This window comes from Aethalodelphis obliquidens, unplaced genomic scaffold, assembly GCF_003676395.1.
Source record: "Aethalodelphis obliquidens isolate GAN/ISIS:26980383/991018 unplaced genomic scaffold, ASM367639v1 scaffold16, whole genome shotgun sequence".
NCBI lineage: Eukaryota > Metazoa > Chordata > Mammalia > Artiodactyla > Delphinidae > Aethalodelphis > Aethalodelphis obliquidens.
The window spans coordinates 11,811,681-11,955,859 of NW_020837960.1; the positions used below are offsets into that span (position 1 = coordinate 11,811,681).

The 144,179-nt window shown below is 38.5% G+C and overlaps 2 protein-coding genes across 25 annotated transcripts; one reads left to right on the forward strand and one right to left on the reverse strand.

Annotated features, from left to right (window-relative positions):
- Nucleotides 1-19,756: 19,756 nt before the first annotated feature.
- CCDC122 (coiled-coil domain containing 122) lies at nt 19,757-53,721 on the reverse strand. Of its 15 annotated transcripts, none has more exons than XR_003434734.1 (7): nt 53,611-53,709; nt 49,801-49,894; nt 45,368-45,455; nt 35,821-36,219; nt 34,947-35,063; nt 21,587-21,730; nt 20,594-20,698 (listed from the first exon to the last, which is right to left on the reverse strand). XR_003434734.1 is itself a non-coding variant. In XM_027116203.1 (6 exons), exons 2-6 carry the CDS (start codon nt 45,411-45,413, stop codon nt 20,549-20,551), a joined length of 828 nt encoding a protein of 275 aa, XP_026972004.1. In that variant the 5' UTR covers nt 45,414-45,455; nt 53,615-53,721; the 3' UTR covers nt 19,757-20,548. The 15 variants fall into 15 exon arrangements, 13 of the variants coding, with proteins under 13 accessions (XP_026972004.1, XP_026972006.1, XP_026972003.1 ...); XR_003434733.1 differs by having other exon boundaries at nt 21,587-21,769; XM_027116203.1 differs by lacking the exons at nt 21,587-21,730; nt 49,801-49,894 and adding an exon at nt 44,737-44,852 and having other exon boundaries at nt 19,757-20,698; nt 53,615-53,721.
- A 233-nt stretch (nt 53,722-53,954) lies between these two features.
- On the forward strand, nt 53,955-117,623 carry LACC1 (laccase domain multifunctional purine nucleosidase 1). 10 transcript variants are annotated; one of them, XR_003434726.1, is made up of 13 exons: nt 53,955-54,065; nt 55,241-55,845; nt 56,449-56,627; nt 57,790-57,955; nt 60,954-61,179; nt 62,333-62,493; nt 70,284-70,420; nt 72,186-72,239; nt 73,208-73,318; nt 76,222-76,336; nt 96,669-96,774; nt 98,075-98,471; nt 115,396-117,623. XR_003434726.1 is itself a non-coding variant. In XM_027116195.1 (7 exons), exons 2-6 carry the CDS (start codon nt 55,296-55,298, stop codon nt 62,490-62,492), a joined length of 1,281 nt encoding a protein of 426 aa, XP_026971996.1. In that variant the 5' UTR covers nt 53,955-54,065; nt 55,241-55,295; the 3' UTR covers nt 62,493; nt 63,521-64,959. The 10 variants fall into 10 exon arrangements, 3 of the variants coding, with proteins under 3 accessions (XP_026971996.1, XP_026971998.1, XP_026971999.1); XR_003434725.1 differs by lacking the exon at nt 76,222-76,336; XR_003434728.1 differs by lacking the exons at nt 76,222-76,336; nt 98,075-98,471.
- Nucleotides 117,624-144,179: the final 26,556 nt, after the last annotated feature.

Here is a 144,179-nt window from a genome sequence, read left to right on the forward strand (position 1 = left end):
AACAAACTTATGGTTACCAAAGTGGGAAGCTGGGAGAGAGAAATTGGGAATTTGGGATTAACAGATACTACTATATATAAAATAGATAAACAGAAAAGACCTACTGTATAGCACAGGGAACTATATTCAATATCTTGTAACAACTTATAATGGAAAAGAATCTGAAAAAGTATATATATATATGTACAAGTGAATCACTTTGCTGTACACCTGATATATTGTAAATCAACTATATTTCAATTTAAAAAATTGCTGATGGCATACCTAAAAAAAAAAGTAAGAAAGAATAAAGCTTTCCACAACATTGATTTACTTAAAATAAAAATAAAAAATAAAAACTGTCCATTCCTGGGTCCCATCTCAGTGATTCTGATTCACTGGGTAGGTCCCCAGGCCACACCAATGTACAGCCAGTCTTGGGAAGCTGCAGCTCTGGGGAAACTCCAGGACTACCCCGACAAAGACTGTCTTCAGGAAAACTATGGAGCGGACAGCGTTTGTTGGCTGTCTCCCACTGCCTTTTGAGTGTCGCCTCCTTCCTATTGGCACCCTGCCTCTCCCTGTGGGCTGTTCCTCTCTGTCTACTCCCCATACTCGGATACCTTTCATTTATCCCATTCTTGATCAGTCTTGTTAATGGCAACTAACCTCTCCCAGAACTTTAGCTTTTAATGAACTTAAGTGACCACCAGGTGGCCTATAAAGTCTAGAAACATAAAATATGATTTTGTCATGTATTGTAATATAATATCAATAAATCATTTATTTATTCTTTTTCCAACTATGTTCTCAGATTTGGTGCTCCTTCTTTAGATAAAATGCCAATTGCTTTGGCCTGGTAAAGGCTCCCGGGTGTGATGGTGATGCGTGTGTGTGGTTCACAGAGTGTGTGCATGGTGTGGCAGTGTGGACAGAGGTTCAGTTACACAGCCTTTTGTGGAAGCTGGCTCGTGTGTGGTGTCACCTCTTCTGGAGATGCTGGTGCAGTGAGGCCGCCTGACTGTCAGCAAACCAAACCTTTCTCTGACTCCCCCAAAGGACAACAGTGACAGCAGGGAAACGCGTCCCCAAGACCAACAACACCCTCCTGTCACTTAACTACAGCCAGTTCAGCCTCAAACCCAGCTCGGGTATAAGCCCCCTGTGAAGCCTTCTCCTAGGTCAGCCCTGTCCATAGTGATCTCTTCTTGTTTAAAACCATAGCACGTACAATCTGACCCACTCCATGACAACTAGTCACTGACTGTTTTTAAATAGTTCTTAAGTCGTGTTGAAGAAGTAGGGCGTGAAGAAAGATGATTTGAAAGTGAACATTTGCTATAATATGGAACATGAGATCAGTGCTACAATTCTTTCCAACTCGTTGGAAATAGGCTCATAAGAGGCAGAGACCATGTATTTATTTATATCTTCCATAGTGTCTCATGCAGAGCTAATGCCCAATAAATAGTGGCTCATTTAATGCAAATTTTTCTTTCCTAACTGTCTTCAGGGCTAAGACGTGAATAGCAATCTTTGGATTGCTCAAAAGTTCCTTTAATGCAGGATTTGTTGACTATTCTGCAGATTGGTGATTACAGTCAACAGAATAGGATTATATCTGAGATTGAGACCCTCTGAACATCACTGTCGTGAAATTTTGATTCAGCCTCTTCCCAGACCAAGTCCTTCTTCACATGGTGATCTTAAAAGCCTACCTGCTTTATTCCATCAAGCCCTAATTGGCTCTCCAGCTTCTTTCTTCATGCAGATACTGCTCCCAGGGCAATTCCATTATGCTCTAAGCAGTTTTTGCCCTACTTCCCAGACTCCACCACAGCTAGAAGACACCTCCTCTTCTTACTGGTTGTCAGCTGACCTTTTCCAGTGGGTCTCAACTTCAGCTACATATCAGAAACACGTGAATAACTTTGTAAGATCCTGATGCCCAGGTCTCTTAAGCAAGTCTGATTTAATTGCTTTGGAGTGGATCCAAGGATTCAGTATTTTTAAAAATCTCTCAGGTGATTTTAATATGAGAATTGAGAACACTTTGCTTTTCTTGTGCTCAAGCTAAGAAGTTCCTATTTTGCCTTTCTCCTCAAATTTAAGTCAAAATTCCTGACTTAAGATGTAACTATTAAAAATTAATATATGCAAATATTGACATTTACAAAAAGTAGGCAGATAGTGATATAGACTTATGAATCCAATTATAATTATATAAATACAATGTATTTGTATTTGGAGTGTTATACTCTACCTTACTTCCATCACCTTATGGAGGTAACGAAAATCCTCAGATATTTTAAAGGTTTTAAGGCTAGGGATTCCCCGAATGTGTTTAAGAACCACCTAATTAATATATGAATTATAATTTGGTGTGAAATGGAAAGCTCTCATAAAACAAGACCTTGGGAATCTTCACCAATGTTCTCTCTTCCCAAGCATTTCTCCCAACCTTTAATGCTGGAGAAATTAAGGAGTTGAGAGATGTAATTTGCTTTCAGGAGAGGAGGGCCTTGAATGGAATTTAGAAGCAATGTGCTGCCCAGTAGTTGATGTTGCCAGCTGTCATATCTAAACCAGTTTACTGCCCACTCAGTGCACCGTTTCCAGGATTTAGATGTTAATTACCTTTGAATACAATAGCATGGGATACTTCTCAGCCCATCACTATGTTTTGCATGGCTCATCAGTGCCTTGGAGATGTGTGAATGGCTAATAAATATACGCGTGTAATAGGTTTCACTAAAATAAAATGATTCACATTAGGACAAAATGCCCTCCTCCATCCATTTGAAATTGTTTCATTTAATTGTATTCCACACTATTGGATCCCTACTAATTCTGTCAGTAATCAATGGAGATGATGATGGGATAAAATCTGCACGTCTAACATGTATTTTATCAGCAAAAATTAGCTGGTCTGAAATACATAATTAGTTTATAAAATGTGTTTTTGAACACATCTAAAGAATGAGAGTTTTTAATCTGCCAATTTTGCTGAATAGGCATTTATGGGTATATAGGGAACTCTGAGGACAATTATAAAAGAACTCATAATCAATTAAAGGATGAGCCTTAGAAGAGTAATATGAACTATTGACCTGAAATTGTTATGAAACCACGTCATCCTTCCAAAAACATATTCTGTGTTGTGAGCTGAAAACAGCCATTTCTGTTTCTGTTCCATCTTCCTTGCTTTTTGTTTCTTTTTAAAGAATTTTAACAGATTTTCTAAGCTTAGGTATTGTTACCTTTCTAAGGATTCAGAGATGTGTAATGATTTGACAAGTCAGAAAGCCAGAGTGAGAAGCAGCATACATAGGTGGGATTCTTGAGAGGCACCCCCAACCATGCTGCCTCCTTTTTTTAACTGCAGACCCATTATGTACGTTTATTTTCTTTGTTCTCTTTTTCGCATTAACTAAGCATGTCAGAGTTGACCCAGCAGCATCTGGGTCTTCAGAGATAAAGTGGAATCCAGTGACACAGTAACATCACATATTTTTAAGTATGGAATTTTGTCCTTTTAGAATGGTTATTAATATTGGATAAATGCCCAGGTAATGGATATTTTTGCTAACTATTTTGTAAAGTAACAGAGAAGATCAATAGAATAGCAAATTATCAAAACATGATGGTCCCCTGCTGCCACAACAAGGACAAGCTACAATCTAGAAAGTAGATGGTGAACAGGAGCCAACTTCGTGACAATTAGCAATTAGCAGTGACTTGTGCAAGTTGAGCTACTATTGATCAACTGACAAAAGAAGAAAGAGGGAGGGTGAAGGGGAAGAGACGAGGGGAAGGAAGCTCTTTCTTCACATTGTTCTATTAAAGAAGACTGTTGTTAAATCTTGAATGAGAAACCAAAAGGCACTCCTCATTGGATACCATGATTTACATGGTTACAAACTGATTAGAGAGTAACTCATTCCTCCGCCTCCTATAAGATAACGGCAATTGACAACTCCTTCTCTTCAACCATTCCTAGAAAGTCCAAGAAAATTTATTGCAATGCGCAAAAACTTGGCCTACGTTAATAGATAATTAGGGCCATGTGTTACACAATTCCAGGGACAACATTCTAGAGGAGACTTACTGTTTCAGCAGGTATGACTCTCAAACCACAAACATAACTGTGCAAAAAAAAATATCCATTTACTTTCTAAAACTCACCTTAATTTCTGACTCCGGACTTCCCATTACGCCTGCTTGGAGGAAATTTTAACTTCTGCTTCTTTTGGAAACTTCCTCCATGCTCAAAATGTGCCATTTTCCCAGGATTTTGCACATCACAACCAGTGGACACCAAGAGGAGCCAGGTTTGAGCCAGCTCAGGAGGCTGCCGGTTGAAGTGAAAGGACCCCAACAGAAGGAGACTGTGGGTGCACCCTAGAGGGCAGGCACTGCAGGGGACAGTAAGAGGTCATTTGGAAGGTATCCTACTAGAGAACAGTGCAGACTAGAGTGCCCTGACTAGGAGATATTTAAATCATCTGCACATACAACTTGGGAGAGAAAGAGAGTCTACATTTGACAGACTAGGAACAGCAAAGCTAAGTAAATAGGCCTTTGCTCTTTGCTCTCAGCCCTCCTCCTTCGCCTTGGGGGTGGGGAGAGGAGGTCATGGTATTGGGAGTTGGAGTTTAGAAGAAGACAGCAGTAGAAGCTGCCTGCACTTCCTAATCCTGGTACCCAAACAAAGGCAGGAGTCAGACTTCAGCTGAGAGAAGAGAAGTCTTATTGTAAGCAGGACATTAGAGTTACACTTATGCTTACCTAAAGATGAGACTGTAGACATGGTTTGAAAATGACCAGAAATGCTATGGGATTTCTTGGAGAGGTTGCCAAGTTGTAGAAAGGATACACCGACCAGGATATGGATGAAGACAGTGGTTTCCCGATGGTGTCCCACTGAATTCACACTCATTGTCTCTTTCCACGTCCTTTGTCCCTCCAGGCTGGCGGCACTCTGATACTTCCACGTTGTCCTTCCTCCACAGTCACAGCCAGTGTTGGAAGCCGTTCTGCACTGGGTTCTTTTGCCTCCCCAGATATTTCCTGAAAGCTGCATCTGACTCCTGCCCCAGGACTTCCCTCCCTGCCGAAAGCCTTTTTCTTCCTCTACTTTTTTCAAACTTGGTTTGCTCCTGCAAACATGTTCTCCTTTATGCATCCTCCATAAGGAGTGTAAGTTCTTCTATGGGCTTAGTTTTAGTTTTAGAAAGAAAAGCCAGAAAGGATAGGGGCTATTTTTACTTTCTACACCTGAAGTAGTAGAGCACAGAGAGCTATTGGCTTGAATATGGAAAAGAATAAGAGGAAAAATTAGGTGAGAGAAAATACAAATTATATGTCAAAATATTACTCAGCTCCGCTTTGATTTCTGGTGGAATTTAGTAATCCTTGATCTGACTGAATTTTCTACTGGATGCAGAAGACATATGTACTTAAGCTACTCTCAGTATATGTTATTTTATACCTTGGTGCACTTGCTTCTTCCCCTCTGCTATATGTGAGCTGAGAAGCAGCACAGTGTGGTGATTGAGATCACCAGGGTTCAAATCCCAGCTAAGCCATGATGTCACTATGGGACCAGGTACAACTTACTTCACCACTCTGTGTCTCAATTTCTCCATATGCAAAATGGGAATGATGGTCATAGCATCTACCTCATGGGGAAATTATGAGGATAGAATTAATGTTTATAAAGTGCTTATGAGAAAATAAGAGACATAGAAATGCAAAAGAGGTGCTTGCTGATGATAATTTGCTTGTTCTCTTACATTCTAGAATCTCCATGGGGTGATAAATTTGCTACATGCATAGCATTCCTTAGCCAGATAGTCTTTCCTGAGACCACCCCCAGACGGAGTCATTCTCTCAAGAGTTCCCTGTATTACATCTTCAGAGCACTTACTATCTCTACAATTCAATAAATAACCTCATAATAATTTCACATCTGTCTTCCCTGCTCAGTTATTAGCTCTATAACTAAGTTGACTCCTGAGATCCCTTATAATTCATGCAACTGTCTGGGGCTTTCTGATTCAGAGTCAGCCTGGTATTATATCAGATCTGCTGTAAGTTTGGGGGTTATAGGATATATTCTAGCAGGTTTTGTTCAAGCATTTTTTAAAAAAATTTTTTACTTTCATTTTTTTAATCAAAGTATAGTTGATTTACAATATCGTGTTAGTTTCAAGTGTTAGATTCAGTTATACATAAATATGTATTTTTTCTGATTCTTTTCCATTATAGGTTATTATAAGATATTGAATATAGCTCCCTGTGCTATACAGTAAATCCTTGCTGTTTATCTATTTTATATATAGTGGTGTGTAACTGTTAATCTCATACTCCTAATGTATCCCTCCCCTGCCTCTTTCCCCTTTGGTAACCATAAGTTTGTTTTCTATGTCTGTGAGTCTTTTCCTGTTTTGTAAACATGTTCATTTGTATTATTTTTTAGATTCCACATATAAGTGATATACAAAAATTTTACTTTGCAGGGGAAGGATAAAATGGCATCAACCCATTAGCTGCTTTTAGAGCTATAACCAATAAAAACATCTGGACTTAGTTTTTGGCTTTAAGAGAGAAATTTAAAAATTTAAATTGCTACCTCTTCATATTTATTCCACATATTTTAAGACTTTAAAAAGAAAAAAGTATAGGTTCCTTAAAAGCCTTGTGGCATGCTCCAAAATTGTTAGTTTCCATTTTAACTTAGACTAATGGGTTGGTTGGCCGAGGACTGCTTGCGGGAGAGGGACTTAATGATTACAGAGAACACTGATATGTGTAGACTTCATGTTTTGAAAATCACTATGAAGGAATTATTATAAATAATAATATTCATAGAACACCATGTGGAAAAGCACACCATAGTTATGACTTCATAGCCAAAGCAACCTAGAAGAGTTAGATCCAGCAGATAAACCAATAATGTAGACACTCAGAGATGGGGTTCCCTTCTCTCCCTCCATGAAGCAGCCCTCCCAACCCCACCCGGCCTCAGTCTCAGTACATCTGATTCAAACATTCTCCTTTACTCTCTCCCAAGAGTAATTAGACCTGCGTGCTGTGGGCATTCCAGCACATGATGGCTGTAGTTTGAAATATCCAATTTTTTCCTTTCCTTTTCATCCAAATCCTGTCCATCATCCCCAAAATAGCTCATATTGTTCATTCCTCTGAAAATCTGTAAAATATGTTGGTACTTCATTATAATTGCTCTTTCAGTGTCGCTGAACTGATTCATCTGTTTCACGTCTTAACTGGAGGAACAACTGGGTATAAGATAAAGGAGAAAAAAGACTATATATTGCACTTTATATTATGTTGCCGAGAGATGCAGTTAGTAGATGTACAACTAATAAACGATCCAGAACCCTGGAATACTTAATTAAATCAAGTTACATATTTGTGTGGTGCCCTAGCAAATGTCTAGCGTGGGCATTTAGGCTTCCATAAATATTAGCACTTCACTTGTAATCTGAGATGTTGAATTTAGTTTTAAAATAGACCAACAAGCCACACAAACTACTTCCCAGGTATGTTTTGAGTTCAACATTCTTTTTTACAACTTCTATATTTACCACTATACCACGGAATAGAGAGGACACTTAAAATGATGACCCTACGGTAAAATTCCATAATTTTTTTTAAGAAAGAAAAGGTAAAAAGTCTTTGACCTACTGAGTTTATTTAATCCAATTTCCATCCCACCTTTTGCTGTGTCTCCCGATCCTGGAAACAGAACACTGCTGAATAAACACTGCAAAGCTGAACTTAGTAGGTTCACCATGGATTTACACTAACCGTGGATTTACTCTAATTGGTGTCATTTAGATCATTAAAGCTAATCCCTTTTTTTATGGCTTTATGGCAGTTCACACCATTTTTATTTTCCTCAAATGACTAACTCTACACTACTAACGCTACACTATCACCTTCAGCTGTTTTTCTTACACTCTATCTAATCAAGAACTCCTTTGATTTCCCTTTTCTTTAAATTGTCCTTTTCCTTTATTCAGTCTCTAATTTTTTCATCCTGACTCAGGAGTGCTCTTTCTTCTGAAGGTTACTCCCTTCCTCTCTGCCCTGAAGCCTGTCTCCTCCTGGGCTTCCAGGATGCACTCCACGAATAGCTCCCACTTTCTTGTATCTTCAATGCTGCCTTTTTCATAAGCCCTGCAAGCATGGTCAGATTTCCCAGGCCCTAGGAAATCCTTCTCTTAACCCTTCTAGCTACCCTACAAGTTATCTTGCATTTCTAGCCTTTCATTTACTATCTCATTTCTCAAAAGTGCAGTCAATATATGTTATCTCAATTTATCCACTTTTTTGTTTGGATGTACTGCATCCCACCAGTCCTCATACTGAAGGCCACAAATTCCAGGCCTAAGGGGTAAGCTTGTGCTTAGATTCTAGGACAAAACTGCTCACAAGGAAGCAACTATCACCCCTTAGATTCAGTTTTGAATCTCTGTAGCAAGTGCTCCCACCTGGAACTAGATTCTGCCTATGTCACTGCTACTAGAACTTACTGAAGCTAACCACCTACCAGCTACATTTTCTGCCTACCGCTAACCCCCATCGCACTCCTTTTTTCTCCCTTCACATTTGGACAGATAGATGTTGGAACATTAACTTTACTGTTGATGAAGCTGATTGGTAAATGTTTCTTTACATGTTTGGCTGAATAGTTTTATTAAATTGAACTTTCTCCTATAACAGCAGCCCAGAATGTGCCCTCTCTGCACTTGATTTGCAGTCTGGCTTACAAGAAGAAGAGTCGGGGGCTAAGCCTTCTTCCAAATCAACAAAAGGTTAAGTCACTCATCTATTGGGACAAGTGGAAGTTCGGAGATTAGCTGAAAACATTCCTACCATAATTTTCCATTCCTGGAGAGTAGATTGGACATTCTCTTCCCTTTATGGAAATATGAGCCATGGGGAATAAATGTTCTACACTATCCATCCTCTGCCTCCTGGCTAGGGCTTCTCCTAACTCCTGCACCAGAAAGCCTATCTAGTCTTAGCCACCGTGCCAACCCTGCTGCTGCCGGAATACACTCACTCCTTAACCTTACACACTGGTTTCTGGCTCAAAAATCAACCATAAGATCTTAACTACTCAATCCAGTGACACCTTCCCGGTCTTAATCTTCTCTCACTTCTCAGCTCTAAAATTCCGATCACTTCCCATTTGACTGTGGAAAAAGAGGCAAAGATCATGGGGTCATACACTACAGTTTTGTACATTGTTTCTTATACGATTACCATTGTTTCCAATCAGAAGAGAGTTCTCTTAACAACCAGGTCCCTCTACTCTAGGCTTTTGTAAAATCAACATTCATGTTAAAATGACTTCCTACTGATGTACTAGAGGAATAGGAAATCAGAGGTTAGGTTTGAGTCCAAATTCTGACACATACTAGTTATATGACTTTAAGTTTCAACTGCTTCAGTAATTTCAATGATAAATTGAGAATTCTGTGAACTAATTAATACTAATTGTATTAATAGTAGTTAATATGTATGGAATATTTAATTCTAATCACTAAGGACTTTATCTGCATTATCTTATTTAATCTACAACTCCATGAAGTAAATCATATGATTATTCCCATTCTACAGATTTTAAAATGGAGACTTAATGAATGTAAGAAACTTGCCCCAAATCACACCACCAATGAGTGATAGTTTGGAATGAATCTAGTGAAACAGGTATTAGAACTCAAGTTTATATAACTCTAAAGTTAAAGCTCTTAACTGTGTTTTTCTTCTTTCCCTACACTTACTGTATGCAAAGACCTCCTATGGTGTATTGTACAGAAAATGAAGTCATTAGATAGTCAGCATTGTCATCATCATCATCATGATTGTCATCATTACTATTACACAAAGGATTACATTCTAACTTGGCTAGTGGTCTTTGTGTAGTCGTTTCTCAATTTAGTTTATTATCATGTATTTGCTAAAAAGGGGTCTACTCTCTCTTTTTCTCTGAAAACCTTATAGTGTTATTCATGTACTAGAAGAAAACGTGGGCATGTTCCTTTACGAGTTAGGTACAGGGAAAACTTTCCTGTGACACAAAATACAGACGCAATAAAGAAAAACATTGATAAATTTAACTACATAAAAATAAAACAACTTTGCATGGCAAAAGAAGTACTATAAACAAAGTAAAAAGACAAATGACAAACTAGAATAAATATATGCTACTTGTATCACAAACAAAAGATTATTCTGGCATCAAGATAGGTGTATTGACCAATGAAATAGAATACAGAGCCCCAAAATAAACCACCCCATATATGGTCAAATGATTTTTGACACGGGTGCCAAGACCATCCAATGGGGAGAGGACAGTCTTTTCAACAAATAGTGCTAGAAAACTGGATGTCCACATGGAAAGGAATGAAGTTGGACTCTTACCTTTTGTCATACACAAAATTAACACAAAATGGATTAAAGACCTAAATGTAAGAACCCAAACAATAAAACTCTTAGAAAAAAACATAGAGGAAAATTTTCATGACATTGGACTTGGCAGGAATTTTTTGGATATGATACCAAAAGCCCAGTCAAAAAGAAAAAATAAATAAACTGGATTTCATCAAAATTAAAATTTTCTGCACATCAAAGGACGCAATCAACAGAGTGAAGAGGAAATCCATGGAGTGGGGAAAATATTTGTAAATAAAATATTTGATAAAGGATTAATAACTATATCAAGAACTTCTACAGCTCAACAACAACAAAAATAAAAACAACCGAATTTAAAAATGGACAAAGGACTTGAGTAGACATTTCTCCAAAGAAGATATACAAATGGCCAATAAGCACATGAAATGATTCTCTACATCACTAAGGAAACATGGGCTCAAAATCAAAGTGAGGTATCACTTTATATCCATAAGGATGGTTATTATAAAAATAAAATAAGTGTTGGGGAAGATGTTGAGAAATTGGAATGCTTGTACATTGCTAGTATGCTAACATAATCTCTCAGGTTTGGGGAGTGAGTTCAACATGAGTGATCAACATGATATGGCTACCATAAAAGCCTTTGTAAACTTAGGTTGCATTAACAGAAAACTGAGTCCCAAGTATGGAATGAAATAAGACTCTTCTACAGGTGGTTGATCAGACTAATACCTTAAGTGTTGTTTTCTGTTCTGCATCTTTCATAGGACAATACCAAGGCAGAACACATCCAGAGGGATGTGACTAGGATGGTGGAGGGATACGAACTAAAGTCACGTGAGTTGTTATAAACTGGGAATATTTAGCTCAGAGAAAACAGTTCTTGGGCTGGACATGGGCTATGTATTTCCGGCGCTTTGAAACAGAGTTCATAGTCACTTTAAAAATATATATAATTAAAATGTTTCACAATCTACTTTTCCTCTTAATTCATTCAACAAATTTATACTCTCAGTAATATGCATATTAATAAACTCTTTTTTCTAATTATTTTTAATAAGGTATATTTGGCTTTTTTTTTTTAACATCTTTATCGGAGTATAATTGCTTTACAATGGTGTGTTAGTTTCTGCTTTATAACAAAGTGAATCAGTTATACATATATGTATGTTCCCATATCTCTTCCCTCTTGCGTCTCCCTCCCTCCCACCCTCCCTATCCCACCCCTCTAGGTGGTCACACAGCACAGAGCTGATCTCCCTGTGCTATGCGGCTGCTTCCCACTAGACCTACCAGAGAATGGACTTGAGGATATGGGGAGGGGGAAGGGTAAGCTGTGACAAAGTGAGAGAGTGGCATGGACATATATACACTACCAAACGTAAAATAGATGGCTTTTCATTTTTTTATTCACTCCACTCCAGGGCCCACCATATTAAATAGTGCTGCAATTTTTATTCAGATTCAAAGAATGCTTACAATTTCAAGAACTTGGTATTCTTTGAACTTATTTGCCTAAATTTTGATGCATTAGCAATTACAATAGTTAATATCACAGAATACACGTTTTCCCTTTGGTATATGGGATGGTAAACTATGTTACAATGGTCATTTATTTATCAGCTACTCAGTGCTTTTTCTCAAATGGCCCTGGTTAAAGCAGCCATAATTATACTAAACTATATCTGAAATTAAAGCATTTGGGAAACATCCTAACGAAAGCTCAAAACTCCCTTTCTACCTGAAAATTAACACTCTCCAAGGCCTAATAAACACGGTTAAGGATACTTCTGATGCCAAAACTCTGAAAAGCACTTAAAATCCCTGTGCCATCAGCTAATGGAATATTGCCCCTCTAGGGGAATAAAGTAAAGAATATTTGAAAATGATTAAAAGGCAGGCATTTTTAGTGGTGTAAAGAATAATATAATAATAGACATAGGAAGTTGGTTTCCTGAAAATGATTTTGCTACAGATGTAATAAGGAAAGATATAAAGTGTGTCTTTGGGAAAAATTATATTAGAATTATAGTTAAACTCCACAATTATGCAAAAGCCACATAGAAACAATAAAAACAAAGTGAAATTGCCCCAAATTATCCTGAATAGGCATTACATTTATGAATATACAATATTCAATAGACTATTACAATATTCTATTCAGAGAAATGTTATAGTTTCCATTTTTAATAAAGATTTTCTTTCTATTTCCATACAGTCCTCCCTGTTTAGTTGTATTTTCATGAAGCTTTCACAGCTTTCTTCTTTAAAAGATGGAACATTTTACATAATTTTTCAATATATAAAACTCTTTTAAAAGCATGGTTCAAACTGTTTATAATTGAAGAACACAAGAGCATATTGCTTGTGGCTTGTTAAACATGTTTACTTTCATTAGAGTTACATAAAAGTTTCATTTCATTTTCTAAAAAAACATTTAAAGAAAAGTTTTGGTCTTTATAAATATTCACATATTTTGGTTTAAAATCATAAAGGTAAATTTTGGAAGTAATTTTCATGTTCTTTTTTAAATAATAAATGAATTGTCTGTTATTTGGTATCATCCTATGTCAATCAAATGATCCCATGCCAGACTATCCATAATTAAGCCCAATATATAAAAGCTTAAAGTTATTTTAACCTATTTTAAACAAGGAACTCTACATAAGTTCTCTAAATTGTAAGCCAATATTTATTTTGATTCAGAAATCATGGTATATATTTCTTAGTACTTCTAAGCTACAGCATTGCAGAGAAACTGAGCCTTTTTTTTTTTTTTTTTTGAAACTGAGGCATTTTAAATGTAGTTCAGCTTTATAGTAGCTGTAACTGTTGAACTTGGTTCTGAGGCTGTGTTATTGTTGATTCCTGAATGTAGGAGAGAGAACTTGAAGCAAATTTGTGAAAATACATGCCTACAGAAGACCTAGAATTTTGTTTTGGCTGGTGGAAAGGGTTTATTGTTAAATCAAACAGAAAAAAAAAATGGAAAAAAAGGCAGTGTTTACTGTTTAGTCCTGAAATGGATTTTGTGTCTTTGGAAAGTTTTTCTTTTTTCTTTTTTTCCCAGAAGAGGCATTTCATGCTCAGTTTTTACTCAAAGAAGATAACTCAAGAAATAGTATTAATAATAAGATTAGAGGTAGGAGAGACTGACGACAGGGATGTTGGGAAATATTGACAAGAAGAGCAATGGTTATCTTATTCACTAATTCATTCAACATACACCAGAGCACCTATTATGTATGCCAGGTATCTGCTTGCTGATGGCAATGCAAAAGGGAATAAAATAGAAGCTTTCAGAGTCTGATGAGTGAAAACAATCACGAGAAAATAATTGCTTTGCAGCCCACCTCAAATGTCACCTCTTCTTTTAAACTCTTCCACCCTCGTCTGGAATTAACTGCACCTTATTTTGTGTTTCCACAGGGTTTGGTTTATGCTTCTATTACAGGATGTTTTATGTTGTATTTGAACCTATTATATACATGTCTCTCTTGCCAACTAAATTAATCTCCTGAATGGAAAGAACCATGACATATTTATTTTTGCAATTACCTAACAAAGAAGGTAGAGCGTGAAATTTATTTCTTTGCCATCATCAGCTCACTGTGTTGGGCTTTAATGCATACCAGTCAGCTTCTTTTTTAGACTGTTACAAAATGAAAGTGGATATTCAAATTTTGTTCCTATTGCTGGGCCCTACTTCCATAAGTGTAGGACATTTTGCAGAATTTTAACTTATTTATATATCAGTTTGAAGTTTTGAGGACTAGCAACACTAATGTTTACAAGTGTTTGGAGGCCAAGAGCAAGAAGTCTTAATAACTTTAGCCTAGGTTAAAACCATTTTCACAACACTAATAATTTTTTTATAACTGTTACCAATTATATATTTTTGATGCTGTTAATGTAAAACATCACAAAGATATTATGAAATACCCTTAGCAATACTTTTAAAGTGACTGTAAATTTTCTGAAACCATGATGACAGATGCTATGATTTTGATTTTTTACAATGTTCTGTCTTCTAGATCCACATTTCTTTGTAATATTCTGAGTTAATTACTCTTGATCTGCAACAGACTGTTATTCTAGGGTTTTGAGTTGTAGGTGGAATAGTGAATGATTAAAAGGGAGAATTGCTAATTTAAAAAAATGGAAAAGATGGGAAAGGATGGTTTGAAAGAACCAGGATGGTTATACGAGGCCATAGGATCTGGGGATGTGCACACATGATTTTTTCCTGTCCCTGTCTTTGTCATTTAGTTGGAATGAGAGCAACCAAAATGTTTTCCTTAAATATCACCCTTTTTGTCTGGTTGCGTGAGTCTTTTAATAAGCCTGTCTAAAAATCACAGGACCTCAGCACAGTTGAAAAAATTTTAAATTAAAAAATTGTTAAATTCAAAATCAAGATTTATTTAATAAATTTATAGTATGTAGCAACATGGTAGTTCCTAAGAATAGTAATATGAAAAAAGTTTAATACAAAATAGTGACTGATTTATTATACTTGAAGGCTCATAGTGTACTTGTACTGCTGTACTAAATAAATGGAATTAAGTTTGTGTCTTTTGGCTTGCGTTTTTAACTTAAAGCAAATAAAAATATAATTACACTAAATGGGATAGTAATTAGATTTCAAAGGTGCTAAGTTTCTTGCTTTTTTTTTTTTTTTTTTTCCTGTTGCTGCTGCTGCTGGAAGCAGAATTGATCTGGAATGAGGAACCGGAGTAGAGTAAGTCATATCTTGAAAATAGAGATTTCAATGTGTAATTATTTTTGCAAGGTGAGTTGGTTTGGGATTCCCAGAAGCAGACTCCGAGCAAGTGATTTATTAGTGAAGTCCTCCCAGGAGAAATTGGTGAGGGAAGCAAGACTGGAAAGAAAAAAAAAGCCAAGCAAGGCTGTAATAGCAGGTACAGTCCTTCTGAGGGTAGCAGGATTCCCACAGACAGTGTTGGTGAGAGCTAGTGGAGGTAAAAGCATAGCTCAGCTGGGAGAGGGGTCCTCAAAAAGGATAAAAAAGAGATCTGAGAGGGTCTGGGCAGAGCACTGACTGTGTCAGTGTTTCTGAGAAAGTTTATCTCTGGGATGCAGTTCAAAATAAAGATGGAGTCTCTTACATAAGGCAGTTATAAATGAAGAGATTGTTTTCAATGTTCGAGATCTAAATTTAGGCAAGTGAATTAAACTTTGGAGTTACACCAAAAATGCGAATTGGAGTCTGAAGATGATACAACTGGGGCTCTGCAGAGACTGAGAAAAGGAAAGCTCTGAAGAGGAAGTGGTATTTTTTGCTGGAAAGAAATGGAAGAAAAATGAGAGAATTAGACTAATTATTAGGAAACTGTGCCTGAGTAAATTACATTGACAGATTAATTGAGATTGAAAGGCTTAGAAGATGAATAATCTAAATTAGTGAAAGATTAGAAAAAGAATGGACTCTTCTGAGAATTGAGTGCTTTATACAAATTTGTATGAACCACAAATTAAAATAATATCAACATTATCTAACTTCCCAGCCAAGTCAATATTACATCCGAGGGACGGAGGTGTCCTCAAAACGGTCTCCCTCTAAGGAATGACAGACACTTGACAATGGCTGTACACAGTCTCTGTGGGAAAGGTGGATGAGGAGAAAACTGTGTAATATTTTCAGCCAAGTATATGTGCTGACATCTGGCTGGCTAACTGGGCATGAATTAGTTAACACTAGTCATTGAAGACAAAACAACTCATTTTTGCATGATTGTTATATTTTTCCCATATCACATACATAAAGAAGCACTGTGGAATCAAGGAGAAATAGTCTTGAAAGCACCTTGAGGAAGCTTCTCCAATACAAGCACGGGGATAACAAATTTCTATTCTATGTAAAATAATGTCATGGGGAGTAATAAGTAATACATAATAGATAAGGTGGACGATATGTCTTGACTTAAACGTTTTGGACAAAAAAGAAATTTGAAGGTCTATCCTAGACTGGCAGTGTGTTATCATTGCCTCTAAATTACCTTGTGCTATGTGGCTGAGCAACACTGGCAAATATCTGTAATTTAAGGGTTTTATTCTAATTCTGACATGATTGTTACGCCAGAGAGCTTTTTGAGTAAGAAGCCTTTTAAAACTATTTATCATGTGAACTCTGGTTTTGCTTTTGGAATACATCATCTCATTAATTAAAAGATTGAAGTTTCATTATTTCATGTCTGTCTTCACTGGGTTACGTAAACAGCAACTCTGTCATTACTAAATCATATGCTATTTTAATTTTTCTAAAAATGTAGACCTCATAGCCATAATTGAGATAGAACATTACAGAAGAGAAAAAGCAATTTGGACCATCCCATTCTTAGATATGTATTGAATAAATCTATTCTGTTATTGGTATCTGTTTCAATTTATTTTTCCTGGTTTTGCTCATAGTTCAGTAACATTCAGGAGAAAGTGCTATATGGTAGCTAATGTGATATAGAAGACCCATTACTTATACTGCCAAATTTATCAGGAAAGTAAAAGAACAAAAACCAAACCCTTCCCTTAGAAATACATTATAAATTCAAGTAAACAAATATAGCATAGGTTATTTATGACAGGCACACAACTTTTAGCTACTGATCATTAGCTTTACTAATCATTAGCTTAGCTAATGAAAAATAAAATATTGAAAATATGAGCAACTAGTAAATCAAATAGTTTTTAGTTGAAAAACCGTAAGTTCTTTAGTCTACTGACTCTCCCCACCAAAAAATAGTCCTAAATTTCCACAGTGTTGATATAGGCCTTAATGATTTGTATGGATGAACAAGGGATTCCATGTTCAATGCAAGATGATACAGGAACTTCGAGTATTAATTGTAATCACCTATGTGAACTTTACAAGGTTCCAAAGCAATTTTTATAAGCAGAATTTCACTTTCCTTAGCCCAAATGTTTTACTAATACTGACTTTCATGTACTGATGTCATAAAGAGTGAAGTAAGTCAAAGAGAAAAACAAATACCATATGCTAACACATATATACGGAGTCTAAAAAAAAAAAAAAAAAAGGTTCTGATGAACCTAGGGGCAGGACAGGAATAAAGACACAGTTGTGGAGAATGGACTTGAGGACATGGGGAGGGGGAAGGGTAAGCTGGGACGAAGTGAGAGAGTAGCATTGACATATATACACTACCAAATGTAAAATAGATAGCCGGAGGGAAGCAGCCACATAGCACAGGGAGATCAGGTGCTTTGTGACCACGTAGAGGGGTGGGATAGGGAGGGTGGGAGGGAGACGCAAGAGGGAGGGGATATGGGGATATATGTATACGTATAGCTGGTTCATTTTGTTATACAGCAGAAACTAATACGACGTTGTAAAGCAATTATACTCCAATAAAGATGTTTAAAAAATAACAAATTTTTAAAGCAGTTGTAGGTTTATAACAAAATTGAGAGAAAGTCACAGAGGTTTCCCATATACTCCCTGGTCCCACACATGCACAGCCTTCCCATTCATTAACGTTACTCACCATAATGGTACATCTTTTTAAACCAAGGATGAACCTACACTGACACATCATAATCACCCAAAGTCCACAGTTTACCTTAGGATTCACCCTTGGTACTGTACATTCTATGCATTTGGACAAATGTATAATGACACATATCCATCATTACAGCATCATACAAAATATTTTCACTGCCCTAAAAAAATCCCCTGTGCTCCACCTATTCATCTCTCCTCCAACCCCCCACCCTCAGCAGCCCTGGCAACCACTGATATTTTTACTGCTTCCATAGTTTTTCTTTTTCCAGAATGTCATATAGTTAGACTTATGTAACTTTTTCAGATTGGCTCCTCTCACTTAGTAATATACATTGAAGTTTCCTCGTATCTTTTCATAGCTTAAAAACATTTCTTTTTTAAGCACTAAATAATATTCCATTGTCTGGATATACCACAGTTTATTTATCCATTCACCTACCAAAGGTCATCTTGGTTGCTTCCAAGTTTTGACAATTATGAAAAAAGCTGCTATAATCATCTGTGTTTTTGTGTGGACATCAGTTTTCTACTCCTTTGGATAAATACCAAGGAGTGTGACTGCAGGACCATATGTTAAGGGTATGTTTAGTTTTGTAAGAAACTACCAAACTATCTTCTAAAATGGTTGTACCATTTTGCATTTCTGTTTTCTTGGATAAATTATGAAATTTATTTATATTTCACCTTTTAAAAGCCAGAACATAACAAATGTCACTTTCTGGAAAGTCTTCTTATTAGAAATACATGAAGTGCACTTAATACAAGGAACTCAGGTTCTTGGTATCACCAGTGAGACCACCATCATCAGGTCCCACAAATGAAGGTTTTGTCAAATTTCCCTCTAAACTTAGACTGAGACGAACTTCTTCCACATGGTTGTACCATTTTGCATTTCTGTTTGGGGTTTCTGTTGCTCCACATTCTCATCAGCATTTGGTGTTGTCAGTGTTACAGATTTTGGCCATTCTAACAGGTGTGTAGTGGTATCTCATTGTTTTAATTCTCATTTCCTTGATGACATATCATGTGGAGCATATTTTCATATGCTTATTTGCCATCTGTGTATCTTCTTTGGTGAGGTGTCTATTAGGCCTTTGGCCCATTTTTTAATATGGTTATTTGTTTTCTTATTGTTGAGTTTTAAGAGTTTATTTTATATTTTGAATAACAGTTCTTTATCAGGTTTGCCTTTTGCAAATATTTTCTTTCAGTCTATAGCTTGTCTTATCATTCTCTTCACACTGTCTATTACAGAGCAGGCATTTTTAATTTTAATGAAGTCTAGCTTATCAATTATTTCTTTCATGGGTTGTGCCTTCAGTGTTGTATCTAAAAAAGACATCACCATACTGATGGTTAGCTAGGCTTTCTCCTATGTTATCTTCTAGCAGTTTTATAATTTTGCATTTTGCATTTATGTCTGTGATCTACTAACTCTAACCCTAATCCTAATCCTAAAAAATAGAAGAAAGGAAGAAAATAACCTAGTTCTGAGTCATGGGCCAACGCTGATTGTGTTACAGCATAAGTCACTTGAAGTGTTAGCCATAATAAGCCATGCAAATTCCTAATAGGACTACTAATATTAAGCAAACAAGATTATCAGGTTTTATGTCAGCTATACTCTTACTGAATCTTATGCACATAGAAAGGTGAGGAGAAAATGGACCTAAGATACCTTTTTGATGTTATTGCTTTGAACTCATTAAATCCTAAAAGTGAATATTTAAAAACCATATCTTCAATAATTAATGTTTTGTTTCTGCTTCTAAAAATTTAACGCAATGGAGCCACAAGAAGGAGCGCTTTTATTCTAAAAGGCACAAGTTTGTTGCTGTGGACATAGTATATGACTTTCAATGAGAAAAAAAATGTTAGTCTACATTGGTTAACATTAAGAGCTGGTATGTTTGCCTTACATGATGTTATAAACTCAATTTAGCTATAGAATAGTAAGAAAGAACATACAGACAGAAAAGTGAACAAAAAATTGTATACATTGTAACACTCTAAAAATATGTTATCCAACAGCAAAGAAAAATGATTGTTACCTTCTGGATAAAAGAGAAAATCTAAGTAAATATCTGAAGCCTTGAACACATAACAACCTTATTATAAATGTCAACATTTATGGACTGCTTTGAAGCCAGGGGTAAAAAGCAGGTAGTTTGAAACAGACAACCATTTAAAATATCTTAAAAATTTAAACCACTGTAAATTCAAATGCTTCTTTTCTTCTAAATTTTTGCTTCATGTGCTAGTGAAGGCAACATGTTTATAAACAGGCATTCATGAGTACAATATATCTTATACACTCAAAATATTCATACAGAGTCTTTCACTATTCTTCTGTGAGTCTTCCTATTGTCTCTCTATTGTTATCAATTATCGGGTTGGAAGGCATTTCAGCAAACAGATGACTGATTCAAAGAAAAGAAAACATATCTGTCATTAAGAGAGCCCTCTGATAGTGGATGTCATTTGTTAAGACCCAAAGGATATTCTCACCTTTCTATCCCATAATTTTTGTGGCATAGTCTGTGCTCAGCATTACCCTATACTACATTACCCTTGGCCATGTTAATCTTCCGTTCCAATGCATTTTCTCAGTTCAGCTGCAGTTTTTTGCAGCTGTTGAATGTTCCATTGCCATTGTCTTCTATCTGACTGAAGCTTGTTCACCTGACAGTGCAAACGCTTAAGAATTGCACCATATCTCTTATGTTGTACCTATTAAAAGAAGAGCACATGTCAATGGGCCTTGAGAAGGAAAAATAGTAAACAGCCATAAAGGATATTTTGACTACTCTAAAGAGGAAAGCACTTGATTAAAAATTACTCACTGTAAATAATAATGATAATAAAAATAAACAGTAATTATAAGTATTCAACACATTACATGCTAGATACTGTGATGAGAGCTTTTTACATGTAATTAAATTCTCATAACACCTTATGATGTAAATATTATTATCCCCACTTTTGTATAAACTGAAGATCAAAGAGTTTAAGTAATGCACTCAAGGTTTCACAGCTAGCAAGTGATGGTGTTTGGGATTTGAACACAAGGGAAGCATCTGTGATGGAGGGCCTTCTACTCATCAAAGCAGGTTCTGGTTAAGAGTAATGGTTTCATTTCCTGTATCTAGTGGTTCACTGAAACATAGACCCATTGATCTAAAAGATCCAGGAGATCATGTAGGCCATTTCCCTGCCATTAAGTAGATCAGTATTTATGCTGAGACAGACAAGGCTACAGCGGAGGGCAGTGAGGCCCAGTGGAAAGTGCATGGGTTAAGGCTGAGTAATATTTCATTGTGTGTATACACCACAGTTTGTTTATCCATTCATCCATTGATGGACACTTGGGTTGTTCCTAGTTTTGGCTATTGTGACCAACACTGCTATGAATATGGATATAAATATATCTTTGAGACTCTGCTTTCAATTCTTTTAGGTATATACCCAGAAGTAGAATTGCTGGATCATATAGTAATTCTATTTTTAATTTTTTGCTGAACTGCCATGCCGTTTTCTACTCTGGCTGCACGAGTTTACATTCTCACCAGCATGTGGGAGGGTTCCAATTCTTCACACACTGAAAGTATTTGATATTACCTGTCTTTTTGATCATAATCATAGCCATCTTAGTGGGTGTGAAGTGGTACTTCCAGTGAGTGTGACAGTGGTATTGTAGTAAAACACCCACTTTAAAATGAACTGATTAGTGGGGCTGGGAAAGTTACTTCTTCATTCTCATGTCTATTGAAGAGAGAGCTCTAGTCAGTCAGGAAGGTGATTCTAGGTCAATACAAAGAAGAATCAATTTGTCAAAACACCAATTCACCAAATTTGTCAAAATAACCAATTTGCCAAAATAAGTTTATAGCTTAAGATGGCTGTAGGGAGACAAGACTCTGGGTTTCTGGGGCCTTAAGACTCTGTCCCCGACCTGTCTCCCCTTCTCTCTGTAACTCAGCTTTCCTTTTTACTGGGACCCTTTTTACTGGGACCCTCAGTACAGCTTCCCCTCTCTCTTTCCCAGCTTCTCCCTTAACTTGGAGCTTCTTCACCTTTATTATGCCATGGCTCATTTTGATAGTATGTGAGGACTATGGACTTCTTCTTAGAATGTTTTTTAAATGCATAAAATAAAACATACAGGAATACAAAAGAAACCAATTATATGGAAACACAGTTCTGCAGAGCATCAGGGGAACTAGGACAGAAACACTGTAAGCATTCCAAAATACTGGTATAAAAACAAGTGAAAACTTGTCAAGTAACACTTCACATAAATTGCTATAAACTTTAAACATCCTTTTAAGTTTTCAGTTTTGTTAATTCTTCAAAGTCAGATAGTTCATTCAAATTGGTGAACTAGGCCTCCTGATATATTGGCAAAACAGAAAATGACTTTAAAAGAATTATAAATTAAATTGGTAAACAGAAACATCATATTAGATAATGAAACTATATTCAAAATAAGATTTTTAATATATCAAGTATATCCAAAGGGATATATATCAACTTATACGTATATATGTAATACATATCACTGCATATATTAATATGTAATAAATACATCCATTGATATATCCAATAGCATACATTCATAAGGAGAATATAGTCACTGAATATGCTTATATACATGTTCATAGAATATACTAATAGAAATCAAAAAACTAGAACAAAATTTTGGTTATTCCATAAATCATATTAGCCTGCATCTAAAATTATTCTTCAGCAGTGAAGCTGTGAAACTAATACACCATGGATCAGAGTAGAGACATGCAAAGTCCCCTTAGTGGGACTCTAGATCACCAGCCTCAGCTAGATATCACAGGAGGTATTAATATAAACTAAAGAAAGAATATATCATCAGAAGGGTTTATGTGAAGAACGTAGCACAAAAATAGGCAAGTGAAGGAGGCATGTGTTGGTAGTTCCCATCCAGTGACTGTCTGATAAGAATAACACTGTTACGGAGATTGGCTCCTTGAGTGTCCAGAGCCAGAGGTTAAGAACACTCCAACTCAAATGACTGACTTGATTTCCATGCTCAGTAACCAGCTTTATGATAATTTGGCTTCCAGTGTAGTTTCCTTACAGGGAGAAGAAGCACTGATGACTGATAGGTTTTCTGATTTCCTTGAGAGTTTTGTTTATTATTGTAAACTAATAAACTGGCATTTGAGTTTTACACATCAGGTTCTTGTGAACTCTACTAGCACTTCTCCATGTCTACGCAACCCTGGGATATTTAAAAGGTTAATTTTCTAAGCCCACAAGGCTAAAAGGAGGTTTTGGCCAAGAAGTGACTTCGTAAAGATGAAGGTCACATTGTGAGCCTTCTTGAAGGCCAGCCAATTGTTCAGCCTCTATTGGTATAATTCTGCCTTTGGTATGTGTCAATATTCAAACTTGAATACCATTACACAGCTAAGGATGTAGTGGTTCTGGAGAGAATACAGCTTTTTTTGCCTCTAAGAAATGGAGGGGTTACTATTCTTATTTAGTTATTGTTACACTCAAGGCAGAAATAAGAATAATAATGAAGCAGGGGTGGTGCTCAGAAAACACAGTGGCAAAAAGAGTGGCCTCTTCATTCCCTTCACTCTAGGCATACTTCACTTCTAGAATCTGAGTCCAAGTACGTTCTCATCTTAAGACTTTTGCACTTATTTTTTCCTTTGCCTGGAAAGCTATTCCTCAGATCTACATGACTGGCTCCTTCACTTCTTTACATTGTTTGTGTTTTGAAAGTTAAACCAACTCTGCATTCCTGAGATAAACTTTGCCTGGTCATGAGTTACTAACCTTTTTATACATACCAGCGGATGTCAATTTGAAAATATTTTGCATCTACGTTCATGAGGAACATTGGTCTGTAATTACTTTTCTGGTAATGTTCCTGTTCATTCTTTGTGTCAGGGTTATGCTGGCCTCCTAAAATAAGCTGGGAAGAGTTCCACCCTCCATTTTCTGAAAAAATTTGTATAGGCTGGGTATTATTTCTTCCTTAAATGTGTGATAGAATTTACCAGTGAAGCCATGTCAGTCTGAAGCTTTCCTTGTGGGGAGGGTTTTAATTATGAGTTCAATTTCATTGATTCCTACTTTACACCATTTATATAGCCTAATTTTAAATGGATCATAGGTCTAAACATAAAAGTAATTTCTTCCTGTGTTACTGATGGTATGTACGCTTTTCAAGGAATTTGTCCATTTCATCTAAGTTGTTAAATTTATTGTTCTTTATAATAGGCCTTTATCATCCTTTTAAGTCTATAGGACCTAAAGTAGTGTCCCCACGATCCTCATTTTTTGATCAGTATTGTTATGGTTTATCAATTTTATTAGTCTTTTCAACTTTTGGCTTTGCTGATTTTCTCTGATTTTCCATTTTCTATTTCACTGATTTCTATTTATTATGTCATTTCTTCCTATTTGCTATGGGCTGAATTTATTCTTATTTTCTAGTCTCTTAAGATGGAAGCTTAGATAATTGCTTTTAAACCTTTTTTCTCTTCTAATATGCACACTTAAAGCTGTAAATTTTCCTCTAAATACTGCCCTAGCTATACCCTATGGTTTTTTATGTGCTGTGTTTTCATTATCATTCAATTTCAAATATTTTGTAATAATTCTCATGATTTCTTCTTTTTTTGTGATTTCTTCTTTGACTCATGGATTATTTATAATTGTGATACTCAATTTCAAAATGTTTATGTATTTTCTAGCTTTCTTATTGTTACTGATTTTTAATTAAATTCTGCTGTTATCAAAGAATATCAAATTCTTTGAAATTTATCATCCAGTGTACTGTCTATCTTGGTGAATGTTCCATGTGCCTTTGAAAATAAAATATAATCAACAGTTATTAGGTGGAGTATTTTATATATGGTAATTAGGTTTAGTTGGTAGATAAGTTGTTCAAATTTTCTATATGCTTGCTTACTGATTTTATGTATTGTTCTATCAACTACTCAAAAAAGTTGTTAAGCTCTCCAATATGATTGTAGATTTGTATCTTTTTCTTTTTAATTTTGTCAGTTTTTGCTTATGTATTTTGAAGCTTTATGATTAGGTAAATACACATTTAGTATTATTATTTGTTTCTGGTGAATTGACTGGCCCTCTTCAACTTTGATGGTAGTCCATATCTTAAAATCTACTTGATATTAATACAGCCATGACCAGCTTTCTTAAGACTGATGTCTTCATAGCTTATCTTTTTCTATCTTTCAACCTGTCTGTGTCTTTATATTCAAAGTGCATCTCTTGTGAAAAAGTTACGTTCGCAAATTGTTTTTTCAATCCAATCTGATAATTTTTACCTTTTAATTGGAATGTTTAGTCCATTTACATTTGATGTAACCACTGATATGTTTGGGTTTAAGTCTACCATTTCAATATTTGTGTTCCATTAGTCTATTTTGCCTTTTTTATTTATTTCTTTTCTGTCTACACTCAGAGTGGATCACAGACCTAAATACAGAATGCAAAACGATAGAACTCCTAGAAGATAACACAGGAGAAAGCCTAGATGACCCTGGGTTTGGTGATGTCTTTTTACATACAACACTGAAGGCACAATCCATGAAAGAAATGATTGATAAGCTGGACCTCATAAAAATTAAACTTTCTGCTCTGTAAAAGACACTGTCAAGAAAATAAGACAAGCCACAGACTGGGAGAAAATATTTGCAAAAGACACATCTGATAAAGAACTGTTATTCAAAATATACAACAAACTCTTAAAATATAACAATAAGAAAATAACCAGATTAAAAAATAGGCCAGAAACCTGAACAGACACACCAGAGAAGATATACAAATGGCAAATAAGCATATGAAAACATGCTCCACATGAAATGTCATCAGGGAAATGAGAATTAAAACAATGAGATACCACTACACACCTATTAGAATGACCAAAATCTGCAACACTGATGACACCAAATGCTGGTGAGGATGTGGAGCAAGAGGAACTCTCCATTCATTGCTGGTGGGAATGCAAAATGGTCCAGCCACTTTGGAAGACAGCTTGGTGGCTTCTTACAAAACTAAACATACTCTACCACATGATCCAGCAATCACACCCTTTGGCATTTACCCAAAGGAGTTGAAAACTGATATCCACACAAAAATACAGATGTTTATAGCAGCTTTATTTGTAATTGCTAAAACTTGGAAGCAATCAAGATGTCCCTCAGTAGGTGAAAGAATAAACTGTTGTATATCCAGACAACAGAATATTATTTAGCACTAAAAAGATAAATAAATAAAACAAAAAATGAGCTATCAAGCCATGAAATGTTACAAGGAACCTTAAATGCATATTACTAAGTGGAAGAAGCCAATCTGAAAAGGCCACAAACTGTATGATTCTAACTATATGATATTCTGGAAAAGGTAAAACCATGGAGACAGTAAAAAGATCTGTGGCTGACAGAGGTTGGGATGAATACATAGAGCACAGAGGATTTTTTGGACAGTGAAACTCTTCTTTTTTTTTAATTAGTTATCTATTTTATACATATTAGTGTATATATGTCAATCCCAATCTCCCAATTCATCCCACCACCACCACTCCCCTGAAACTCCTCTGTATGATATTATAATGGTGGATACATGTCATTATACATCTGTCAAAATTCATAGAAGGTACACCACCAAGAGTAAACCCTAATGTAAACTATGAACTCTGGGTGATAATGATGTGTCAACCTAGGTTTATCAGTTGTAACAAATGTACCACCCTGGTGGGAGCTGTTGATAGCTTGGGAGGCTGCCAGGGGGCAGGGAGTATGAGGGAACACTCTGTACCTTCTGCTCAATTTTGCTGTGAACCTAAAACTGCTCTAAAACAATAAAGTCTATTTAAAAAATCAATAACCATCACTGTTCTTGTATATTTAATGTGTCTTGTTTTCTGGCTGCTTTTAAGATTTTTTTCTTTGTATTTGGTTTTCAGTAGCTTGACTATAATTTCCTTAGATACAGTTTTCTCTGTATTTATCCTGCTTTGGGTTTGGTAAATTTCTTGAATCTATGAGTTATTCTTTTAGTCAAGTTTGGAGAATTGTTGGCCAGTATTTCTTAATATTTCTGTTCCCTTTTCTCTCTCTCTCCTCACCTCCTGAAACTCTAATTACCCATATGTCACATTGCTTAACATGGTCTCACAAGTCACTGAGGCTCTATGCATTTTCTTCAGTTTTTTTTCTTTTTCTCTGTATGCTTGCTTTGATGACTTCTACTGATCTGTCTTCAAGTTTAAGAAAGATCTTGCTCTTGTTGTGTTGTGTCTAACCTGCTATCAATTACATCCAATAATTTTTTTCAACTTTTTCTTCAGTTCTAAGATTTCCATTTGGTTCTTTTATATGATTAATATTCTTTCTCTTTACCCATTACTGTGTATCCATCTTTCATGTAGAACAGGAGTCCCCAACCCCGGGGCCGTGGACCAGTACTGGTCTGCGGCCTGTTAGGAACCAGGCCGCACAGCAGGAGGTGAGCAGTAGGCGAGTGAGCAAAGCTTCATCTGCAGCTCCCCATCTCTCCTCATCACTCGCGTTACCGCCTGAACCATTGCTCTACTCCCCCCATCCCTGTCCGTGGAAAAATTGTCGCCACGAAACTGGTCCCTGGTGCCAAAAAGGTTGGGGACCGCTGCTGTAGAATATTTAACGTATTTAATCATAATTTTCCATCCCTGCCGAACAACTGCTGAGTCAACTGTGACTTGATTAATTATTCAACTGTTTTTCTTGATTATTCTCTTAATTATTGGTAATACTTTTCTATTTGTTTACATGTGTAAGAATGCTTTTAATTAACTGAACAGTGTACATATATTATAAACTCTGGATTATGTTATTTTATTCTGAAAAGTTTTGAATTTTGTTCTAACAGTCAGTTAAGTTACTGGTGGATCATCTTGAACTTGTGAGACTTTATTTTATACTTTTGCTAGAGAGTGTCCATTTCAGTTTTGTTCTTAGATCGAGGCCTTGTCTTTAGTCTAGTTTTATGTTAGTTCTTAGTTCTGAGTATGGTCTTTACTCCTAAAGTGTGGCAGTAGTAGCAGTGGGCAGATGCTAAAATCTCAGGTCAGTTCTTCAGCATTGTAGCTGTTTTTCCCCACCGTGATCCTTGAAATTTTACCCCCACCCCCAATGCAACTGCAGTTCAAGTTAAAGCCAAGGATTTGAAGGGAGATAATACAGAAGTTTGGGGCTCCAAATAAGGCCAAATTTAATATTTACTCAATCAACCTCATGATGAGGGGTAGGAATACCTAAAACAGTATAAAATGATTTCAAATGTAAGTTATTATTATTATTTGTGGTGATAATTATTAAGAGAACATATTAAATATTAGTAAGATCATGGAACTTATCTTACGACTCAGTAATTCTACTTCTTGATACAAAGGGTGTGTGTACTATGTTCACTACAACACTACTTTTAATAGTGAAATGCTGGAAATAACTTAATGTCTATCAGTTGTGGCATGTTTATATAATTTAAGGTATAGTCATACTGTGAGATATTTTGCAGCAGTTCAGAAGAATAATGTAGGCCCACAGGTACTAATATGAAAAAAAACTATGATATAGGTTATTGAGTAAGTAAAGTAGTTGCAAAATTATATGTATGGTACTTTATGTAATCTTCCCCTATGCATAGATGTGTGTTCATGTGTGTGTGTACATGCACATGTGTATATATACATATATACATACATACTCATGCTTACCCAAGTGCACACACCAAACAGCGGTTGCCATTAGGAATAGGTGAGTGTGATAAGAGAGCAATGTAATGGGAGGCAGTGGTCAAAGGAACTTTAGCCTTCCCTCTAAAATTTTAATCTTTTCCAAGGAGAATATATTTCCACAGAAGTGAAAACCATTTTTTAAAAAGACTGGGAGTAGAGTCCAAAAGACATGGACTCATATTCTATTCTGTTCCTTATCACTAGCTATATAACCTTGTACAAGTTATTTAAATTTTCTGAAATTCTGTAAAATATGCTACTGTGAGAATTTAAATGGGATAGCCTACACAAAGTGCTTGAAAAATACCAGGCACTCAATAAACAGCAATAGATTTAATAATACTCAACATTTCTTCTTGTACCTTTTGTAAGACAGAATAATTTGTTACCATGTCATCTAGCTATCTGAATCATTCTTACCCTGCCTTTAGTTTACCTTTTTACCTTTGCTTCTTTGGGTTTTTCATGTAGGACTGGCTTTCTAGTTGTGTAATCATTTCTGTGGCTGACCTCAGTAAATGAATAGATTAGTTAATTGTGTAACCTGCATGTTGCATTGTAACAAGTGAAACGTATTTTGTTCCTGATCCCTAGTAGCTCCAAAAGCACTCTGAATTTTTCCCTGTCCCTTAAATTTGGAGCTCAAATTGAACAAAATGTAGGCAAGGGTAACCGTTAATAAGTCTTAAAATGCTTTACACAATACCTGTTTATCACAAAATGTTACTTGCAGCACTCATCATTTGCTAAAAACTTCTTAACTGCTCTAGTTTCCCTTCCCTGAAAACTCTTGGATTTGGCAAATAACATGTTTTTAAAAATGATTCCTGCTTAATGCTTTGTGTTTGTTTGCTTTGTATTTTGCTTCCCCACTTTTCTTCATCAGTGACTCATAACTTATCTTTATTTTCCTCTCTTTAGTTCCTTTCTTCTAAAATATATATAAGGACAGACAATAGACAGGGAAAAAAGGCATTTTGGGATAATTATTTGGAAATACTTCTTTCATTCAGACATGGCCTAAAATTACCAAAAACATTCATTTGACTAAAAAAAAAACATGTAAAATTCAAAAACCATTTTCAGTTTTTCTTAATCAAAAAATGTAAAAAGCAACATTAATATCAAGATTAAACATGCAAAGCACAAAATATTGAAAGAATTAAACATTAGAACAAAAGAATGCTATAATCCAGGCAAAAGATGACCATGAACTATACCAAGACCATGGCTAAAAACATCCAGAAGGAATAGAAAAAAAAAAAAAGACTCAAAAAAGAAATAAGTAATAAAAATCTTCTGGTACTTAAATTTATACTCTTAAAAAACTAGTTGTTTTGAGAAAGAAGTTACTTGTGTCAATGATAAATTCTCATCAAGCAATAAATGAAGTTGTTGGGAAAAAAATGCAGTGCTCTCAAGACAATGCTGTGGCTGTGGTATTTGTCCTTCAGTGTTATAGTTTATTACAGATAATCTCTAATTTCTTAGATTTTCATTTTTTCAACCATAACGTTGTGATAGAATTGAGGACTACTTTTTAATGCATTAGAGTTAATAAAACTAAAATTAAAAAGCCTAAAAGTATCTTTAGTAACCCTATTATGAAAGCTTAAAAGAGTTTATTAAATTTCACGATAAGAAATATACTGATGAAAACATTAAAAACTGGTCTCAAGCTCAATGACATTCCATCTAAATCTATCATTAGTAGACATTTACATCACCCTTTACCACTAAAAATACCTATGTACACTTCTGCTTCTGTCAAAATAAAGTAGATGCATTTCATACACCTATTCCTCATGCTAAGTACAACTAAAATCCCTGGACACTGTATGTAACATTAGCATAAGAAGCTTCTGAAAGGTGGAGAGAAGGCAGACTGGCTGGAGACCTTAGGATCCTAGGAACGACTTGGTAATGAGTTCCCTGGGTTTTCATTTTGCCTCATATATCCCAGACTAGATATGGGGAAGACAGCAAGCTGGAAATGCCAATAGGTGCAGACAAAAACAAAACAAAACAAAACAAAAAACTCCAAGAAAAGCCTGTTTTCTAGCCAAAGGACCAGGAAAAAGGCAGACTATGCAAGACTGAAAACTTTTAGGTAGTAACTACTCAAGTCAAACACCACAGAAAAAACTATGGCCCCACACCACCCACACTAGCAAAGCCTACACTTTCACCTTTGCTGGGCTATTAAAAGGTGCCCTGGTCCTCCTGCTGGGGTGGTGTCAGAGAAGGCTGACTGGGGAGCCAGGACTTTTCATTCCCTCCGGAAAGTAACAAACCACATCCTCTGGTGTGAGTGGAGCCCATCTGGGAAGGCTGGACTTCTACTCCCATCTAGTGGTAACAAGGCATTCTTCCCCCTCCTCACTGGGAGAATGTCAGAGGAGGCCTAGTGGAGGGTCAGGGCTTTTACCACCGCTCAGTAGTAGCAAGGCCACATCTACACGGGAGCAGTAAAGAGGTGCTCCTGCCCTTTCCCAGCCACGGGCTTATCAACAGAAGCCTAGTGGGCAGCCAGAACTCCCACTTTTGACTAGCAGTAACAAGAAGCCCTTCTTCCCTCCATGAGTGTCCATGGAGACTCTGAACTTCCAGTACTACCTGGAAGCAACAATGACCCAGAGTCTTAAAACATAGTACCCAACATGTCCAGATCTCAATAGAAAATCTCTCCTCAAAGCAAGAACCAGGAAGACCTCAAAGTGAGTAAGAAATAACAATCAACATGTGCCAACACCAAGAAAATGCAGAAGTTAGCATCATCTGACAAGCATTTTAAAGCCGATCATCATAAAAATGCTTCAATGAGTAATTATGAATTGCCTGAAACAAATGAATATTATAAGAAGTCTCAGCAAAAGAACCAAATGGAAAAAACACAGTAACTGAAATAAAAAATTTCATGGGATGGTTCAATAGCAGAATGGAGGGGATAAAGGAAAGAATCAGTGAATGGAAGATAGAACTCTAAGGATTACTCAATCTGAAAAACTGAGAGACAAAAGACTGAAAAAAAGAAATGAAGAGAGCCTCAGGGACCTGTAGGGCTATATCACAAAAAGACCTATGATTTGTGTCATCAGAGTCCTGGAAGGTTAGGAGAAAAGAGGGCAGAACTGCAAAAGTATTCAAATAAATCAGAGCTGAAAGCTTCTCAAATTTGGCAAAAGACATAAGCCTACAGAATCAAGAAGCTGAGAATTTTCCAGATAGTATAAATCCAAAGAAATTAGTTCCAAAACATATAACAGTAAAACTTCTGAAAACTAAAGACAGGAAAGCTTGAAAGCAGCAAGAAACAAATACCTTATCTGTAGAGAGAAAAACAATTCAAATGACAGTGGGTTATCTGTTAGAAATCAGAGAGACGAGAAAGAAGTGGCACAGCATTCTTCAACTGAAAAGAACTGTCAACCCAGAATTCTATATCCACCAAAATATCTTTCAGAGATGAAAGGGAAATGAAGACATTCTCAGATGAAAAAAAAAGAAAAAACCCAGAGACTGCCACCAGCCGACTTCTCCTAAAAGAATGAATTTAGAAATTTTCTAAAGAGAAAGGAAATGATAAAAGAGGAAATCTTAGAACATCAGGAAGGAAGGAAGAATATGGTGGAGTAAAAATATGGGTAAATACAATAGACACATGGAGAGGGCACAGCTAAAGGGTATGGGGTTTCTTTTGAGGTGATGAAAATTTCTAAAATTGACTATGGTAATGGTTACAAATTATCTGTATTCATACTAAAACCCATTGAATTATGCAGTTTAAATGGGTGAATTGTATGGTATGTGAATTATATCTCAATAAAGCTGTTTTCAAAATCAGCATAGTAGTAGCCTGAGGAAAAGGGACAAGAGAACTTTCTGGGCATGACGCAAAAGTTTTATATCTTGATCTAGGTCATGGTAACCCAGGTGTATGTATAAATTGCCAAAATTAATCAAGCTAAACCCTTATAAATAGTGTACCTACTCTTATGACAATTATACCTTAATAAAAATTACTAAGAATCTCAAATTTCTCTCCAAAATGCTTTAACCAATTTATACTCATACCAATAGTATTTTAGAATTCAGGTGGTCCACATCTTACAAATTGTAATATTGATAACTGACAGGCTAAATATGGGGCCTTATTGTGGTTTGAATTATCAACCCCTTATTGTTAGCGAGGTTGTTCATCATTTCCATTGGGTTTTTCTTTTTGATATTCATGTTTTGAAAGGTAAGACTTTTCATACCATTTTACCAATGTTCTATTTGAAACTTGTTTGAAATTTTCTTATCTCTTAGTCACTTATGTATGTTACAAATACCCTCTCTCAAAATGAGTCTTGTCTTCTTTATTGTTATGCTGCATCTCAATAATCTAGAAATTTATGATATAGTCAAAAGTAACATTTAATCATGTAGTTTGCATATATGTCTGTGTGTCTTTTATTTATTTATTATTTTTTTTGTGTGTGTGGTACGCGGGCTTCTCACTGCTGTGGTCTCTCCCGTTGCGGAGCACAGGCTCCGGACGCGCAGGCCCAGCGGCCATGGCTCACGGACGGGCCCAGCCGCTCCGCGGCATGTGGGATCTTCCCGGACCGGGGCACAAACGCACGAACCCACGTCCCCTGCATCGGCAGGCGGACTCCCAACCGCTGCGCCACCAGGGAAGCCCCTGTGTGTCTTTTAAAATAAATACTTCTGTAACACAAATGGTTAAGTTTGTCTCCTATATTGTCTTCAATCCTCGTGGAAGCATGTGCATGTGTGTGTTAAGAGGTAGGAATCTAATTTTATTTCAAAATTGTCTTTATTTTTTCATATGGCTAACTTATTTTTGTTTGTACCATTTATGATGGATTATTTCTGGATTCTTTTTTTCTGTTTCATTAATCATTTTTTCTATTTCTATGCCACTTATATACTGTCTTACTATTATAGTTTTATAATAAATCTTGATATCCAGAAGGGTAAAAAAAATACCGATTTATTTAGATTGCTAGTAAAATATAAGATAAAATCATGGTGTTTCTTGAAGAGAATGTTTTGTAAAGGTGAGGGTTTTTGTCTTCAAATTCCTCAGGTTTTTTTTATTGTGTCCAATTAGACACAAACAAGTTGAAAATATACATCTTTTTATTTTCCAAAGTAATTTTTAAGGGTGAAAATTATTTTTTTGCCCTTAACAACGTACACTTTTCCATTTTTGTTCTGCCCTCATCTAAACAATAATGACTATAGAGGTCTGCCAGTGGCACCTCAAATTTAGTTTCACTTTTAATTTTACATATCAGTTTGTTGTTTTTAATTGGACAGTTGAAAATTACAAATAGGAAGTCAGAGGAGTTTAGAATACCAATACTTCCATTGTCTTTACTTTACTTTGAAGAGTCTTTAATTTCTGTCTAGGAGTGGTCATATTTTTGACTGGATAGCTTCTACTTTCTTTTTTTTTATGTTTATAGCAACTTTATTCATAATGGCCTAAACCTGGAAGCAAGAAAGATGTCCTCTAGCAGGTGAATGGATAAACAGTGGTACATCTAGAGAATGGAATTATCACTCAGCTCACTATCAAGACATGAAAACACATGGAAGGATTTTTTTTTTTTTTTTTTTGTGGTACGCGGGCCTCTCCCTGCTGTGGCCTCTCCCGTTGCGGAGCACGGGCTCTGGACGCGCAGGCTCAGTGGCCATGGCTCACCGGCATGTGGGATCTTCCCGGACCGGGGCACAAACCCATGTCCCCTGCATTGGCAGGCGGACTCTCAACCACTGCGCCACCAGGGAAGACCCCACATGGAAGCATTTTAAATGCATATTGCTAGGTGAAAGAAGCCAATCTGAAAAGGCCACATACAGTATTAGCCTCTGCTTTCTAGCCATTAACTGGGTACAAAATTGGTGGAATACGACCTGGAAGAATTCTAGGCCAGATTTAAATAAGAGTGAGTACTTGCTTTCTTTGAATGTATTTATATATTTGAATATTTTTGAATGAGGGAGTCTCTATACTTACCTATTAATGGTTTAGACTTATCAACTGCTTTTTGTAGTTCTTTTTTGTTCTCTAGCTATTTTGGGAATTGAGAGTAAACTATGGAAATTATGACTATAGTAAAAGTTTAAAAAATGATCCCATAAAACATTGAAATCCAGATAATTAAGACTTACCTCTATTTCTTTTCTTAATTTTTCATGTGTCTTTTTTTCTTCCTCAAGAAAACAAGTTTTTTCAATGATGGATTCTTTTACAGTTATAATTTTATCCTTTAGGTTTATAATGTCTTCCTGTATGTTTATAGAATTTAAAATATACACATCAAACAATGAATGGTCAATATAAATCCAAGATTTTCAGTGTTTCTATAATTTAAGAAAACTAGCCATCACATTTAATTTTGATAAATAGGATTAGAATATTACTTCTATAGGTACGAGGAACAAAGAATGGTTGTTCAAACAAGCAAACCTTAGATTTGAAAATATAGAAGTAAAAACCAAATGAAAATAAGACATAAAGGAAAGTGGTAGTCACAGGGGCAATTGCCCAGCTACAATATAAAGGATATTTTTAAATTCTTTAGCAAGAAATAATAGCTATTTTAAGTTTTTATCTCCCAACATCTTCAAAGACTATTAAGAAAAAGATGCTTAGGGTACAATTATTAATTCATATTGTTTGTATAATAGCATTAAGCACACTAAATTGATTTTAATTGGTCTGTATCCATTAGCCTGGAAGCTAGAGTTTCAACATCTTTGTGAGTCACACCTTCTGTAACAAATGGATTAATTGTTCACTGTGATTTTGTTTGACTATATATTTTTATTAATCCATAAGGGATTTGGGGATGTTTCCTTCATGCATTTGCACATATGGCATAGTTGTTACATAACTCATGCACTTATACAAGTTTTCAACTTTGTGAATCGAGTTAGAGCACCCATGGGTATTTTATTAAGTTAATGATAAGTTTATCACTTAGTAAGTGTACTTGCAATAAAAGGAATAATAGAAAACATTTTAATAAGTGATATTTCAAACCTGTACTTGTTTCATCAGGTTTCCTTCTGGATTTTGGAGATCCTGCATAAGTTCCTCTTTCATTGTCTTTAGTTTTTTAACAAGGTCTCGTTTCTCATTGAGTTCAGTCATGAATGACCATTTGCTCTCTACCTCTCTCAAACTATCTTTATGTGCTTTTATCTTTGCATAGTATTCATTATATCTTATCATTTGTTCCTCAAAATCTTCTTGTGCTGCCTCTATGTCAAATTTAAGCTTCACATTTTCTGTATGTAAGGATTTGATTTGATTTTCCAGGTTTCCACACTGAAGTTTGGTAGTCTGTATGGCAGCATCTTGCTGATAAATTTGCCTTTCCGTTTCTTTAGTTTCTGCAGAGACAGATGCTATTTGTGTTTTAAGCTCATGAAGTTCATTCTGTAAGATATTTCAACAATATTATTATTAGTTCATGATATTCAACATGAAAGAAAAGTCATTGTTTTGATCCATAGTGTGTGTAGAAAAATCACTTAACATAAAAAATATATATTTATCAGATACAGAAAAATTGATGCATAACCGGAGACATGTAATAAAGTAACAAAATTATTTTATAATCAGAGGGAGCCCAGGGTTATATATTTCTTATTTTTTAATGTTCATCTAATTCTAAATATTAAAATTTTATCCTTTGTCTTAACATTTTATATGTAAAAGATACTTTACAATCATTTTACTAATATATTTGTGGGCAATCAGAAGTACAAACTAAAGAAAAACTATATGATAAAAATGATAAAACCCTGAATTGAAAACACAAAAGATCTAGGTTCTAGTGTCCTTACTACTATTTACTAGTTGGGGTGATCATACATAGCAGACTTAATTACCCTATTCAAACCTCACTGTCTTCACTTGTAAGATGAGTTTAAAGGTATATTTAGCTTTGCCTCTCTGAGGCATTTGGCATTTCTAACCAGCACCTCCTTTTTAAAATCTCCCAGCACTCTTCTCTTCTTCACCTCAGATATCTCTGAGCATTGCTTTTCAATCTCGATGGTTCCTTCAAATACAGGTTTTCCTCAGGATGCAGCCATCATAATTTCCTCCTCTCATTCTGTATATACTCCTTGGGTAATCTTATCCATACTTAGATCTTGAGATACATATATGCTAATGATTCACAGAATGTAAGTGGCTGTTAAGTCCTATACCCAGCTGCCACCGGCCATCTCAAATTCATCGTGTCCAAAAATCAGACTAATCCTCCCCTCCCCGATCCCATCCTGCTCTCCCTTGTATCAGTCACTTATTGTCAGAATCACAAAACCTCCGTGACATATAACTAGTGTTTATTGCTCATGTGATAAGAAGCAACTGGGCTTGGCTAGGTGGTTCTGTTGACTTTGGTTGGATTTCCTCAAATGTCTGGAGGTTGGTTGGCTGTAAGATGATTTAGGTTGGCTTCAACTGGGCCAACTGGGGTGTCTTGGCTTTGCTTCACATGTGTCTTATCCTCCAGGGGGCCAGGACAGGCATGTCCCTCTCATGATGATAGCAGATGCAGAAGAATGGAAGCCCAATTATGGAACAACTTTTTCAAACTTCTGTTTGAATAACATCCCAGCTGGTCACATGATCAAATTTCAGTGGAGGGGTAGAAAGTATGTCCACCCATTATGGGAGGGCATTATAATGATAAATGGCAAAGGGTGTATACACGAGGATGAAGATTTGGGACTAAAAATGCAAATTACCACACCCCTATGTTCCCAAACTTAGTTAATGGTATTCCTTTGGGAGCCATATCTAATTCCTCCCTTCTCTCTTTTTTTTTTTTTTTGCGGTACGCGGGCCTCTCACTGTTGTGTTCTCTCCCGTTGCGGAGCACAGGCTCCGGACGCACAGGCTCAGTGGCCATGGCTCACGGGCCCAGCCGCTCCGCAGCATGTGGGATCCTCCCAGACTAGGGCACGAACTCGTGTCCCCTGCATCAGCAGGCGGACTCTCACCACTGTGCCACCAGGGAAGCCCCTCTCTTCTCTTTATATTTAACTATTCATCAAATTCTGTAGATCCTCCCACCAATAAAACTGTAGGCCTTTATCCTTTTTCTTCTATCCAGTATGGTCATCCTCTTTAAATGAATCTATAATTTGGGGAGGGAAGCACTTCACTAGAAAGGCAGACCCAGCCTATCCTTTTCTTGGCAGAGACAAGAGAGGGAAGTACACTGAAAAATACAGCGTGCTGATGAACTTCAACCTTTATCTCCAGCTCTAATATTTAAAATGCCCACTTGACAGTTCTATTTGGATATGTAATAGATGTCTCAACTACACAGGTTCAGGAAAGAACTTTTAATTTGCACACCCAACATGTTCCTCTTCCAGCTTTCCTGATTTCAATAAACTGTACCACTTTCCACCTGGACACTTAAAAACCTAGTAGTCATTCTTGATTCTTCCCTTTACCTTAACCCCCACAACCTATTTACCAACAAATCTTGATGGTTGGGCCTCCAAAATATATAAAATCCCAGCTCACTTCTGACCAGTCTTTGTAGCACAGTCCAGCTTCCAACTGGTCTCCCGTTTCCATGCTTCCTCCTCTCCCCCAACTAGACTCCATTTTTCAGGCAGAAGAATCCTTTAAAAACACAAATCATATCATGCTACTTCTCTGCTCAAGATCCTCCAGTGGTTTTCCATTGCACTAATAATAAAATTCAAATTCTGTAATATGGCTTTTAAGGCCATACATGCTCTAATCCCTATCCACTTTGCCATCCCTCTCGTGTACTACTCTCCCCACTTCCAGCTTCCTTTTGTTTATGAAATACACCTAGTTCCTTCTCTCCTAAGGGCATTTGTAATTAATTGTTCCCTGCACCTTAGAATTCTCTATCCCTAGCTATTACCTGCTGGGGTCTTTGTCTTTCACAATTCAGCTTTATTACTACTCCTCAGAACAGTCTTCCCTGAATCAAAATATAAATTAACTATCCACCTTCCTCCCCCATTATTCTCTACACATCATCCTATTGTATTTCCTTTGTAACACCTCAATCAATGGAATTACTTTATATCTTTATTGCTTGCCTGCCCTAACTAGAAAGTAAACTCCATGGGTGCAGTAAACTTGTCTAACTTCTTTAGCACCATCTTCCCTGTAGTTAAAGTAGTACCTGGCACAAAGTAGGTGCTCTATAAATATTTAATAAATGAGTGAATGAGTGATGTACATGGAATGGTCAGGAAAGGGACACATGACCTGTCAACTAGATCAGGCTGTTGCCCTATTGATCAATATGGGGAGATGGCATTTACACTAATTTGGTCATCGTCTCTTCTCTTTCTTAGACTAACATAACTAATAGACTGTTGACTTTTCTCCCTGGCTTTATTCAATTCCTCCTCTGATCCACTTCTACTCTTTCACTAGAATTTTATGTCTTCTTGTTGTTGCGTCTCCCCCTCCTCCTGCTTCTCTTCCTCTTCCTCCTCCTCCCTCTCCTTCCTTCTTTCCTTCCTCTTTCTCATCTCCCTCCCCCCTTCTCCTTCCCTTCTTTGTTAATAGATTTATTGAAATATAATTGATGTAAATAAACTGCACATATTTAAACTTTACAATTTAATAAGTTTTGACTTAATTTTATGATCATGAGACTGTCACAATTAAGACAGTGAACTTATCCATTACCCACATGTCCAAATATCAGACATGTCCAAAAAAGTTTCCTCCTGATCCCTTGTGATCTATCCTTCCCTCCTCAGCTCTCTGTTTCCAGGCAAACATTCATCTGCTCTGTCACCAGATCATTTGCGTTTGCGTTGCGTTTGCGTTTGCGTTGCGTTTGCGTTCACCAGTTTGCGTTTTCAAGAATTTTATATGAAAAGAATCATACAATATATACAATTTTAGTCTCACTCCTTTCACTCAGCCTAATTAGAGACTCATCCATGTTGTTAGACATATCAGTAGCTCTTTCTTTTTATTGCTGAGCAATATTTCTTGTACGAATATACCACACTTTGTTTACTCATTCATCTGGTAGACATCTGTGTTGTTCCTGGTTTTCCAGTGGGCATACACTTTTATTTCTCTTGGGTAAATGAATAGCTAGAAATTGAATGTATGGGTTATATGGTAGACATATTTTAAACTTTTAACAAACTGTAAACTATTTTCTCAAATGGTACATCACTTACATTCCAAAATAATTGGGTCTGAGAATTCCAGTTCTTTTATATCTGCACCAGCACTTGGTATGGTCAGTCGTTTTAAATTTACCCATTCTAGTGGGTATAGAATGAAATCTCATTATGATTTCAATTTGCATTTCTTTAATAATTGATGATACTGAGTATCTTTTCATGTGCTTGTCTTTTGCAATATCTTTTTGCATGAAATGACCATTGAAATCTTTTGCCCATTTTTAAACTGGGTTGTTTGCCTTCCTGAATTGTAAGAGTTCTTTATATAGTATAAATAAATTCAAGTACATTGTCAGGTATGTTTTCAAGTATTTTCTCCCAGTCTATGACAACCCAAATGCCCATAGGGCCCCAGCAGGTATACCTCACATTCATTTTCATAACAGTGCCTTTTGAACAGAAATAAAAACGTTTTTTAATGAAGTCCAATTTTTAAAATTTTTGTGTACTATTTAAGAAACCTTTGCCAGACCCAGCATCACTAAGTTTTTCTCCTATATTTTTTTCTAGATACTTTGTACTTTCAATTCTTGTACTTAGGCCTATGATCCATTTTTAGTTAATTTTCATATACAGTATGAGGTGGAAATTGAAGTTCACTTTTAGCATGTAGCTGTCCTCCACCACTTGTTGAAAGATTATCATTTCTCTAATGAAGTGCCTTGGCACCCGTCTTAATCAGCTCGGGCTTCTATAAAAAAAAAAAAAAAAACAACGGAAAAACACCATAGACTGGGTGGCATAAACAACCGACTTGATTTCTTACAACTCTGGAGGCTAGAAAGTCCAAGATCGAGGTGCAGCAGATTTGGTTACTGGTGAGAGGCCTATTCCTGGCTTGCAGACAAACACCTTTTTGCTGTGTCCTCATATGGCAGAGAGAGAGGGAGGGAGAGGGAGGGGGGGGGGGAGGGGGAGAGGGAGAAGGAGAAGGAGAGAGAAAAGCTCTGGGATCTCTTTTTCTTCCTATAATCCCATCATAGGGCCCCCACCCTCACAACCTCATCTAAACCTATGTACCTCCTAAAAGCCTCACCTCCAAATACCATCACATTGGAAGGAACACAAACATTCTGTCCATGAGAGCACCTCTGAAATCAATTGTTATGTGTGGGGCTATTTCTGGATACTACTCTGTTCTGTTCCATGGATCTATATGTCTGTCTCTATGCCATGTTACACTGTCCTGATTACTGTACTCTATAATAAATCTCAAAGTCAGGTAATATTATGGGAGTTCCCTGGTGGCCTAGTGGTTAGGATTCTGGGCTCTCACTACCAAGGGCCCGGGTTCAATCCCTCGTTGGGGAACTGAGATCCTGCAAGCTGTGTGGCGCGGCCAAAAAAAAAAAACAAAAACAAAGTAATAGTAGTACTTCCAACATTGTTCTTCACAGTTGTTTTGGCTACTATAGGTTCTTTGCATTTCCATAGGACTTTTAGAATCAGCCTGTCAATTTCTCTAAAAAATGCCTGCTGGGATTTTGATTGGAGCTGCTTTTAAACAATAGATAAAATAGAAAGAACTCACATGTTAACAATACTGAATATTATGATTCATGAAAATGGTGTATCTCTCTATTTTGGTCCTTAATTTCTCTCAGCAGTGTTTCATAGTTTTCAGTATACAGGTCTTACATATTGTCTTAGTTTGCTGGCGCTGCCATAACAAAATACCATAGACTTAGTGGCTAAGACAACAGAAATTTATTTCTCACAGTTCTGTAGGCTGGAAAGGGTGTCAGCATAGTCAGGTTCTGGTGAGAACTCTTCCTGGCTTGTAGAGGGCCACCTTCTCACTGTGTCCTCACATGGCAGAAAGAAAGCTCTCTGGAGTCTCTTTTTATAAGGGCACTAATCCTACCACCAGGACCCCATTCTCATGACCTCATCTAAGCCTAATTACCTCCCAAAGACCTCACCTCCAAATACAATCACATTGGTGATTAAGGCTTCAACATATGAATTTTGGGGAGATACAAACATTCAGTCTATAACACAAAAACTTTCATCAAATTTACCCCTAAGTATTTCATAGTTTTGATGTTACTGTAAATGATAATGCTTTAAAAATTTTAAGTTCTGATAGTTTCTTTCAATATATGTAAATACAACTGATATTTATAATTAATCTTATCTTGCAACCTTTCTAAACTCCCTTATTAGTCCTAATAGCTTTTTAAAATAATAGATTCCTTAGGATTTTCCAGAAATAATCATGCTATCTGTGAATAAAAACAGTTTTACTCCCTCCTTTCCAATCTGGATGCCTTTTATTTCTTTTTCTTGCTAGGAGTGGCTTGAATTATCAGTACCGTAGAATGAATAAAAGTGATGAGAAGACACATGCTTGCCTTATCCCTGATCTTAGGCGGGAAATATTCAGTCTCTCCCTGTTAGGTATGCTGTTGGCTGTAGGATTTATGTAGATGCCCTATTTTAGTTGGCTGGAGCTCTCTTCTATCCCTAATTTGCTGGAAGTTTTTATCTTAAATTGATGTTGGATTATAACAAGTGTCTTTCATGCTTCTAGAATTCTCTTTCTAAAACATAAATTTAATCATTCACTCTTTTGCTTGAAGTCCATCAAAACCCTCCCATCATCTCTAGAATAAAGTTCAAGTTTTTTATCATGCTATACATCTCTTGTTGCTTCTCAAGATACAGTTTATGTTATTCCACTATCAAACTACTTATAGTTCTATGAATGTACCAATTTTATTTCAGGACTCTGTGAATTTTTTCAGGTTCTTTTTGTCTGGAATACCATCCTCCTCACCCCCTAACCCTCAAACCTATCCCAGACACCTAATCATTCAAGTGAACTCCAGATATTTTTTAAAACTCAACCGATCACTCCTCTTTCAGTGTTAAATCTGTGTTTGCGCTTCTACTGTTGACACCACTTCCCTGCATGTAATTATTTGTTTACTTATTTGTCTCCCTCTTTAATAGACGGTGAGTAGTGTAAAAGTGAGGACTATATTTAGCAAAATGCTTAATAGAAATTAGGCCCTCAACATAAGTGAAATAACATCTGTAAAACTCTTTGAAGATTGACAATTTTTATAGAAAATTTCTTTATAGAAATCTAAGACATTATTATCTTTGTATTATATCCTATTGTCAACATGTATTCTTTTCTGAAAGTGACTAATGCAATGCAAATACTTATAAGAAATCTATATTACCAAAAAGGTATAATTATTATCATCATATCTCTGTTGATACACTAATACCTAAAGCCATTATCAAAATCTGGTCCCATACTGCCTACCAGGGTCCCAGCAAGGATATCTTACATAATGTTTACAAGTATTATTTCATTTAATTGTCATGAAAACCTTACAGGCAGGTCTTATTATTATCTCCATTATTATTATCTCCATTATTATCTCCATTTACAAATGAGAAAACAGAAGCATGGAGAGATTAAACCATGGAACCAGAAGTAGCAAATCTCTTCTTTTAAACTAGGCAGTTCAGCTCTAGAGCAGCAGTCCCCAACCTTTTTGGCACCAGGGACAGGTTTCATGGAAGACAGTTTTTCCTCGGCCTAGGGTGGGGGACTGGGGGGGAGATGGTTTCGGGATGATTCAAGCACATCACATTTATTGTGCACTTTATTTCTATTATTATTACATTGTGATATATAATGAAATAATTATACAACTCACCATAATGCAGAATCAGTGGGAGCCCTGAGCTTGTTTTCACTTGTCACTCACTGATAGGGTTTTGATATGAATCTGCAAGCAATTGATTTATTATGGTCTCTGTGCAGTCAAACCTCTCTGCTAATGATAATCTGTATTTACAGATGCTCCCCAGTGCCTCAGCTCCACCTCAGATCATCAGGCATTAGATTCTCATGAGGAGCGCACAACCTAGATCCCTCGCATGTGCAGTTCACAGTAGGGTTCGCGCTCCTATGGGAATCTAATGCCACCACTCATCTGACAGGAGGCAGAGAGGTAATGTGAGCAATGGGGAGCGGCTGTAAATACAGATGAAGCTTTGCTCGTTCGTCTGCTGCTCACCTCCTGCTGTGTGGCCCAGTTCCTAACAGGCCACAGATCGGTACCTGTCCGTGGCCCAGGGGCTGGGGACCCCTGCTCTAGAGCATATTCTTTTCATTTCTATGTTATATTTAATAAAAAAACCTTTAAAAATTAAATATACTGTTTTAATTTTTGCTCCTTTAGCTATATTAACAGAGAACAGTTATGTCTAATTATGCTGAATGCAAAAACAAGTATGGCTTCCAGATGCCTGTGGTGGAATTATGAACATATTTTGAAATTTAAGGAACACAGAAATGTTCCTTACCTACCTGAAATGTTCACTGGCAACTTGTAATTCATGAGCCATAGCTTTAAGAACACAGGCTTAAAAACTTAACCTTCTTTCAATTCAGAATTTTAGGAAAAACTATCAAATAGAGTGAATTTAAAATAATTCTATGTGACATATTTTTTATGCTTATTTATAGTCACAGTGACATTGTTGAATGTTTGCACACTGGATGTGTAAAATGTTCCATGAAACTGGAATACTCATGTAGACTTTACTTAGGGATACCAGAATAATTTAGAAGGTGTAAATATGAAAAACAGACATTTTAAGTTGCCTCCTCAGAGTTATTAAGTTATGCTTAATAACTTTCCTGTTACAAATTTAATATAGCTTTGAAGAACATAAAGACTCATTTAAAAGACTGTGTGAAATAGGTTACCTGCAAATTGAACAGAACTTTTTTGTTTTTTTCTATTTCTGATGCTTGTGATTGTTGTTGCTGTGCAACTTGCTCGACAGCATCAGTTAATGAAGATATGTCTTGTTTAGTCAGAGCTAGACAAAATAAAGTACATAATAAAAATCTAAATGCAAACATTCTAAGAAACATATTTCTTCACTCAAAGTCATGAAAATTGTTATGTTTTCTCAAAAATAAACTAAATTTAGGGTTGGTACTCTTCCTTTTTGACTATAAACAAAACCAAAATCAAAGGCCATAAAAACAGACAATTCAAAGTCACCTACTACAATATTATACCTGTTACTTTATGGAACAGTATAAATATTTTGATTGTCCTAAAAATTTTTATCTAGACCATTTGCACATATACTACAATTATAGTGGTACCATAACCATTTCTCAATTGCAGTTGATGAATTTTCATTATAGGCCTGCATTTTCAGGTTGTTATACTTTTTCTAAACATTCTATAAGTTTCCTCCCGGTAAACTTCAACAGCTTTCCTCTATTCTAATTTGCTATTAATTTTAACACAATTATCCTAGCATACTACTTTTTTGTTACCACTCATCTTTTAGTTATATATTTCTGAAGATAGCTTCATTACCTTCTTCAGGAACTCCTTGACTCTTCCTTTCTTCGTTGCCTGACATTCTTGTGTCTCTTTTCCCCTTTCTAGTTCACCTTCTGTACTCCTACAAAATAATCAGTGTAGATAATCTTTCACTTTTCTTTTTTTTTTCCGTCATGTATGAGTGATCCTGAAAGTAAATTAACTGTCAAATATCTCACAAGGATGACAATGACATTCGTCATCAGCTGCAAGAATTAAAATACAATGACTGAGTGAGAGATTTGGGGAAAAAGTAGAACTGTCCTTCCATCTTGGTTGTCCTGCTTTTCAGCTGTTATGACCCTGGGAAATTTCTTAATTTCTTTGCTCATCAGTGTCCTCATCTGTAAAACCTCATAGGGCTGTTGTAATAATTAATGTATGTAACATGCTTAGCACAGTAAATGACATAGAGTGAGTAACTAATTATTCTGGATTAGTAGCTAGTACCTCTAGAACTATTATGAAATGGATTCTAAAACTATAACCAGAATCTGTGAAAAACAGTGCCAAGCTGAATTAGCAACTTCTGTCATGGGTATAGGATACAGGGAATATGGCACTCCTGTGTAAGGCCAGGGTAAGCCTTACGCAAGTTTAAAATCACCATTCAATCTCTTCTATACGTAGGAGAAATGGATGAGATGAAGGGGTAGATTTTTTTCTCCCCTGAAAGATGGAGAGAAAGAGTTCTTTCCTGTACCAGTGCAACAAATGAATGCTGAGTTGGCAGAGTTAAAGGCACTACTAGTCTTTGGAAAAAGCGTATCTGATTGTGCCCGTCCATTCCTATACAAAAGAAATCATACAATTTTGCATGATTAATAAAAGGAATGTAGTGTTCCTGCTTAACATTTGAACATACGGATTTTTCTTTTTAGATGACATCCTTTTAAAAACATCTTCTCCCTAAAACCACCTAGTTTCTCTGAAGTTCATGCCATCATGAGCTTCAGGTGAGTAAAGTAAGAAAAAGTAAAAAGTAAAGTAAGCTTTACTCTTCCTTATTATCAGTTGACTTATAAATCTCTACCCTTCACTCCTAGATTACAGTATCTGACTTACTGTGTCTCTATTACTACTTTTTAAAATATTTCTTTGGAATTTCAACATCCACACAGGTGGTACTTTTAATCCCCTGACTTCTAAGTTCTTTGATGTTTTTCCTTATCCATCCTCCCCAGCCACCCACAGAGTATCACTACACCTCATCCATAATCTCAGATTCAAACACTTATTTTTCAGCTCATCCCTCCTAGTATTTTGACTGTAAGAGCTGTTCAACCACATTGACTCTTCTACCTTTTCATGGTCCCTTAGCCTTTCATGTACTCACGTCACTTACCCAGTTTAGATTCCTTTGCATTCAACCTCACTTTTTTTGTACCGCTCTCTCCCTGTCCTACTTCCCTGGAAAAATTCCAACTAGTTGCTTTGCTTACATACTAGTAGCTGAATATGCCTCAAGAAAAGCACACACCTGTGCTGTGGTCTCACTTAAAATTCAAGACACTTTATGTCAAGTGGGCCCTTGATGCTAGGCCCCTAGGATTCATCAAGTTTCATGGATGATTATTTCACTCCTTCTTCTCTGTCTTCAAACCTCCCACATCTCTTTCCCCCTCCTCTTTCAGTTGATAACCCTTCTTCTTATTTAACTGAGATAGTAGGAAAATATCAGAGAGGGTGGTAAATCACCCCATCTACCAGTCTTCCTGGACCTATACCTATATACTAGTCTATTCTTTTCTTGCAGTGAATAAAGTGTACTTGCTCTGACCTACGGCCAATCCTCTCCTTCTGTACCCCTTCCTCTCCTACTCAAGGACATTGCTCCTTCAAACGTCCCATCAATAGAATTTCCTCCTTTATTTGGTCAAACATATTATCCTGGACAGCCTATCGTATAATCATCAACAACAATAACCACTTTTGCTTGACACTTTAATCTCTTTCAGCTATTGACCCCTTTCTTTGCTCTCCTTTATAGCCAAGATCCTTGCTGTCTACTTCCTCTCCACCTATTCTTCTTGAACCCCCCAGAATTAATCGTTTACAACTCTAAAGTTCTTATCAAGGTATCTGTGACATCCACATTGCCACTTCAATGGCAAGTTTGGTCCTCATCTTCCTTAATGTATCCATGTCATTGACACATTTGATCATGTCCTCCTCCTTGAAACAACATACTTCTTGGTTTCCTTTGCCGGCTCCTCCTCACCTTTGTCATTTACGTTAGAGCGCCCTAGCACTCAGTCCTCAGGCCTCTTCTTTTCTCTAAACTTACTCTGCAGGTAATGTCATCCAGTTCTATGGCTTTAAACTCCCCTTATAGGCTCACAACTCCCAAATTCATATCCCTAACCTGACATCCCTCTTGAGCTCCAGACTCATACACAATTTCCTACCTGATATTTCCACTTGAATTTTTTATAGGCATTTCAACTTACTATGTTCCAAACCGAACTCTTTATGTCTCTGTCCACTCCATCACTACCCCTAAACCTGCTCCTTCATGGTCTTCTCCATCCCAGTAAATTATAAGTTCATTTTTCTTATTCACACTCAAAACTCTAGAATACTGTCAGGGAGGTATCTAGAAGGATATAGAGCCCAAGGCAATTTAATCAGCCTTGCCCAAGATAATCATAAATGAGAGCTCATTGTTGATGTTCCATAGACCCTTTGAGAAATCATTTTAGATATTCCCCAAGTATGTGGCCCAAGACTGCTGCCCCAATTGTTTTACTCAATAGACAAATCAGAATCTTGACTCTTTTCTTTCTCTTACATGCTGCATGCAATTCTTTTGGCAAAACTCACTGGTTCCACCTTTAAATTATATTGGAATCCAACCACTCCTTACCTCTTCCAAATACTATCTTAGCTAAGAAGGCTTCCCTGATAATCCCTATAAAACATGACCTTCATCCCCCATTTCCTTACCCTGCCTCATTTTTCTTAACAGCATTTATCACTTTTATCATTTTTCCTTTTTATTTCCTTTTACTAATGTAAGCTCCATGAGGGAAGAGACCTAGAACAGTGCCTGGAACATAACAGGTATCTAACTATAGTCTATCTCCACTTCAGTTGACCCTGTTCTACTGATAGAATAATGTTTCTGAAACACTGTTCTGATCACATCAAATAGCAACCAATCTTTCAACTCCACCTTAGATGCATCTTCTTTAAGAAGTTTTTCTTGATCTTTCTGCGTATATATGATCCCTCTCTCTCTCTTTTTAGTACAATTGTTTCTATATCTCTATTATACCAAGATAGATAACAGTCTAGGTCTCAGGGTAAGATAGGGCTAATCTTGAAGCTAGGTTGTGCCACTTACTAGTTTATTAGGTAAATTCTTTCCAGCCTGAGTCTCAGATTCCTTGTCAATAATAGTACTTTCCTCATTAGATTTTTGTGAGGATGAAGTGAAATAATGAATATAAAGCATTTAGCAAATTCCTGCCACTGAACAATTTCTATTCCTACTGTTTACATTACTTTATACTATATTTCCCTATTAGACTATAAGCTCCAGGAAGTCTTACTCATTTTTGTATTCTTTAAAGTATTTGATGAAGAAACCAAAAAAAAAATTAAGAAAATTAGATTTATACAATAAAAAATAAAGTAACTGGTACTTCTTGATATCTATTTCTGAAGCAGCATAAATTGAAGAACTCTTGGGTGATATTTATTTAAACCAGCTATTCATGAAAGGATATCTGGTTTAAAATTGAGGAAATTTTCATTTTTTCTGGATCTCTACTGTAGAATGGACAAAAAATAAAAACAAACTACTGCCATCTACTGATAATTCATTACAATTGCATAAATCAATAAAAACGAGTTTAGAGACTAGACAGTATTAATTATTCTTTCATTCAAACCACGTATGTTGGTACATATTATATACAAAGCATTGTGGGAAATATAATTATGAATTTAGTGACTGATTTAAAAAAAAAACCTTATAATACCTATAGTATTTGAGAGTAAATATCCAAATATTATTTATAAAAAATCATTTAGGGGTTTCCCTGGTGGTGCAGTGGTCGAGAGTCCGCCTGCCGATGCAGGGAACACGGGTTCGTGCCCCAGTCCGGGAAGATCCCACATGCCGCGGAGCGGCTGGGCCCGTGAGCCATGGCCGCTGAGCCTGCGCGTCCGGAGCCTGTGCTCCGCAACGGGAGAGGCCACAACAGTGAGAGGCCCGCGTACTGCAAAAAAAAAAAAATCATTTAGGCAAAACACTCTCAACTAAAAAAGTAGCTTTATAGAAAACAGTGCAATGGAAATACTATAAACCACCATGTTCTATATTAACTATAGCCAACATTTACTAATTACCATAAGTACTTTCACATAGATTATCTGTTTTAGCCTTCAGAGCAATCCTATAAGCTAGACATGATTTTTACCTGTATTTTGTAAATGAGGAGACTAAGACTTCGAGAAATAAGGAAATTCGCCAAAGGTCATACATCCAAGCAGGAAGGATGAAATTTGAAGCAACTAGGATCCAAATTAACATTTATTAGGTATTTAGTATGTACTAAAGCATTGTGATGAGCATGATTTTTGTGCACCATCTCATCTGAATTCGAGGCGAGTGCCTGTAATTGGCCCTTGGGAGGAGATTTTAAAAAGGCCATGGCTTGAGTTTTTGGAAACTCATCGTCTGGTACCTCCCTTCAAGTTAATGAGCAAAATAAAGCAAGGCTGTCAAACTCCCCTCGGGTTTTGAGAGCTTCAGGCTTAAAAGAATCAAGATGAGGCAACTGTCCATGTGCGCCCATGTCACATAAGCACCATTTTTCATCCTGAATGGAAAAAGCTGCTATGTGGACCTGCCAAGCAGTTTAAGTAGTTAAGTTTATAATTACCTCCTACCCCCTTTAGAACATACATTTGATTAGAAAACAAGGAAAGAAAAATTACTTAGTTAATTTTCACATAAGTGTGAAATTGCTTTTGTTTTTGTTTTCCAAGTGGAAGGGGGGAGTTTAATAACTGAAGCTGATGTTTAACTGGGGAAGCTAAAAAAAACTGACCTGGGGAAGAGAGAAAAGTTTTCCTGGAATTGAGAGTTTAAAATTATGTCTATATTTGTCATAAGCATGATGGAATCAGTTCTGGATGGTTCAATTCCAACAATAAATTAAAGAGGAATCATGGGGAAAATGTAACAAACTGCACAAATGAGTAAGAATCAATAGTACATACTTCAGGTAAAAAAGAGGACAAGTCTTTTCAACCACATGTTTTCAAGAGAAGTTACATCATCAGAGTCATCCAAAAAGAATAAATTTTGTAATAAATAAATCCCAACGCAAGGAACACGTGGAGCCAACAGAAGCTGGAAGAGGCAAGGAAAGCTTTGAAGGGAGCACGGTCCTGACACACCTTGATTTAAGACTTCTGCCTCCATAACTATAACACAACACATTTTTGTTGTTTTAAGCCATCCAGTTTGTGGTCATTTGTTATGGAAAACTTAGGAAACTAACATAATCTTTTAACAAGGAAATTTGCATGTTACATGTCCTTTTCTGGAAGGACTCATAAACCCTAGTGTGAATGGTTTAAAGACAAGTGTTCCCAGTTTTATTCTAATTGTTCTCATGATAAGGATTTACATGGTGATTAAGAATGCCTGGGATTTTCCCAAAGGTTCCCCTCAACAGCCAGGCACTCTCTCTGCCCCCAAAATGCTCTAAGTCTCTATGGGGGAAATAGATGCAAAGTCAAATAATGAAAATGTAGAGGAACAGTAGGTGTTCTCTTAGTCTACCTACACTTAACCTCTAACCAATTGACTCATTTTGTTTCCTTTTAAATCATAAGCTGCTAATTCCCACATCACGCTGAATGCGCATGCTGAATGCTAAAGGGTTACAAAGCTAGTCTCCAGTGAGTCTGCCCACTTCTGCTCCTACCAGTGGAACTGTACAGCTGACAATGTCACTTGTGTTTGTTCCTGAACCTGTTTATGCCAGTTGTACTTGTCACTGTGCTTTCATAATTTAATTAAATATTATGTAAACCAATGAAATAGTGTGGAAATAAAGTTTGTTGTTTCTTTAAAAGCTATGTTTAATATTTTGGAAAGACCCAATTAAGGTGAGTTGTTTGAATGTGTGAGATAACTATAAATGATTATAAAGAAGAAATCTGCACTCAGCTTCACAAGTGCCTCTAGGTTATTTTCCTCTTAAAGGAACCGAATCTTGGGAAAGCTTAGCTCAAGGCTGAGAAGTGTAGTTTATGGAAGAGATATGATGCAGAACTCTAATCAGGAGGCCATGTGCAAAGAAAAGGCCTTGGACCTTCTCAACAGATTGGCAAACAAGCATATAGTTGTTTTAGGTTAAAAAATGTTTAAGGTATTATGGTATATTTTCATAACTCTCTGGTTTAACTGACTTTCCTTTGAAACAGTTTTATTTAGATATAATTTATATACTACCATGTTCATCTTTATGAGGTATACAATTTAATGTTTAATTGACTTTTTCAATGTACTGCTTGGTTATGGATACAGATTGCATCTATGAGAGAGCTTCTCCTATACAAACAAAATGCTAAAAGAAGCAGTTAATTCTGCTTAGCAAGGGGATGGGGATTCAAGGTGATGTTTGAGCTTGAAGGGTCTTGAACAAGTAACAGCTAAAAAAAGCATATAAAGAGAAGAGTGTTCTAAGCAGAAGGGATAGCTTATGCAAAGGATGAAATCATATGGTGTTCCAAGGAACAGCCTTTAGTTTGAGTGGCTTGGGAATAGGGAAGTTGTTTTTTCAAATCTAATTATGCATCTGAATCATCTGTAGAGATTAAAACAAAACAAAAGCAAAGCAAAACAGGTCGAGACTTGACTCCCCGAGTTTCTGATTCAAATGTATATCTGGAGGTGGGGGAGGGGGAAGCTCCCTGGATTTATATTTTTTTAAAGTTCTACTTGTAGTTCTGAGGTGTAGCCAGGATTGAGAGCCACTGGAGTGGGGGGAATGGGGATGAGGTAAGAGAGTGCTAGGAGATGAGGCCACAGCCCAGTACCAGATGATGAAAGGAAATGGTATATAAATACAATATAACAGCAAACTTTCTCTTCCCTGACAGCTTCCCTATTCTGAAATATTTCTTTTTTACCTTTTTTACTGTTACCGTTGCATGACAGAAAATGAATTCCCACCATTGTCTATAAAAACAGAGATAAATGTTTTCACCCAGCTTTGTAACTAAAGACCTCTATTTTGCTTACAGTAATATTTAACATAAAGCAAGCTCAGAGCAGAGTGCATCAGGTGCACCACATAGCACTCAGTGCTCTTAATAAATGTCCAGCAAAAATGATGAAAGTACAATTTTTGACAGAAACATCTGCCAGACACTGAACAGTGGGTTCCTATTCTGGGTTGGTGATGCCATAGAATAGCAGCACCTGCCCACTTCAGGTGCTCTTCTAAACTCCCAGATGGCTGAGATTCTTTCTCTCAGGGACAGGTTCTTCAGCACTTATTGTCTGAGCGACTGTCAGAAGGGACCCCCTCCTTCTGTCATAACCAGTTCCACAGGAAGCATCCTTTCTCCTACTCTTTGAAGGTTGGAGATATTTCCCCTTGGCCAGAGTGTCTGCCTTCCATATACATAGGAGCTGTTCAATGTTTTTAAATAAATGAATGTTATGCTCTTTCAGGGCAGAGAAAGGATGCTAATTTACATCTTCATCACAACTCTAAGGGTCAGTACCTTCTAATTTTCTACTCCTGGCGCGTAGTTTTCAAAGGGCACCTAGGACCTCCGTTTATCCACACACGTGCAGGAGCTGTAAAGTTTAGTCAGCAAGTTAGGCAGGATCAGCAAAAAGGCAAAGGAGGGGTTCAGCCAACTCGTTTCTGGAAACAACTAAAGCAAAACCGCTAAAAAAAATTTAAAAAGTCTACCTCAGGAGGCACGTTACTTGAACTTGGATGGGACAGAGTGCCAAGCGCTAACGCGAGGAGGTTCTCAGGCCTGGGCTCTGGGGAGGAAACCGAGTGTCCCGACCGCGCTGCCGGGCCGGCGACTCGTTGTGGCCCGACTGGGAGCGCGGACGCCGGGAAAGGGCTTCATCGCTCCCGGGCAGGGGGAGGAGGTCATCGACCCGAGGCCGCTCGGCCGCGCGCCCAGTCCGGAGGCCCGCCCCGCTCCCTCGCGCCCCGCCCACCCCGCCCAGCCACCGGCCCGCGGACCCGCCTGGCTCCGGTCATTCGGTCGGTCGGCTGCTCCGGTTCCCGTTCCTCTTCCTGGCGCCGGGCGGTTGGTGCGGGCTTGCGCCCTCCTGACCCGGAACTGCTGACGGTTCCCCGCGGTCTGGCGCGTCCGACCCGAGAGTCGCTCCCCGGGTCGCTCCCGCTTCCCCGCACTCAGCCCCCCGGCCCGGCCTCCGGGGCTGCCGGGCGGGGGCTCCGTCAGTCCGCGGTCAGGCGGGTGAGGCGGGACGGGCGCCGCCCGCCCAGCGCCCGGGCACACGCTCGCGGCCTCCTGGTCTCGTTCAGGCGGAGGACTGGGGGCGGCAGACGCCTCAGAGCTCGCCGCCCACCGAGTGTGCAGCGGAAGGCGACGCGCGACGGGCGAGGACGGAGAACGGCCTCGGGTGTGCGTCCGGCCGTCGGAAAATCTCGAAGGGGCGGGAGGAGTCCGGCAGGTGAGGATCGGCGCCCCACAGGGCCGAGCGCGGACCGGGCGGGTGGCAGAGGCGTCGTGGGGCTTTTCACGGTCCAGAGCGAGGGGGTTAGGAGTGGCGGCAGGAGAAAACCATCCGGGGCACAGAGGGTCACCGAAGGGGTCACCAAAGAGAGACCGGCAGCCTGGGGTGGGGGAGGGCAGGGGCTGGGGGGAGAAGATCTGTGCGCGGAGAGTGAAGAGGAGAGCAGGTGGGACGCACACCTGATCCAAATTGCCGTTGCTTATGAGATAATTGCCATACCTGAGTCCTGCGTGAATCCTGGAGTCTGCTTTTATCTCCTTAAAAACGCATTTAAAAAAAATTGAAGTATAGTTGATTTACAATATTAGTTTCAGGTGTACAACATAGTGAGTCAGTATTTTTAAGATTTTATGCCGTTTAAAGTTATTATCAAATATTGGCTATATTCTCTGTGCTGTACAATATATCCTTGTAGCTTATTTATTTTATACATAGTAGTTTGTACCTCTTAATCTCCGACCCCTATCTTGCCCCTCTCTCCTTCCCTCTCCCCGCTGGTAACCACTAGTTTGTCCTCTGTATCTGTGAGTCTGCTTCTGAAAAACAACAATAACAAAATGCAATTTTTCTGAAGGAAAAAAAAAGCAATTAAGAATTTAAAAATTTTTAATTTTTAGGTGCAGCTCCTTTTAACCTATTGAACTCGACACCCAGGTATCTCATATGAAGGGATGTAAATTAGCAAACCAGTGATATCCGGATTAATGATATATCAATAAGTTGACACCCTGTAATTAAAATACAGGACTTTGTCTAAGTCAACAAGTAATTCCCTGCTTAAAATTTGCTACCTGCACCATTGTAAAGCAATTATACTCCAATAAAGATATTTTTAAAAAATTGCTACCTGAAAACAAAACAAAACAAAAACTGTTGTTCTGCTGGAAAGATGTAAAGTACTTTCACAAAATGAAGTAAGAGATGGCTTTGCTTTTCATTGTCCTGGTTCTGACAAATAGTGCACTAGCTTTTCTGGGAGGAGTCTAGATTCACTATTTTGGTTACATTTTTAAGTCAATGCAATTCTTTTTACCCATCCACAAGTTTCTGTTGTAACTATAAGGAGATTGATATAACTTTGTATTCTTACTTAGGCTAATTTTTCTTTACAGGTGATTTTGGGGGGCACAAAAACCTTCTTTGAAGAACTTTGTACAGTGTTGAAGGATGGCAGAAGCAGTGTTGATAGATCTCTTTGGTTTGAAATTAAACTCTCAGAAAAACTGTCATCAGACATTACTAATGACATTGAATGCTGTCCGAAACCACCATGGTGCCAAGGCCAAGTTCCTTTGCATAATGTGTTGCAGTAACATCAGCTGTGACCATGATGATTGTGAATTAGAAACAAGCAATGGATTATCTGCTTTCCTGAGAGAATTTGAGACTGTTAGCAATTCCAGCATGGCTGCCTCATTGTATACCATTAAACAAAAAATTGATGAAAAAAATTTGAGCAGCATTAAGGTAATTGTGCCTGTGCACCGGAAGACATTAATGAAGGCTTTTATTGGTCAACTCTTCACTGATGTTTACAATTTTGAGTTTGAAGATTTACAGATGACTTTGAGAGGAGGTCTTTTGAAACAGCCTACTGAAATAAACATAATCACAGCTCAAGAACTAGAGGCAATCCGGAATGAAATAGAAACATATTTGAGAAGTTTGCCAACACTGAAAGGAGAATTAACCATTATCACATCTCCTTTGATCCCAGGTACGTTAAACACTATCTGTTGATTTTACTGGATGTGAAAAGCCAGTCTTTCTTTACAGGTTGTTTACCTCTTTTTGCTTCTTTCTTTTGTAGACTGTTGTGAATTTATGTGTTCATTAGCATCAGTTACAACATGGGAGTGTCATGCATTGCCTTGTAGTGTCAGGGGTGTCAAGGGATAGCCACCCTAAGTAAATAATTTCTCTTTATGCAAATTCAGCTTTAAGACAAATCCCCCAGCCTTCCTTTTAAATGAGATTTATGACCGTAAGCATTTGCTACTCAGAAATTCTGAAACCTTAACTCATTGGTGCTTTCACAGAAGAATGAAGTTTACTGTGAGCTATATGCTATTGGGATAACAAAGACAAATGGGACAAAAGATACCCTTAGAAGAGCAATAATCCCACAGAAAAGGTAAAACAAACTCAAAGCATTATGTCGTAAGAATAGGTGGAGGTATAAAGAACTGTAGAAATTAGAAGGCAGATAAACTAATGCAGGATGAGGTGATTAGGGAAAGTCTTAATGAGAGACTGGGTTTGTAATGCTTATAGTCTTTTGTATGTCATGTTTTTAATCTTCATTGTTTATCTTCAACAGATATTTTCATACATGGATTTACTACAAGAACAGGTGGGATATCTTACATACCAACTCTTAGCTCATTCAATCTCTTCAGTAGTTCCAAACGGAGAGATCCCAAGGCTGTTGTTCAAGAAAATCTGCGTAGGCTGGGGAATGCAGCAGGATTTAACGTGAAGAAATTTTACCGGATAAAGGTACAATTTTATTTCCTATTTTGGAAGATGTAAAGTATATTCTTATTTATTTATTTATTTATTTATTGCTGTGTTGGGTCTTTGTTGCTGCGTGCGGGCTTTCTCTAGTTGCGATGAGCAAGGGCTACTCTTCCTTGCGGTGTGTGGGCTTCTCATTGTGGTGGCTTCCTTGCGGTGCGTGGGCTTCTCATTGTGGTGGCTTCTCAGGCTGTAGGCGTTCGGGCTTCTATAGTTGTGGTGCGCAGGCTCAGTAGTTGTGGTGCGCAGGCTCAGTAGTTGTGGCTTGCAGGCTCTAGAACACAGGCTCAGTAGTTGTGGCGCATGGGCTTAGTTGCTCCGTGGCGTGTGGGATCTTCCCGGACCAGGGATCGAACCCATGTCTTCTGCATTGGCAGGTGGATTCCTAACCGCGGCACCACCGGGGAAGTCCCTAAAGTATATTCTTGACTCTGCTAATGACTACGTGGACTTTAAATAAGTTATTTAACTTTTGCATCTAGTGTTTTATCTAAGATTTAGGATAGTATTTGTGATTATATTTCTTAGAGCTGTATACCATAACCTAAAGATCAATTCTATGATGATATATATATATTTCCTCTGGTGCTCCTCACATCTAAAAGTACAGTGAATTCTCAGAGTATAGTACCACTGCCCTTTTTGATTTAGAAGGAAGGTTCCTGCTTGGTGGGAGAGAAAAGCCATTATTAATCAACACTAGGAGGAACTCGGGTACAACTGATGAGATAATTGTTTCTTACAGAATTCTAGCGTTACTTGACTCCAGGAAAAGTAAAAAGATCATTGATTTGGAAATTTAATTTCTTTCAGTAAATTAGTACTTTGTGGAAAGTACTGCAATTAGAGATTTACCCATCTCTAGTGGGAGGTATTCATGATGGATGGACTATTTTGAATTTTTTAAAATGTTTGTTAAATGTAAAATCTGCTTTCCTTTGAGGAAAATATGCAGAGATTATCATATCATAAAGTTAAATACGTAAGTTTGTTATTTTATCATATATGGACCTGATATATTTAATGAATGCTTGTAACCTTAAACTGGTTATATAATTTTGTACAAGATGCGTACTTTAAGAAAAGCTTATGGTATGAGAAACTCTATCTTCAAAACATTTTTTTCTCACATCTTTGGTATTAGACTGATCATGCCAATGATGTCTGGATTATGGGAAGGAAGGAGCCTGAATCTTACGATGGAATCACCACAAATCAAAGAGGAGTCACAATAGCGGCTCTTGGTGCTGACTGTATACCGATAGTTTTTGCCGATCCTGTCAGAAAAGCATGTGGGGTTGCTCACTCTGGTAAGTGTACTTAATTAAACATCTAGGATTTTATCAATTTTTTTTGGTACGGGAAAAGTTATAATTTCTTTCTGATGGATATTACAAATGGTTAATTACTACCCATGGTGATAAGTGTAAAGATAGGGAAGAGCTAGCAGACTCTTAGGACAGGAGCAGATAAAAGGAGTCCCTAGGTTAAATTATATGAATCAGAGTATAATTCCCAAAGAAAGCAGTACTTAGGCTGATTCCTGGGGGGATTTATAGGATTTGGCTAGGTGCCAGTGTTTCTCAGCAGGGGTGCTATTAACATTTGGGGCAAGATAGTCTTACACTGACTGCAGACCAAGTTTACTTGGCTTTTTGAAATTCTTCATGCCAGTAGCACTCAGAGTTGTAAGAACCAAAAGAAAAAAAAAGCCTCCATGCTTTTCAAAACACTCCGAGGGAGTTGTACTGCCTCTAGTTAAGAACCCTTGAAGTCCAGGTAATAGGGAATAGGAAGTTGAGACATGTTGGGTCGCAGAAGGTGTTTATGAAAATGCAGCAGCATGTGTAAAGGTGTGGAGGTAAGAAAAAGCAAGATATGTTTGGAAAACTGCATTTAGTTTAATATGCTGTAGTCTAGTGGCTTTAGCTATTCTCTGAAGATAAGAACAAAGAATGTTTAGGTTCTGTGTTGTGTTAATGGAATTTTGTTTTCTGGTGATTTTTTAAAAAAAATACTGTTTAGACTATCCAGTGGTTATGAGTCTATGTAAAATGAAGAGTGATCTTTTAGATTTTCTTCTGCTTGTAAATCAACGATTACTTTGCATTTTAGACTATAGATAAATAAGAAAGTGGTGCATTTTTCTTTTGATCTAGCTAAAGTAATGAATGACTAGAAGTCAGTGACATTGTCAAAAGTTACTTAAAATTTGAGTTTTAGTTCCTGGATATAAAACGGGAATATTATTTGCTACTTCCTGGGTTTTGAAACATTAAATTCAAAAGTATCAAAGATAAAAGAAACAGTCTTGGAAAGGAACAAAGTTAGATGTCTCACACGTCTCGATTTCAAAACTTGTTATAAAGCTACAGTAATCAAAACAGTATGTATGGGTTTCCCTGGTGGCGCAGTGGTTGAGAGTCCGCCTGCTGATACAGGGGACACGGGTTCGTGCCCTGGTCCGGGAGGATCCCACATGCCGCGGAGCGGCTGGGCCCGTGAGCCATGGCTGCTGAGCCTGCACGTCCGGAGCCTGTGCTCCGCAACGGGAGAGGCCGCGGCAGTGAGAGGCCCGTGTACTGCAAAGAAAAAAAAAACTGTATGGTACTGGTATAAAGACAGACGTATAGAGCAATGGAATAGAATAGACATCCCAGAAATAAACCCTTGCATATACGGTCAAATGATTTTTCACAAGGTACCTAGACTATACAATGGGGAAAGGGCAGTTTCTTTAACAAATGGTACTGGGAAAACTGGATAGTCATATGCAAAAAAATAATGTTAGACCCTTATCTTATGTCATATATAAAAATTAACTCAAAATGGATCAAAGATCTAAATGTAAGAGCTAAAACTCTAAAACTCATAGAAGAAAGTGTAATCGTAAATCCTTGTGATCTTGGATTAAGCAATGGTTTCTTAGATATGATGCCAAAAGCACAAGCAACAGAAGTAAAAATAGATAAATTGAATTTTGTCAAAAGTAAAAACTTCTGTGCATCAAAGGACACAGTAAACAAAGTGAAAAGTCAGCCCAACCGATTGAGAGTAAATATTTGCAATTCATATATCTACTAAGGAGTTAATATTCAGAATATATAAAGAACACCTACAGTTCAACAACAACAACAAAAACCAACTTGATTGAAAAATGGGTAAAGGACTTCAATAGAACATTCTCCAAAGATGATACGCAAATGTCCAACAAGCATGTGAAAAGATGCCCAACATCACTAATAATTTGGGAAAAGCAAATCAAAACCACAGGATATCACCTCACACCCATTAGGATGGCTAATATTATAAAAAAAAAAGTGTTGGTGAAGAGAAATGGAAACCATAATGCACTATTGGTGGGAATATAAAATGGTGCAGCTCCTATAGAAAACAGTATGATGGTTCCTCAAAAATTTTTAAATAGAATTATCATATTACCCAGCAATTCCACTTCTGAATATATATCCGAAAGAATTGAAAGCAGGATGTTGGCAGGATATTTGCACACCCATCCTCATAGCAGAATTATTCACAGTAGCTAAGAGGTGAAAGTAACCCAAGTGTCTATCCATGATTGAATGGATAAGCAAAATTCATACAATGGAATATTATCCAGCCTTAAAAAGGAAGGAAATCCTGACCCATGCTACAACATTGAATGAATCTTGAGGATATTATGCTAAGTGAAATAAGCCAGTCACAAAAAGACAAATACTATATGATTCCACTTATAGGAGGTACCTAGCGTAGTCAAATTCATAGCAACAGAAAGAAGACGGGTGGTTGCCCGAGACTGGGGAAGGTGGAAAGGCCAAGTTCTTGTTTAATGGGCATAGAGTTTTAGTTTGCAAAATGAGAAAGTTCTGGAGATTGGTTGCACAACAATGTGAATAGACTTAACGTTACTGAAGAGTACACTTGTAAACAGTTAAAATGGTAAATTTTATGTGTTTTTTCCCACGATTTTCAAAAGTGTGCATAAAAAGTGAAGGAGAGAAGACTAAGAAGATATAATTCCAGTGGAAACTGAAAGTATAGAACATTTTAAAAAGGAAGTGGAAGGGACCTCCCATTAAATGTCTCTTCTGTGTCAGGTGCTTTGTATAATAGACCTCATTTAAAACCCAGTATTTTAATTAATTAGTTGATTATTTGGCTTAATTAATTAATTTTGTGATTCATTTACTATTTCTGGACTTCAAAAATACATAAACTGACTCTGTTCATTTTTAACTTAGATATAAATTATGATGAAATTTTCTTATGTTTTAACTTTGCTTATCTCTTTTTCTTCTTATTTACTAGGTTGGAGAGGTACTTTGTTAGGTGTTGCTATGGCTACAGTGAATGCTATGATAGCAGAATACGGCTGTAGTTTGGAAGACATTATTGTCGTACTGGGGCCTTCAGTAGGACCTTGCTGTTTTACTCTTCCAAGGGAATCAGCAAAGGCATTTCATAATCTTGATCCCGGATGTGTACGGCTCTTTGGCTCACCAAATCCCTATGTTGACATCCGTAAAGCCACGAGGTATGCTTGATTTCAGTCCAGAACTGCAAGTTTGATTATTGCTTATTGCTTCTAAAATGAAGATAATTTTAGAAAACAATTAGTAACTCCAAGAAAAATTCAGGTGGCAGATATTTAAGTAGCTGACATATACACTTACACAAAAACTAATTTTAAATATGAAATCTTTTCTCATTGAAGTTTGAATAACAGCAGTCTTTTGATCTGGTATCTCTTATTGATTTAAAAGTGAAGGAAGAAACAGCTGGCATTTAATTTTAAGAGATCTACTTAAACTTCATATAGAAAAGTTGGCACTTTTTATAGAAAAGAATGGCACGTCACAGACATTCCTCAGCTAAATTCTCCTAAATATAATAAACTATCAGGAAACTGATATTTTAAAATTATTCTTATTCTCTAATTAACTGGAGGAATATGTTTTTCAGCAAAAATACTAGATAATATAAACACATAGATACTTTCAAGTTTTTTATGGTCCCTTGCATTTTTGAATTTATGAAATTTTGCTATTAATAGATAATAAAAATTATTTGTCATTTCTACAAAGGAAAATTGATGTCTGATTTGAATCGCGTTTCTTTTCCAGTCAGCAAAACCTTACCCAGATTCTGCCTCCTTTAGTACATAAGTAGAAAGGATTGAAATTGATTCTTAAATGTGACCTGTGAAATAAGTGTCACTAATTTATAGTCATATTTCATACCATGAAGTGTTTAAGGAGAAGCAAATTTTCTGTGAAAAATCTGGTTAATAGAAGGAAAGGAGGCGGGAGAGCCAGATGACTACAAAGCACGCTCTGTCTGAATCAATTGAATCTTGTCTTCAAGATTCTTCTTAAATTAGTACTTGATTTTGCTTATAAAAGTTTCTTCTTAAATAATTACTTGATTTTGCTTATAGAATCCTATACCCAGATCATGTCTGCAGGACAATATGGAGGTTATACAGTTCACATATGAACTTAGATGATTAATGGTGGTGAAATCTACCATTTCCTGACTTGTCCTTGTTCTGTAACTGAATAACAATTTGCATTGTTCCAAGCAGATCTTTCCCAGAATTCTTTTACACCAATATCCATACTTTTTGCATATTGCTTTGGCTGTTGGTAAAGTAAACTTTCTGTCTTTTGAAAAATCTTTATCCTAAGGATTCTTCTAGAACAGGGAGGAATTCTACCACAGAATATTCAGGACCAGAACCAAGATCTGAAACTCTGTACCTCCTGTCATCCTGACAAGTTTTTCTCCCATGTCCGAGATGGCCTTAACTTTGGTACACAGATTGGCTTCATATCAATTAGAGAATGAGGTATAGTAGCTTCTCTCTCCCTGCTCCCTCTCCCTTCTCGTCCCTCTTTCCACCTTTCCCTCCCCTCATTTTAAAAAATAATTAATTATATTTAACGTTACTTACTTATTCCTGTAGGAAGAATTAATTCTCTACTTTTTAGTGAAGCAATAGTAGTAGAACAGTTAATTTTCTGTGACATACTCTAATATAAAGAGCAGCTACTTCTTTTCCTAGTTAATGAAGAATATATTATAAGTATATATAAAAGTATAAAAATAAATAATTTTTTCATTAAAAAATCATGTTATATATGCCATTTAACTCTATGTACTTGACATCTGTATATTTTCTTTTTTTGACATCTGTATATATTTTTTTGACATCCGTATATTTTCTATCATAACATCTTTATATCTTTCTTTTTTAAATTCTTTTAATTTTTGAGAAGAAATCTTTCCATAAAAATTCGAAATTCTATAATGATAATACATACACAGACCAGCCTGGTTTTACAACCAAATTTCCAGCTGATTATCTATAGTAGGAGTTGGTCAGTTTTCTTTAAAGGGCTAGATAATACATATTTTAGGTTTTGTGCAACATGTAGTCTCTGCTCAGCTATTCAACTCTGCTTTTGTAGAGCAAAAGCAGACAGGAGCAGGAATGAATGAGTATGTCCAGCTTCAGTAAAACTTTATTTACAAAATAAAGATTTGGTCCACAGGGTATAGTTTGCTGACACTTGAGCTACAATCATAGAGCAAGATTTAGCGTAACTTCATTAAATTAGTATTTCTTAGAGATGGACTTTTTTTTTTAGCTATACAAAAAATATTTTGTGACAGTGATTTGGCACTGACCCTTTAGCATATACCTGATTTTCTTTAAGGTTACTTTTAATTGAATTAATATCATTTTTAGGCTTTACAATGTCTTTAACTCTTTAATATACAAAAGGCTTTGATAGATTTAGTGATTCTTACATTGATATTTTAATAGCACTACTAATGGCCTCCTCATATTTGATTTCTATGTATTTTTACAGATACTTGACTGGATTTTTGCATAACTATTTCCTGCTTCCTTCCAAACCAACTGTAAGAGAGAAATTTAGCTGTTTGATATACTTAAAACCAAAAGGATTATAATGAATAATTCATCTTTCAGATATATTTTCATTATTATCCAAAGCCAAATGATTTCATTGATTCTAACAATAACTGACACAAAATTAATATGATGTATTGGGTTGGCCAAAAGGTTTGCTCAGTTAATGAATACGTTGTTCAATAATGTTCTTGGTGAAAATGTGTCTTTTATTTTTACTTAAACCCAAACGAACTTTTTGGCCAACCCAGTAGTTTATATGTTACACAGATAAGGATTATTCTTAAAGTTTGTACTCTGTATTTGTTATGTAAATCAGGAATAGGTCTATTCAGTTTAGTATTTATTGGGTAGCCTCTATTTGTCAAGTGTTGTGTGAATCATAGGTGAAATCAAGATGAGTAATACTTTTTCCCTTTGAGTCTAATGCAGTGGAAGAGATAAACACTTCTAACACTTTAATTTTAATAGCCAAAGAGTACAGGGAAGGGAGGATTAATTCTATGTGAAAGGCAGAATAGAGAAGGTATTACAGGGAACATGACTTACCACATGCGCCCGAAAGATGATGTATAGGCTTTTGACAAATAAAGAACAGCCATAACAGGTAGAGGGAATACCATAAACTAGGGCATGAAGCTGTACGTGTATAACATGTTCTGCAAAGAGAAAAGTGTGGGCAGGAGTTACTGGAAAAACAGGTTAGAAACAGATTAGTTCAGGTCTTGAATGCTGTGTCAGAGAGTTTGGAGTTTATTTTCCAGGCAAAGAGTAGGCATAGAAAGTAGGAGAGTGTTTTTATGTCCTTGGCATTATATTTAACAGGATGGATTTAACTTGTGAGAGACTAAAGCAGAAAGATTAGTTAAGAGGCAGTCACGATACTTTTAAAAAGAAATAATGAAACCTGAATGCAGTGGAAATTAAAGCAGAGGCAAGAGTAGATGAATTAGCGAGACATTTCAGAGATGGAATCTGCAGATCCTGTTCCTAGATCATGGAGGTAAGAGATGAGGAAGAGTGGAGAAGTCCCTGATGCCTCCACAGTCTCTGCTTGGCTGACTACCTAGAGTGGCAGCAAAGATGGGGAGGAGGTTTGGGGCAAGGGGGAGGAATAATGAGATTGACACACAGACTGAAGTACATCCAGATGGAAATTATGTGGTCAACAATTAGAAATAGAGACCAGGAACCTGGGAGGGAGTTGCGAAAAAGACAGCAGTTTGGGAGTTGGCTATGCAGAGGCAATGCCCGAGTCTGCTGGAATAGGCTGGATCATCTCCGTAGAAACATAGAGTGAGAAGAAGGGAGGTCCAAGGATGAAACCTCATGCAACACTTGCATTTGGAGAGCCAGAAGCTGAACCAGTCAAAAAAATTGATCCTAGAAGAAAAAAATGTATAGTCATTTTGGAGAAAGAAGCCAGCATCGATATGAGAGGAAAAGAAATCTTCAGGGAGTTCCCTGGTGGCCTAGTGGTTAGGATTTGGTGCTTTCACTATGGAGGCCCAGATTTGATCCCTGGTCCGCATCCTGCATGCCGTTCAGCATGGCCAAAATACAAAAATAAATAAGTAAGTAAGTTAAAAAAAAAAAAAAATCTTCAGAGAGAAAATGAGAAGAAACCAATGGATTAACCATGTTGAAGCTGTTCTATAGGTCATGGTGGAGGAGTCAGATTTCAGTTCTTTGAGGACGAGGATGCACCAGTGTCAACCCTTCTTTGCTAGTATTTATTGGAGAAAATAAAGCACCGAGGGCTGTATTTTGAAGCGTGTGTGTGTGTGTGTGTGTGGAGGGGGGATGAGTAGTCTTAAGTGTATTTGTAGGCTGAAGAGAGGAGTTAGGCTGTTTTCACTTGGGAAAAATGGTATGTATGGTATATACTTTTAATGTGAATTGTCACATTGTACCTTAAAAAGATTTCTTATTTCATACATATATTTCTTACCTGAATATGCAGAAAATTACATTTGTTTGGTACTTATAAAGGACTTTCAAGTCCATTACCTCATTTTACCTTTACAGGTACCCTGAAGTACATGTCAGGTGCTATTCCTTTTATTCAGATGAGAAAACTGAGCCTCGTTCAGATAGAGGCTAAAATCACATAATTTGTGATAAAGTAAGATTTGAACCCACATCTTGTGACTCCAAATATCATTTCAGATTTTACAGTTAATCAGAGCTATCTAAATTAAATTTTTGCAACTTTTTGTTAATATCACGTATTCATCCACTCAGTCAAAATTTTGTTGAGATGCTAGGGTAGGTTAAAAATTATAGTTATGGCCCTCAAGATATTTAATATCCAGTGAAAGTGACATTCAATAAAGCAACAATTTTAATACTGTGATATGTGTTGTAAGGTTGTTTAATTCTTTTATGTAACTCATAGCTCAGTGTGAAATTTATATATAATACCTCATTTCTTCCAATTTAGGGAAGGCATTAAATACAAATCATGGGACAAACTCATGCAATCAAACTCATGTAAAATACTCTTATTTCATGATAACAATAAGATTAAGAAATAATTCCATTGAGAAAGATGGATAATTTTCCAGTTCTTCACTGTATATTATTTTGTTGAATGCAGGGTATTAGGCAGCCATGTTTTACTTTATGTATCAAAATACTCCAAAACCAAATAAAAATTATGTTTGATTATCTGTGATTTTGCGTTATCTGTGTCAAAGCATAGAATGAAAAGTTGTCTCCTTGCTGTTTCACTGAGTGAAAAGTATTTATTCAGTAACTCAAAAACAGAATGTTGGTTGTTAAATAGTCATATCTTATTGCCTCTACAAGATCTCTCTCATTTTTAAGCATTTGTATATAGGTTTCTGGGACTTTCAGGGTGTAACTACAGTGATGACTTTTAATAAGTTTTGTTCTGTTTTCAATCTAAGCACTACTACTAACTGCACATAGAAAATATAAGTTGTCATTTTAGTAAGACGATAAATTAAGTTTGTAAATCAGGGTTCATGACATGATTGTTTAGAGGTGCTAATTAGCAAACTAAAATTTATCTAATTGTAATTTTAAATTCTGAAGAGTAGCATAGTGATTAAATATGCTATACTCCATTGCTTTATAAAGCAAAGGAAAAAATGGTCTTTCCACTAGGAGGTAGTATTTCTACAAGTAGCTCTGCTCTGTTTCTTGGTATAAAGTTGAACCAATCTTAATCTCTGTATTTATTTGTACAAAACACATATATAGCTCTTACTTTAGATGCAACTTATTATAGTTCAAGTAGGTAAAAACATTTAAGAATCCTCACCTACCTGGGTCTCACTTCTACAGAATCTCCAGTAACTGCTCTTCTGTAAATAGATTGGGGGATGGGAGGGATTCAAAGAAGCTTATTCTGTGTCACATGACAAAAACATACATGATACCCATGGATTCAGAAGCTGGAAATAAGAGGACAGTGACATATGAACTCATTTTATATCTCAAAGTAGGATTTGATATTTGTTTTCACTCAGTTGTCCTAAAGTTGTACTTCCGATGTATCCATCCTTTTATGTGAACTCTTAGTGCCACCAATCTTAGACATGTCTGTGTGTGTGCTAAATGGTAAACAAGAAGTATGTGCCACGTATGGTGCATAGCCTCTTTGCCCCAGCTACTGTAAAGTCACACAAAATACATTGGATGCAGTGGAATCATAGATTTCCCTCTATAAAAATTTTGTAAATCGGGCAGTAAAGAATGGAAGCATGGTCCTTATGCTCACTGTATGTGTTTGTGGGAGCTCTGGTCTGGAGCACGTCCATTTCCATTGTAGGCAGTGTTTTTAAACTTTACTTGTGATTTCAAAGATGAGGCAACTGCTGTAAGTAATGCATTGTTCCGTGTGAGGTCATTGCTTAATGAAGGAAAAAGAAATCTGCCAGTACTGCTTTTTCCGGATTAATGCATTTGGTTTGGACTCACAATGATCACATGTCAGTTGTGTGGAGACAAACTTCTCATACTCTCCGTAGACGCATTTTCTTCGTAGAGAAGGAAATGGTTACATCACGCTCCCTATGTCTGTGCCAATTGCCTGAGGTGAGCTATGTCCTTTCTGTATCTGGAGCAGGCTTTTTCTTTTATGTAGTTCTCAAAAGACTGGGGTGTCCAGTTACTGTATCTTATTAAACAATTAAAATTTCTAGCAGATTCAGTAGCTCAAAATACCACATTCCTTTCTAACAACAACAAAAAGGGTACTCTCATTCCATGAGAAACATCTGTAGAAAATAGACCTGTTCGTGGTGGCAATTGAGTTTTGAATTTTTATTTTCCTTTATTTTCTTCTTATTTATTTTTGCATCATACATTCCTACAGTTTACATCTTACCAGTGCTTCCCTATTATTTCACTTTCCTTAAGTACTTGTTTTAGCCTGAATCTAATCAAGCTCTAGAGCTAATTATCAATGTGTAAGAAATATGGGGGAGGGAGGATTAAGTTAAAGGATACCACAAATTTGGGGTGGTAAAAAAGTGATCCACTTTTTGAAACTGGTCAAGAATTTTAAAAAGGGTGGGAGATACAGCTGAAACCAATATGTCAACTATACTTCAATAAAATTTTTTTTAAATAAAAAAGTGGCTATATCATTTTACCAAAGAAAAGATAGGAGGGGGACTATTCTGGATTAAAATAAATTTATTAGACCTAACAGTCCTATGAAATGAGTGGGCCTAGTTTGGATTCCAATGAGAAGAAATAAACTATAGACCATATTTTTGAGACAATTGGGGAAAATTTGAATATGATCTAGGTATTAAATGATGCCAGGAATTATCATTAGTTTTTCTAGAGGTTAATGATATTGAAGTTCTGTAAAAAATATCTATGTTGATCTGTATTGAACTGTGTAGGAGTAAACTGATGTGTTACATGCCAGTTGCTACCAAATGTTTTAATAATAATGATAGTAATAAGGATATGATGCAAACATGGCAAAATCTTGAATTGTTAAACCCGAGCGATGGTTATCTGGGGGTTCATTGTACTGTTTACTTTCGTGAATGTTTGAAATTTAGCCATAATTTTTAAAAATTTAAACTTCTTGCACTGCTAGTAATATTTAAGGTCACATTTTTGTTTAGAAAAAGTATGTACACATTTCAATTTTCTTTATTAAAGCAGAAGATGAACATTGTCAACTCATTCTTTTATATGCATGGTGTGGGGAGTGGAGAGGAGAAAGCAAACATATCTGACTGTTGGATTCTTGTTTGAATGAAGAATATGAGAATTATATGCCATTTATATTAACACAGGAGGTCTGTAATTCACAAAATAGGAAACAATAAGGAGCCACACTTTTCTGCTAAATAACTGTCCTAAAATAATAAGCTTACTTTTACATTTTCTATTAAGTGGAATCTGGTTGGTATGATGATTCCTTTAATGAAAAACTACATGGAACTTCCATCCTCTGGCATAAGAATAGAATAGAATAAAAGTGTATGGCTTAATAGCAGTTTATAGTAAAAGTTAGTGTTTTTCAATGAGAATTAATGGGACTGCCAAAAAACCTCATGGGATCCCAGGTTGCCATATAGAAATACACTTCTAGAATGAGCAAAGCAATGTTTCTATTCTGTTCTAAATTGATTAGACCATACTTGGGGTATTGTAGTACATTTTGGGAAGTACCCCTTAAACAAGGTCAGAGAAAAGCAATACTAATGGTGAGGGGGCCCAAAGCCAGATTATGGGAGGGATGGGTCAAAGGAACTAGAAAGATTAGCTTGGAGAAAAGAAGTCTCAGTGGAATTTAAACAACACACCATAGATATTTGAAGTACAGAATGCTGACGGAATAGAAAAAAATAGAACAAATTAGTGGAAATTATAGGAAGACTGATTTTGGATTAGTATGAATGTTGAGAAAGGCTATCTGCCATGGGCCTTAAGTACTCCAGCAAGGCCCTGTTTGCTCTTTTTTTTCCAGGACATTTATCAGGGTTGTGTTTGCAGCAAGCAATCTTGAGGGATAGGTTAAGATACCATTTTGGAGAAAAGGCAGACTTGCTTACCACTTATTATAAAAGTGAATTCCCCAAGCTCAGTGTTCTTAACCTAGGACAAAAACCTACTGTGTGCATACAATACACCTGAGCCCCTCCTTGGTGCCCCCATGGGACTTGGAGGGAAGGGAACTAACTTAGATAAGATGTTTATCCTACTTGTTAACTATGAATAATGAAATCTTTTGTCTCTAACTCAGTCATCTCACATCTTCTGCCAATACTGGTGATAGACTAATTTATTAGCCCATAAGTAGGATTAGATTGATAAATCCCAGATCCAACAAAGGAGAAGCACATTAGTTCGTGGGTTCCCTACTGAGAGGTGTTCAAAAGTGAATGGATAAACCTCTATTTAGGATACTGCATAAACATAGCGAAAACCAAAGCCCCAGACTAGTTTTCCTTAGACATTCAATGTCATGCCAATTGCATAAATTTTATTTTTCTTTTTAGGAAAGACAGTATATAAATTTAGACTTGTCTGTAGAATACCAGAAGATTCTTACTGAGTTACTCCAAGAGAATATTGCTATGCCCCTCCAAGTTGAACCACTAGGAAATCCCTATATAAACATGGCCTCAATACGTATTTAAATGACCCAACTTCACCCATTGTCTCTGTGTATCCCTAATCTCATATTTTTTATTTGCCTTCAGATGAAGGGAGACTCAAAATTATTATGCCAAAGATGTAATTCATCTCTGATTTCACGTCAAAGCTTTTAGCACCCTGGGGAGTTAAGACTGGAATCTCGAATCTCTGCCTTGACAGCCCTCTTTCTGCCATATGACGAGTTAAGTATCTCTGACTTGTCCTATTGGAAATTCATGAACATAAGTTTTATTAGCGTTAATGAAACTTTAGTATCTAATGTGGTGTAAGCACACTCAATATTTTTCTTTCATTGCTGAAAGCCTTTCATAATATTTACCAGAATACTTTGGAAAATGTGTATTAAAATCTAGTCTGGCTTTCTGAATGAGTGGTGTGATTCAGGTTTGGATCACATATGATATCACTGAACGTAAAGTTTTAACACTAGCATCATGGTGATAACCTCTCACAGTCTTCCTTTGTCTTTTCCTTTGCATATGATTTGTGCATCATGTACATTCATCCACTGGGTGGCAATGTGTACTCAAGAATGTTTACTGTTTCTAGTTCCCTCAGTCTAACTGAAATTAAGGCATCAAATTTTTATTTGGAAAATTGTCATTGTATCAAATCTTAAGAAACAATATTGCCTGAATTCAAGCTCCTACCTACAGAGATTTTAATAATGTTGATACTTCCTACCATTTACTCTTAACCACATTCTTCTCCCAATATGTTCACAGGCCACACATTTGCAAAATAGATGATCTCTCGTGCTCTTCTCAATCCATGCCATTTTATAATTATTCCTTAAACACACACATGCCCCTTCTATATTCCCCTAAACTATTTTCTGACCCCAACACTCTTAGTTCCCCGCCTCTCATTTCTGTGGCTCTTGCCTGACAGTGAATTTTTCCCCTTTTCCATTTTGTTTCTTAAATACCACATCTCCTTCACAGTGAAATCAAGAGACACATCATTAAGCTCCTATATAACATAGTATACATGCTCTCTGGTTCTGTACTACATCCTAGATAAGGAGAGCAGATTCAGGAGATTCATTTAGTCTTGGGAAGTCCTGTAGTTCCCTTTCACTTGACTTAATTGTCCAAAATGCAGAATAATACTAATTAACTAGCTCTGTGTAAGATTTATCTTCAAGTTAAGAGGGGGAAAAACTTTCAAATTAAATTGTATATTAAGTGTGATTACAACATGAGAAAACCCACAAAACTTTATATATTTTTTAAAAATTGAAAATAAAATAGTAGTAATAGTAGTTGCATTAGATGGTGAGATTATGAAAACTTTTGTTTCCCTTTTCTGCTTTTCTGTATTTTTCTATATTTTCTATTTTTTCTATGTATTTTAATGAACTATACTTTTTTCAAAAGAAAAAATTATATCTAACTGTGCCTAAACCATATTTTATCTTTCTCTTTCCTGGATTGAAAACCTCCTTTTTCTTTCACATATCCTTGGCTGTCTAATTTTCCAAAAGGTACTTAATAATATTTTGATGTTTCCTTGAATCTCCACATGGTGCTGAGTGTGATGGGAGGTTTGGCTCGTGCTTTCTTTTTTTAAAAACAATCTTTATTTTAGCATAGTTTTAGCATTGTAAAATTGTAAAAACCCCACTTTTCCCTATTACTAACATCTTACATTAGTTTGGTACATTTGTTGCAATTAATGAACCAATATTGATACAATATTGTTAACTAAAGTTCATACCTTATTCAGATTTCCTTAGTTTTCGAGTCCTTTGTTCTGTTCCAGGATCCTATCCAGGACACCACATTACATTTAGCCATCATATCTCCTTAAGCTCCTCTTGGGTGTGACAGTTTCTCAAGCTTTCCTTATTTTTTCATGACCTCAGCAGCTTTGAGGAATACTCGTTAGGTATTTTGTAGAATGCCCCTCAACTGGGATTTCTCTGATGTGTTTCTATTGAATAGACTTGAATTATGGATATTGGGGAAGAAGACTGCAGAGGTGAAGTCATGTCAAGGGTAAGTACTAATCAGCATGACTTAGCACCATTGATCACCTTGCTGAGGTAGTGTTTGTCAGGTTTCTCCATGATAAAGTCACTCTTTCATTCCTCCTTTCCATGCTTTATACTCTTTGGTGGTGTGTACACAGCTATACTTAGTAGGGAATTATGTTCCACCTCTGTGAAGGGAGAGTATCTACATAAATAATTGGAAAATTTTCTGCACAGATTTATCTACTCTCCTCCCTTTATTATTTATTCAATAATTTATTTATATCCAAAGGAAACAAAAACACTAATTTGAAAACATACATGCACCCCAGTGTCCATAGCAGCACTATTCACAATAGCCAAGATATGGAAGCAACCCAAATGTCCATCCATGAATGGATAAAGGAGATGTGGTACATATATACAATGGAATACTTTATCCATGAATGGATAAAGGAGATGTGGTGCATATATACGATGGAATACTACTCAGCCATAAAAAGAATGAAATAATGTCATTAGCAGCAATATAGGTGGATTTAGATTATCATACTAAGTGAAGTAAGACAAAGACAAATATCATACGATATCAGTCATATGTGGAATCTAAAAAATAAAGTGAACGAATGAATATAACAAAAGAGACAGACTCACAGATAAAGAGAACAAACTAGTGGTTACTGGTGGGGAGAGGGAAGGGGGGAGGGGCAAGATAGGGGTAGGGGATTAAGAGGTACAAACTACTATGTGTAAAATAAATAAGCTACAGGATATATTGTACAACAGGGAATATAGTCAATATTTTATAATAACTTTAAATGGAGTATCATCTGTAAAAATTTTGAATCACTACGGTGTACCCTTGAAACTAAAATACTGTAAATCAACTAAATATTTCAATTAAAAACAATACAAAACAAAATTCAGTCATCCCCAATGAATCTTTCTGTACTTTTAGTACTGATATGTAGCTTCTCTTCTGGCCCTACTTAGAGATTCTACATACACCAACACTGAGACCCAGAGGTCTGGTGACTTTCTTAGGTCACCCCACAGTTAATAATACGGAACTGGATGCCTACTCACTTGACCTTCGACCTTCAGGTCAGAGCTCTTTTCACCAGAGCTTTGCCTCATTTAATAATTGATTTATACATTTAGCTCATTCATTTGTTCAACAAAAAATGCCTGAGTAACTGCTTCAAACCTGACACTGTGCTAGAATTTGCAGGTACCTACAAATTTGGAGAGTTTATACCACTTTAAATAGAATCTGAAATTGGGTATACTGCCACCAGGTGGCGTAAACCCTCAGACTGGCAAGGATATTTGTAAGTAATTTGTAGGTAACCATTCAGTTTTTCCTCTTAGACATTTTTTCAAATTCAGGTGGTGAGAACTTGTCTGAATGTGTAATCCAGGTTTATCATGTTCTGCGAAGGTGCAGCCGAACTTCCAGCCTCCCAGGCAGAAATCTTTGAGTTATTTTTGTTTCATTTCATGTTTTACTTATTGAGTCACTGCTTGTTCAAACTGGCTTCTTCATTTACCTATAACCCCTTCATAAATATCTCCAATTTAGAAGTGTCAGGGTAAAAACACCCTGGTCTGGTCTCAGCCTCCTGCAATTTCACTGCTGCTTCTGAGCTCCTGATGTTCTCTTTCCCTGAAATTCCTCCTTTAAACTCTTTCATCACTGACGCACCCATGTTCAGCAAACACTGGAGTAGTCATTATGGTGACTGGTAATATATGAAGTCCCAAACTACATACTCTCTCCACATACTGCTGTGTTCCTCCCTACTCTTCTGAGGGTAGAGGATATCTAGTTGGTAAAATGGGTGTATGAACAAATACATTGAAAGCATTTACCAGGCACAGTGGTGACAAAAGTATCAGCCTTGTAGAGATGGTCAAGAAAGAAATTGGCCCCTGGGTTAGGACTGAAGTTAACTCAAGCAGTGTAAATGGATACAGAGTTAAAGATGGTTTTACATAGTGAGATGAAGTGGCATGGTATTTCAAAGTCTGACAATTTTAGCATAGGTAGAAGGTACGATGTATGTAGGCAAATGCTTAAAGTTGGTATGAAAAAGAAAGGCAGGGATCAGATTATGAGGCCCTTTGAATGACACGCAAAAAAAGTTAGGACTTTATGCTTTAGACATTAAGAGTCATTTTAATATTTAGAAAGGGGGATGACACAAACATTTGCATTTTAGAAAGATCATCTGCAGCTGTATGTGGCATGGATTGGAGAGAGGTGAGACCAGATATAAGGTAACCAGTTAGGAAATGACCATAGAGCCTGGGTGGAGAAACTAAGGCCCGAACCAAGGAAGAAGCTGTCTGAAGGAGACGCAGGGATGAATCGGAGAGATTCAACAGAATTTGATGAGGAATCAAATATGAGAGTAAGAAGAGTGCTGGGTAACCACTGGTATCCTGATTTAGGTCACTGGGTGAGTGGTGATGTCATTAAGCAGGATAGAGGATACAGGAGGCTGAGCAGTTTTTAGGTGGTGGTGGTAATGAATGTCTCGAGTCTACTTCAGGACATATTATCTGATTATTTGCACTAATCAACTTCATACATTATTAACACCCAGGTTAGAAGGAAAAGTCTCCGTAAAGAAACATCTCCTACTACCACACATCAATCTAATCAATACGCAGTCAAAAATATTTTAGGAGTTAAGTGAATGGGTCTTGTGGAACACATATTCCAAACTTTCCAAGACAGGTTCACTTCCTACAGTATTATTCTTTTTAATAAACACAAGTCATTAAATATATAAATTTAAGATGATTTAATTTTTTATTTCTTGTAAGACTTTTCTCATAAGGAAGTTCATACATTATTAAAAGGTTTAAGGTATGAGTCCTGCTAGTTAGGAATCTGCAGACTAATCCAGACGAAGCACTCAACACCCAGTGAAGAGCCGCTTAGTGGTAAACTGTGTTGGTGTAAGGGCTCGTGGTGCATGCAGAAAGTGGCTGTCATTTTGGACAGAGAGGGCTGTGCTGAGAAGAGGCTGGAACTGCAGCAAAGCTCTGAAGAATGAACAGTATCTGAAAGTCAGACATTGAGTGAGGAGAGCAGCCTTAGGAAAGGAATCAAATTGGAAATAACCTCAACGTGTCCAAGGGAGATGGAGGACCATGGCCTATCTTGATTAGTCTTTCGACTCAGCCACAGAGAGAGGCTGCTAGGTGGTGTGACTCATATTTCTGCCTTCCTATATCCAGCTCCTCTTCACTTTGTGATCATTTTTCTAAGGTATAATGAAAATTTCTAGTTGTGTGGTTTCCAAGGTTTTTTTTTTCATTCCCTTCCTGACTTTTTCCCATTTCCATCTCATTCTGAATTTTAGCTTTTCTTTTTAAAATTTTTTTAATTTTTATTTATTATTTTTTAACATCTTTACTGGAGTATAATTGCTTTACAATGGTGTGCTAGTTTCTGCTGTATAACAAAGTGAATCAACTATACATATACATATATCCCCATATCTCCTCCCTCTTGTGTCTCCCTCCCACCTTTGTCATCCCACCCCTCTAGGTGGTCACAAAGCACCGAGCTGATCTCCCTGTGCTGTGTGGCTGCTTCCCACTAGCTATTTTACATTTGGCAGTGTATATATGTCCATGCCACTCTCTCACTTCATCCCAGCTTTTCTGACCTTAGTCCTAAAAGCTTTTGCTAAGTTTTAGGATTCCCTAGTCACCTTACTTTCTATTTTGGGTAAGATTCCCATTTTCCTGTGAGGTATACATGCAGTCTTTTGAGATATTGAGATATTCTTCTAGCATATTTTCAAGAACTGTGGATAGATAAACGCATGGTACTGAAAAATCCATAATGTAAGGTGGATATATAATCGTGCCTCCTGCATAGTAGCCATCTGATAAATCTTTATAAATGAATGAATTTTATGTAATAACCTATTAAAAAAAGAATACATCTTTTCTATTACACATTTTTCACAAGGACTTTTTACCACCAGAGCAAGAAGTACAGTAGAGGCTCCAGGGATAAGTGGCGAGGTCACATTTCTTCTGAGATAATTCCTTTGGCTTCTCCTTTAAGTCAAGTCAAGCTCTGACTCCTGATGCTCTGAGGTGAGGTGAGGGTCAGGGACCTTGTGTGTCAACCCCCTTCTCTCCAGGGGGCCTTAGCTCAGGGATCTGTAAGAAGTGTATCAAAACATTAGTCCAAGTGTCTGACTCCACTTCAGCTATTTGTGTTTGAAATTTTGTATTTGAAAACAGTTTGCTCTTTAAAGTTGGTGAACATTCCTTTTATAATTTGTTTACACTGTTTGTTGGACAAGCTACTAATATTACTGATAGAGCAAAATTAAAATTAAACTAGCCTCACTCTGATGGTTGATTATAAATCCCAAATTAGCAAAGTCCAATTAATGAGGTTTTATTATCTACGTATATATGTGTATTATACAGCGTTACATGTATATGAATTAAGAATGATAGCAATTTAGAAATAGAGGGACACAGAGAAATGAATTCTATTTAAAGCCTACATTTTTGCAGATGAAGAGATTTGCAACTGGTAAATTGTTCTTCTTTTACCCAAGAGACTAGTTCTATATTTAAACACAATCCAGAAATAGCCTCCTTTACAGACATAACTTGCTATGACTCCACGGCTCCACTGAGCACATACATATTATGTAATGCTCTTACTTCTATTAGCTGTGTCTTATCATCTCCCATAAGTCTCCAGCCACTTTGAAGATAGAGATTTTATTTGTCTTTGCACAATCCCCACAATACCTGTCCCAGCCCATCCCCATGCCTTATACTGGATTGAGCATCAGTCAAACCAGTAGGCAGCCATGATCCTGCACTGATATCAAGGAATCAACCATTAAGGTGATAGATCTCTCGTGAGCTTTGCAAATTTTCTTCTGCTCCAGTACATCTGACAATTTCCCCAGATAACCTTGTTTGCTATTTGGAGTCCTGTGGTCTCTACTCTTCTCCTGATAGTAGGAAGCTGTGCCCTTATGCTAAGGCTCTCCCATCCCATTGTTTCCCTACTCTAATACCAACAACTGCAGTGGGCTGCACTGGGTTTGCCATTCTCTGGTTTGGATGCAATTCAGAATTGCCGCCACTCCCCAGCCCCCCTTTTGTGGTGCCCCTTGGCTCAACCTCCTCCATCCCGGCATACTGGGTGGTAAGTAATGCAGGCAGCATGTGTAATCCCACCCTGAGATCTAAAGCTGTTGCTTGCCTGGTACTGTTACATAAAATAAATGGATATTGAATAATTCAAAAGAGTGAATTTGGATTCACTCAACAAATATTTATTGAGTACCTAATATATACCATACCAGACTTTTTCCTGGGTGCTGGAGATGCAGCAGGTAACAAGATCAAATTTCTGCCCTCATGAAGGGCATTCTAGTCAAGAGGGATACAATAAACAAATAAATTAATAGATCTATAATATAAAGTCACTGCTAAAGAGTAAGTGCTGTGAAAAAACAAGAAGCAGGGAAAGGGAATAGGAAATGACATCACTAATCAACATCACTAATCATCAGGGAAATACGAATCAAAACCTCAATGAGCTATCACCTCACACTGTCAAAATGGCTATTATCAAAAAGACAAGAAATAACAGGTGTTGGCGAGGATGTGGAAAAAAGGGAACCCCTGTGTATTGTTGGTGAGATTGTAAATTGGTGCAGGCACTATGGAAAACAGTGTGGAGGTTTCTCAAAAAATTAAAAATAAAAAAAAAAAGAGGCATTGCTGCTGAATGGGAAGTCATTATTATTGTGACAAATGTTTCTGAGAGGTCATAGTTCATTTATTGAGTGTCTTTCATTTGCTGGGTATTTGTTGGGCATTTAAGATTTAGAGAGGGATAAGACACAGTCCCTGCCCTCAAGAAGCTCCAGGACAGAACTGTGAACCAATCAAAATGTCATGGAACGAATGCAACAGAAGCATTTACCATCCTCCAAGCTTGCTTTGTTGTGCCCATACATTAGAAACCAAGACTCAGGATTAAATGATTTGTTCAGTATGATACCACAGACAAAACTGAAATCCAACACGGGGATAGGGAGTTAAAACCTAAACCCTTCCTGTCATTCTATACAACCTTTCTCAGAAAGTGAATGCAGAGGTGATCCAGTCCAATACCTCACTGGAGGCTGGAATCCTTGTAACCTTAAGTAGCAAAAAGCTAGCATCTTGGTGAATTGGGCCCCACGATAATGGATGTAAAATGGATTACATATGCTTTGTCCTGCTTTATAATTCTACTCTTTTTACCCATTGACTTAGATTGCCCATCAAAATAACATTTATAATATTAAATAGTGAGTTAGATTTGCATACGTATCCTGGGCTAGTAGGAATCTGAGATGTCCGCTGGATGATACTTTGGTCAGTTTTTAAAATATCTGAGTCACAGTCCATAGCCTTTTAGTGGATTGAATTTTTGTTGATATAAACTATTTTGATGATAAAGGCAAAACCGAATGGATCATCAGGTCGTCCATTCCTGAGAAGTTAAAAGGATTGTGGACAGTAATATGGTATCCCGAGGGCTGGAGTGTATGTATAATTACAACTTTCAGCTCTGTTAGCCACTATGAAGCTATTACTATAATCTTCTATATCAGCATTTACTAAGTGTGTCATAACAGTTCCAATATGAAATGGCTCTTCATATTTGTTCAGAAAAAATATCTGTGAGCTAATTTTTGCAGAACATTTACCATAACTCTGTTAAGAAAAATTATAGGTACCCTACTAATTGTTCCCATGTTAAGAAAGAGAAACTAAACTAGAGCAGGAAATAAAAAATATGCGCTTCACTTGGGTACAGTAATAAGTCATTCGAAGAGTCCAAGATAGGACAGGATTCTAGTGGCTACTAGTGTGGATTAATAGAGTTTTAGATTTTGAAACAAAACTTTTGGGGAATGTGAAGGGCACAAAAACAAACCCACCCACTAAGGCTTAATTTTCTGTAGCCTAACAGAGAGAAATTTAATGAGTACATTTAATGCTCAGGCAAGAACTGGGATAATTATGAAAACTAGAAAGGATTAGAAAGCTTGGTGAATCAGAACAATGTTTCTGTGCCATCATTTTACACTGGAGGATGTTTGCGTTTTGTTCATTTCTTGTAGTGAGTTTCACATTGGCTACTTGAGGTCTGGTATTTGGGTTTACTTCAGTTCCAGTTAGCATCATACTGAACGCCAATGTTTTGTTACTTCAGTGTTCCCTCCTTTCACGATTCCCAAGTTTGTCAGCACTAGAGGAAGACCTTCCATGGAAGCTTAGTATTGAAAGTCTGTCTCAGTATTGAGAGTTTCTTACACCAACAGAGACCCTGCAGCAAAGCTGCAGATGTTGCTTTCCCACCTTGATGGTGGAGCATCGGAGCTGAGTTGGGCCTATTCTTCAGGTAGCCTTCACTGCTGAATCTGCTAGAAAACACTTTCAATAGACCTCTGGTGGAATCTGGAAAATAATGACAAGAAAAAAAAGCCCCTCAACTGCAGGTCTAGATACTCAGAAAATGTTTTATTTACAGTGGGCAAATATCCTTAGAGAGTTTTAGGAGCTATTCCCACATGTGTGTTTGATATAGAAACAGGATCTCAGTTATTTCTATCTCTGGAGGGGATATTTGTTTATACAACAGAAGGGTGAGGTTTTAGAATGTTTTGTCTATGAACCTATGTGAGCAGGCCCCTAGTATAAGGAATTAGGTCTATTAGGATCTATCCATTATTACTATCTAGCTATTAGGGTCTATTAGGAATTGATACATTTTCTTTTTATTATTTTTCTTTTTTGTCTTATTTTTAAAAAGACAAGTGGATGGAAAAATGTATTGGCCCTCTTCCTTTGGATCAGAAGGTAAACATTCTCGCATTATGGAATAAATTATTTGGAAAAGGGTAAATTGAAGAGTTAGAACAATTTGAGATGGGAACACACAGCCTATTTCTCTGCCAATAATGGACATTACCTCATGACTATGTTTGAAATTTTCCTCAGCCTGCTTGTAAGGGCTGGAATTGATCAATTCAAGCATTTCCTTGACACCAACTTGATTTTTCTCCATCTGAATTTCACACAATTTTCTTCTAGCTAGAAGGTAATTTGTTTGGCTCATTATAAAAAATGTTGAACTGGCAAAAGTTTCCAAGACTATGTCTATTTTTTTCTTTCTTTTGGTAAAACCAAACTGCTTCAATAGTCAATTGCCTAGTTAAATGATTAAATTCTTAACTATTCCCATGGCTTGCAGGATTATGGTTGTAAAAAACATTAAGTCCTACAGAAAACTTATGTAACTTGTACTAACATCTTTTGGAAATGAGATCCTTTCTTCTTTAAAAATTCTGCCATTTTTCTCTTCCATAGAGATTGAATTACTTGTTTACCCTTTTTGTTTAAAGGCAGACTATTAGATTTCTCTCAATTATTACATCCTTTATTATAAGTATGACTCAGCTGAACATTATTGTGACCTGTTTTTTAAAAATATCTTTCCTCCCTTTATTTTGGGGAATTGAATTGGTGTGCTAGTGCTTTTCTTTCCCGTGAAGGAGACTTATTGTTCTTGTGGTGAAGGCTTCTAGTTTACTTGGACATCTTTAGATATAATTTGATTATTTTATAGTGGTTGGACTTTTCTTTCCTTTGGACCAACACCTATTCTGTACCTTTCCCTTTTTGTACTTTTTTCTACTCATTATTCAGATGGTCTTTCTCTTCTAGTATCATATTATTTTAATGATTGTAGCTTTCTAATGTATATTTTTAAACATCTTTATTGGAGTATAATTGCTTTACAATGTTGTGTTAGTTTCTGCTGTATGACAAAGTGAATCAGCTGCATTTACACATATGTTCCCATATCCCCTCCCTCTTGTGCCTCCCTCCAAACCTCCCTATGCCACCCCTCTAGGTGGTCACAAAGCACCGACCTGATCTCCCTGTGCTATGCGGCTACTCCCCACTAGCTACCTATTTTACGTTTGGTAGTGTATATATGTCCATGCCACTCTCACACTTTGTCACAGCTTACCCTTCCCCCTCCCCATATCCTCAAGTCCATTCTCTAGTAGGTCTGTGTCTTTATTCCCATCTTGCCCCAGGTTCTTCATGACCTTCTTTTCTTTTTTTTTCTTAGATTCCATATATATGCATTAGCATACGGTATTTGTTTTTCCCTTTCTGACTTGCTTCACTCTGTATGACAGACTCTAGGTCCATCCACCTCACTACAAATAGTTCAGTTTCATTTCTTTATATGGCTGAGTAGTAATCCATTGTATAAACGTGCCACATCTTCTTTATCCATTCATCTGTCGATGGACACTTAGGTTGCTTCCATGTCCTGGCTATTGTAAATAGTGCTGCAATGAACATTGTGGTACATGTCTCTTTTTGAATTATGGTTTTCTCAGGGTATATGCCCAGTAGTGAGATTGCTGGGTCATATGGTAGTTCTATTTTTAGTTTTTTAAGGAACCTCCATAATGTTCTCCGTAGTGGCTGTATAAATTTACATTCCCACCAACAGTTCCCTTTTCTCCACACCCTCTCCAGCACTGATTGTAGATTTTTTGATGATGGCCATTCTGACCATCAGGGAGAGGTGATAACTCATTGTAGTTTTGATTTGCATTTCTCTAATGATTACTGATGTTGAGCATCCTTTCATGTGTTTCTTGGCAATCTGTATATCTTCTTTGGAGAAATGTCTATTTAGGTCTTCTTCCCATTTTTGGATTGGATTGTTTGTTTTTTTGATATTGAACTGCATGAGCTGCTTCTATATTTTGGAGATTAATTCTTTGTCAGTTGCTTCATTTACGAATATTTTCTCCCATTCTGAGGGTTGTCTTTTCGTCTTGTTTATGGTTTCCTTTGCTGTGCAAAAGCTTTGAAGTTTCATTAGGTCCCATTTGTTTATTTTTGTTTTTATTTCCATTTCTCCAGGAGGTGGGTCAAAAAGGATCTTGCTGTGATTTATGTCATAGAGTGTTCTGCCTATGTTTTCCTCTAAGAGATTTATAGTGTCTGGCCTTATATTTAGGTCTTTAATCCATTTTGAGTTTATTTTTGTGTATGGTGTTAGGGACTATTATAATTTCATTCTTTTACATGTAGCTGTCCAGTTTTCACAGCACCACTTATTGAAGAGGCTGGCTTTTCTCTATTGTATATTCTTGCCTCCTTTATCAAAAATAAGGTGACCATATGTGCGTGGGTTTATCTCTGGGCTTTCTATCCTGTTCCATTGATCTATATTTCTGTTTTTGTGCCAGTACCATACTGTCTTGATTACTGTAGCTTTGTAGTATAGTCTGAAGTCAGAGAGCCTGATTCCTCCAGCTCCATTTTTCTTTCTCAAGGTTACTTAGGCTATTCGGGGTCTTTTGTGTTTCCACACAAATTGTGAAATATTTTGTTCTAGTTCTGTGAAAAATGCCATTGGTAGTTTGATAGGGATTGCATTGAATCTGTAGAATGTTTTGGGTAGTATAGTCATTTTCACAATATTGATTCTTCCAATCCAAGAACATAGTATATTTCTCCATCTGTTTGTATTATCTTTAATTTCTTTCATCAGTGTCTTATGGTTTTCTGCATACAGGTCTTTTGTCTCCTTAGGTAGGTTTATTCCTAGGTATTTTATTCTTTTTGTTGCAGTGGTAAATGGGAGTGTTTCCTTAATTTCTCTTTCAGATTATTCATCATTAGTGTATAGTAATGCAAGAGATTTCTGTGTATTAATTTTGTATCCTGCTACTTTACCAAATTCATTCTAGTAGTTTTCTGGTAATATCTTTAGGATTCTCTATGTATAGTATCATGCCATCTGCAAACAGTGACAGCTTTACTTCTTTGCTGATTTTGATTCCTTTTATTTCTTTTTCTTCTCTGATTGCTGTGGCTAAAACTTCCAAAACTATGTTGAATAATAGTGGTGAGAGTGGGCAACCTTGTCTTGTTCCTGATCTTAGACAAAATGGTTTCAGTTTTTCACCATTGAGAATGTTGTTGGCTGTAGGTTTGTCATATATGGCATTTATTATGTTGAGGTAAGTTTCCTCTATGCCCACTTTCTGGAGAGTTTTTATCATAAAATAGGTGTTGAACTTTGTCGCAAGTTTTTTCTGCATCTATTGAGATGATCATATGGTTTTTATCCATTAATTTGTTATACATCAATTTGTGGTGTATCACATTGATTGATCTTCATATATTGAAGAATCCTTGCATTCCTGGGATAAACCCCACGTGATCATGGTGTATGATCCTTTTAATGTGCTGTTGGATTCTGTTTGCTAGTATTTTGTTGAGGAATTTTGCATCTATGCTAATCAGTGATATTGGCCTGGAGTTTTCTTTTTTTGTGACATCTTTGTCTGGTTTTGGTATCAGGGTGATGGTGGCCTTGTAGAATGAGTTTTGGAGTATTCCTCCCTCTGCTATATTTTGAAAGAGTTTGAGAAGGATAGGTGTTAGCTCTTCTCTAAATGTTTGATAGAATTCGCCTGTGAAGCCATCTAGTCCTGGACTTTTCTTTGTTGGAAAATTTTTTAATCACAGTTTCAATTTCATTACTTGTGATTGGTCTGTTTATATTTTCCATTTCTTCCTGGTTCAGTCTCGGAAGTTGTGCTTTTCTAAGAATTTGTCCATTTCTTCCAGGTTGTCCATTTTATTGGCATAGAGTTGCTTGTAATAATCTCTCATGATCCTTTTTTTTCTGCAGTGTCAGAGGTTACTTCTGCTTTTTCATTTCTAATTCTGTTGATTTGAGTCTTCTCCCTTTTTTTCTTGATGAGTCTGGCTAATAGTTTATCAATTTTGTTTATCTTCTTTGAGAACCAGCTTTTAGTTTTATTGATCTTTGCTATTGTTTCCTTCATTTCTTTTTCATTTATATCTGATCTGATCTTTATGATTTCTTTCCTTCTGCTGACTTTGGGTTTCTTTTTCTCTAATTGCTCTTGGTTAGGCTCTTTATTTGAGATGTTTCTTGTTTTTTGAGGTAGGATTTGTATTGCTATAACTTCCCTCTTAGAACTGCTTTTGCTGAGTCCCGTAGGCTTTGGGTTGTTGTGTTTTTGTTGTTATTAGTTTCTGGGTATTTTTTGAATTCCTCTTTCATTTCTTCAGTGATCTCTTGGCTATTTAGTAGGGTATTGTTCAGCCTCCATGTGTTTGTATTTTTTACAGTTCTTTTCCTGTAATTGATATCTAGTCTCATAGCGTTGTGGTCAGAAAATATACTTGATATGATTTCAATTTTCTTAAATTTACCATGGCTTGTTTTGTGGCCCAAGATATGATCTATCCTGGAGAATGTTCCATGAGCACTTTGGGAAGAAATATCATTCTGTTGTTTTTGGATAGAATGTCCTATAAGTATCAATTAAGTCCATCTTCTTTAATGTGTCATTTAAAGCTTGTGTTTCCTTATTTATTTTCATTTTGGATGATCTGTCCATTGGTGAAAGTGGGGTGTTAAAGTCCCCTACTATTGTTATGTTACTGTCGATTTCCCCTTTTATGGCTGTTAGCATTTGCCTTATGTATTGAGGTGCTTCTATGTTGGGTGCATAAATATTTACAATTGTTATATCTTCGTCTTGGATTGATCCCTTTATCATTAGGTATTGTCCTTCTTTGTCTCTTTTAATAGTCTTTATTTTACAGTCTATTTTGTCTGATATGAGAATTGCTACTCCAGCTTTCTTTTGACTTCCCTTTGCATGGAATATCTTTTTCCATCCCTTCACCTTCAGTCTGTATGTATCCCTAGGTCTGAAGTGGGTCTCTTGTAGACAGCATATATACGGGTCTTGTTTTAGTATCCATTCAGCCAGTCTATGTCTTTTGGCTGGAGCATTTAATCCATTTACACTTAAGATAATTATCGATATGTATGTTCCTATTACCATTTTCTTAATTGTTTTGGGTTTGTTTTTGTAGGTCTTTTCGTTCTCTTGTGTTTCCTGCCTAGAGAAGTTCCTTTAGTATTTGTTGTATAGCTGCTTTGATGGTGCTGAATTCTCTTAACTTTTGCTTGTCTGTAAAGGTTTTAATTTCTCCATCAAATCTGAATGAGATCCTTGCTGGGTAGAGTAATCTTGGTTGTAGTTTTTTCTCTTTCATCACTTTAAATATGTCCAGCCACTCCCCTGTGGCTTGCAGGGTTTCTGCCGAAAGATCAGCTGTTAACCTTATGGGCATTCCCTTGTATGTTATTTGTCGCTATTCCCTTGCTGCTTTTAATATTTTTTTCTTTGTATTTAATATTTGACAGTTTGATTAATATGTGTCTTGGTGTGTTTCTCCTTGGATTTATCCTATATGGGACTCCATGCACTTCTTGGACTTGATTGCCTATTTTCTTTCCCATGTTTGAGAAGTTTTCAACTATAATCTCTTCAAATATTTTCTCAGTCCCCTTCTTTTTCTCTTCTTCTTCTGGGACCCCTATAATTTGAATGTTGGTCCATTTAAAGTTGTTCCAGAGGTCTCTGAGAGTGTCTTTAATTCTTTTCATTCTTTTTTCATATTCTGCTCTGCAGTAGATATTTCCACTATTTTATCTTCAGGGTCACTTATCCATTCTTCTGCCTCAGTTATTCTTCTATTGATTCCTTCCAGATAATTTTTAATTTCATTTATTGTGTTGTTCATCATTGTTTGTTTGTTCTTTAGTTCTTCTAGGTCCTTGTTACACGTTTCTTGTATATTCTCCATTCTATTTCCAAGATTTTGGGTCACCTTAACTATCATTATCCTGAATTCTTTTTCAAGTAGACTGCCTATATCCTGTTCATTTATTTGGTCTGGTGGGTTTTAACCTTGCTCCTTCATCTGCTGTGTGTTTTTCTGTCTTCTCATTTTGCTTAACTTACTGTGTTTGGGGTCTCCTTTTCACAGGCTGCGCGTTCATAGTTCCTGTTGTTTTTGGTGCCTGCCCCAAGTGGGTGAGGTTGGTTCAGTGGGTTGTGTAGGCTTCCTGGTGGAGGGGACTGGTGTCTCTGTTCTGGTGGATGAAGCTGGATCTTGTCTTTCTGGTGGGCAGGGCCATGTCCGGTGGTGTGTCTGTGAACTTAGTATGATTTTAGGCAGCCTGTCTGCTAATGGGTGGGATTCGTTCCTGTCTTGCTAGTTGACTGTCATGGGGCACCCAGCACTGGATCTTGCTGGCTGTTGGGTGGATCTGGGTCTTAGTGTTGAGATGGAGATCTCTGGGAGAGCTCGTACCAATTGATATTACATGGGGCTGGGATGTCTCTCGTGGTCCAATGTCCTGATCTCGGCTCTCCCACCTCAGAGCCTCAGGCCTGACACCAGGCCAGAGCACCAGGACCCTGTCAACCACACAGTTCAGAAGGAAAGGGAGAAAACAGAAAGAAAAATTTATTAAATTAAAATTTAAAAAGAGAGCAACTAAACCAATAAACAAATCCACCAATGATAACAGGCGCTAAAACTATACTAAGAACTATACTAAGATTAAATATAAAAATCTGAAACAAATCAGTCATTGACAGCCGACCCCAAGTCTACAGTTGCTCCCACAGTCCACCACCTCAATTTTGGGACGATTCGTTGTCTATTTGTGTATTTCACAGATGAAGGTTACATCAAGTTTATTGTGGGGATTTAATCTGCTGCTCCTGAGGCTGTTGGGAGAGATTTCCCATTGTCTTCTTTGTTCGCACAGCTCCTGGGGCTCAGCTTTGGTTTTGGCCCAACCTCTGCATGTAGGTTGCCCTCAGGCATCTGTTTCCACCCAGACAGGATGGGGTTAAAGCAGCAGCTGATTAGGGGGCTCTGGTTCACTCATGCTGTGGGGAGGGAGGGGTACAGTAGTTATAATCAGAATGCAGGGTGAGCCTCCAGTGGCAGAGGCCGGCATGACGTTGCAACAGCCTGAGACGCACTGTGTGTTCTCCCGGGGAAGTTGTCCCTGGATCACGGGACCCTGGCAGTGGCGGGCTGCACAGGCTCCCCGGGGTGGGGGCTGTGGATAGTGACCTGTGCTTGCACACAGGATTCTTGGTGGCAGCAGCAGCAGCAGCATTAGCATTTCATGCCCGTCTCTGGTGTCTGAGCTGATAGCCGTGGCTTGCGCCCTTCTCTGGCGCTCATTTAGGTGGTGCTCTGCCTCTTCTGGGCAGACAGGGAAGGAATCCCCTCTCCTCACACACCCCGAAACAATGGTCTGTTGCCTCTTCCGCAGGTCCAGAATTTTCCCCGGACTCCCTCCCAGCTAGCTATGGCGCACTAGCCCCCTTCAGGCTGTGTTCACACAGCCAACCCCAGTCCTCTCCCTGGGGTCTGACCTCCGAAGCCCAAGCCTCAGCTCCCAGCCCCCACTTGCCCCGGCGGGTGAGCAAACAAGCCTCTTGGGCTGTTGAGTGCTGGTCGGCACTGATCCTCTGTGCGGAAATCTCTCCACTTTGCCCTCTGCACCCCTATTGCTGTGCTATCCTCCATGGCTCTGAATGGTCCCTCCCGCCCAACCCCCATCTCTGTCCATGAATGGTCTTCCTAGTGTGTGGGAACTTTTCCTCCTTCACAGCTCCCTCCCAGAGGTGCAGGTCCTGTCCCTATTCTTTTGTCTCTGTTTTTTCTTTTTTCTCTTGCCCTACCCAGGTATGTGGGGATTTTCTTGCCTTTTGGGAAGTCTGAGGTCTGCTAGTGTTCATTAGGAGTTGTTCCACATGTAGATTTATTTTTGATGTATTTGCGGGGATTAAGGTGATCTCCATGTCTTACTCCTCTGCCATCTTAAAGGTCCTCTCTGTAATATATTTTGAAATTAGGACGCCTCCAGCTTTATTCTTCTTTCTCAAGATCTCAAGATCAAAGTAGCTTTGGGCTATTCAAAGTCTTTTGTGATTTCATATGAATCTTAGAATTTTTTTTCTATAAAAAATGCCATTGGGATTTTGATGGGAATAGTATTGAGCCCTGTAGATTGCTTTGGGTAGTATGGGCATCTTAACAATATTAAGTCTTCCAATCCATGAACATGGGATGTTTTCCATTTACTTGCATTTTAAATTTCTTCTTTAATTTCTTTCTTCAGTGTATTACAGTTTTCAGTGTACAAGTTTTTCCAACTACTTGGTGAAGTTTATTTTAAGTATTTTATGCTTTTTGATGCTACTGCAAATGGGATTGTTTTCTTACCTTCCTTTTTGCATGGTTCATTGTTAGTATATAGAAACGCAACTGGTTTTTGTGTGTTTTTCTATCCTGCAACATTACTGAATTCATTATTAGTTCTAAGATTGTTTTTGGTGAAATCTTTAGATTTTCTGTGTATAGGAACATGTTATCTGTAAACAGAGATCATTTTACTTTTCTCTTTCTGATTTGGCTGCCTTTTTTTTGTTGCCTAATTGCTCCAAGACCTTCAGTACTATGTTGAATAGACGTTCACCACTAAATTTCGATCAATTACAGGTCACAGTGATTCAATCTCTGAAATATATTTTCCTTTTCTCTCTTTCATTCCAACACTGCTGCCACTCTGGTTTTTGTCACTTCTTTCTCTGCAATAGCCTAACTGATCTCTTCTTGATCCTAGGTTGCTCCTTTCTTTTTCCACCTGCCAGTGGAGTGAACTTTCAGCAACAAAAATGCTCCCTTTCTTAAACACATTAATGACATGTATTCCTATAACTTTGGGGACAAAAATAACATTTTCTTTTGCAGGTAAGGCCCTTCACAATCTGATTTCCACACACCTCTCTAGTTTCATCTTTTACCAGTCCTTCATACAAACTATTTACCGAAAAGAATGCCTATCATCATCTAAATACTGTGCACTTTCCTACTTCTGGGCTGTGGTGCAAGCTCTGAACATCATAAGATCTCTTCTAGAATATCTTCTCTGAATCTGCCTCTTATCCTTCTACTCATTCATCATCAGTCAGCTCAGTGTCATTGCCACCTAATTTCATTCAGTGCCCTTCTTTTGTGCTCTTATAGTGTGCATATCATACATTCATCTTTTTAACTAGACCACATGCTTCTAGAGTTGTTACTCTATGGTTTAATATATTTTCTAGTATAGTCATTGATTATTTTTACATTCTAACAAAATAAAAGAATTGAGGGGATATCTATTGAGGGAATTGGTGATGTTGAGCTGCAGAAGAGAATGGTGTGGAAGGGTGAGGTGGGCAATAGAGGGGTGGTGGATCATGATACCTGTTTCCACACCTGAAGTCTTTCATAATGAAGGGTTTATATGTCCATCTGGGGGAGATTGCAGGGGAGCAGATTTTCTCTTGATGTAAGAAAAATGAACAGAGTTTTCTGAAGAAAGAATAGGCTACTGGTTCAGGAGGAAGTGAATAAATCACTTCTGGGTCTGTTTCAAGAAATGTTGGACTGTCTCTCCTGATTGAGTAATGTTTCTGTTGAAGGAAGGAATTCAGCCTCTTCTGGAGGGTTTGATCAGATGGCCTATGACATCTCTTCCAACTTTTACATTCCACCATTATTTTCTAAAATAAAAAAAATAAAAATTACAGCTTCTTTTAAAAGAACAACGAGATACCACTATATATCCAATAGAATGGCCAAAATCTGGAACACTGACAATACCAAATGCTGACAAGTATTTGAAGCAACAGGAATTCTTATACATTGCTGGTGGGAATACAAAATGGTACAACCACTTTGGAAGAGAGTTTGGTGGTTTCTTACAAAAATAAACATACATCTCCAGTAAACATATAATCCAGCAATTGTGTTCCTTGGTATTTACCCAAATGATTTGAAAACATAGGTCCATATAAAAAACCTCCACACAGATGTCTATAGTAGCTTTATTTATAATTTCCCAAACTTGGAAGCAACCAAGATTTCCTTTAGTAGGTGAATGGATAAATAAATTATGGTACACCCAATCGAATATTATTCAGTTCTACAAAGAAATTAGCTATTAAGCCATGAAAGATACAGAGGAAGCTTAAATGCATATTACTAAGTGAAAGAAGCCAATATGAAAAGGTGACATACTGTATGATTCCAACCTAATGACATTCTGGAAAAGGTAAAACTATGTAGACCATAAAATGAAAAGTGGTTGGGAGGAATGAATAGGCAGAGCATAGTTTGTTTTTTTTTAAGGTAGTGAAAGTACTCTGTGTAATATTATAGTGATGGATATATGTCCTTATACATTTGTCCAAATCCATAGAAGGTATAACACCAAGAGTGAAACCTAAGGTAAACTATGGACTGTGGGTGATTATGATGTGTCAATGTAGGTTCATCCTTGGTAAAAAAAAAAGTACCATTCTGGTGAGTGATATTGATATTGAGGGAGGCTGTGCATATGTTGGGCAGAGAACATAGGGGAAATCTCTGTACCTTCCTTTCAATTTTGTTGTAAACCTAAAGCTGCTCTAAAAGATAAAGTCTTTAAAAAACTAAATAACAGCTTCTTCACACTTAAACCTTGAAAACAGATTGACCTACATAGTACTACTTAGAAGGTTTCAGTGAAGCCAAAGGAACACAGGCCCCTCTCAGAATTCAGGTTTGAACTTAATTATTGCAAAGGTGTTTGATAGTGTGGCTTCCTGATTTCTGTCATTCACCCTTTTCCTCATCAGTATCCCATTCCTGATGGCCAACATCTAACAGTACAATGATCAAGGAACAATGTTTTATGTATCCTAAGATACCTATCTTACTCTATCTTGTGTTACATTCCTTTTTGTGCTTGAATATCTACCCAATTAGATTGTGAATGATGTCTTAAATTTTTATGTACCCTCTGTAGCTTTTATATCTGTCCTTAGCGAGGATTCCACAAATGATTGTTAAGGTGAATTGAATTTAGGCTACAGGATGAAACAGATTCAGCTAATCCATTCTAAAACATTGTAGTAGGGGCTTCTCTGGTGGTGCAGTGGTTGAGAATCTGCCTGCCAATGCAGGGGACACGGGTTTGAGCCCTGTTCTGGGAGGATCCCACATGCCACGGAGCAACTAGGCCCGTGAGCCACAACTACTGAGCCTGCATGTCTGGAGCTTGTGCTCTACAACAAGAGAGGCCGCGACAGTGAGAGGCCCACGCACCGCGATGAAGAGTGGCCCCTGCTCGCCACAACTAGAGAAAGCCCTCGCACAGAAACGAAGACCCAACACAGCCAAAAATAAATAAATAAAAATTAAATTTAAAAAAAAAATTACCCTCTAAAACATTGTAGTAATCTACCAGAGGGATAAAAATAGGAAAAAAACAAAACAAAAACCATGAACATGGGACCTCAGGATACTCTGGCATTTCAGTTTCTGAAATGTGGCAGTTTGGTAGTACTGGCAAGTTGGGAAGAGAGGTATGCCAATTACAGGGTGAGGAGGTGAACAGTACAGCTGAGAGTCAAGAGGACTGAGCACCTATGTCCTGACTTAGCCTCAAGTGGTCCTCAGTAGAATCTAACAGGTAGACCCTCCTGGGGATCCAGGAAATACTGCAAACACAGGGAATTCAGTCCATTGTTAATGTTGGCCAGATCACAGACAGTATGAGTTAGGAAATACCAGAATTCACAAAGCAAGAATGTTTCTGTCTTTTTCATAGGCATCTAAAAATAGAATTAGCTACCAAAGAGAAAGAAAGAAACAACCAGATTTTTCAAGAGGAGGAGGAGAGGTTGTAATTCCTCTTTTTTTTTGCGGTACGCGGGCCTCTCACCATTGTGGCCTCTCCCGTTGCGAAGCACAAGTTCCGGACGCGCAGGCTCAGCGGCCATGGCTCATGGGCCCAGCCGCTCCGCGGCATGGGGGATCTTCCCGGACCGGGGCACGAACCTGTGTCCCCTGCATTGGCAGGCGGACTCTCAACCACTGTGCCACCAGAGAAGCCCCCCTCTTTTTTTTTTCTTCCAGATTTTTCTATGGCTAGCAAAACTATGCTCGTCAATCCTTTGGTGTTGACAGCAAAGTATCCCACAGTATCTGCCAGGTAGCTGTTGATCTGTAAGTCATCCACCTTCTCCCATACTTACTGCCTCTGGAGGGCCCCTGTGGGGCAGCCTCCTGCTTGAAGCTGAAAATAATTGCTGATCTTTATAAAGGCAGAGAGAGGCCTGAGGGAAGGAATACTGGACATAGAGACTAGTGGCATTGGAGAAAGGGGAGCTGACTAGTTTGCAAAGTAAACTTTTCCTCAAAAATTCAATTGAAAGCATTCACAAGTCTGCACATCCAGCCTTGTTGGCTGGTCATCTGCGGCAGCAGAGTTCAGATATGATGACAGAGCTATGTGAATCCTGGGTGGAGAGACATTCCCGTGATGTGCCCTGTGGGACCTTCTGCCTTCCTGCTGACAGCATCATCTGTTCCAAAAAAAAAAATTATGCTTCTAATTAAGACTGAAGCTGAGAAATTTTCCTGACAGGGGTGGAAGTTGTAGCATGCATGGCCCATTAGATTTGCATTCTTTGTTCAGTGGGACATAAAGTCACTACTTTATCAACAAATTGAAACACCGAGGATATTCTCTCTCTCTGACTTTCCTACATACAATCATTACACCGCCCCACACGCATGCATGAGACACACACATCCAGTTACTACTTTAGAGTAAGCTCTTTTTTTCTTTTATAGTTTCAGGTGGAATCAATCAGTCAATCAATTTCTCTGTGTGTCTCTGTCTCTTTCTCTCTTTCTTCAATATTTCCCAGACTTGTGGGGGACTTTCCCTCCAGATTTGGTGGTTTTAAATTCAGGACAACCCTGATAGAATAAAGACTTTTTACCACTAAGGAGATTTGAGAAAAATAGGCCTCTATCCCTAAAGGAAATAGCGAAAGTTCATTCCTAACAATTTTTTGAATGGGCATTAACTGCTGAAATAAGTGAAATAAGTTGACAGTTTCCCACAGTGGCTAATTTGAAGGGGACAAGAGGTACCTAGAAGTACAGAGTTTGGTGCATTTGGTAAAAATAAAACAGCCTCCTTACTTTATAATGACAGCTTGTGTTATAGGTTTCTTCCTAAAGTGGAAATGTTGCCAAGGCGATACCTTGGCAATCTTCTACATGGCTGCTTTTTACATTAATCCACACAGGCTTCACGGACGTTAATCTTTATAACACACCTATGCAGTCCAGAAAGGCAGAATATATTGTTTTAGTCCGTTTTTCATGAAGGGAAAGAATAATAGAAAACAAATGTTTCTGGTCTCCACTCGCCTTTCCAGGACACACTGTCAATGACCAGACCTGGGATTTTGAAATGGCCTTAGGACCTCAGTCCAGGACTGTGGAGAAAACAGAGCAGGAGACCTAAAGAGAATGAATGTAACAAGCCAGATCAAGGACGCAGCTGCTGATCAGAGCTGGAAGGTCTGCCACTGAGACAGCGTGGAGGCCAGGGGGCAGAAGCCCAAAAGGAACCAGAGCCAAAAGTCACAGTTAGCAAAGCTCAGAGCCAAAGCACAAGACAGGAACCAAAGAAGCAATCAACACTGAGCAAGAATGTCCAGTGTCAGCGTTCAGAAAGTGCCCTTGTGACCTCCCTTGGTGTAGTAGCGCTTCCTTAGCCCCAGGGTGGGCGGCCCCTCTGGAAAGCAGCCCCTACAGCTGGGCTTGAGGAGTGATTAACCTTGGAGTCAGGGTGAGCTGTTTCAATTTTTACTAGACCTTCCACTATGAGGAGACAGAGACAAGATCTTTATGCCCAAGATGTCTCTGGAGTCATAAAGTTCACCAAAGTGGTATCCTAGGGGCAAGGCTTGGACTAGGGTGGGCGAGTGAGGTGCCTAGGGTGCCAGCCTTAAGGAGGCATTCACTCATAGTGTCAGACAAGTGCAGGTCACTGAGGCTCAGAGAGGGGAAGGATGCTTCCCTGCCCAAGGCTGGGCAGCACTGGCCCTGACACCCGATGGCCTCTGTTTCCCTTTGACATTGGGCCACGAGTCCATTCTGAATCAGAGTCTGGGGACCCCATGGTGTTTCTTGAAACAAAATATATGATTAATATTTAGCTTCTCCCTGGCTTTTAATAATGTAGGATGGATGAAAATAAACTCCTAAATCAATGTAACAGAAAAATGTTGGCTAACACCATGGTAAAGACATTTTCTCTTATCCATTGGCTGGCCAGGAAGTTCTAAATACTTTCCCAAGAGTATTTGCTTCAAAAAGAACAGAGAGAAAGTTACTGAGAGACCCCAGCAAATGTTTGCTGAATGAATAGATAATGAATTAGAACTGACAACAGAGAGAATAGGACTCACATGAACCCCATGAAAATATTCAGTATTCTTCCTTTTAGTTCCATCTGGTGATTAACAGGCTTGGTTTATTTTTATATACTAAATTTTTTCAAGCGATATCTATATTAAGTGCCCAAAAGCTTTTCCTCTGAAACTTATCATTTAAATCACTTCAGTTGACTCTGATCCCAACCAAGTAAGATGTTAAGGAAAGAACAAGAGAAATAGTATAAAACTTTATCCAAGAAGACTTGTTGGTTAATTTTGATTTGGGGTGTTTGTGAAGAGCTCCCTCAAATCCATATTCTAAATCTAAATGGAGTATCTTCAGTTTTCCAGTCAAGAGTCATTTTCTTTCTTTCTTTTTTTCCACTGGGCTCCACAGATTGGGCTGTCTTCTGTCTGCTTCTGAGGCTGTCATCCATCTCCAGGGTTTATAGTTGCTGACGACGTGCTTCAATAATTCACAAGGAACAGGACCCGTTTTGTGTTCCCCCTTTTTTCAGTTGGCTCAGTGATGCAAAGCAGATTAAAAGCATGCTTTTTGTCAGTGAAGTAAGTCGAGAGGTATCAGAGACACCCTACGAGGAGTAATAACTGAAGGAGTTACTGCTATTAAATGTTTTCCACCAAAGCACGACTGGATAAAACCAGAAACACACTGGGGTCTGCCCGGCACCCTTGAATCCTGCTTGCCCGGTGACTGTACTCAAGAATACCCTGTCTAGCCTCCAAAATGTGGAGTTGATTTATTCTGGCTCTCAAGGTTTAAGGAAGGGAAATCTAAGGACAAAATGAAATTTTAAATTCACTCACTCAATTTATATAACCTGTGGCATTTGTTTGCTAATTATCTTGGTAAGATGTTTAAGTAGCAACTATTAGGCATTCTTCCCATAACTCTCTTCAAAAGAAGATGCCTTTTATTTCTGCGCGGCTTCAGACAACAGAGCAGGAATGAGAAGGCCACACAGCCGTGACTTTCACTCTTCAGAGAAGGAGCCTCCTGGGGACGTGCCGTTGCTCGTGTGTCTTTAATATGAGATGTAAAAAGTTCTGTGTCAGGCTGAAGTCCCCAGACTGGCCTCATCTCAGAGGAGGCCGGAGCCTGTCAGGGCTCCCATGTCAGGGCTCCCATGCCCTGACTTTGTTGACTGATTTTTGCTTATTGAAATTCAGCCGCAGCAGCAGCAGAAGCTGCCTCCTCCCTGTAGCTAGCTCCTATCCCTGTGCAAATAAGACTGTGGCTCAAAGGCTTTGTAAACCACGATTTCCAGGGCCAATTTCAATACTCCGGTTCCTCTCTGAAGCCAATAACCAGACCCACACCAGAAGGTGGACACACCCCTCCAGATAAAGAATGGACTTATTTAGGTTCATGCAGAAACCAAAGAGGAAAGAACAGGGTGGATGATACAGTCCTATACTGGCCCTTGCAACTGAGCTGAGGGCTGCTTTGTGGAACCTGGCTGACTACCTCAGCTGCTCGTGTCCACATAGCACGCCCTCTGCACGACCTTGGCGTGCCTTGCATCTTCAGTTTGGTTTTGGCATTAGTGGTTTTCATAGATTTTTCTCCCTCATATTTTCCACATATCTCATATCATTATTAAAAGTGTATTTTGGATAGACTGGTCCTAGCCATTGAGTAAAAAATTCTGCTTTTGAAAAGTATATTTGTAATGGAATATTGCAAGGCTCACGATCTGGAAATCAGCTGACATCTGCTATGTCCTTATATGTCAATACACATAAATGTACACAGATATACAGATAGATAGTTCTACACATAAAATATTAACTATATTTACATGTGGTTTTCTTTAGGTAAGTAAATACAAAACTTAACCTCAGTTCCACTTGGCTTTTGGCAAGAAGTTGTCACCTAGTTTTTCATCCAATTGGCAAATGCACATAATTAATAAATGAGTTTAAAGGATACAATTTTTCCTTTTGTTTTCTTTAAAATGCAATTTGAGATTGGAGTAAAACAGAATAAATATCAATGGAGGCCCAAAACCTTACAAACACTTTAATAGGATAGGCCTGTGGTAGCTGGAACCATAGCCCTTGAGGGCCACACTGATCCAGAAATTCCAGTCATCAAAACCTGACTTTTTTTTTTTTTTTTTTTGCTTCTCCATCATATTCTGAAGCTTGTGGTAGCCCTAAAAGGGTTGCCAATTCACTCTTACAACTTTGCCCCAGGCTGAGGAAAGAACTGACTCCAAAATGTGTTCTGACAATGACATCGTCACAAAGGTGAGTCTTCTTGGTGTCAAAACTATCATGGCTGCAGATACAGGGGATGTGCTCTTAGGCTTCACTGCAGGGATGCTGGGAGCGACTAGCTTCCCCAGGTGGATGCCACACAGACACACCAAAACGCAGGAGTGGGTACATGACTGTGAGATGCACTGGTCCTGTCACATACTGCACCATCAGAGACTGGCTCAGCAGAGCACTGGAATGGTACATTCAAGGCATAGCTGAGGCAGCAGCTTTGAGATTAGGGTAAGGAAGTGGGGGTCATCATCTAGGGTGCACTGTGTACTTGATATCAACGAATACTATACGGTGTGACATCCTCAGTAGGTAGAATACGTACTTCCAGGAGTTAGGGGTCAGGGCAGGAATGGCCCTGCTTACCATCACTCCGTTACCTGCTTGGAGAATTTCTCTTCCTCTCCTTGTTTCTCTGAGTTCTGTCCTGGTTCCCTCTGGTCCTTCCACCAGAGGACACAGAGTCCTATTAAACTATAATCGACAGCTCAGCACTTTGGGTTCCTTGTGCCAAGGGACCAACAGGCAAGAAGGGGGTGACTCGTGGCATCAGGAGGAGGTTGGGAGACTGTCATACAGTGGAAGAAGGGAAGAATATATTTGGCACCCAAGTGATTTTTTTAGGTGCCTCTTGGTACTACTTTGCCCAGTGTTGACAGTAATAGGCAAGTTTAGAAACCTTAGTCAGAGAAGGACGTGGTGACTGGGAGCTCAGACCCCTCTGGTCAGGTTCATGCCACCAGGTAAGACACCCAGACCTGTGGAGATGCTAGGTGAGGTTGAGGAGAGTATAGAATGGAGGTGGAGGAGGAGACAATGCGTTTCACTTGTGATCCCAAGACTGGCTGCTCAGCTGGGGCTGTGTTTCTTGCCACTAAACCTCAGTAAGTTTACCTGAGGAAGAATACACCACAAAGCTGCCTCCAGAATGTATACAGAGCAGTGGATTCAAGGGTGGACTCGTGACCTCCGTGAAGTGCTACCTAGACCCTCATGCAGGACCAAAAAACTTGCTCCCCAAGCTGCTGGGAGTACTGCAGACAGATAGCTTTTGCTGTCAGCTTACTTTGGGAATTGTCTCAACTGAAGAGAGCCCCTGGCGTCCAGGAACTGGTTGACCTGGGGATGTCAAACTTGTTGCCTCTTGCTAAAATGGTGTATCTCTAGATCTTGCAGCTTCGGAACTCAACTGTGCGGTTTGCTGAGGTTTTTGTTAAGACTGCAGTTGTAGCCCAACATCTCCCTTCATCCACTCCTCTTATTTTCCTTCTTTCCTCAGGTGTTGATCAAGAGAACCTCTAATAAACTTCCTACATGCAAACCACTCCTCAGTCTCTGGTTCCTGGGGAACCTAACTTGCAGCAGTGTTAGGAAAAAAATGAAACAGGGAAATGGAATAAATATCAGATATCAGGAGGGGCTGCCTAGTTAAGATGGTCAGGTAGGACTCCTCCAAGAAGTTGATATTTGAGCCGATGTGTGAATGAGAAGGGGCACAGAAAGATCTGGGGGGGCGGGTAGCCTCCCAGACAGAGGAAAGTATGAAGACCCTGAGGGGAGAATGAGTTGGACGTGTTCCAGAAAAAAAGGAAGGCCAGTGTTACGTGTGATAAATGAAAAACAGGCCGGTAGAAAAAGCTGCTGGATCATGGAGTTTGAACTTTATTCTAAATACAGTAAGTAATTATTAACAATAATTTAAAATATTACTTTGACTTCTGTGTAGTGAATGACTTGCAGATGTTGAAAGTAGAATCGGGATGAATGGTGAGTTATAAGGTCACCCAGGAAAGAAATGGGGTGTTTTGGATGAGGGTGGTGATGGTGGAGTGTGATTGATTTTTGCTATTTATTTTGGAGGTGAATCTAAAAGAAGTTGTGATGGGTTACGTGCAGGACAATGAAAACAGAATAATTAAAGATGACCCCTAGGATAGGCCTGAGCAACTGGGGCCCCGTCACTAATTGGGATCTGAAAGACTAGCAGAGGAGAATGTTTGAAAGGAGAAATCTAAAACAACCTGAGGATGGGGTACAAAGTTCCCAGAGAAAAGAACAGATTCAAAGTTTATATTACCTAATTAAGTAGTGAATTCAACTTTGTCAATCTTTTCCATCCTTCTGTGCTTCAGTTTCTTAGTTTTCCAGTCTTTCCTAGGCAGTTATGAGATTTTGTAGGCCTCAATCTATAATTATCTATAAACTGGTTTAAGTTTCTCAGAGAGTTTGCATTTTCAGCCACCTCCCAAGTGACACTGATGCTGTGGTCAGAGGACATTTTGAGCATCAAGGTTCCAGTCAGACAGACGCAGTTTTGAATTATTTCCCAGTCAATGATTAGTTGTATAATATTCGGGAAGTTTAAATCTTCTCAGAACTTTCATTTCTTTAAAAATAGGAACAATATACCTACTTCATAATGTTACTGAGAGAATTAAATGATGTCATGTCTGTAGAGCATAAAGCAAGCAACCCAGCTCCTCACTCACAACAGCGTTCACTAATTTAGTCTCCCTCCCACTCCGTCTCAAAAAGGGTGTCTATTCACAAATTATATTAGAATTTAAAAAAATCATTATAAGGCTATTGGCATTCAGAGAATTAAGATGTGTGGTTTTGACTACAGCTAAGTAACTCGAATGGTCCACAGAAGGTAGTCTTTTGAATTTTGCTGAACTACATATTTAAGTCCTATACACTGAGGTGACGGTCATTGGCAGTAGTGAGTCACTTTCCCGGGGTGAAACCTATCCAAGGTCAAGCATCCTCATCTCAGACCAACTTTATGGTTCTTAGCTCATCGTCCCATCCATGCACCTTTTGTGAAGCAAGAAAATCTCTGTATTTTATGGAAAATGCCCCTGCTAAACAAAGGCACAAACAGAAAAAAACAAACAATTCGAACCAACCAGTGAAGAGTGTTGGCATGAAAGTGAGGAGAAAGCTAAGAAATCTAGGAAAAAGATGATGCTTATACAGCAAACTAGGAGTTTGGGATAAATTATGGAGTGGGAATGCCACACTGGCGGTGGTTTGGATTCACGATATGAGTGCTTTCACCATGTGCCCCATAAGGAAATAAGGAAAGGTAATTCACACACTATTTCAATAAATTTTCCAGACAGAATTCCTACTGTTTGCTTCATAAATGAGTCTATCCTCTATTTATAGAATTATGAAGGTCTTAAGGGGTCAATTAAAAGTTTTTAATGATGCTTGACTGAACTTTATGGAAAAAATTCTGTGCTACAATGGTATCTGTGATTTGGGGAATCTGTAAATTGTAAGGGGGAAATTGTTAACCATAGGATTGGTAATCACACTGTAAAGAGAGAATTGGCATCTTTAATTTCTTGATTTCCAATAAGACCATGGTGTTTGTCAATAGATATTCAGCACCATGTACACAAAGTACGGGGCAAATGAGACATGGATACTGCGCTCTTTTGAGGAAGGGAAAACACTGGCTCCATGATGCAAATATAACCCTGAAAATTAGGAAGGTAAATTGTCTTGGGGAAAGAATACTGGGATCTATGACTGGCAGATGCTCATAACATAGGTGCATTTAAAAGAGCTGTTAATCCTCTGGTAATCAAAGAGACAAAAGGGAGATATAATTTATTATGATACTAAAGCACTGAGCTAGCTCTAAGAAATCTGACACAGCCTAGAAGTGATCAGCAAATCTCAACACTTTTGTTTTCTGTCAAGTCACTTAACTTTGGATACTCTCTGTGGTAGCTAGGGCTAAAACACGCCTAAAGATAGATACATTTCCACAAAAAAATAATTTTTATACTCACATCCATAAAAACAGAAAAACCAGCATTCTCACTTTCACAAGGCTCCGATCAGTCTCAACACCATGGTGTTCCTTTCATTTGAACCTTATAATCCTTGTAGGGTGGATGATCCCACATTCCATGGTTGTTTGAAGAGTCTTGAGTTGAATTCTGTGGACATGTTGGTCTGTGTTGCAGAAAGACTGGTATTTCCTAGGTCAGGTTAAAGGGAGTGAACCACAGGATTGATTAAAATTCCACTAATTGGGCACTAATTCCTTTGTATTATCTTCTGGAATCCTCACTTAAAATGCAGATGCTCTAGGGAGGGTAATACATTAAAGAGCATTAAGGAGTAACACTATCAAGAGAGCTGCCAAGGTCAGTTTCCATCCTAATAATGTCCACAGAATGTCACTCATTCTTAGTAGGCTGTTCAAGACTTTTTCAAGAATTCACTTTAAAGTCTTATCAGAGAGCTCCTGGTCTCCTGAGTGGAGATAGGCTAACCATTTGTATTGCTCCAGTGAAATGGGAGGAAAAAATATAGTGGCATACAAGCAGTCTTTATCAAAGGGGGGAAGTAAACTCTTGTGAGTGTCTCCCGTTTCCCGGGCTGTGTCCTATGAGCTCTGGATATGGCATCTCATCAAATCCTTTCTCCAGTGTCATTGTGCTCTTACTTCTATCACCGTTTTACGGATGGGAAACTGAGGCTATGGGAGGTTAAGTAGCTGCCATGAGGCGCTGATCTTGGAGTCAAGGTTGCCCTATCTCCTTTCAAAGCTCATTAACCCAGGAAAAGAGATCTTACCTAGGAAATTCGGTCTAAGGCATTTTGGTTCTCTCCCTCACAACCCAGGTCCACATAATTCTGACTTGTACAGAGACTTTTCAAGAGAAGCAAAGTAGAGGAGAAAAGGTTAACATGCTAAGTATTATGAGACTTATTATTGAGCAGGACTGGAGTAGCAATGGAAGGAAGGCTATTTCCCATGTCCTATTTGGAAGAAATGCCTCATTTCTTTATTTTTAGAATGTTTAGAAAATTATTCTGTGACAAAGCTAAACATAATCTTACCATATGATCCAGCGATCGTGCTCCTAAATGAGCCCAAACTTAGGTCCACATAAAACATCGTGCACACATTTTTACAGCTGCTTTGTTCAAAACTGCCAAAATGGGAAGCAACCAAGATGTAATTCAATAGGTGGATGGATAAACAAATTGTGGTACATTCAGACAATGGAAAATTATTTAGTGATAGAAAGAAATGAGCTAGTGAAAAAGACATGCAGGAAACTTAGCGCATATGGCAAAGGAAAGAAGCCAGTCTGAAAGGCTACATACTATATGATTCTCACTATATGACATTCTGGAACACAACTTTAAACAGAGTAGAAATAGCAGAGGTTGCCAGGGGTTCAGTGGGGTTGGTGGTGTGGCGGAGGGAGCTGAACAATTGGCACACAAAACATTTTTAGGGCGGGGAACTATTCTGTATAATACTATAACGGTGGATACATGACTACGCATTTGTTAAAACCACAGAACGGTAGAACACGAAGAATGAACCCTGATGTAAACTATGGACTTTAGTTAATAATAATGTGTCAGTATTGGTCCATCGATTGTACGCACAAATGTAAGATGTTAGTAATAGGGAAACTGTGGGCAAAATGTGGGGTATCTTGGAAAGAGAGTATAAGGGAACTCTCTGTACTTTCTGTTCCATTTTTCTATAAACCTAAAACTGCTCTAAAAAGTACATTAATTTAGAAAAATCATTCTAAGTCTAGACAATAATATTGTACTATAATTATGTGATGTGATAAATAGTGCTACAATGGCAATCATATTACAATACAAAAGTGTATCAAAGAACATGTTGTACATCTTAAGTTTATACAGTGTTATGTGCCAAATATATTCAATTAAAAAAATCATTCCAGGACTTCCCTGGTGGTCCAGTAGTTAAGACTCTGTGCTTCCACTGCAGGGGAAGTTGTTGGGGAACTAAGATCCCACATACTGTGTGGTATGGCCAAAAACTTTTTTAAAAATTCAAATATTTAAAAACAAAACTTCAGGTGGATACAGTCTATGGACCACCACTTTGTGATCTCTACTGAAAATGTTTAGCTTGGTTTCCAGCACTCAATAAATGCTAGTGTTCAACAAATTAAAAAAAAAAAATAGAAAGTAAAAAATAAAAATTCCAGAACTATTCCATTCTTCAAATGTCTTATTAAACTATAACAGATATAGGTAGAGAGTAAAGAAGCAATAAGAATAGTGTAAAGGAAAGGAAGAGGCAGAAAAAATATGAGAATTATAATAAGCTAAAAAGAAATTTGTGCCAGCAGAGGGAAAAAAAGGAGATTAGAAATTTACAGAGCCATCTCTTCGTAGTCTTTTTTCTTCTTTTCTTCCTTTGTTCTTTTCTGGGGTATGGGCTGGGTAGAAAGACTTCAGCAAGCTTAGAATGTGGAATACGATGACAGCATGCACTCGTAAAAATAGTCTATGCACATTCCCCCAGGCAGGCATTTTACTTAGGGCTGACAGAAGCCTAGGATATCTGGAACAGTCTATATTTATGAGATGATTAAACTTGAGATGGTTAAACTCTAACTTCTGGGTGGTTGGGGGAAGAGAATGTATAACGTGCTGCCACTGGAGGAATCATGGGGCTGAACAGTTGGGAACCAGCTTTCAGCTTGGACTCCAAGTGTAAATAGGGCAGATGGCGGGGGAGGAGTGCAGGGTGCTGGAAATCAGCGGTAGAGGTGATACTGAGGCTCAGAGTGAGTGAGAAGGAGCTTAGAGGATTGGAGAGGTTCTCTTCCAAACAACTTTTCTTTTCTGTTGAGGAATAATATTGCTACAATGGCGCATATATATATATTATATTATAATTATACATATATTACACACATATATTATATGTATAATTACATAACTTACATACATGTATACATACATGTATAATATATATTATACATATATTAAAGTGCATGAATCTTAGGCATATAGGTGGTTGAATTTTTATCTGTGAACATACTCATGATCCACAAACCATAACAAGATACAGAATATTTCCAGTGTTTCAAAGAGCTTCTTTGTGCTCCTTTCCAGTCAATACCTCTGTCCTCAGAGGTAATCACTCTGATTTTTATTATTAAAAATAGTGCTACTATGAACATTGGGGTGCATGTATCTTTTCAAATTAGAATTTTTGTCTTTTCTGGATATATGCTCAGGAGTGGAATTGCTGGATTATATGGTAACTCTATTTTTAGTTTTTTAAGGAACCTTCATATTGTTCTCCATGGTGGCTGCACGAATTTACATTCCCACCAACAGTGTGGGAGGGTTCCTTTTTGTCCACATCCTCTCCAGCATTTACTATTTGTAGACTTTTTTTGTTTGTTTGTTTGTTTTTATTTGTAGACTTTTTGACGATAGCCATTCTGACTGGTGTGAGTTGATACCTCATTGTAGTTTTGATTTGCATTTCTCTAATAATTAGCAGTGTTGAGCATCTTTTTGTGTTAGCCATCTGTGTGTCTTCTTTGGAGAAATGTTTAGATCTTGTGCCCATTTTTTGAGTGGGTTGTTTGTTTTTTTGATATTGAGTTGTATGAGCTCCTTTTCTTCATTTGTTTAGTTCTATATACTGTTTACTGTCATTGATTCATTCTTGAACTGTGCCAGAAATACAAATCTCTTTAAATATATTCAATTACAACAGGTAACTATCACATCATTTTTTTCTTTTTCTTTTTTTTAAAGACATCTCTCTATTCCCCTTATAGTCCGGACTGGCTGATCTCTAGGCCTGCCACACCAATTTTGCCAAGGAATTTTCAGTCATTACCGTTTTGGAGATTCCCTTTGCCTCTCTCCTATTTTGGATCCATTGTTTCCTAGATCCTGTGTCTTCTGCTTTCTTGCTTTCCTCATTGTTTTGATGGAGCACACCTTGTAACTTCCTAGGAAACAGTTCATAGGAGATACATTTTTTGAGAACTTGTAATCCTTTTTTTTTTTTTGCGGTACGCGGGCCTCTCACCGTTGTGGCCTCTCCCGTTGCGGAGCACAGGCTCCGGACGCGCAGGCTCAGCGGCCATGGCTCACGGGCCCAGCCGCTCCGCGGCATGTGGGATCTTTCCGGACCGGGGCACGAACCCGCGTCCCATGCATCGGCAGGCTGACTCTCAACCACTGCGCCACCAGGGAAGCCCCGAGAACTTGTAATCTTTATTCCAGTTTTATAATTAATCAATCATTTGGTATCTTATTACAATGAAAAGCATTTCCCTCAGGATTTTGAAAGCACTGCTCCAGCATCTTCTAGGTTCTGATATTTCACTTTATGTTATTTTGCAGTAGTTGGAACAACATGATGTAATCAGTGTCAGTTTGATTCCTGATCTTCGTATGTTTTTCGCTCCCCGGAAGGTTTTAGGATTTCCTATTGGTCCTTCAGCTCCTGAAATCTCCTCACTATAGGAATTGATGTGGATCTTTGCTCAAGTATTGTGCTGGGCGTCCTGTGGGTTTTTCCATTTGGAAGATTTTTTTTTTTTTTTTTTTTTTTTAGTTCTGACACATTTTCAAGTTATTTCTTTAATAATTTCTCCCTGTTTTATCTTTTTCCTCTCTTTCTGAATATTCCATTAAAAGGATGATGGACCTCCAGGTTGATTCTCTAATTTTCTTATCATCCTTCCTATTTTCTATCTCATGAACAGATATGTCATCCTTTGTACTTGATTTACTAAACTTTATCTTCGATCCCTTCTATTAAAATGTTCATTTTCGCTCTTTTCCTAATTCCCAAGAATTTGTTTTTGTTCAATAAATGTTGCTTTTTTACAGACTCCTCTTATCTATTTTATTTTTATGAGGATTAGTTACAGTTTTTTTTTTTTTTTGGAAGTTTTCTTCTGTTTCATTCAATGCCTCTCTTTTCTTTCTTTTGTTTTGGTCTGTGTCTTTCATATTGTAGGTCTTTCTCAGATTTACTGTTATTATTGGCTGTGTGTTCATTATTATTATTAATGAAAAAGGTTGCTTCTAAGGTCTGAATGAGTAGGGGGCCTTGCTGAGTAGTGGGCTTCACTCTAAGGTAATCTGGCTGAGTGTCTTCTTAGAGGAACCCCAACTGTCAAGATCTGCAGATCTTTCTGCTGAGTCAGTTTCCCTAGATATGAATCTTCCAGTTTCATGCCTGGGGGTTATGAGTTCTTGCAGCATTCTGGGACTGAGTGGAAGAAAGTGCTGCGATGGGGGTGAGGAGGGTTCACCTTTCAGAAATTTCACATTTGGCCTGTTTTCCCTGTATTTAGTAGAGCTCTCTAGCGAGGTGAGGCTATAGCTCATCAGTGAGCAAACCTTTTGTTTCCTTTTACGGTGGGGGAAGAGGTGGTCTGAGGAGGCTGAGGAGGGAGATCTATGAGGTTAGTTTTTTCTTATACAGATTTTCAACTAAGATTCTGGTTTTCAGCCTCACCTGAACACCCCACCTTCAGAGGTAATTGATACCCCAACTACTGAGGCTTTCGGTGGTTTTGTCACATGCACCTGCTTATTTCTGGAGTTACCTTGAGGCTTCTCCAGCTCAAACCACTTCCAGCCTTCCTCTAGTTTCCTAAGTTAGTAACTACTCATCCATAAGACTTTCAGCTTTCAAACTTTTATTGTCATTTGTTTTCCTGTTCTCTTTATACTTGTGGATTTATGTTTTATTGCCTTTACTGCCTCCTTAGTGAGGTTTCTGGAGGGAAAAGAGTAAACATTTGTGTTCAATCTACATTTTAACTGAAAGCTGGTTAGTTAATATGTAAGAATTTAAAGTCAGTTCTGGATGTCTCTGAAACATAAGTAAATATTGCTACTTTTTCACCATTGTTCTAACAGCAGACTGATAAATAAAAGTGCCCATACTCGGTATGTCCCTTGGGGAATGTTGTAGAATGAATTGGGAACAAAGAAATGGATCATTGCCAAAGAGACATTTTGGGACTGACTTTTCTGGTCATATTTAGGATCAAATCCCCATAAAAAGGTGGCAATATTATAATATAAAACTGCTGTTCTGGATCTGTTGGCTTGATTATTACAGGAAAAGAACAGAAGAAATAACAGAATATAATAATTATCAAACATGTGGTATATTTTTAGGAATGATTATTTTACTCATTTGATGCAAAGACTAGAAACCTAATTTAAGATTCCAGTGGAACGTTCAGATTTTATTTACCAGAAATCCTCCAAGTATGTGAGCATATTTTAAATACATTCTACTTATGCTTTTTAGTCTTCATGGAATTATTTCTATATTTTACAGATAAATGTCCCTTGTGTTACAACCAGTCATAGGTGGTGATTCCGGTTATTCAAAAAAATACACAACTGTTAAGAAACCTGACACCAATTTGTGATAGTGGTTTCTTTCTTCCATTTTGCTTTGTGCAGCTGGAAAATTAGGCTACTTTTCTTTTTTTTTAAAGAATGAAATAAACTCTAGCAATTGAGGGAGTTTAGTGACATGTTCCTCACATGCCCTCATTAGTGACTTACAGAGCCTGATCTTGGATAACTACTTTATAGCCTCCAACACTATGAAGGAAGATTTATTTAGCATCAATAGTTGATAGTTTGCCGCTGCCAGATTTAGATGCTGCTATAATATTACATGGCCAAGAAAAGTACGAGCTAGGAAGAAAATATGGGAAAGTATGTTTGAGCCTAGCAAAGTAATAGGGTAGATAGAAAACTCCTCTAAAGAGACTTCAGAAATTTTGAGCTTTTCAGGCTATCCAATTACACGGAGCATTTAAAGGTGAGGAATGTGGAGAGAAGCTGAATGGAAATTATTTCAGACATGTGAGGCTGTATGCAGGAGTTGGGAGTGAGAGAAAAAAATGAAGGGAGTGAAGATTAAGTAGAGGAAGGAGACACGTAAAGTGTGCTGAGTTGGGTGGGGAAGAGCCTAGACACCGAGAGTGTCTTGCGCGTTATGTATGAACTGTGAGGTTTTTAGTGAATGGCAGCTGACACTGTAGCAGAAAAACTGACAAAGTGCTGTAGAATTTAGAGTCTGGAGCTGATGTAATACTTAGAAAGCTGTGACGTATGTGATCCAATCCCTAAGCCGTGTCACTTTACAAAAGTACAGTAGAAACAGGCAATCCAAGCTTTAATATAGTTCTCCAAAATATTTGAGGAAGTGCAAGTATGTGACCCAGAACATATTTTACTAAAGTCTTTTCTAACCTGCAGTCCCCAATTCCCAGACGGTTATGTGTGCAGGGCTATTGACTCATCTGTCTTTATTGAGCAAATTGCCTAATAAATGAGAATAGAATCTGGTTTCCAATATTATTAGCAGGTTTTTGAGAAAGGCATTGGTATAAATATTGTTCAAATAGCTTCTGGATTACAGAAGGCTTTCTGCTGGCTATCCTTTTCTTTGCATCAAACCAAGTTTAAGGGGAAAATGAGCCACCTATGTGTCTTGACCTTCCCGCAGATAGTCAGAATTCCATTGGTTGCCACAGCATAGCCTGTGTCTTTGTGATAGAAGCTTTACTGGAGTGATAACCGTTGTTACTGAGAGAACCATGACGCTCCAAGTCCTTCTCCTTGAGTTATTATCTGCCCAGGAAGGATGCTGAGTGGAGGATTTAAAGAAAAAACAATGCTTTTTTGAATGATCCACAAATCCCTGTTGTGTATGCCCATGTGAATGCCAATCCAATGGAAGAAATTTACCATGTTGCCCTTTTTAGCAATAAGAGCCTTTGTCAAGTGTTAACTGAATGATTAAAATCTGTACTAAAAGTGTATGATTAGAAAAATTCCTCTAAAAATCAGTACATCTGAAACAAACCAATTGACTTAGTAATTCAGCCTAAGGAAATTTTATCTTGATAAGTTACAATTGTGAGAAAAGTTCAAATTTGTTTATCACAATACACTAAAGGGCAGATCCATTTCATTTTTATATTAAAGAATATTTTCCCAAACCCAGTCCATTAAGTCATGTATAATTAAAACATAAAATATGGCTGAAAAGTCTACAACAAAAATTATCCTTTGTTTTTTCACCCTTGAGAAATCCTAGAGTAGATTTATAACTCTTTATAAAATCAAATCACAAGAATAAATATTCAGTGAGCACATATGATGGGTCAGGCTTTGCCTTAAATCCTATGGGAGAAACAAAGAAAGTTCCTGTCTTCTAAAAATCTGGTAGAAGAATGTCGTTAAGAACTGAAAGTTTAAATAACATCATAATATATAAGTAATACTTTAAGACAACAGTGGAAAAGCTAAGGCTAACTGTGAATACAAGTCGGATGTTAAAATTCCTCTGGGAATCAGTAGTTCAGCTCTTTGGCTAAAGAATAGAGTTTCTAAAATGGTAGAGGAGACAGAAAGTAAAATTGTGTTAAAATTATGGGCCTTAGATGCCATGCTAAGATTTTAGAACTTGATTTTGTAGGGAAACCACTGAAAGATTTTAATTCTAAACTTAAATGGAGAAGTGACAAAATCAGAGCAGCACGTTGGAGCGGTGACTCTTTCAGCCGTGTGCAGATGGGACAGAGAAACTTCAGACACCAAGATGACTTAGAAGGTACTGCCATTGGGACTTCCCTTGTGGTCCAGTCGTTAAGACTCTGCGCTCCCAATGCAGGGGGCCCGGGTCCAATCTCTGGTCGGGGAACTAGATCCTGCATGCCGCAACTAAGAGCCCACATGCTTCAACTAAAAGATCCTGCATGTGACAGTGAAGATCCCCCGTGCCGCAACTAAGACCCTTTGCAGAAGGAAGGAAGGAAGGAAGGGAGGAAGGGAGAGAGGGAGGAAGGAAGGAAGGAAGGAAGGAAGGAAGGAACTGCCATTTCCCAGGTTGTTTAGGTCCCTCTGTGGAAATGGGATGGACCTGCCACCACCACAAGTTTAGTTCAGGGGTCTAGACTGATGATGCCACACACACACTATGAGAGCCAGAGAAGCTTTATTACTCACATGAGACATTTTTTTTTTTTTTGTGGTACGCGGGCCTCTCACCGCTGTGGCCTCTCCCATTGCGGAGCACAGGCTCCGGACGCGCAGGCCCAGCGGCCACGGCTCACGGGCCCAGCCGCTCTGCGGCACGTGGGATCCTCCCTGACCAGGGCACGAACCCGCGTCCCCTGCATCGGCAGGCGGACTCCCAACCACTGCGCCACCAGGGAAGCCCCATAATGAGACTTTTAAAGGAGAGCAGGACAAACTCCCAAGCAGGTCCAAAGGCTTGGGGGATCCGGAAAGGGCGACTGGGTTGGCTTTTAACGGTGGTTAGAGTGTAGGGATGGAGTGAGTGTCCCCTCACATGTGCTGAGGCTTGCATAACCTGAATTTCCTGCTGGTACCAAAGGAGGGAGCACCCAGGCTTCTTATCATCTGGCTGTGGGGCAGCAGGAGAAGAGGAACGATGTGGCTGGAAAGTTGTCAGCAGACATGAAAAACGGAGTCCGATTCTTTGTAACACACATATAGGGTGGAAAGAGTGATAGAGTGTCAAATGAGGGTGCTCTGTCAATATTACACATGAGCTATAAGTCTCCATCTGATAGAAACTGCACTGTGGGAGGGCAGGTCTCTGGAAGAATGGATTTCCATGTGCACGTGGTTATATGACATTCAATTTACAGGCCTATTGAGGGCCTTTGGAATGTCAAAGAGGAGGTCTCTAGGGCTTTGAATTAAATATCCCAGGAACTCTTGACCTTTTGTTCATTGCATTTCTTTTTTTAAAAAAAAATCTAATATATTGCTTATGTTTGGAGAAAGATTTTTTGAAAGATGCAAAGCTGAATGGGATTGTTTGCATCTGAGATCAGTCGTAGATTCTGTTGTTCAATAAATCAGTCTGGTTTGGTTTGAGCACCAGTTCCATGCTGTCAATCTATATGGACAGGAATAACTATCTAGAAAACTTGTTTTAAACGTCTATTTCTGCTCTCAACCCCAGGGATTCTGGATGAGAGGTTTTCCGTGGACCTCAGGAATGAGCCTCATGACAAGTGTTGCTGATACAGGGGTTTACAGGCCTCGAGTCACACAACCACTAAGTGGTAAAGCCAGGTTTCAAACCTAATTTTGTCTAAATCAAACTTGTGTTATAAACCATAACACTCTATTTACTGTCAGGAGCCCGGGTCTAGCTTTGCAGTCTCACCTGAGTGATGACGGTGGGGGGTGTCCCGTGGCACTCAGAGCAGGGGGAATATTAGGCAGTTGCCTGCTTAGTTTTCTCATAAATTGACAGTAGAATAATAGGTGTTGGTTTGGTGTCCTAAGGGTCTCTGTCTCCCAGGGTAGAACCTTCCTCGTTGACTGGCACATCAGCCCTTTCGTGAGCTTCTGGAAGACTTGAATTTTGTAGGTTGCTGCCCTGTAAGCACAGGTTGTCTGGTTTAGAAGAGCACTTTTTGGACCACTTTCAAGAGTCTGAGAGGAACTAGGGTGGCTACAGGACAGTGAGTGAGGGAAAGGGTGATGGGATTTGGGGCTAAGAAGGTATACAGGGCACAGATCAGACAGAGTTTAGAGGTCATGGTCAGAAATTTGGTTTTCAGTCTAAGTATGGTGAGGAAGGCATGGAATGTTTCACACAGGGGATTTAGTTCTCTGATTTTATGTCTTAAAAAATAGCCTTCTGGTTGTGATGTAGAGAATGGATGAGAGGGAACAAGAGTTGAAGTGGGAAGATGGGTAAGGAGGTTGTTTTACCTTTTTGAAAAATTTTTATTTATTTAATTAATTTATTTTTGGCTCCGTTGGGTCTTCGTTGCTGAGCACAGGCTTTCTCTAGTTGTGGTGCGCAGACTCTAGGCACACGGGCTTCAGTAGTTGTGGCTCTAGAGCGCAGGCTCAGTAGTTGTGGCTCACAGGCTTAGTTGCTCTGAGGCATGTGGGATCTTCCCGGACCAGGGCTCAAACCCGTGTCCCTTGCATTGGCAGGCAGATTTTTTTTTTTTTTTTTTTTGCTGTATGCGGGCCTCTCACTGCTGTGGCCTCCCCCATTGTGGAGCACAGGCTCCGGACTCACAGGCTCAGTGGCCATGGCTCACGGGCCCAGCTGCTCCGCGGCATGTGGGATCCTCCCAGACCGGGGCACGAACCCGTGTCCCCTGCATCGGCAGGCGGACTCAACCACTGCACCACCAGGGAAGCCCGGCAGGTGGATTCTTAACCACTGTGCAACCAGGGAAGCCCACCCTCTGACTAATTTAAGTGTGGAAAAGTTCCTCATGAAGGAAAAGCCAATAAAGAAAGAAAACTGATAGTTCTAGGATTAATGCGGCAGGAGCAGAGTAGAACTCAGATAGAAATTTTTAGAGGCTCCCCCACCTCCTCCCCAAAGTAATTTTGGAGAAAAGGTAAGAGGGAGAGAGAATCAGAACTTGAACATTTCAGATTTCATTTTTTTTTCCTTTTTATCCTTCTAAAATCCACCCCCGCCCCCCAAATATTTTTCTCCTCAACTTTAGCAGTGTTGACTCTGAAAGCCTACGTGTCAGGCAGGTGTCTAAGATGATGATAATCTCTGTAGGAAATTACATATGTAAATATTCTTTCCTTGGAGAATTGAAGAAAAATAGGTTTCTTGATGGTGGATAAGAACCCAGCTCTGGAGTCATTCTCCATCACACAAATTACTCTTGTAGTAGCTTGAAGGTGGTACACTCGGTGTCACAAGACAAGTATCTCCTTGTGCAAGAAACATGACTCAAACTGCCATGAGACCAGAACAGAGTGGTGGTTTCATAGATGCTGTGCTGTTTCCACACATACTACATAGAACTCCTTTGATAGCAAGCTATAGAAACCCAACTTGAATTACCTTAATGAAACAGGGTATTTATTGTAAGCACAGAAACATGTCTCCTGGAAACCAAGGTCAGAAAGATGGCTGGGCTTCTGGAACAACTGGATTAGGCTCCTGAAAACCTTGATTCCTCACATTCTTTTTGTTTTTTAACAGTTTTATCTACCTGACAGGAAGATAGCTGCTGAAAGCCCTCAGCACTTTAGCCACTTAGACAGAGAGAGAGAATGTGATGCTCTCAGTCCCAAGCCTAAAACTCCTGAAAAAAGAGCTTGTTGGCTCTGCTTGAGTTAGGGTCTCACCCCTGTGAATAAGTGTCAGAGGAGGGTAACACTGGGCTAACAGAGTGGACTCTACAGCATCCATGGAGGTGGACAGGAGGGGACAGCTCTTCGAGGAGAGTTGAAGAAACACGTTTTCTTCAGAGGTCTCCAACGATAGATAGAAAGGTACTAGGTAAAAAGCCCCATACGTATCCACTGCACAAGAAAGTCTGTGTATGTGAATGTTGATGGAACTAGTTCTCTTAATTAAATTAATGACCGACCCAAACTAGCAAAAAGCAGGAGACCACTCAATCCAAAGAGATATCTAAACATCAAGAAAATAGAATGAATAACAAATAAAGGCTGGCATTGTATTTTTCTGTGAACTGTCATCTGGGTAAGCCATTGCAGAGAAGGACTGACCTCTTTGCCTTCTCTAATTAAGTGGTCTCTTAATCTCCACGAGCTGGATTTTCCTACAATGAGGTAAATACTTGTTTACAAAGTGTTTATAAAGTTTATGAGGGCAAAGTCCCTCTTAACCTCTCCCCGATCTTCCCAATCTGATGGGTGAAGACATTTACCTCTGTTAACATATAAATATATGGATAATCTACATAAATAAATCATGGACATTTTTACATTTCCATAAACGTAAATCCTACGTTTTTTAAAAATAATTTACCTTGAAATAATTTCAAACTTAAAGAGTACCATATCCCCCATCCAGATTCCCCTTTATTAGCATTTTACCACATTTATGCCTTCATTTTCTGTCTTTATATAGATATAGAGATAGACATACCCATCATTATTAGTTTTTTTCTGAGTCATATGAGGGAAAGTTGCAAACATGATGCTCTGTCATATTTAGATCCTTCAGTATATATTTTTCTACGTCATGTCCCCAAACAAGGACACTTTCCTACCTTTCACCATACAAATTTTCCAATCAGGAAATTAGCACTGACACAACTGATGACACTACTTTCCAAAGCACAATCCACAGACGCCTTTCACGTCTCCTCAATGGTCCCCAAAATGTCTCCCTTTCTCATTCAGGACCGAATCCAGAATCATGAGTCGCATTTAGTTGTCATATCTCTTTAATTTCTTTTATTTGGAGTAGTTCCTCATTCTTTCCCTGTCTTCCGTGGCCTTGACATTTTAAATTCTGTATCTGTATTTCATTCTATATTCATTCTGTATAATGTCCTTCAACCTGGGTCTGTGCAATGATTCCTCAGGCTCAAACAAGAATGCCATGCATTCTTGACAGCAACCCCCCAGAAATGATGCTATTTATGCTCTTCTCAGCGTACCACACAGGAGAAAATATGATGTTGACCCATCCCATCATGATGATGTAAACCTTGATCACCCTCCCACCCATGTTAAGAATCACTTCTATAGGGGCCGGGATGGCTGATGCAAGTGTGCTGCTAACCTCATTTTTTTTTTTTTTTTTAATGAGGTACGTGGGTCTTTCACTGTTGTGGCTTCTCCCGTTGCGGAGCACAGGCTCCGGACACGCAGGCTCAGCAGCCATAGTTCACGGGCCCAGCCACTCCGCGGCATGTGGGATCTTCCCGGACCGGGGCACGAACCCGTGTCCCCTGCATCGGCAGGCAGACTCTCAACCACTGCGCCACCAGGGAAGCCCGCTAACCTCATTTTTGTTGTGCTGTGGAGGCGTGGGAAGAGGGACAAGGACTCTTCATTTAGATTTTAATGTTGAACAGACCTTCTGGAAGTATCTGAGCAGCAGGAACTCAAGATGAGGGCTTCAAGAAACACAGAGAATGGTCACAAGAGTGTCAAAAACTTACAAAACTAGAATTAACCTGTACGTTTAACAACTGCTCATAGAATTATAGAATAAAATAAAATTTTAGAGCTGGAAGAGACTGTCATAAACATTTAAAACAGATCTCTAGCCCATCAATTGTTATGAATTACTGACTGATTTTGTTAATGGGCTTCTTCAATGTTCCTCTCACCTCTTTTTCCTGGTACTGCCAGTGGGGAAGTTCCCAGTGAACCGCTGCTTTAGAGACTGGGAGGGTACAGAGATGCACCTGCCTCCTTTGGCCAGACCTGAAGGGAAGGGTAGATCCAAAAGATAAAAACACTGGGGACACAAGGACAGTCCATCCCCATTCTTAAGGTCATTTATTCAGGGTTTTTTTTTTTTTTTTTTTTTTTTGTGGTATGCGGGCCTCTCACTGTTGTGGCCTCTCCTGTTGTGGATCACAGGCTCCAGACGCGCAGGCTCAGCGGCCATGGCTCACGGGCCCCACCGCTCCGCAGCATGTGGGATCTTCCCGGACCGGGGAACAAACCCGCGTCCCCGACACCGGCAGGCGGACTCTCAACCACTGCGCCACCAGGGAAGCCCTATTCATGTTTTTTATCCTTTGTTTCATTCCAAAAATTATTTAAGATTCTACCTGAAAACATATATATACGATGCTACAGGATAACTGAAGGAAACTAAAATAAAACCAGAGACAAAATTAACACACAAAATCCTTGAAATACATTGCCTGAAGAGGTTCCAGATTTGGTTCTGAGCTTCCTAGCTGCCAAACAAAATGAAACATGATTGATTACAATGTTTAGAGTGTCTAAAAATGAAAAACCCCTTTTTTTCAGAGATGCACAGCTCTTCCTGATATTGAGAACTGAGAGAAACATCTCCTGTGATTTCCCAAGGAGAACAATAATTTCTGTGATAAATAAAATGGCAAGTGTAGAATGACTTCCTCTTCTTACCTCCCTGGATGCAGGTCAAACAGGCCCAATGCCAAAGCATAGCTAGTGTACAAGGGACCAAAGCAATGAAATCAAAAGCAATATTTTTCTTCCTTAGCTCTTTTAGATTCAAGAGGAAGGAGTGGATTCCTATAGCCTTATGGTAATCTTCCATGAATGACATTTCTTAAAACTAAGCTTTTTATTTAAAAAAAAGTTCCACAGAGAACTTCACAGTATATTGTCTATTTACCTAACCTCCAGGTTACTGACAAAGGGAAGTGCCCTACATATATTTTAAGAATAAACTGAGAGAAAGGCAGGTTTGACATCTCCTTATGACATTTTATGAATAATATGGGGTCTAACCAGGGGCCAGCCCCAGCTTCACACAGGGGTTGGGTAGAGGATGTACCCTTAGGCAGGGCCAAGATCTTCCCCAGAAAGTAGTTAATTGTTTAACTTGAACACACAGACAACTCAGGCCTAGAAGCATTATGGGTTAATACATGTTCACAAAATTTTCACTGGAAAATATTGCCATTAAGTGACATGCATCACCTAAAGTGTCCATTAAAAAAAAAAACCCACCTCAAAGACATAGTTTAATTTAAAGAACTAATGTAAAATACTATTTAATACAAACTAATTAAAATTTAGAATCTCTGAGCTCAGAATGATAGGATTCTGGAATGGTCGATGTTCATTTGTTCTTTCTGTATAGAAAGCTGTTCAGGAACAGCTGTCCAGTTTATGACACCAAACTATGTCATCAATTTCCAGCTATGATGGAATACCTGTGTTCCTGCTGGAAAACAAAGAGCCATTAAAAAAAAAAGTCTTGTTGCAGCCCTGCCAAAGCAGTCAGGACCTAAGGACCGAAGAAAAGGGAACAGCAGAGAGGCGTTTTCTGATTCTTGATCTAGAGCAAGACATGAGACTCTGGGCAGAGAACTGCTACAAGGCAGATGATTAACCAGCTAAAAACATTAACTCTTATAAAGAGATAATTAAGTGAAGAAAAAGTAAAACAGAGGCATATAAAAGTCACTAATTATATATATGATATAATTATATATCAATGTCCAGCCACTGGACCAACATGTATGCCCAACTAGGGGGCAGGGAAATCAATCTCCCCTTCCCACAAGTGACCCCCAAGGGACCGTGACCTCTGCACCCCAATGTACACAGTACCTGGATCAGGGGTGGGTGAGAGGCTCACCCCCCCACCCAGAGTCACCTGCCTAACACACTGTGGTACAGCCAGCCCAGGATGCCACCTTGGAGTGCACATCCTGTCCCAAGATGGTGTGGAGCACATCAGTTCTACTTTACTTCTTCTGGTGGGAAGGGGCAGGAAGGGGAGGCTGGGCATGTCCTGAGGCAGCAGGGAATGAGAGGGTGGGTGGTTGAGAGCCTGTGTGAGGGAGGGCAGTTGAGATGGGCCCTCCTGTGGGCCAAGTCTCCAAGCCATTAGTACATGCTCCACTGGCTCACTTATTTTAAAAACATAAGTCAAAGATAAAATTAAGAATTTCAAGACAACACCATTAACCCCAAGCACAAGACCCTTGTGAGCATGAGGCTCTGTAACTGCATTGGTGGCATCCTTGGGACGCAGGCCTTGGTTGGAAGTGTTTTCTTCAAGGTTATGGAGCCTGGTCATCATGTTACTTGAGTCCTCTTCCTGTGCTAAGTTCTTTCCTGCTTCAGCCTTTGGTTTTCGATGTTTTGTGCGTCGTTTTAAAACACATCGTTCTTTTTCTTGCTAGTAATTAGTTTTACCAATTCCCCATGTCTGAAACCTTCTGATAGAAAAATAATAGAATAGAAAAATAGAAAAAGTTGAATGAATGTACTGCTAATTTTCAGGGATAGTGCGTCAATATTCTTAATTTAAATAAAAAAATACGTCTTAATTGATTTTAACAGGGTTGGGTTAAATTTTGTCTCTGTGATTCCCCATTCTTTATTTTGATCATCAAAGTCACGATTTAATTCTCCGAGGGACCTCTTCTAATGTACTAGTTTTCATGGTTTAAGTGGAAAATTAGAATATCACACTGGTTTGCAAATCTGGGTCTGATGAATGAGAATATTGTAAATTGAAGCTCTACTTGGAAAAATACATTTCAAACTCCCAAAGAGGTAGATATGATTTTTTCATTGGTTGTTTTTATTTTGTCTTCAAGATTTCTGATAAAGAGTGAAGCCCAAAGCCAAATAATCATACTAAAAATACTTTGGGCTAAGATTGACTAATGCCCGTAAAGCCCCTCTTCTAGAAACTTGTATGAGATTCTCACATGGGCAACCAAGACAGGATCTTGAAATTATAACTTCTCATGGCACAGCTGACACTCTTTGTTTCCTGGCTCCAAAGAAAAGTATAATCTTAACATGTATCCAATACCTCTTAAAATACACTCTGACTCATCTCTCAAACTCCAGGCCCTATATTCCTGCTGTAAATTTGATATTTAAATACACATTGAAGCCTCAGGGGATGTGAGCTTGGTTAGCAGGGAGCCCTATTTATAATCTGCAAAGTCCATTTGTTTTTCTTATCTTTCTTAGATTTCTGGCTCAGTCAACAAAGCTGAGCTGGAAACTTTAGTAAAGAACTCAGCAGCTTAGGCAATGTAATGAGGAAAAGAGGCCTTCAAGGAGGGAAGGTTATAGAATGCAAGTCCCTGCGCCCCACACAAAGTGAGGCCAAACAATAACAAAACACCAGAGTTTGGAGCAGAGAGAGGTTTATTGCAGGGCCGTTTCAGGAGATGCGTGGCTCACGCCTTAAATACCCTGAACTTCCCAAAAGCTTTCAAGCAAAGCCCTTTTATTGGAAAGGTGAGGGACGGGCGTGGTTAGTTGTTGCACACTTCTTGGTATTAGATCCTTTGTTCTTGAGGTCAGGTCATGGTCAGGTCATGATGTTCCTGTAAACCTCCACCAAAACAGATGTTATTCTCAGTTCTGACAAGAAAGGGCAAGGTCCCAAGGCTCAACTTTAGCCCTCCAAGGTCCAGGACCTGGCCGAGAGGATGGGGTCCCTTCGCGGGCTGGTAACCCTGCCCAGGAGCGCTCGTCCAGCACCCAGTCTGGGTCCTCCCGCCAGTGTCCAGGCCCAGAAGAGGAGGCAGATCTCAGCTGGCGGCACCCTCAGGGCCAGGCCCCCAGGCCCTGCCCAGCCGACGTCACTGAGGGAGCCAGGCACCCAGGACCCGGCCGGTCCTCAGGCTTTTCATTTAAACTGGAGAGAACCATTTGTATAGGATCAATAGGAATACACGTTGTAGCAAATCAGGTTAATTCCCAGCTCGCGACTGCTGCCCTTCTTTGACAATAGCCCCAACCATAGAGGTGGACCTGAAGTAATGACGTGCAATGTCCCTGCAACTTAGCCCTGCCCTCCGGCCACCTCCGAGGGGTAGACAATTGATCCAAGCTGGACCAATTTTTGAGACTTGGGCAGAAAGACTGAAGCTTGTTGAAGCTGTTACCTTAATGGCAGTGTCCACATACTGCAGCTGCTGAGGCCTCCATGGACCACGACCCACGGAGACAGACCCCGCCATTAAGTCACGGAGGTGGGGATGGGGGAGACGTTTGCTGCTGCTTCAAGGCCTGGGCCCGGCCAGTGGGCGGCTGTGGCGAGGGCTCTGGAGCTCTGCGGGACACAGCGCTGTCTGTCCCGGGGCTCCCTAGCTCACCCGAGGCCAGAGGGCCTGGAGGGCCCCGGGGAGAAGGCCACGATGCATCTCTCACCACACTCTCTGCCGCAGGGACCACTGGGAGCCGACTGTTGGCGGAGCAGAACCTCTAACCACTGCACTCAGGATCTTGTCCTAATGGTCTCGCGCGAATGGCTTCACTCAGGGTCTCCCGCTGACAACCGTGCACCCACCCCGCCCCTATTACAGGAATGGACACTTTGAGGGCCAGCAAGACCGGCCATGAAGCGTGGACAGCTGGACAGGGCAGTTAGAAGTCATTCTCTAATGCCCCCTGACTTCTCTTGCTCAGACCTCCAAAGAATACTTCGTTTTACTTGTCTAGTGCATGGGAGGGGTGGCAATAACTGAAATACTGTGGTATTGGGAGGTCGTGGTGACAGGACGAGAACGGGAGTTTCCAGAAGCTTGGCTGGAATGCCGCGATTCAGTGTTACGCTGGAGAAGGTTGTACTGGCTTAAGAGACTTGACCGTTAGATATTCTGGTAGCTTGAAAATGGCCACGGGAATTGGTATATACTATAAATCAAAGTCCCCACACCCAACCATCCACTGGCCCAGGATTTGGTTTACCAATACTGCAGTGTCTGATTTTAAGCGTATACTATTTTCTAGAAATGTTCTCTGGCTCCCTCTGATTGCCTGTGCCTCTTCCTTTGTGGCGTTCTGAGACCCGTTTCTCCCGTTATCTCCGTTATTTATGCACCTGCTTCAATTCCTGGCCGTATAGGCCATAATGTCTAGCACATAATAGATGCTTAACAAATGTCTCTTGTATCAATGGACCCATGAAATGTATATTTTCAGACTTACATTAAAACTAAGAAAAGGTAGATCTTTACTAGCAGCATTTTTTTCATTCAGGTAACATTTAGTGAGCTCCTATCATGTAACAATGTACCAGGTCCTGAGGATTTACCACAGAGTAAAGCATGTTTCTTTTCTTCAAGAAGCTCAGCTTTTTGAGGAAGACATATTAAATAACCACACTACACTTACATCTATGTATTGATAATAAAATAAGAACAGTCACGTTCAATTTTAAGAATGAGTGTGTTAGAGTATGAGTGTGTTTTTGTAAGAAGTGTGTTAAGAATCACTTGTAACAACATGAAACTTGAAACATTATAAGTATCAATCAGTAAGGGACTGGTTAATTAAATTATGAACTGCCAGGAAAATGGAACGGTATGCAGCCACTAGAATCAGGTACAGTTATGGATGCTGGTTTGGAAAGAATCTCAAAGATGTATTTTTCAAAGGAAAGAACAGCACAGTGAAAAGTTGCATGTATATAATGACCCTTTTTTTTTTTACTAAAAGGATATATACATAAATATATTTGCATGTAAGAATGCTATTATATGCATGCAAAAAATTTTTAAAGGAAATACAAGGTGGTTATCTTTAGAAGAGATTGTAGAGAGGTATATTTTTTTTTTCCTTTTTAGTTTTAATATTTACATATTTCAATTCTCTATTATAAATTTCAGTGGAGACTATGAGACTGTTTAGTTTTCTTCTTCGTACTTTTATATAATAAATAACTCTAAATGTTCTTTAGAAAACAGTGAGGGACGCCATTAGTATGTTTAAGTTTTATATAACCATTTGGTAATACTTATCAAAAATTTAGAAGTGCCTACCTTTCATTCCAGTGTTTTTACTGCCAGGTATGTATCCTACCAAACAAGAGCACAAAGGTAGATGTACAAGGATGTTTGGCCCATCACCTAAATGGGTGAAAATCAGGAGTGAAATACCCACGAAAAAGAGACAGGTTGAATGAATTATTACAGTGCATCTAAGCAATAGCATATCAGGTAGTGGTTAAAATAGATAAAGTCTTGAAAAAAATGCTCCTGGTTGCAAAACAGTGTATTACACCCTCATTATAACAGTGAAAATATTATATTCATATAGATAATAGAGTCACATCCAATGAGGGGATTCGGTCTTCAAGCAAATTCATCAGCTGAGAATCAACTACAATCAAACCTGCATCTACAGGCACTAGGACCACACTCAGCTGTGAGATGTTCACCCTCCACAGGCCTGGAAGCAGCTGTCCTTACGGTCAGCGGAGTCCCAGGCTCTCTCAAGGCTCTGTGCTCCACGGAGTAGAATAAATAGCCTGAACTTCTATTTACGCCGCTTTCTCTTTGCAATTTTCTCTCTTTCTATATATTTTTATTATATGTGCATTAGTTGGTTTGGTAGGTTATAATGCAACTCCAAAGATAAAGATTTATATAGAGTAAAATATCTGAAGGGCTACATGGCAAAGCATAACAATTTACTTCTGAGAAAGAGGTGGAAATAGAAAAAGAGAAAATATTTTTTCTTTGTGCCTTTTATATTGTTTGAGTGTGTATTATTTTATACATGCTAAAATATATATTTTATACTTAGTATTTTATACTAAAAAGAAATTTTAAAAATTGATACAGCTAACAAATTTAAGGAAGTGTGGAGGGGTATGAGACGAAGGTGTGTTGGGAGATTGAATTTGATTCTGTAGATAATGAGAATCACATGGAGATTTTTAACCTCTAAGGGCGATGATATTTCAATTGATAATTTTGGAAGATAACATATAGGATTGAAAATTATAGGTGGCACTGGTGAGAGGTAGACTGAGTTTATGAATTAGTTATCTTTTGGTTTTTATCTAAATAATGAAGATATTCCTCTACCTAGTTTTGCACTGGAAGTTCCTAAGGTACAGTATTTAAGTCCCTATGTGGCTATAAGAGTAGACAGACGGTCAGACATTCAGTCCCCAATTCTTTCATCTCTACTTTCATCCTCATCTTGTGTCCTGGCATCCATTAAGTGTTTATAGGTGTCTTGGCAAAAGGGAAATTCAGGCTCCTTCTGAGTCATATGAGTGGACCAACAGCGATGCAGGGAAGAAAGCTCCCAATAGAGGTCAGCCTTGCTGGAAATGCAGAGATGGACAATCCCTGTTCCTAGAGTGGTCAAAGGTGTCAGGGTGCAGCTTGAAAGTTGTCATTGGAGGGTGACCTGGATTGTACTCAGTGGCACTGACTCCCGGCTAATGGCCCTGGGCTCTTTGAGTTATAGTGATTTCAGTTCCTTCCCCTGGTGACTTTCATAGGGTGCTAATCTCCTCCAGGGCAGGTTCAAATGAAAATCCCTGTGTGAATGTTAGGTGAATGAGAGTTCAATGGGGTACCAATCATTGGATTTGACATACTTCATGTTGGGTGAGGTGGCCCAGAAACCCTCCAGCAGAAGAAGAGGCAGGAAGGGAGGTTATGCAGCATCTGAGTATTGATTTGACTCCAGAATGTTGTCTACTCTTGTTGGCAAATACTGCATATGCTGTCCAGGAACATGGCTGTGAGGCTGGGTGAAGTCCTCTGCTTTGGCAGAGCCCTATCCTAACCCCAAAAAGCTTTTGGGGGAAGGTCACTTCCTGTCCCTTGCTCAGATCAGATAGCTTTCGTCTATAACAAGTCTGAGGCTCATGTTGATACCATTTATAGAGAATGTTTCTTTCATTATATACCTAGCCAGATCCTAAGACAGGCCTTCCGAGGAAGGATGGATCAAGACCATGTCTAGTGTCTGTCACATCATAGAAATTAAACAACTATACCCTTTTCAGTTTCTAACTCAAATCCAGTCTACTGGCCCCATTTCTTTCTACTTTTGTGGTAAACTTATTGGATTTTGTTATCCTCTTTGCCACTTACCTTGATAGGTAACACCGTAAATAGATCTTTCCAACTCATTCATTCATTCGTGTCTTCATTCATTTATTTTTTTGACAAGTACTGTGTTTGTTGAGTGCTTGTGTGGGTCAGACTGTGTGAGGCATTAGGAATATAACGAGGAACAAAGAGAGTCTCGGTCCTTACCCTCATGTTGCTTAAAGCCTAGAGCAGGACTGAAGTATGAAACAAAGAATAACAGTAAAACACAAAGCCACAACTGTGAGAAGGCAATGATGGAGTGGTACAAGGTGAGATTACATAAAAGGAGAATCATCTGGTGAGGAAAGTCAGAGAACGCTTTGCTGGGGAGGTGACTCTGCTGAGCTCTTTTTTCAGAAAAGCCTGGCTTTTGGCCAAGTTGATCAACTTCCTACCAGAAAGTGAAGCAACATTTCCAAAGTCACTCTAAAAGGATGAGAAATAAAGGTCAATGGCGCTTACTTGGCCATATTCACAGAACTAAGGGCCATTCAAGTGACTCTGAAGGACACAAAAAGAAAACAAGAACAAAACAAAACTAAAGAAAGCAAACAGGTACCCTGCTCTATTTATTAAAATGTTGCTTAATATTGATATAATAACGCTGAAGGATATAGTCCCTTCCTGACGCCTGAATCTGTGGAGTTAAAAAGACAACCATTTTCCACTTACTTTGCACACTTTTTCCCTCTGAATGTTCTGTTCTGTCACCAGCCTATTAAAGCCCATTTCCAATCATTTTTTCAAATTTTCAAGGTCCTTCGGGATTTTGATGAGTAGTTATTTCTCTCTCCTCACAAAGAGACCTGCTTTAAGTTGTCTATGACTAGAACGGATTGAGTTATCATGCTGAAGAAACTTTGAGAGGTAAATACAAGTGTCAGCAACACATTCTGCTTTCTGGAATCGCAGGATGGAATTTCCAGCCATAAGCAAGGGTGTTAGTTAGCATTTCTGGTTGGAGAGTCTGACTAACAAGCTCTTTTCTCAGGAAACAGGAGTACCAGTCGCCTGGTTATTAGCAGTTGTAAAACCAGGCCCCACCGGTGATGTGTTACAGACCTCTCTTCAGAATTCCCCCATCTAAGAGAAGACTCATGAGTCAGAATTTTGGGAACTGCACAGGTAGCCATCTTGAAATTTCAGGGAAATTTGTCTGGCTTACAAATCATAAAAATAAATAGATGCTATATATTTTGAAAGAGACACAAGGCTGTCTAAGTATGGGGGAGATTGAAATGGGTACAAACATACACATACTAACTTCCTCTTCACCAATGAGATCCTGAAAGATCACGGCTTCCAGGGCAAATGGATGAAAATGATCACAGTTAGTTTGAAGTGTTTAAGTCATTAGATGCTATACAAGTCACAATGCAGTGGACTCACAAATTAAGCAGGATTGATTGGTAGTAAAATAAAAAATTAAGCAATATATGGAAATGTTCAACTGTTAAGAAACTGACCAACACTAACATGTAGCAGTAATTAAAATAATTCCAAAATAATAAAGCTCATTAATGTTGAAAACAGGGAGAAACCGTTCATTTAAAGTACATATATTTTGTATTTAAACGGTGTATTTATTTTTTCACATCCATTATTCCCTGTGAGCATTATTACAATCCCTTTTTTACATGCTGATATGAGTTTATTTCTCATTTCTGATTATAAACAAAACACGTTTTTCATGAATAATTCAAAGAGATAGAAGAAGAGATATAAAGTTAAAAGCAAAATTCACAGGAAATCCCAACTGAGATCACTATTGTTAAGAATTTTGTCAACATCCTTGCAGATGCTTCTATGTATATATACAGTAGATACCCGTGTAATAATTTTGCACTTGCTACCAGGTTGATACTTTGTAGTATATACATAGTCAATAAATATTTTCTTCCTACTCCCTGGGAAGGAAATTTTGTTCACTTAGTATTCAGATTATGGTAATTACTACTTATTATTCTCTACCTCTCCCTACCTTATTATTCAGATTATGGTAATTACTACTAAAGGAAGAGGCAAGAGGGACAGGAAGAGAAGGGGATGATCAATTTGGGAGCAAAGTTTGTGGATGAGACTGGAAAACCTGTTGAGGAGAGAGAGGCTTCAGGAAGGAGCTATAATATTACAGTGTGAAAGAGAACAGGATGAAAAAGGTGGGTTGCAAAAGATATTTTAAGATATGGTACTGTGAGTTAGCAGCTGTATGTCCTTTAATGTTTTCTGAAAGTTGAGAGCAAAGGCTGAAATTGCTTGGTAAAGCCTTTTGTTAGCTGGGCTGCTTCTGTGAAGGTCATGGTGCTGAGACTGGATCTCAGAGGGATATGGGATTTATTTGATTTATATACAAATGGGATTTTGTCAACTACGCTGCTTTGAAATTCCTTTTCTCTCAAAAATACGTCATGGCGCTCCTTCTCAAGTCAACAAATATAAATTTCCATGATTCCCTTTAGTGGCTTCTCTGGTGCGAATACACCATATCTTTATAAACGGGCCCATGTTGGTGGGTGTTTAGGTTGTTTCTAACGGTGATGAGCATCTTTGTGCATCTTTACATGTTTATGTGACTATCTCATTGGAATAGACTATTTATGAGATATAACATTTTACATTTTAAATTTTATTATATAACGCCAACAAAAAGTCACGCTAATCTATACCCTCACCGAGTGTAAAAGTCCCATAGCCGCCCAGACTCATTCTTATCATCTTATTTTTTTGGAGAGGATTACCACAATTTGGACAATATATCTAGAGCATACATCTTTTTTTTTTTTTCAGTACACGGGCCTCTCACTCTTGTGGCCTCTCCCGTTGCAGAGCACAGGCTCCGGACGTGCAGGCTCAGCGGCCATGGCTCACGGGCCCAGCTGCTCCACAGCATGTGGGATCTTCCCGGACCGGGGCACGAACCCGTGTCCCCTGCATCGGCAGGCGGACTCTCAACCACTGTGCCACCAGGGAAGCCCTAGAGCATACATCTTAAGAAGCTGAAGCACAGGAAGACTGAGGGACTCTCATCTAAGATATTAGAACTGAGTAGTTCTAGTCTGGTGACCTCTCTATAGGTGTCTTGGGCCTGGAAAAGCCAAATGACAATGACGTCTGTTAGGCCACACGGAGACTAATGCCACCCAGAAGGTAAAGAAAGATAGTGAAAAGTGGTGAATGAAGCTATTTTCAGTTCAACTCATCTGTGTAACCGGGGTGCAAGCCATAGTGATGAGATGATGTGTATAAAAGTACTTTGTACATCACTAGACGTTGAGGTACCGCTTGGGAAAACAATTGCCCCCTTTGTCTGTACAGTTAGGACTGTGTGTGTTTAGCAAATTGAAAAATTATAAGCATTGTGGTTTGACCTTGCATCTCAGTGTCATTTTTATCTTCTGCAACCTGATAGCCAAATTCCCAGTAAAAGAAGCATTTGATATTACAAAAAAGTGCTGACAGGGTCATTGCCAATCTGGACCATGTTTCCTTGTGATATCCTGATGATTCAAAGCCAGAACGTCCGACGTTGTGCTGTCTTGTAGCGAATGTACTATAGATAGTATCTTTCTCTCTCAATTTGTGTCCCCGCGTTGCCTCTGACCTTGGCCTATATGGATTCTATACTTATTTATATTCATTTTGTCTCTAGAAAAGTGGGTCCAGACAGCCCTCTCTGAGTTTATTTTATCAGCTCAGGTCTTGCCTGACTCTTAAGGATTCCAGTCACCAGAGCAGCTGTGTTTAACCTCGTCTGTTCGTCCCTGCCCAAGAAACCCATCCGAATTGGCAATACTTCTGAAAACACAAGCGAGACTAAATTACAAATGGAGAAAGCGTCTGGGTTAAAATAAACAGTCACCAGACAAAAGCTATCTCCTTCCATGTTCTTTTTTCTGTAGGAAAAACAAGGCACTAGATCTGATCTTATTCTTAGGTGAGATTTGTTGTTCTATTTAAAAGCACTTATCTCAGAATTTCTGAGTAGCAATAAGAAGTGGCAGTGGGAGGGGTGGTTTGCAGTGCAGTTGTCTGCTTGTAGTAATAAAGATTCAAATCTAGTTTCTGCAGTTCTGCCTTTGGTATCTTTATTTTGAACCAGAATAGCACAGAAAAAAATGGATTGAGGACCTTGTAATTGGAGCATGTCTTATGTTTCCTAGTTACAGGGACCTTCAGGAGATTAGATTTTTCAGGATACTTAAAAGCACAGAAAAGCAAAAAAAAAAAAAAAAAAAAAAAACCTCCTACCTGGCTGGTAATTCCTGTGTGAGGACAGGACAACCTCTAAGGTTGGAAACCTAGGTGAGGGGAGAAAATCATTTCTGTTAGCAGAGGATAATAAATAGTAATTATTTTTAACTATGTCTGCCCCTACGAGATAGTCTCACCATCCCAGGGACATGGTCAATGGGAAGTGGTCTCATTCAGTATGATGAATTGCATTCTGCTTTAATTCTGGGGACCCTCAGATAAGTACACACTGGCCTGCTTACCTTCAAAAGTTGCCCGGGCAATCTGCAAGTTAAGAGAAGAGGGCTGGGGAGACCTTCAAGATGGCGGAGGAGTAAGACGTGGAGATCACCTTCCTCCCAACAAATACATCAGAAATACATCTACATGTGGAACAACTCCTACAGAACACCTACTGAACGCTGGTAGAAGACCTCAGCCTTCCCAAAAGGCAAGAAACTGCCCACGTACCTGGGTAGGGCAAAAGAAAAAAGGAAAAACAGAGACAAAAGAATAGGGATGGGACCTGCATATCTGGGAGGGAGCTGTGAAGAGGCAAAGTTTCCATACACTAGGAAGGCCCTTCACTGGTGGAGACGGGGGTGGGGTGCACGGGGAAAGCTTCGGAGCCACTGAGGAGAGCACAACAACAGGGGTACAGAGGGCAAAGTGGAGAGATTCGCACACAGAGGATCGGTGCCAACCAACACTCACCAGCCCAAGAGGCTTGTCTGCTCACCCGCCGGGATGGGCGGGGGCTGGGAGCTGAGACTCGGGCTTCCATTGGATCGCAGGGAGAAGACTGGGGTTGGCGGCGTGAACACAGCCTGAAGGGGGCTAGTGCACCACGGCTAGCCAGGAGGGATTCCAGGAAAAGGTCTGGAGCTGCCGAAGAGGCAAGAGACCATTGTTTCACGGTGCGTGAGGAGAGGGGTTTCAGAGCACCTGCAGAGCCTGCCACTGCCAGGGTCCCTTGATCCAGGGACAACTTCCCCGGGAGAACTCACGGCGCGCCTCAGGCTGGTACAACGTCACGCCGGCCTCTGACGCCGCAGGCTCGCCCCACATCCGTACCCCTCCCTCCCCCGCGGCCTGAGTGAGCCAGAGCCCCTGAATCAGCTGCTCCTTTAACCCCCTCCTGTCTGAGCTAAGAACAGATGCTCTCAGGCGACCTACACGTAGAGGCGGGGCCAATCCAAAGTTGAACCCCAGGAGCTGTGGGAACAAAGAAGAGAAAGGGAAATCTCTCCCAGCAGCCTCAGGAGCAGCGGATTAAAGCTCCACAATCAACTTGATGTACCCTGCATCTGTGGAAAACCTGAATAGACAATGAGTCATCCCAAAATTGAAGTGGTGGACTTTGGGAGCAACGATATATGTATTTTTTTCCTTTTGCTCTTTTTGTGAGTGTGTATATGTGCGCTTCTTTGTGTGACTTTCTCCGTATAGCTTTGGTTTTACCATTTGTCCTAGGGTTCTGCCTGTACATGGTTTTTTGTTGCTGTTGTTGTTGCTTTTTATTTTTTCTTTTATTTTTCTTTATTTTTTTAGTATAGTTTTTAGCGCTTGTTATCATTGGTGGATATGTTTTTTGGTTTGGTTCTCCTTTCTTTTTTTCTTATTGTTTTTCCTTTTTTATTATTTTTAATTTCTTTTATTTTTAATAATTATTTTTTACTTTAATAACGTTATTTTATTTTATTTATTTATTTCCTTTTTTTTTCCCTTTTCTTCTGAGCTGTGTGGCTGACAGGGTCTTGGTGCTCCAGCCGGGTGTCAGGCCTGTGCCACTGAGGTGGGAGAGCCAAGTTAAGGACATTGGTCCACCAGAGACCTCATGGCTCCATGTAATATCAAACAGCAAAAGCTCTACCAGAGATCTCCAAATCTACGATAAGACCCAGCTCCACTCAATGAGCAGCAAGCTACAGTGCTGGACACTCTATGCCAAACAATTAGCAAGACAGGAACACAACGCCACCCATTAGCAGAGAGGCTGCCTAAAATCATACTAAGATCATAAACACCCCAAAACACACAACCAGACATGGACCTTCCCACCAGAAAGACAAGATCCAGCCTCATCACCAGAACACAAGCACCAGTCCCCTCCACCAGGAAGCCTACACAACCCACTGAACCAACCTTAGCCACTGGGGACAGAAACCAAAAAAAAAGGGAACTACGAACCTGCAGCCTGCAAAAAGGAGACCCCCAAACACAGTAAGTTAAGCAAAATGAGAAGACAGGAAAACACACAGCAGATGAAGGAGCAAGGTAAAAACCCATCAGAGCAAACAAATGAACAGGATATAGGCAGTCTACCTGAAAAATAATTCAGAGTAATGATAGTAAAGATGATCCAAAATCTTGGAAATAAAATGGAGAGTATAAAAGAAAAGTTTAACAAGGACCTAGAAGAACTAAAGGGAAAATAAACAATGATGAACAACACAATAAATAAAATTAAAAATTCTCCAGAAGGAATCAACAGCAGAATAACTGAGGCACAAAAACAGATAAGTGACCTGGAAAATAAAATAGTGGAAATAATTACCACAGAGCAGAATAAAGAAAAATGAATGAAAAGAATTGAGGACAGTCTCAGAGACATCTGGGACAACATTAAACACACTAACATTGAATTATAGTGGTCCCAGAAGAAGAAGAGAAAAAGAAATGGACTGAGAAAATATTTGAATGGATTATAGTTGAAAAATTACCTAATATGGGAAAGGAAATAGTCAAGTCCAGGAAGCGCAGAGAGTCCCATACAGCATAAATCCAAGGAGAAACGTGCCAAGACACATATTAATCAAACTATTCAAAATAAAATACAAAGAAAACATATTAAAAGGAGCAAGGGAAAAGCAAGAAATAACATACAAGGGAATCCCCATAAGGTTAACAGCTGATCTTTCAGTAGAAACTCTACAAGCCAGAAAGGAGTGGCAGGACATATTTAAAGTGATGAAGGGGAAAAACCTACAACCAAGATTACTCTACACAGCAAGGATCTCATTCAGATTCGACGGAGAAATTAAAACCTTTACAGGTAAGCAAAAGCTAAGAAAATTCAGCATCACAAAACCAGTTTTACAAAAAATGCTAAAGGAACTTCTCTAGGCAGGAAACACAAGAAAAGGAAAAGACATACAATAAAAAACCCAAAACAATTAAGAAAATCATAATAGGAATATACATATCAATAATTACCTTAAATGTAAATGGATTAAATGCTCCAACCAGAGACATAGACTGGCTGAATGGATACTAAAAGAAGACACGTATATATGCTGTCTACAAGAGACCCACTTCATACGTAGGAACACATACAGACTGAAAGTGAGGGAATGGAAAAAGATATTCCATGAAAATGGAACTCAAAAGAAAGCTTGAGTAGCAATTCTCATATCAGACCAAATAGACTTTAAAATAAAGACTATTAAAAGAGACAAAGAAGGACACTACATAATGATCAAGGGATCAATCCAAGAAGAAGATATAACAATTCTAAATATTTATGAATCCAACATAGGAGCACCTCAATACATAAGGCAAATGCTAACAGCCATAAAAGGGGAAATCGACAGTAACACAATCATAGTAAGGGACTTTAACACCGCACTTTCACCAATGTACAGATCATCCAAAATGAAAATAAATAAGGAAACACAAGCTTTACATGATACATTAAACAAGAGGGACTTAATTGATATTTATAGGACATTCCATCCCCAAACAACAAAATACACTTTCTTCTCAAGTGCTAATGGAACATTCTCCAGGATAGATCATATCTTGGGTCACAAATCAAGCCTTGGTAAATTTAAGAAAATTGAAATCATATCAGCTAACTTTTCTGACCACAATGCTATGAAACTACATATCAATTACAGGAAAATATTTGTAACAAATACAAACACATGGAGGCTAAACAATACACTACCTAATAACCAAGAGATCACTGAAGAAATCAAAGAGGAAATCAAAAAATACCTAGAAGCAAATGACAATGAAAACACAATGACCCAAAACTTATGGGATGCAGCAAAAGCAGTTCTAAGAGAGAAGTTTATAGCAATACAATCCTACCATATGAAACAAGAAACATCTCAAATAAACAATCTAACCTTACACCTAAAGCAATTAGAGAAAGAATAATAAAAATAAAACAATGTTAGCAGAAGGAAAGAAATCATAAAGATCAGATCAGAAATAAATGAAGGAAACAAAGATCAATAAAACTAAAAGCTGGTTCTTTGAGAAGATAAACAAAATTAAGAAACTGTTAGCGAGATTCATCCAGAAAAAAAGGGAGAAGACTCAAATCAATAGAATTAGAAATGAAAAAGGAGAAGTAACATCCAACACTGCAGGAACACAAAGGATCATGAGAGATTGCTACAAGCAACTATATGCCAATAAAATGGACAACCTGGAAGAAATGGACAAATTCTTAGAAAAGCACAACCCTCCAAGCCTGAACCAGGAAGAAATAGAAAATATAAAGACCAATCACAAGTACTGAAATTGAGAATGTAATTAAAAATCTTCCAACAAACAAAAGCCCAGGACCAGAAGGCTGCACAGGTGAATTCTATCAAACATTTAGAGAGGAGCTAATACCTTTCCTTCTCAAACTCTTCCAAAATATAGCAGAGGGAGGAACACTCCCAAACTCATTCTACAAAGCCACCATCACCCTGATGCCAAAACAGATAGATGTCACGAAGAAATCTACAGGCCAATATCACTGATGACATACATGCAAAAATCCTCAACAAAATACTAGCCAACAGAATCCAATAGCACATGAAAAGGATCATACACCATGATCACGTGGGGTTTATCCCACGAATGCAAGGATTCTTCAATATATGCAAATCATTCAGTGTGATACACCATATTAACAAATTGAAGGATGAAAACCATATGATCATCTCAATAGACACAGAAAAAGCTTTCGACAAAATTCAACACCCATTTATGATAAAAACCCTCCAGAGAGTAGGCGTAGAGGGAACTTACCTCGACATAATAAAGGCCATATATGACAAACCCACATCCAACATCGTTCTCAATGGTGCAAAACTGATACCATTTCCACTAAGATCAGGAAGAAGACAAGTTTGCCCAGTCTCACCACTATTATTCAACATAGTTTTGGAACTTTTAACCACAGCAGTCATGAAGAAAAAGAAATAAAATGAATCCAAATTGGAAAAAAAGAAGTAAAGCTGTCACTGTTTGCAGTTGACATGATACTATACATACAGAATCTTAAATATGCTACCTGAAAACTACTAGAGCTAATCAATGAATTTGGTAGAGTAGCAGGATACAAAATTAATGAACAGAAATCTCTTGCATTCCTATACACTAATGATGAAAAATCTGAAAGAGAAATTAAGGAAACACTCCCATTTACCATTGCAACAAAAAGAATAAAATACCTAGGAATAAACCTACCTAAGGAGACGAAAGACCTGTAAGCAGAAAACTATAAGACAGTCGTGAAAGAAATTAAAGATGAGAGATATACAGATGGAGAGATATACCATGTTCTTGGATTGGAAGAATCAACATTGCAAAAGTGACTCTACTACGCAAAGCAATCTACAGATTCAGTGCAATCCCTATCAAATTACCAATGGCATTTTTCACAGAACTACAACTAAAAATTTCACAATTTGTATGGAAACATAAAGGACTGTGAATAGCCAAAGCAATCTTGAGAAAAATGATGGAGCTGGAGGAATTAGGCTCCCTGACTTCAGATTATACTACAAAGCTACAGTAATCAAGACAGTATGGTACTGGTGCAATAACAGAACTATAGATCAATGGAATAGGACAGAAAGCCCAGAGATACACCCATGCACATATGGTCACCTTTTTTTTTGATAAAAGAGGCAAGAATATACAATGGAGAAAAGACAGCCTCTTCAATAAGTTGTGCTGGGAAAACTGGACAGCTACATGTAAAAGAATGAAATTAGAACACTCCCTAACACCATACACAAAAATAAACTCAAAATGGATTAAAGACCTAAATATAAGGCCAGACACTATAAAACTCTTAGAGGAAAATGTAGGCAGAACACTCTATGACATAAATCACAGCATGATCGTTTTTGACCCACCTCCTACAGAAATGGAAATAAAAACAAAAATAAACAAATGGGACATAATGAAACCTAAAAGCTTTTACACAGCAACGGAAACCACAAACAAGATGAAAAGACAATCCTCAGAATGGGAGAAAATATTTTCAAATGAAGCAAGTGACAATGGATTAATCTCCAAAATTTACAAGCAGCTCATGCAGCTCAATATCAAAAAACAAACAACCCAATCCAAAAATGGGCAGAAGACCTAAATAGACACTTCTCCACAGAAGATGTACAGATTGCCAACAAACACATGAAAGGATGCTCAACATCACTAATCATTAGAGAAATGCAAATTAAAACTACAATGAGGTATTACCTCACACTAGTCAGAATGGCCATCATCATAAAATCTACAAACAATAAATGCTGGAGAGGGTGTAGAGAATAGGGAACCCTCTTGCACTGTTGGTGGGAATGTAAATTGATACAGCCCCTATGGAGAACAGTATGGAGGTTCCTTAAAAAACTAAAACTAGAACTACCATATGACCCAGCAATCCCACTACTGGGCATATACCCTGAGAAAACCATAATTCAAAAAGAGTCATGTACCAAAATGTTCATTGCAGCTCTATTTGCAATAGCCAGGACATGGAAGCAACCTATGTGTCCATCGACAGATAAATGGATAAAGAAGATATGGCACATATATGCAATGGAATATTACTCAGCCATAAAAAGAAATGAAACTGAGATATTAGTAGTGAGGTGGATGGACATAGAGTCTGTCATACAGAGTGAAGTAAGTCAGTAAGAGAAAAATAAATACCGTATGCTAACACATATATATGGATTCTAAAAAAAAAAAAAACGTTATGAAGAACCTTGGAGCAGGATAAGAATAAAGACGCAGAGGTAGAGAATGAACTTACGGGCACGAGGCGGGGGGAAAGGTAAGCTGGGACGAAGTGAGAGAGTGCATGGACTTATATATACTACCAAATGTAAAATAGAAAGCTAGTGGGAAGAAGCCGCATAGTACAGGGAGATCCGCTCGTTGTTTTGTGACCACCTAGACGGGTGGGATAAGGAGGGTGGGAGGGAGACACAAGAGGGAGGAGATATGGGGATATATGTATATGTATAGCTGATTCACTTTGTTATAAAGCAGAAACTAACACATCATTGTAAAGCAATTATACTCCAATAAAGATGTTAAAAAAAAGTAAATAAACATCACAAAAAAAAAAAGAAAAAAGAGAAGAGGGCCTTCTAATTCACTGGTCTTGATAAAAGTAGAATAGAAGCAGGCTTTCAAGTATCCCTACGGAGGGCGCTGTAGGATTTGTGTTAGAAATGGATGTAAAGACGGAGAGATTAGTAGGTGAGAGATGTAGACAGGCTGATCCTCTTCCATCAGCTAATTTAGAGCTAAGCTTCTGCCAAATGATGATTTTAGCTCAGCATCATCATTGCCCCTTTCTGTATTCTCTCCTGCATCACAGGAGGGAAATCTAGAATGTCATTTTCCTGAATTTCTTTCCAGTAGAATTCTGGGTTAAATCTGCCAATGATAGGAACTTCGGTGAGATTAGGAAGGAGAAGAGGAGAAGGTGTTTTCCTCTTGTGACAGCCATGGGTAGGGAGCTAAGATCATTGCTAATGGCTTCCGTAGGCTACGGGCAGGGGGTGGGGGGGGGACTTCCCTTTAGAGAGGACTTCCCTTTAGACAGGCAGCTGAAGTCATCGGCAGTGGATTCCCAGCCATCACTGCATCTCCAGATCTTCTAGAGTGGACTCTTGACCTTTGCTCCCTCAACTCTTCCAATTCTTTCTAATTTTCTATATTAAATATCTCTCCACTCAAAATGCATAGTCAATATTTTTCCTCCCTGCATAATCCTGAATGACATAAAGGTACAGAAACAAAGGCCCAATACTTTGGTCATCGATATTAATAAACCTGAATTTTGATTATCACCAAATTATAGACCAATATATGGCTTACAAACATAAAAAAACACATACGGTATAATTTCATTTTTATAATGGTCAAAAGCAAAGTATTTGGTTGGCCAGTAAGTTCTTTCAGGTTTTTCCATGAGATCTTATGGAAAATGAACTTTTTGGCCAACCCAATAATTTGTGGTGTTAGAAGTAAGGACAGAGGTTATGTTTGGGGAGGGCCAAGAGGGTCATGATTGGGTAAGCCATGAGGAGGGCTTTGAATGCTGGTAACGTTTGATTTCTTCATCAAGGTGGTTCTTAGATAGCTGAGTTCTTTTTGTGATAATTCTTTCAAGCAAGAGAACTATAATTTATGACTTTTCTTTAAAGATGTTCAACTTTAATAAAATATTTATTAAAAAATCCCGAGTTTTACTAATGGAGGGCTAGTTGCTGGGGAGCTGTGGATTCATAGTTAACAAAAGATAAAAAGGTTCTTTTTGCAGAGTTCTCTCTTGCCAACTCCCCCAACCCCGCCAACACTTGTAGGATTGAAATCTTAACATATTCTAGGACGTTCTTGGTTTGTTACAACACATATATGATTTTGAAATCTTTTAACCCATGACTTTCAGAAATCAGCAATAGTGTGAGCTTTTGAGCTCCTTGGCTTTTTCTGAACTTGCATCCAAAATAATTCAGAAAAGACTACTAGACTACTTCTTACCATCTATTTATTCAACTTCCACTATATGCCTGGCAGTGCGCTTGATGCTGAGGTCATATGATGAATAAGATATCGTCTCTGTCCCCAGCAAGCTCTTGATTGGTTGCAGAACAGTCATGTAAAATAATAGTTTAGTTATAGGAATGATTTTTTGTGCTGGTTAAAGCATATCACATAAGTCCTAACGATGACTTTTAAAATCTGTTTTCCTGACGGCTCTGTGCTGGTGACCTTCCAATATAAGGCTAACATCTATTTTGGATAAAAGGACTTTTTGGAGAATTCATCCTGCTTGACTTCATTTAAATGTACTAAATCTGGGCATAGTCTGGGAGCATCCCAAGTTCAGAAGGATATACATGTAAGAATTGGGCTGGGACTTCTTGCTTGAAACTGATCCTAATTAAAAGTCCTAGGAGTAGGGAATTTTATGGCAAGAAGCTCCTATAATGCTGACTTGTAAACTAAGATTGAGAAGGTTCTGAAAGCCATAGTTGTTGTATTGAAAGAAAGGTCAAAGATACTGTCCAGTATGTTTATTGTCACCTGTCCATCATCAGACAATACTTCAGGGATAATAGCTCGGAATATGGAAATTAAGGTAGTGTCTCTAGTCTTGGAGTTTCTATATCTTTCCAGAGCAGAGACATTCTATTCCAAATCAAGAGATACCTACTTGCAATTATTCTTGATTTTTTAGTCTGGGAGATAAATTATATGCCAAATTTGATCAGAGATTTAAACCAGAAAAATTATCAGTCACTCGAGATTTTTTAAACTAATATTTATTGCCCTTGGGTTCAGATGAATCCGAATTTGGTTAAAAACCTTACTGCAGGACTTTCCTTCAATCCTGATGGAAAGATTTGATGATGAATATCAAAAAGATCAGGAATCACAGGTCATGTGACTTCGGCTGGATGATGGGAGTGGAGAGAACTGGGTGGAAGCTGGGGGTTCCCACCTTGAGTAAAGAAGAAACCTCTGTTTGGCTGTGACTAATCACTGCATCTAGGACTACAGGTCTAGTGAGTTCAAGAGAACCTACTTTCAATAGAAGCTGCATATGTCCTTGGGTTTTCCTAATTTTTAATTGTTGTCAATTAATTAAAAAACTAGAAAAAGGTGAAAGGAAAAGACTTTTGCTTCTAGCTGGGATCTGGAGGCATATGAAAGCCCTTTTCTTCCATGGTAACAAAAAGAAAAATCCATACAAAATTTAAATCATACTTTTCCATGGGGCAGGCAAAGAGCAGTGGACACAAGGAAGCCTTGATGAACAGAACTGGCTCAGTAATTCTCCCTCCAAACCAAATTTTGCTGAGAAGGCAAGAGTAAGGAAGAAGGATGGTAAGTAGAGAGGAAATAACAGAAAACTTATGTTCCTATGGTAACTGAATTCCAGCACCCTGACTGAGTTGAATCGAAAGGTGAGCCAAAATTACCTGCAAACTTTCTTGTAGCTCACATACTGACAAAATCAAAAAGGCGGTGGCAAGGAAGGTTGGGTTGTGCTCGACATCAATTTTCATCAGAGAAATGCAAATTAAAACCACAATGAGATGCAATTTCAGACCCACTAGAATGACTAAAATTAAAAGTATGACATCAAATGTTGGCAAGGAGGTGAAACCATGGGAACTCTTACACACCGCTGGTGGGAGTGTAACTACTTTGGAGCACTCATTGGCAGTTTCCTGTAGTGTTATGTATACCTATCCATGACAAAGTAATTCTATTCCTATGCATATACCTAAGAGACATAAAGAAGTTTGTCCACCAAAAGATTGTACAATAATGTTCTTTACAGCATCTTTATTCATAGTAGCTGAACATACTTCTGAAAATATAAGCTTATTAAAAATATAAGTGCCTGGGGCTCCAGGCACACTTTCAGAATCAGAAATGGCATTGAGGAGCATTGTACATAGAACAAACACCTGGTGATTGCTCTCATCAAGGGACCACTGAATTCAGTAACTACCTTCTGTAGTGGATGTGTTTACCTTCCTAAAGAAAAGCACCAGGAATCTTTGCACTTAAAATAACCAGGCACTTAGGGGGTCAAGGGGTGGATTTTGCTTCCATTGGTTGACATCTGGGTCATGCAAATGGCATTTTCTTGCAGAGTTCTCTTTAATAAATGGCAAATGTGTTCCTCCTGGCAATCAGCACTGGACAGTAGTCTGCTTTCTAGCTTGCATGGATCTGGGGTTAAAATAAGTTTGAAGTCCTCCTCTACAAAAACAAGTTTAGCAAACATCAATCCTTTCAGAAAATCACTGAGATTTAAGTGGCACCTTAATAGTATTCTTCCATCTTCCAAACAGTTGGGCTGGAAGATTTTTGTGGGAATGCAAATCTGAAACCCAGGGGTAGGGGCTGGGGTGGGGAGACGATTTGGCAGGGTCTGGCAGGTACGAGTTGTCATGCCAACCCACATTTGCAGTGTTTCTTCCTATTCACTGAGGTTAAGCTAGAAAAAAAGTATTTTTTCTCCAAACATTTCTCCCGATCACTCTTATGTGACCGGCACCGTTTCATCTTGTGCAGAAAGTCTGAGCCCAAAGAACAGACTTCATTTCTGTGCTATTGACTGAAAGAGAAAAAAAAAAAAAAAAAAAAGAAAGAGAAAAGGTGTGCTGAGTGCCATAGGAACTTCCGTCTAAGGAAGTTCTTTTATTTCTGCTGAAGAAATAAAAAAGCAAGAGAGAGGGCTTCCCTGGTGGCGCAGTGGTTGGGAGTCCGCCTGTCGATGCAGGGAGCACGGGTTCGTGCCCCGGTCCGGGAGGATCCCACGTGCCGTGGAGCGGCTGGGCCCGTGAGCCATGGCCTCTGAGCCTGCGCGTCCGGAGCCTGTGCTCACAACGGGAGGGGCCGCAGCAGTGAGAGGCCCGCGTACCGCAAAAAAAAATAAATAAATAAGCAAGAGAGATACGTAAAATGGATTTTTTTCTAAGCCTACCTTGTGAGCGCACGTGTGCACGTGTGTGCCTTCATGTGCACGCATGTACAATCACAGACATGAACCAAGCTGAGGTTAGCACCCTCCAGATTACAGTGGGAGGCCTGGAGCATTCCCTATGGACTCTGGCAAATGAGTGTGTAAGGATGCAGGGCAATGGCTGACAGATCACTGTCTATTCTTTTCTCTGATAGTAGCCTGGCTGGTGTGCCGAGGCCCTGGGGAAGTGCTGCCTCAGGTACCGACGTCTAGCCAGTGAAGCTTGTCAGGCTGATGGATGGGAGTGAATCTCAAAAGTCCATCAACACTGCCACCTCGCCTTCAAATGGACGACACACCAGGCTGACTCAACAAATAGCTCAGCATCACCCAGCAGCTGGAAAGGCAGCTGGAGGAAGTGAAGGAAGATGGAAGGGGTGAAAGAGTGCTGGTTTACATGGGAAGAAACTGATGACTTGTTAAGTCTGACTTATTTTGACAATCAAGGCAGTTTGTCCTGGTGTCATCTTAATTACCTTCTGTGCAAAGGGGAAAAAAGGCAGTAGGTGGCAACTGTTAATTTGCACTGTCAAATGATTATTATTTTTTCTTTCTAGGAATTCTTCTGATGCACAAAGCATATTCTATAACTTTCCTCTAGAGATGAATTCTATTAGATTCAGTCATTTCTGTCTCCTCAGAAAAGGTACTAACATTGCCAGCACTGAGCATCTGTGTGTGTGGGTATGTGGGTGTGTGAGGATGTGTGTGTGCGTGTGTGTGTGGGGGGGATATTTGGTGGTTTTATTTTGCACACAGGTAAGTTTTGTGTCCCTTAAGGGAACCCTTAAAATTTCTCTTGCTTTCTGGTCTCCAAACTCCAATAGCCATTCGGACTTAAGACCAGATGCTCTGCAGAAACCAGAATTAAAACTTATTTTACTCTGGGGGCTTAGAAGGAAAGAGAACTTTTCTCAAGGAGATGATGAGGAATTCACACAAGTCAAGGCTTCAGAGGAGATGTGAGTTCTCGCCTGAATTGGCACCATCCTTACAAGGCACATCACTTATCCACTCCGTTTTGACTTTTCTAAGAAAATAGAGAAAGCGGTGCATCCTACCTCTTTTTGGAAAAAAGAAGAAAAGAGCAAGAAAGAACACAATCATCGCTGCTTTTCTACTTTCTGATTTCTCCTTTTTGCTTATTTCACACTCTCTAATAAAGGACCAATGGGAATATTTTATACATTTATTTAGTATTTATTTACTTATCCATTTATTTAACATTTATCCATTGACTCAGCAGTTTCCGCTAATGTCTGGGTAGGAAATGTATCTGCACAGGTGTGGTTGGGGACAGTGGACCTGCCCAGGGAGGACCCGGCTTACAGCGGTCTGCTCAGAGACCACCATCATGAGTAAGCAATGTCTGAAGTCAGGAGAGGAGGGTGCCTGTTTGGAACGTGATATATTAAGTGCCTTATAACTGACTTCTTTAAACTCCCTTCCCACTCAGTCCTTTGGTTTTGGCCCCTAAGGACACTGAGCCCTCTGGTTTTCTACACATGCTTGAACCAAAGAACTCCCAGACCAGGGCAGGCAGCAGAGGAGTTGCGTGGTCTCCACGCACGTAGTTTTACTCCCAGTAAAACCTAGCATCCTGTCCTGTGCAGAGTAAGGACTGAGCTGTTTGTTGGGTCAGTGAGAAAGTGGATGAAAAAGGAGATTCACTTGTTCATGGCGCCTCTGCTCTCCTGCTTTTAGTCTGAGTGAAAATGAGACAAGAGAACATTCTCTGACAGAGATGAAAGCCAGCAGGCGTCTGTTTTATGCCCTAGAGAACAAGCAAGGAGCTTTGAGGCAAAGCCCTCATGCGGAGCCCTGAGCTCCCAGGGCTGCTGATAATGATGTGGTTTCGAGGTAAGGTCAGTGGACCAGAACCCTGAGAAAGGATCCCAAAGGCCTTGGGATCCCGGACTGTCTGCTCCACTAGCCGGGACATCCTTAACGGAGCATTAGTGGGGAAGACGGCAGCTGTCAAAGGAGAAGAAATTCTCAGCTCCACTCAGGATTTGGCAATGCGGTTTATGGAAGAGACAACTTTAAACAGCAAATGATAAAGAAGGGTTGTCACTCTGCATTTACAGGAAAATTCTGTGGGCTCAATCTAAGAAGTGGATTTGTGCTCTGACTGTAGAGAGAGCAGTGCCAGGGCTGAAGGAAGTTTTCATGCCCAGAAACACGAATTCAAGTTGTGTAAGAGCACACAGGGTTCTTCTAATGTCTAACCTTTGGACGCTGTAATGTGGCTATTCCCTGACCTGCTATGGACTTGCTGATGGTAGGAACCTTCAAGAATCATCTCTGTAGTAGCTCCTTGCTTACTTACAAACTTCCATGGACACCAAGTTGCTTCTGTGATTCTTGTAAAAAATAGATAAGCCACAAGACGATTAGCAACCCATCGTTCTTTAGAGATCAGCAATGTGGAAATATTATCTATCGTTTTTATCATTTGAGTCCTAAGAGACATCTGAGAATCTATAATACGCTACACTAAATGTAACACAAGAGCAGTTAGTCTTTCAAGGAGATATCTGCTTATCAACTCTCCAGAGAGGCTGTGGGAAAGGCTACCTGTTTGGGATTATTCCCTTTTCCAGCCAAGCAAAGTTTTGTACGCCCACGACAGCTCACCTCCTTGGGCTCGTGTCATTCTGCTCCTAGCATACCCTCTTCTCACCGAGCCGCTCTCTTCATGCCTTTAAATGTTAACATTTAAATCATGTCCTCAAGCTTTCGGCCTCCTGGAAGACTTTTCAGAAAACCCCTCTCTAAACTCTTCACTTTGGTTGGCTCAGCCAGCACTGGTTTGAAGCCATAATACGCTGTATCTGGGATTTCTGTTTATTATTTGCACACTGTCATGTCTTTGCATTTAAGTTAGACTTTGTATCTGTCCCAGGTGGGCAAGGAAGGTCTTTGATTTTGCCATGATCTTGAGATGCATGTTATGGGGTCTAACTGATCAACGAAATGGGGGGTCAGATTGAACCTGGCAGAGAGGAAATGAGACATGAAGCCCTGAGGGTGGCTGAAGAAAAGGCAGAGTTATCCCAATGGACTATGTTCCATTGAAAGGTTCCTGTTGAAATATAATAGAGAACAGCAGGAATTCAATGCACCAGCATTTACCATCTGATGGACATTTGGTTGTTTACTGCTTGGGTCTCTCAGTCCAGCTCCTGGAAGACATATGTCCTGCAGACTGCAAGTTCCAATTAGCGGGGAATTACATCTTTAAAAAATACAGTTTCCAGAAATATAACATAACTAAATAAAATCTAGTACTGAAGGCAGGAAGAAACACCTGTCTCCTAATGCTTAGCTGGAATAGCTTTTCCTCCAGCACATGGGACACATTTTGTTCAGTTCCTTCATTGAAGACAGATTGGAAAAATGAGAAGCAGTTGAGTTTGGGAAATTAATTATTGTGTCTTTGTGTCAAATGTCGTAATGCTTTAAATGTAGGATTAGAGGGACATCATATGGGGACTAGGAACTGAGAGACACCATAAGATAAATGAAGAAAACAAAAGCAAAGTATTTTTGAGTCCGTCATTTAATCATCCTCCTGGACAAAAGATAACCTTGTGTTATAAGCGTTCAGGCTATAGAGTGAAAGATGCCTTTTACACTCTCATGTAAAGGCATAATCTGTAAGGGCATAATCTGACCCAGGTGTAACCCAATCTGTGAATTAAAAAGGTGCTTTATAACAGGATTTAATTGTACTTGTTGGAATTTTGCCCCTCATTCCAGTTGTGGGATTTAATTAATCATTACCCAGAGGTCAGTCACCTCAAGGCAAATGCCATAAAAGGACTAAAAAATTATCTTAATGTGGGTTAGGATTAGATGCAGGCAGTTTCCATGTTATTACTATTATCAATTGTTTAAAGAGCTTTGCTGAAAGATCTCATTGTACGTGTGCCTTGAGGCTTTCTAGAGCAATTTGGAAAATACATTATAGAACAAACCACAGGATTATTAAAATGACTTTAAACAGTGTGAGTCCAATTTCCAAAGGAGGTTACAATACTCATATTTCGTCTCCTTATATAATTATTCTCACTCTATATTTTGAGAATAAAATTTATAAGAATGTGTCCCCACCTAATTATCTCACCCCCCTCTTTACTCTTTTACTTCTGTTCTTTTTATTCTATGAAGCAACTTTCTGGCTTCTAGCAAGAGCTCACAGGGGGATTTAAGAACGAAAGGCTGAGTGATCTAGATGAAAACACCAGAATCCCTCCTTCATGTGCTTTCCTTTCAATATATCTAATTTTTTCCCCATCAAGGAATACCTTTTGAACACAATAAAGTGGGTTTGTCCTCACCACTGTCGGCAAAGGATTAAATACATGGTTTCTTCCTGCAGCTCTTTTATTGCCTGTTTCTGCCCCCGTGTTCTCTGAAGTGTTAGAAGTTGGGCTAGAACCTCTGCTAGCTGCCACTGAGCAAGATTAAAAAGAGGGTGGAGTAAGGAACAGGTGCCCCAAGGACATCTGCTAGTGGGTCCAACTTACTGTGATCCCAGGGGGCTACTGCAGCAGATTTGATGTGATTTGCCTGAAGAGGTTGCCTCCTGGTAACCTGTTTCAGACCAAACATACCAAAGTATTACACATGAAACTTGAAAGAAAAGGACATTCTAAATAAAGACCACCTTTTCTTCACTTCATAAATATATTTTCTTCTCCTTTTCTAATTCATCTTTTTTGTTTCTCTCCCATATTATCATAGGTATATTTCAAATCAAGATCTCTATCACAATCCCTCTTTTATATCTAGATAAAATGTTGGATGTAGAAGGATGATTTGTCATAAAAATATGAAATAACTTGCCTGTCTACATTGCTAAGATAGAAAGAGTGCTGGATTCCATCTTCAAGTGTTCAAGTTACAGTGATGCTATTAACTACCGCAAGTAACCACACAGTGCCTCCATTTACTCAGTTGTAAAGTAGTATAATATGATACTTTAAATCTCTTTCTATTTCACAAAGACTGGGGGAGGCTGAAGTGAGATAGATATTACATAAAACTTAAAATGTAAAATACATACTACAGAAATATAAAGTATAGTGCATGGTAACGAGCAGTGTCATAACTTGATCTTGTCTTTTGTTTCTTGCTTTTTAATTTGTTTCTTGCATTATGCCAAGCAAATGATAATAGCCAATATTTATGTTTCA

Excerpts from the sequence above, each read along its gene's own strand:
- CCDC122 (XM_027116203.1), bottom strand. The coding sequence starts at position 45,413 with ATGTCAGGCAACGAAGAAAGGAAGAGTCAAGGAGTTCCTGAAGAAG. Across the intron at positions 36,220-44,736 it reads AAGTTCTGTTCAATTTGCAG|AATGAACTTCATGAGCTTAA; the intron begins GTAACCTATTTC and ends AATATCTTACAG. Across the intron at positions 20,699-34,946 it reads AATTAAGAAAAGAAATAGAG|GTACAACATAAGAGATATGG; the intron begins GTAAGTCTTAAT and ends TTCTTTTAATAG.
- LACC1 (XM_027116195.1), top strand. The coding sequence starts at position 55,296 with ATGGCAGAAGCAGTGTTGATAGATCTCTTTGGTTTGAAATTAAACTCT. Across the intron at positions 55,846-56,448 it reads CACATCTCCTTTGATCCCAG|ATATTTTCATACATGGATTT; the intron begins GTACGTTAAACA and ends TATCTTCAACAG. Across the intron at positions 57,956-60,953 it reads ATGTGGGGTTGCTCACTCTG|GTTGGAGAGGTACTTTGTTA; the intron begins GTAAGTGTACTT and ends CTTATTTACTAG.